The sequence below is a fragment of the Heterodontus francisci genome, chromosome 2 (assembly GCF_036365525.1).
Source record: "Heterodontus francisci isolate sHetFra1 chromosome 2, sHetFra1.hap1, whole genome shotgun sequence".
In the NCBI taxonomy this organism is placed as follows: Eukaryota; Metazoa; Chordata; class Chondrichthyes; order Heterodontiformes; family Heterodontidae; genus Heterodontus; species Heterodontus francisci.
In genome coordinates, this window is record NC_090372.1 from 153727423 (window position 1) to 153871601 (window position 144179).

At 43.5% G+C, this 144179-nt stretch overlaps 2 protein-coding genes across 6 annotated transcripts in view; one reads left to right on the top strand and one right to left on the bottom strand.

The window, feature by feature from the left end:
• The first annotated feature begins 12194 nt into the window (after positions 1-12194).
• On the top strand, positions 12195-121411 carry cmtm6 (CKLF-like MARVEL transmembrane domain containing 6). Of its 2 annotated transcripts, none has more exons than XM_068012129.1 (5): positions 12195-12304; positions 12494-12968; positions 74362-74538; positions 109136-109234; positions 113721-121411. In XM_068012129.1, exons 2-5 carry the CDS (start codon positions 12822-12824, stop codon positions 113886-113888), a joined length of 591 nt encoding a protein of 196 aa, XP_067868230.1. In that variant the 5' UTR covers positions 12195-12304; positions 12494-12821; the 3' UTR covers positions 113889-121411. The 2 variants fall into 2 exon arrangements, with proteins under 2 accessions (XP_067868230.1, XP_067868240.1); XM_068012139.1 differs by lacking the exon at positions 12195-12304 and adding an exon at positions 12326-12405.
• Positions 121412-124282: 2871 nt separating this feature from the next.
• The window catches only part of cmtm7 (CKLF-like MARVEL transmembrane domain containing 7), a 26199-nt gene continuing 6302 nt past the window's right edge, over positions 124283-144179 (bottom strand). Inside the window, exons 2-6 of one of the 4 annotated variants that reach the window (XM_068012211.1) lie at positions 137924-137980; positions 136541-136714; positions 132378-132476; positions 130022-130103; positions 124283-125221 (exon numbers count right to left, since the gene is read on the bottom strand). In XM_068012211.1, the coding sequence (XP_067868312.1) occupies positions 125211-125221; positions 130022-130103; positions 132378-132476; positions 136541-136714; positions 137924-137980 (423 nt within the window). In that variant the 3' untranslated portion in view covers positions 124283-125210. Of the gene's footprint in view, positions 125225-130021; positions 130104-132377; positions 132477-136540; positions 136715-137923; positions 137981-144179 lie in introns of all 4 variants that reach the window. The other 3 variants (XM_068012200.1, XM_068012229.1, XM_068012220.1) reach the window with 3 other exon arrangements.

Sequence of the window (144179 nt, forward strand, 5' to 3'; positions counted from 1 at the left end):
GCAGCAGATGAGCTGAGATGGGGTAGAATCTGGCGAGGTTACAGATATGGAAATAGGTTTCCTTGGTGATGGTGACGGTCATCTTGGGGTCCAGTATGACATCATGGTTGTGAATGGTCTGGTTCAGCCTCAGATAGTTGCTAGTGAGTGGGATGGATTCAGTGGCTGGGAAATGGAATTCATGTTGGGGGCTGAAGACAACAACTTCAGTCTTTTCAATATTTAGTTGGAGAAAATTTCTGCTCATCCAGTACTGGATGTCGGTCAAGCAGTCTGACAATTTTGAGACCGAGATGGTGGTGAATAGAGCTGGCTGTTGGCAGCATTCGTATGGAAACTGACACTGTTTTCGGATGATGTCGTTGAGGGCCAGCATGTAAATGAGAAATAGGAAGGTGCTGAGGCTAAATCCTTGGGGGACACCAGAGGTAATGGTGTGGACATGGAAAATAAGCCATTTCAGGTGATTCTCTGGCTATGACCAGATAAATAAGAATGGAATCAGCTGAGTGCAATCCAACACAGCTGGACAACAGTGGAGAGGTGTTGGAGGAGGAAGTTGTGGTCAACCACATAAAAGGCTGCAGACAGGTTGAGCAGGACAAGGTGGGATAGTTTACCTTTGTCACAGTCATATAGGATGTCATTTGTGACTTTAATAGCCTTTTTCAGTACTATAGCAAGACAAAAGCCTGATTGGAAGGATGCTGACATGGTGTTCTGGGAATGATGGGCACAGATTTGGAAGGCTGCAATATGTTCAAGGACTTTGGAGAGGAAAGGGAGGTTAGAGATGGGCCAGTAGTTTGAGAGAATGGAGGTGTCAGTTTTTTTTTTGAGAAGATTGATGATAATGGTAGATTTGAAGGAGAGGGAGACAATAGCTGAAGTGATAGAACTGTTAATATCAGCTAATGCTGCAGCCAGAAGGGAAGTTGGATGGTCAGCAGTTTAGTGGGAATAAGGTCAAGGGGGCAGGAGGTGTGTCTCACATTTAAGATGTGCTTGGAGAGGACTACAGGCGGAATAGGAGACAAACTAGAGAAAGATCTGAGTTCAGGGCTGGGGCACGGGAAACCTTAAAGGAGGTTTGGCCCAGTGGGCTAGGGGAATGGGGTGAAGTGGAAGAGACAGTTGATCGGATGGTCTCAATCTTAGTGACAAAGTCTGAGCTTCTCCCATTTGTTAGAGGTAAGGGTGGAGGAGACACAGAAGGGGTTTTTAAAAAATGGTTTGCAGTACAGAAAAGAAGCCAAAGTTTATCTTTGCTTTCCAGGATGATCCTGGAATAGTGAGCAGTTTTGGCAGATGAGAGCAGGACCTAATAGTGCTTTGTGTTGTCCAGCCAGATATGGCAGCGAATGACTCAACCATTTGTCCACCATATCTCTTCAAGTCTGCAACCCTTGGATTTGAGAGTGGAGATGAGGCCCATACCAAAGGGAATGGCCAGGGAGAGAGAGAGTAATTGTTTTAATGGGGACAAGGGCATCAAAGAAATTAGGGTATAGTTGAGCAGATCGGTAGCTGCAGAAAGATCAGTGTGAATGGAGGGCCAAAGGCTAGACAATTGGGATTTTGAAAGTGCAGATAGGAGAGGTTTTTTCCAGACACAAGAAAGTAGGATCACAAGGGGGATGTGGGTGGAGCGTGATGAAAGAAAGTGATCCGAGATGGCCTTAACTGTGATTGATGCAATGGGAGTAGTGAGGCCATGTGAAATTGCAAGTTCAAGGAGTGGATATGGGTTGAGGAGTTTACATGGAGGAAAGGAGGGCAGGGAACTCAGAGGAATGAGGGTATGATGAATTGAGGTGGAAGTTGGAATCATCAAAGATGAAAAGTCAATCTGTGCATATGCTGAGAGAGGAAAGCAGTGAAGATATCTTGATGAGAAAACATTTCTGGTGCTTGGGTGAGTGGTAGAGAATGAGGATTTTAAATGAGAGATGCAAGGGGTGGAACAAGGTGATGTGCTCAAAGGAGGAAAAGGTACCAGGCAAGTAAGGGGACAAATCAAAATATGATTTAGTATCGACCCACACCATCACTGTGATGGTCTGAGCAGGGCAAGTGGTGGCAAGTACAGTTAGATGGGGAAACTTCATTTAGGGGTAAGATGTCATCACCCCTCAGTTTAATAAGGCCATGATCTTGATGCAATCATCTACAATAAGCTCATGGATGGCAATGGTTTTGTTCACAAGTGAACGGGCATTTTGGACAGAGATGTGGAGGGGGTGGTGTTAGCTGACAGAGTCTACAGGGTCAGCACAGAGAGGAGAGTTGGATGGAGAAGAGATTGTCAAGATTAGCTTCCAGTGGTGTGCTGGGTGGAAGGTCAGCGAGAGAGTAGGATGGGGCAATTGAGGTTGTTGCTTGTAAGGAGTCAGTGACAATGCTTTTAGAGGGTGCCAAGAGAGGCACACAGGGATATTGTAGGCTTATCTAAGAGGGAGTCAAGCTTGGGATGACAGCAGAAGAGCGGGATGGTCAAGGAGTACTGAAAGGTTGGGACAGGGGATTTGGGAGGGCAGAGTACTCGAAAGGAAGCTTGACAAACAGGAAGAAGAGTCTGGGGTGGAGGGAGGTTAATGAGAAAAGTAGTGAAAAAAGGGGGAGAAAAAAGCTGAAAACAGAAACGATGGGCTCGGGTTTGGAGCAGCAATCAAAATGCATGCGCAAATGAGCAGAGGGGAAACTTAAGTTACAAAGGCCTGGTTATGTAGCAATTGTAAGGATAAATATTGGTTGTAAACGGAACAGATAGAAGACAATTGGTAACTGGAATTTTTAAAAATTTAATTTGAACCCCTTTAAAGTGTTAAATGTTGTATAGAAAGAAGCCTCAGCACTTGATGTTCTCAATTGACTACCCTGGGTTTGCCTGAAAACAGGAATATCCTGCTCAAGTTATAAAGACTAATAAAGTCCTGTTTTAGTAGATACTTGCTTGCTATTTCAAGGCCATGATTATGCTGCGTCCTAGTGGCATTCTTTTGCCACCTTTGCTGCTGAAAAGGGGATTGAATTGCATTTGGTCAACATTCCACAGGCAGGTGGGCTGTAATTGGAGGCCAAGAGATTCATGATACAGTAAGTCTATTGAAGGAGACAGGGATAAATGGTTGCTCAGCTGTATTAACGTCACTGACCTAGCACAAACCGTTTAGTCTATGAAACCTAAGTGTGCACCTTATGCAATAGTTGTGAAAGAGGTAATGGGTGAGCAGGACCAGATAGAATGTGGATGTAGTTTTGCATATGTTGAAGTTTATGGAGGAGGAAAGGACAGTAAGGAAGATGTTGAAAATTGAATCCAGAGGTTGCAGAAGTGTGGATAAGGCTGGAAAACAAAGGCAGCAAGGTTGCACAAACGGAAGTAAGCAGTCTTGAAGATAAATAAGGTGGGTTGAACAGGTCTGTTACAAATTCGGCTCTGCCAAAAATATCTACTGGAGTTCCGTGGTGATAGTCATTTCCTTAAGTGGTCTAATCACATTAGGGTTCCCAACCTTTCTGCTTTGGGTGGGAGTCTACCGGAATGTGCCATTTATCTCCTTAGCACTGCTAAACTGGGAAGAAAAGGTTCTTGTATGTAAAGTGCACATATGCTATCGTGGCTTGCAACCAAACAACATTACTTCCCATCCCAATTCGGAATGCACTGCTTCACTGCTGGTTCTGAATACAATGGCTTCGGGGCCAACAAAAATCATCTGGAATTTCTGTAAACCCTGAGAGAGCAACCAAAGAGGTAGGGTCACCCACTCTGGAGTATTCCTGGGCGTTCAATAATGACATTCTGACCATGTGATGCATGATCACATGACATCTGATTGCATAACATATATGTTATTGCATTTACCTTATAGAGATTGGTCCTCCTAATGGAATATCTTTGCTAATGCTTTCACGCCAACAGCTGTTGTCAAACAAGTTCCAAGAACCAAGAGGCCACCTGTGAACAGGCGAAGAGGGGAAACTGAAGGTGGGAAAAAGGAAAAACTGGGAGTGGGGAAGAGTGGAGCCCGATGGTGAGGAATCTGAATGTGGATTCGCAGACGAGAAGCCAGAGGGGGAGGAATTTTGATTCTGCCAGTAATTAATGGTAACTCACTGAAATTGCACCAATAACTAATAATTATGTAACACTAAGATTCCCCTCATAACTAACGATAATACAATATGTCAACGATAGTCCATACGTAACTGGTAGTATTAGGTGTAATGCCGCAATGTCCTACCTAGAACTGCAGTCCTGCCACATCCAGTTGTGAATGGTGGTGGACAAGTAAACAACTGAAAGGAGGAGAAGGCTCCACAAATATCCCCATCCTCAACGATGGGGGAGCTCAGCACATCAGTGCATAAGACAAGTGCATTTGCAACAATCTTCAGCCAGAAGTGCCGAGTGGATGATCCATCTCAGGCTCCTCCTGAAGTCCCCAGCATCTCAGATGCCAGTCTTCAGCCTATCCGATTCACTCCATGTGATATCAAGAAAGGGCTGAAGGCGCTGGATACTGCAAAGGCTATGGGCCCTAACAACAACATTCCGGCAACAGTACTGAAAACTTGTGCTCCAGAACTTGCCGTGCCCCTAGCCAAGCTGTTCCAATACAGTTACAACACTGGCAATCTACCAGGCAATGTGGAAAATTGTCCAGGTATGTCCTGTGTACAAAAAGCAGGACAAGTCCAACGTGGCAAATTACTGCCCTATCAGTCTACTCCTGATCATCAGCAAAGTGATGAAAGGTGTTGTTGACAGTACTATCAAGCGGTACTTGCTCAGCAATAACGTGTTTACTGATGCTCAGTTTGGGTTCTGCCAGGGCCACTCAGCTCTTGACCACATTACAGCCATGGTCCAAACATGGACAAAAGAACTGGACTCCAGAGGCGAGGTGAGAGTGATTGCCCTTGACATCAAGGCAGCATTTGACCAAGTATGGCATCAAGGAATCATGGCAAAACTGGAGTCAATGGGAATCAGGGGTAAAACTCTCTGCTGGTTGGAGTCATACCTGGCAGAAAGGAAGATGGTTGTGGTTGTTGGAAGTCAATCATCTCAGTCCCAGGATATCACTGCAGGAGTTCCTCAGGGTAATGGCCTAGGCCCAACCATCTTCAGCTGCTTCATCAATGACCTTCCCTCCATCATAAGGTCAGAAGTGGGGATGTTCGCTGATGATTGCACAATGTTCAGCACCATTCGCGAGTCCTCGGATACTGAAGCAGCCCATGTCCATATGCAACAAGACCTGGAGAACATCCAGGCATGGGCTGATAAGTGGCAAGTAACATTTGCACCACACAAGTGCCAAGCAATGACCATCTCAAACAAGAGAGAATCTAACCATCTCTCCTTAACGTTCAATGGCATTACCATCGCTGAATCCCCCACTATCAACATCCTGGGGGTTACCATTTACCAGAAACTGAACGGGACCAGCCACATAAATACTGAGGCTACAAAAGCAGGTCAGAGGCTGGGAATTCTGCGGTGAGTAACTCACCTTTTGTCTCCCCAATGCCTGTCCATCATCTACAAGGCTCAAGTCTGGAGTGTGATGGAATGCTCTCCACTTGCCTGGATGGGTGCAGTTCCAACAACACTCAAGAGGCTCAACACCATCCAGGACAAAGTAGCCCACCTGATTGGAACCCCATCCACCACCTTCAACATTCACTCCCTCCACCACCGATGCACAGTTGCAGCAGTGTACCACCTACAAGATGCACTGCAGCAACTCACCATGCCTCCTTAGACAGCACCTTCCAAACGTGCGACTTCTACCACCGAGAAGGACAAGGGCAGCAGATGCATAGGAACACCAGCACCTGCAAGTTCCCCTCCAAGCCACACACCATCCTGACTTGGAACTGTATCACCATTCCTTCACTATTGCTGGGTCAAAATCCTGAACTCCCTTCCTAACAGCACTGTTGGTGTACCTACACCACAAGGACTGCAGCGGTTCTAGAAGGCAGCTCATCACCACCTTCTCAAGGGCAATTAGGGAATGCTTGCCTAGCCAGCGATGCCCACATCCCCTGAATGAATAAAAAATCTAGTATTCATCCTATTACCTGAAATTTACCCTGGAACCGTAGCCAGAATTTCCCTGCACTATAGAAGCTGTGGTCAGGCTCCCCAGTTGATGCTACTTTAATCTGGCCTGATCTTTCTCACTATCTCCATGGGTTTGGTTTGGTTTGGACTCCAGTTGCATGTGAAGGTGACAACTTTTGGACTTCACATGTCAAAACTGGCCAGCATGGATCTATCTCAACCAAACCGAAAGATCACATAAAGGCCATGCAGGTTGTTTGTTTGGGGAACATCTCACAGGAAATAGCATCAGAGTAGCACCAACATTTCTAAACAACTCACTGAGCTTGGACTCGATAAAGGAAATTTTTCATAGAATTATAGAAATTACTGCACAGGAGAAGGCATTTGTGCCCTGGTGCTGGTGATCTCTCCAGTAACCCCATGCCCTGCCACCAAAAGATCTTTTTCTATTCCTCCTTTACAAAATATATATCCCATTCCCTTTGAAATGTTTAGTCTGTACTTCAATTACCACATGTGGTGAAGTCTATTGGTCCTCAGTTCAAGAACGTTCCTCCTTTCTTCCCCCCCTTTTGTTTTTCCAGTGACAATCATTATTTTCTGTTCCCTAGTTCCCCGTTCACCTACCAATGGAAATAATCTTTCACTATTTACCCATAGTAAGGTCTCTGGCTGTTACTCACCCCTTTACTGGCTGCTCCTCTCTCAGTGCTGTTCCCACTCACCATTTTGCTGCTCCTGGCTTTGTAGAAAATGCTGGTCCTTTAGCCCATCCCCAAACCACTGGCTTGAGCCCCAATCCCCATCAATTCATCCACCTCTCTCCCACAACCTCTCATTCCCATTTCTTCCCCCAGAGACCCCATTCCCTAGTCTCCCTCTCCCCAAGCCACCTTTCTTTCCTTAGTCCCCATCTTCCCCCAATCTCCATTCCCCAATCTGCCCTTGATCCTCCAGTCTTCTCTTCCACCCACCCCCCCCACTCTCAAGCCCCTGATTTCAAAGCCCCCTCTCCAATTTCAGAATGCTGACAAGTTCAGAGACACCCCTGAATGTACCCCCACAGTTCCCAAGCCTCCCGACTGCCAACTCTCCAGCTCCCTCCTGACTGTGCTTCACGCGGTTGCGGCTCTCTGTGGCGATAGTCAGGTGAGCCTAAAGCTTTAACAGCAGCAGCCAGTGAGGTCATGGAACAGGGTGGAAGGGCATTCTGTTGGGAAATTTAAATAGCTGATCTTATATATACGGACTTTCTGAAGGCGTTTAACAAATTGCCACACAGGAGGCTTATTAAGATGGAATTAAGGTAAGGTGAAGGTATGGATACAAATTTGGCTCAGTGACAGGAAGCAAAGGGTGGTGCTGGCTGGATGTATTTCAGATTGAGAGGTGGTTGGCAGTGCCTAGCATCAGTTTTGAGTCCATTACTCTTTTCAACTTCTGTAACCCAGTTAGACTCGCATGTAGGGAGCAGCATTATAAAGCTTGCAGATGATACAAAACCTGTCAAAGTAGTAGTTAGTGATGAGGATGGTTATAGGCTTCAGGATGGCATGGACAGGATGGTGAAATGGATAGAAGCATAGCAGATGGAGTTCAATGTGAAAAAGTGTGAAGCCATGCACTTTGGGAGGACTAATATGGAAAGACAATATACTATAAGTGGAAAGTGGAACAATTTTGAAAAGTGTAGATGAGCAGGGAAACCTTGGTGTCTATATGCACAAATTCTTAAATATGGCATGGCAAATTGCTATGGTTGTTAAAAACGCAGATGGGTTACTTGGGTTTATAAATAGAAGCATAGAATATAAAAGCAAAGATATCATGCAAGAACTTTATAAGTCACTGTTAGGCCTCAGCTGGAGTATTATGAACAATTCTGGGTACCATACTTCAGGGTACCATTACATCCTGATGTAAAGACCTTGGAAAATGTACAGAGGTGGTTTACCAGGATGTTACCAGGGACGAGGGACTTCATTTATGAGGAGAGGTTGCAAAAGTTAGGATTGTTCTCCTTGGAACAGAAAAGGTTAAGAAGAATGAAGACCGAAGAGGACCTAAGAGGTTTTCAAGATGATGAGAAGTTTTGATAAAGTATATAGAAAAAAATGATACTTTCTGGCGAGTGAGTCAATAACTAAAGGTAATAGATTCGAAATCATTGATAAAAGATCAAGAGGGGAGATGAGGAGAAATTTTTTCACTTAGAGTTGTTGGGATCTAGAATGCTCTATCTGAAGAAATGGTGGTATCTGATTCTATAGATAATTTAAAAGAGAAATCAACAGGTACTTACGGGGCTACAAACAAAAAACGGGAACTAAACACAACTGCACTTTCAAAGAGCGAGCACACAGGCACGATGGGCCGAATAACCACTTACTTTGCTGTAGGAGTCATGGAGTCATAGTCATTTACGGCACAGAAGGAGGCCATTCAGCCCATCGAGTCCATGCTGGCTCTCCGTGGTGCAATCGAGCCATTCCCACTCCCCTGCTTGATCCCTGTAGCCCTGCAAGTTTATTTCCTTCAAGTAGACATCCAATTTCCTTTTGAAGTGATTGCTTGTCCCCACATCCACCACCCTTATGGGCAGCGAGTTCCAGGTAAGGTTCTATGGACTGGATTTTGAGCCCCTGCTGGGGCCGGGAATGAGGCGGGCGGATATGAAAAATAGTGCTCCAGGCTTTCGTGTCTGTTCCCTGGCTCCATCCCATCCCTGGGCCATTTTCCTGGAGGCGAGATTTTGTTGGGGGGTGCGCAGTGCGGCAGAGCTACTGCCTGTGCACAGCAGGTAGCCAATCAAACTAATTAACGGCCACTTATAGTCAATTGAGGGAGGTCAACTGGGATTTTCCAGTCGGCCTCCAGGTCCCCGCAAGCAGCGGGGACCAGTTTAACTGCCTAGAGGCAGCCTCCTGCTGGCAGACCTGGGGTCCAGCGCTCCAGGCAGGTTTAGGTGCCCTCCAGGCTGCCCGGTAGAATGGGGGAAGAGGTGGAGGTAGAATCTAGTAAAAGGATAAAATGAACCAGCAAATTAAAAGGAAAAAAATGGGGTCAGAGGTTACGATCTAAAATTATTGAACTCAATGTTGAGTCCGGAAGGCTGTAAAGTGCCCAATTGAAAGATGAGGTGCTGTTCCTTGAGCTTATGTTGAGTTTCATTGGAACACTGCAGCAGGCCAAGGACAGAAAGGTCAGACTGGGAACAGGAAAGACTTGAAATGACAAGCGACAGGAAGCTCGGGGTCATGATTGCAGATGGAATGGAGGTGTTCCGCAAAGTGATCACCCAGTCTGCGTTTGATCTCCCCAGTGTAGAGGAAACCATATTGTGAGCAGCAAATACAGTGTAATAAATTGAAAGAAGTACAAGTAAATTACTATTTCACTTGGAAGGAGTGTTTGGGACCCTGGATGGTGAGAAAGGAGGAGATAAAAGGGCAGCTGTTGCATCTCCTGCGTTTGAATGGAATGGTGCTGTAAGAAAGCGGAGAGGTGTTGGGGGTGAGGAGTGGATCAGGTTGTCGCGGAGGGAACAGTTCCTTCGGAATGCTGAAAGGGAAGGGAAGGGGAAGAAGTGTTTGATGGTGGCATCATGCTGGAGGTGGCAGAAGGTCCAATGAAGCTCAATGCAAAGTCGAGGAACAGCATCTTATCTTTCGACTGGGCACTTTACGGTTTTCTAAACTTAACGTTGAGTTCAATAATTTTAGATCATAGCCTCTGCCTCCATTTTTTTTTTTTTTGTGCTTTTTTCGCTGGTTCCTTTGCTCTTCCTCTCTTGTTTCTTTCTTAATCCCTTTACTTTGCGTTCATAGGAACAGGAGTAGGCCATTCAGCCCATCGAGCCTGCTCTGCCATTCAATATGATCATGGCTGATCATCCACTTCAATGCCTTTTTCCCCACACTATCCCCATATCCCTTTATGTCATTGGTATTTAGAAATCTGTCAATCTCTACTTTAAACATACTCAATGGCTGAGCTTCCACAGTCCTCTGGGGTAGAGAATTCCAAAGATTCACAACACCTATGAGTAAAGAAATTTCTCCTCATCTCTGTCCTAAGTGGCTTCCCCCTTATTTTGAAATTGTGTCCCCTGGTTCTAGACTCCCCAAACAGGGGAAACATCTCACCTGCATCTACCCTGTCTATCCCTTTTAGTATTTTGTAGGTTTCAATGATATCACCTCTTACTCTTCAAAACTCTCGAGAATACAGGCCCAAATTCCCCAATCTCTCTTCACAGGACAATCCCACCATCCCGGGAACATGTCTGGTGAACCTTCGTTGCTCTCCCTCTATGGCAATAATATCCTTCTAAGGTAAGGGGACCAAAACTGCACACAGTACTCCAGGTGCAGTCTAACCAAGGATCTATACAATTGAAGCAAGATTTCACTACTCCTGTACTCAAATCCTCTTGCAATAAAGGCTAACATACCATTAGCCTTCCTAATTGCTTGCTGCACCTGCATGTTAGCTTTCAGGGACTTATTGATGAGGACACCCAGGTCCCTTTGTATATCTACACTTTCTAATCTCCTACCATTTAAGAAATACTCTGCATACTGTTCCTCCTACCAAAGTGGATAACCTCACATTTTTCCACATTATATTCCATCTGCCATGTTCTTGCCCACTCATTAAGTCTATCCAAATCCCCTTGAAGCCACTTTGCATCTCCCTCACAACACACATTCCCACCTAGTTTTGTGTCATCTGTGAACTTGGAAATATTACATTTGGTCCCCACATCCAAATCATTGTTATATATTGTGAACAGCTGGGGCCCAAGTACTGATCCTTGCGGTACCCCTCTAGTCACAGCCTGCCAACATGAGAATGACCCATTTATTCCTACTCTCTGTTTTCTGCCTGTTAACCAATCCTTAATCCATGCCAGTATATTACCTCCTATCCCATGTGCTTTAATTTTGCTAACCAACCTCCTGTGGGGGACTTTATCAAAAGCCTTCTGAAAATCCAAGTATACCATGTCCACCGACTCACCTTTATCAATTCTGTTAGTAACATCCTCAAAAAACTCCAACAGGCTTGTCAAACATGATTTCCCATTCATAAATCCATGTTGACTATGCCCACTCAGATCATTATTATCCAAATGTCCATTTCTCACATCCTTTAGAATAGATTCTAGCATTTTCCCTACTACTGATGTAAGGGTAGGAGGTCTGTAGTTCCCTGTTTTTTCTCTCCCTCCCTTCTTAAATAGTGGGGTTACATTTGCAACCTTCCAATCTGCAGAATCTATAGCATTTTGGAAGATGATCACCAATCCATCCATTATCTCCATAGCTCTTTCAATACTCTGGAATGTAGAATATCAAGTCCTGGGGATTTATCAACTTTCAGCCCCATTAATTTCTCCAATACAACCTTCTCACTAATACTAATTTCCTTCAATTCCTCATTCTCCCTAGTCCCTTGGATCTCTAAATCTGGGAGGGACACAAAGTAATCATTTAGCTTCTCTGCCATTTCTCTAATCATTATAAATTCTCCGGACTCTGCCTGTAATGGACCTACATTTGTCTTAGCCAAAAGTTTCCTTTTTACGCACCAATAGAAGCTTTAACAGTACGTTTTTATGTTTTTTGCTAGTTTACATTCATATTCTATTCTCCCTTTCTCGATCAGTTTATCAGATGGCTGCTATTCTGCCATTCACACCACAAATCTTTTGTTTCTTTACTTGTCCTATTACCAGTCCCTTTGACTTTGTTTTATTTTATTTATGTCATTTAATCTCGTCTGTCCTCCAACCTATCACTTCTCGAAACTTATTACATTTCTAACTTTTCCCAGTTGCGATGAAAGGTCACAAACCTGAAAAGTTAACTATTTCTCGCTCTACAGATGTTGGCAGACGTGAATATTTCCAGCGTTTCTTGTTCTTGTCCCTGCAAATCTCCAACTTGCTAAACGCGAGAGAGAAATTCGCACACAGATCATTTTCCATTTGCCTCAGCAGAATCTCCCGCAGCCACACATGTGAACCTGTCTCATCCTGGTAAATTAAGGGCCAATTTGCATGAGCTGTGAAATGGGAGGGAGCGGAAAGTCCCAGCGGAGGTTGGCCTTTCTTGTTGACGAAACTGAAACAAGGAAGTGAAGCGGTTGTGAGAGGGAGAGGCGGACACGTTTACCCCAGCTACAGGGGAAAGAGCCGGCCAGGGCTGCAGCTGCCCGGTGAGTGGACAGATAGCGGGGAGTGCTAGGGTCGGTCGGGCAGCAGTCTGGGGCTGGGATTGTGTGCAAGGGTGTGGGCCGGGCTGGGCCGCTCCGGGAAGGTTAGTTGGCGGCATCTGGTTAACCAGGGCGGGTTGGATCCGGATTCACCGCGTCGCCTAACTAACATCTCCCTTTTCCTGTTCGCAGATTTGTTTTTTTCCTCCAGACGATCAAATGCGAGGAATGATAGGTGGAACTTTGCGCCCCTTGAGTTGAGAAGAAACGTCGGAAGGAAAGGCGCAAAAGCTGTCGACTGGATATTTATTGGCGGAATATTTTTTGGCGGTGTAATCGTCCACAAATACTTCTGGAAAAAAAACCGAAACCCGATCAGTTGCCTGAAGACCCAATTCCCGGGGGATTCGGTACAGTTTCGGTTTCGAGGTTTTTTTTAAACCCAAAGTTGGGCGACTGTTTTGGGGGGTTATTTTGCAGGGTAGGTGATTGCCGGAGTGTTAAATAAGTCAGCGACAGAATGCCGCATTCACAGGGACACGGGAACGGAGCCACGGAACCGGACGAGGTTTACAAAGCAACCACTGAACCCATCCAGGACACCGGCTCCTGCTGTAATCTCACCCACCTGTGCACTCATAGAGGGATCCTGAAGGTGCTGGAAGTGGTGAGTTTTTGGTGTTGGACAGTGTGTGCTTCCTGTCTCTCTGTCTCACCTTGATGGGAGAATTAGTTTAGGGCTTGTTTCGCAAGACTGGTTAAGAGCCAGTGTTTTAAAATCAGTTACCGTCAGGGGCTGAAGTGAATTCACAGGTAAGGTTTCACCCAAATGGAACAACAATACTTTTGTTTAAATGCAGAAACGTGTATGAGAAGACATATTGGGATGAGTGGGTTATCTTATGGGTCTGTATTCAATGGAGTTTAGAAGAATGAGAGGTGATCTAATTGAAACATATAAGATCCTGAGGGGACTTGACAGGGTGGTTATTGAAAGGATGTTTGCCCTTGTGGGACAGTTTAACAATGAGGGATCTCCCTTTTAAGACAGAAATAAGGAGAAATGTTTTCTGAGGGTCATGAGTGTGTGGAACTCTTCCCTGGAGAGCGGTGAAGGCAGGGCCATTGAATGTTTTTAAGGCAGAGGTAGACAGATTCTTGACAGAGTCCAAGGGTAGAACCATAGAAAAGTTATGGTACAGAAAGAGGCCATTCAGCCCATAGTGTCTGCGCTGCTGAAAAACTAGCCGCCCAATCTAATCCCACCTTCCAGCGCCTGGTTACATGCACTTCAGGTGCAGGTCCAGGTACCTTTTAAATGAGTTAAGGGTTTCTGCCTCCACCACTGATCCGGGCAGTAAATTCCAGACACTCTCCACCCTCTGGGTGAAAAAGCTTTTCCTCATGTCCTCTCTAATCTTTCTACCAATCAACTTCAATCTGTGCCCCCCCCCCCCCGGTAAATGACCTCTCCGCTAGGGGAAACAGGTCCTTCCTGTCTACTCTATCTAGGCCCCTCATAATTTTGTACACCTCAATTAAGTCATCCCTAAGCCTCCTCTGTTCGAAGGAAAACAACCCTAGCCGATCCAATCTTTCCTCATAGCTGCAACTTTCAAGCCTTGGCAACATTCTTGTAAATCTCCTCTGTACTCCAGAGCAATTATGTCCTTCCTGTAATGTGATGACCAGAACTGTACGCAATACTCCAGCTGTGACCTAACCAGTGTTTTATACAGTTCCAGCATTACATCCCTGCTTTTGTATTCAATACGTTGGTTAATAAAGGAAAGCATTCCATATGCCTTCGCCACTTTATCTACCTGTCCTGCCACCTTCAGGGACCTGTGAACATGCACTCCAAGGTCTCTAACTACTTCTACCCCCCTCAATGTCCTCCCGTTTATTGTTTCATCACAAGACCTCCAACAGCCATATATCATCACAGAGCCCTCTATTTCCAATATTTCTATTAGTAATAAATGAAAGTGTTAAATGAAAAAAAATACTTTCTTTTAATGTTCCTATGATTTTGCTCCTGGAGTACAATGTCCTGGAAATTAATCTGCAATTCCTGGAGACTTCAGGGCAATCCTCGTGGATTGGCACCCCTAGCTGGATGCCTCTAAATTGGGCTGTACATTGTGCAGAGAAGTGAAGATGAAGAGTTCTACTGCTTTAAGACCTTGGGAAAGAATTAATTATATTTCTTTTACTTTTGCTGTCAATCTCAGAAGAGTACCAATACAATAACCACCATGTGCTGATTTCCCTGACTTGCAATCATCATCCTATGCTGCTCTCTTTCTTTTGGCACATTGGAGGCCAATATGAAAATCTTCAGTCCACAGTGACAAGTCAAACTGGCTCCTTGCATTCGGCAGCATAGCACAGGCTACTGCTAAACTGACAGTAAAAAATGGAGCCTAGGGGAACTATTATTTGAGAGGGAGGAAAGTCAGAAGATGAACTATTAACTATGGCACAGACAGTGCAGTCTGCGAAAACTAGACTGCCTTGAACATTATAGTTATTTAGTAAGATACCTAAAAGCAATTTTTATACTGGTATTCAAATATTTCTCTTGGCATTGAGTAAGTGAACTCTATATAAAGTAATACTAGGACTTCTATTTAAAAATAACATTCAGAAAGCCATTTCGATGTCTTGTAATGTAAGTGACTTGTAAATATGTAAGTGACTGTATGTTGTGGTACTGAGATGTACAGGTTGGGAAGCTTTTATATGTGATCCTTGATTGTTGCGGAGCTAGTTTATTTGTCTGGGAAAACAGTGAAAACAGTAATTGGTTTCAGTTTATAGAGATTAAGGATAGGAATAGTCATCCTACAGTTCACATGTTAATGTCAGTTGAGAGCTTGATTATGATTTCCCCACCCCTTCCCTTGTGAGTAACCTGGTAACTTGGATGAGGTCACTCAGGGCTGCTGATATGCATGATTCAATACCCCAGCATGAGCCCCCACCTTCCAGACAGGAAAGGAAGAAAATGAGAGGGGTAGAGAGATTTCATATTCACTGAGAGGATTTGTCAAAACAGGCAATTTATCTCTCCAGAGAGACAAATGTGAGTTTATACTGGGGAGTGTTAGCATACCGTAATTGTAATAAATAGAGAATTTTAATTTAGTTTAGTTTAGAGATACAGCACTGAAACAGGCCCTTCAGCCCACCGAGTCTGTGCCGACCATCAACCACCCAATTATACTAATCCTACACTAATTCCATATTCCTACCACATCCCCACCTGTCCCTATATTTCCCTCCCACCTACCTAAACTAGGGGCAATTAATAATGGCCAATTTACCTATCAACCTGCAAGTCTTTGGCATGTGGGAGGAAACCGGAGCACCTGGAGGAAACCCACGCAGACACAGGGAGAACATGCAAACTCCACACAGGCAGTACCCAGAATTGAACTCGGGTCGCTGGAGCTGTGAGACTGTGGTGCTAACCACTGCGCCACTGTGCCGCCCAAAATTAAATTTAAAGAAATTTAACCCCACAACGGTTATATAATAGCAGTAGCAGTGCAATGGCTAGTCAGCTCCACTGTTGTGAAGAAGATCTAATTGATGTAATGATCAAAAATAAATAGTACATGAGTGCATAATGTTTTCCTCACTTATGTAAATATCTTGTGTAATATACAACATTTTATAATAGTTCCCCTAGGCTCCCCAGCATAATCCACTGGAAGATCACGGCTGATGTTTTTATATCTAGGCAGTTATATACATTTTATTGCAGGAGGTTGCAACTGGATGGGTAAGCTTAATCAATAATTAGTGACATTAAAAAAAATTGTCCTATGTCTTTTTAGAATGAATCTTATTTATGGGGTGCTTGTTGCTCAGCTCCGTATTCTGCTTTGTGGAACAGGCAAAGAAAAAAGGACTTGCATTTATAAAGCACCTTCTGCAGCCTCAGGATGCTTTACAGCGAGTGAAGTACTTTTTAGGTATCATCACTGTTGTAATGTAGGAAGTGGAACAGCTAATTTGCACACTAAATGGTCCCACAAACAGTAAAAAGATGGTGACCAAAGTATATTTTAGTGATGTTGGTTGAGGGATAAATATTAGCCAGAACACCAGGAAGAACTTCCCTGCTCTCCTTCGAAATAGTGCCACGGAATCTTTTACATCCACCTGAGAGAGCAGGTTATTTCATTTCCGGCCTTTTCAGTCTCTGTAGCCAGGTAAACTTTGATCCATCTGTGCGTGTGTGTGCTCACTGTGCTGACCTATATTGCTAGTGCCAAGTATATCTCACTGCTTCCATTCTTTGTGAGCATTGTAACAGGAGAGTAACACCTGTGAATAAGATACAGGGAATTATTCTCATCCTGGAATGTTCCTTTTAAATATTTTCTATTCTTATTCATATTAAAGAGCAGGGTTTACAATTTGGTCATTATGATCAGAACTTTAGTGAAACGAAAATTCTGATCTAGATATCTCTGATACAAGTAATATTTCCTTTGACAATCGAGCAATGTGTTTTTGCTTCAATTGCTTAAGAATGTTAGCATAAAATTGGGAAATTGACATTGTTGTTTTACATATTCCCATATAGAATTAACAGATGTATGAGTAAGAGATTATGTTTAATGCTAGTCAGTATTTATTGAGAGAATTGCTTCTTTATTATTGATGGGCATAAGAGGTTAGAGACAATTTATTTTTTCCTTTGTTCATGGGGTGTGGGCATCGCTAGCAAGGCCAGCATTTATTATCCATCCCTAATTTCACATGAGAAGGTGGTGGTAAGCCGCCGCCTTGAACTGCTGCAGTCCATGTGGTGTCAGTACACCCACAGTGCTGTTAGGGAGGGAATTCCAGGATTTTGACCCAGCAACAGTGAAGGAACGGCGATATAGTTCCAAGTCAGGATGGTGTGTGACTTGGAGGGGAACTTGCAGGTGGTCATGTTCCCATGCATCTGCTGTCCTTGTCCTTCTAGGTGGTCGAGGGGTTGGAACGTGCTATCAAAGGAGGCTTGATGAGTTGCTGCAGTGCATCTTGTAGATGGTGCACACTGCCACTGTGTACAGGAGGTGGAGGGAGTGAATGTTGAAGGTGGTGGATGGAGCATCAATTAAGCGGGCTGCTTTATCCTGGATGTTGTTGAGCTTCTTTAGTGTTAGAGCTGCACTCATCCAGGCATGTGGAGAGTATTCCATCACACTCTTTACTTGCTGCTTGAGGACACTGACTGTCTCAGTATCTGAGGAGTTGTGAATGGTGCTGAACATAGTACAATCACCAGTGAACATCCCACTTCTGACCTGATGTTGAAGGGAAGGTCATTGATGAAGCAGCTGAATTTAGCTTGGGACACTACCCTGCGGAACTTCTGCAGCGATGTCCTGGGTTGAGATGATTGGCCTCCAACGACCACAATCCTCTTCCTTTGTGCTAGTTATAACTCCCACCAGTGAAGAATTGTTCCCCCGATTCCCATTGACTTCAATTTTTTTAAGACTCCTTGATGCCACATTCAGTCAAATGCTGCTTTGATGTCAAGGGCAGTCACTCTCGCCTCACCTCTGGAATTCAACTCTTTTGTTCATGTTTGGACCAATGCTGTAATGAGGTCTGGAGACAAGTGGTCCTGGTGAAACCCAAACTGAGCATCTCTGCACAGGTTATTGGTGTTGCTTGATATCACTGTCAATGACACTTTCCATCACTTTGCTGATCGAGGGCAGACTGATTTGGGGCAGTAATTGGCTGGATTAGATTTGTTTGCCTTTTGGAAACAGGACATACCTGGGCAGTTTCCACGTTGTCTGGTGGATGCCAGTGCTGTAGCTGTACTGGAACTGCTTAGCTAAGGGTGTAACTTAAGTACTACTGTCAGGATAATGTCAGGGCCCATGGCTTTGCTGTATCTGGTACTTTCAGTTGTTTTTTGATATCAAATTGGCTGAAGACTGGCGTCTATGATGGTGGTGACCTCAGGAGGAGGCCAAAATGGATCATCCACTCGGCACTTCTGGCTGAAGGTGGATGCAGGTGCCTTGTCTTTTGCACTGAGACGCTAGGCACTGCTATCATTGAGAATGGGGATATTTATGGAGCCTCTTCCTCTGATTAGCTGTTTAATTGTCCGCTACCATTCATGACTGGGTGTGGCAGGACTGCAGAGCTTTGATCTGATCTGTTGGTTGTGGGATCACTTAGCTCTGTCTACAGCACACTGCTTCTGCTGATTAGCACACACACTACCCTGTGTTGTAGCTCCACTAGGTTGGCACCTCATTTTTAGATATGCCTGGTGCTGCTCCTAGCATCCTCTCCTACACTCACTGAACCAGTGTTGATACCCTGGCTTGATGGTAATGGTTGAGTTAGGGATATGCTGTGCCATGAGGTTACAGATTGTGTTTGCATACAATTCTGCTTCTGATGACCCACAGCACCTCATGAATGCCCAGTTTTGAGCTGTTCGATCTGTTCTGAATCTATCCCATTTAGCACCGTGGTAGTACCACACAACACGATGGAGGGTATCCTCAATGTGGAGATGGGACTTGGTCTCCACAGGGACTGTGTGATGGTCACTCCTAACAATACTGTCACGGACAAATGCATCTGCTACAGGTAGGTTGATGAGGACATGGTCAAGTAGGTTTTTCCTTCTTATTGGTTCTCTCACCAATTGCCAGTCTGGCAGATACATTCTTCAGGACTCAGCCAGCATGGTCAGTAGTGGTGTTCTCGAGCCACTCTTGGTGATGGATGTTGAAGTTCCCCACCCAGAGTATATCCTGAGCCTTTTGAGACTCAGTGCTTCTTCATGGAGGAGCACTGATTCATCAGCTGAGGGAGGGCAGTAGAATTGGTGGTAATAAGCAGGAGGCTTTCTTGCTTATGTTTGACCTGATACCATAAGACTTTATGGGATCTGGAGTCAATGTTGAGGACTCCGAGGCCACTCCCACCTGACTATACTGCTGTGTCGCCACCTTTGGTCATCATAGGGATGGTGATGGAGGAGTCTGGGATATTGGCTGTAAGGTATGATTTGGTGAGTAATACTATGTCGGGTTGTTGCTTGTCTATTTTTGGGACAGTGCTTCTAGGTCCCCAGATGCTAGTGAAGAGGACTTTGCAGGGTCAACTGGGCAGGGTGTTTTATTGTCGTTTCCGGTGCCTAGGTCATGCTGGGTGGCCCATCCAGTTTTCTTATTTTATTCTTGAAGTTTTCTGTAGTTTAACATTTCAGAGGGCAGTTAAGAGTCCACTACATGGCTGTGGGTTTGGAGTCACATGTAGGCCAGGACAACAGCTTTCCTTCCTGAAGGACATGAGTGAACCAGTTGGGTTTTTATGGCAATCTGGTGGCTTTCTGACTGCATTTCCAAAACTAATTAATTTGCTGTAATGCCCTTTGGGATGCCCTGAGGTCATGAAAGGTTCTAGATGAATGCAAATTTGTTCCTTAATTAGGTCAGAGGATTCCTGGCACATATTGATATTGTAACAGTACTCATTTGTATACTCAGTGGTATACAGTAGGGAGGGAGTTGCCCTGGGAATCCTCATCATTGACTCCGGACCCCATGAAGTCTCATGGCATCAGTTCAAACATGGGCAAGGTAACTTCCTGCTGATTACCACCTACTGCTCTCCCTCAGCTGATGAGTCAGTACTCCTCCATGTTAAACGTCACTTGGAGGAAGCACTGAGGGTGGCAAGGGCACAAAATGTACTCTGGGTGGGGGACTTCAATGTCCATCACCAAGAGTGGCTCGGTAGCACCACGACTGACCGAGCTGGCCGAGTCCTAAAGGACATATCTGCTAGACTGGGTCTGCGGCAGGTGGTGGGGGAACCAACATGAGGGAAAAACATACTTGACCTCATCCTCACCAATCTGCCTGCCGCAGATGCTTCTGTCCATGACTGTATTGGTAGGAGTGACCAACGCACAGTCCTTGTGGAGACGAAATCCCGCCTTCACATTGAGGATACTGTCCATCGTGTTGTGTGGCACTACCACCGTGCTAAATGGGATAGATTTCGAACAGATCTAGCAATGCAAAACTGGGCATCCATGAGGCGCTGTGGGCCATCAGCAGCCGCAGAATTGTACTCAACCACAATCTGTAACCTCATGGCCCGGCATATCCCCCACTCTACCATTACCATCAAGCCAGGAGACCAACCCTGGTTCAATGAAGAGTGCAGGAGGGCATGCCAGGAGCAGCACCAGGCATACCTCAAAATGAGGTGTCAACCTGGTGAAGCTACAACACAGGACTATCTGCGTGCCAAACTGCGTAAGCAGCATGCGATAGAGCTAAGCGATCCCATAACCAACGGATCAGATCTAAGCTCTGCAGTCCTGCCACATCCAGCCGTGAATGGTGGTGGACAATTAAACAACTAAATGGAGGAGGTAGCTCCACAAATATCCCCATCCTCAATGATGGGGGAGCCCAGCACATCAGTGCGAATGATAAGGCTGAAGCATTTGCAACAATCTTCAGCCAGAAGTGCCGAGTTGATAATCCATATTGGCCTCCTCCTGAAGTCCCCAGCATCACAGATGCCAGACTTCAGCCAATTCGATTCACTCCGCATGATATTAAGAAACGACTGAAGGCACTGGACACTGCAAAAACTATGGGCCCTGACAATATTCCGGCAATAGTACTGAAGACCAGTGCTCCAGAACTTGCCGCGCCCCTAGCCAAGCTGTTCCAGTACAGCTACAACACTGGCATCTACCCTACAATGTGGAAAATTGCCCAGGTATGTCCTGACCACAAAAAGCAGGACAAGTCCAACCTGGCCAATTACCACCCCATCAGCCTACTCTCAATCATCAGTAAAGTGTTGGAATGTGTCATCAACAGTGCCAGGCAATGACCACAGATCTGAAATGTTGACTCTGCTTCTCTCGCCACAGATGCTGTCTGACCTGATGAGTATTGCCAGCACTTTCTGTTTAAATTTCAGATTTCCTGTATCTGCAGTATTTTGCTTTTATAATACTGTAACATGTTTTGGAATATTCAGGCTATACAGGCATTCAAGATCCTTATTTTAGTCCTTCCAGAAAGTAGTGAGCACTGTAAAACGATCACTGCAACACAATAACTTATTCCACATACAGAAAGAAAAGAAAAAAAATCCATTCTACACAAAGTTCCTTTTACTAGTTCCTCCAATTACTCCACCTGTACATCCTGTTAGTAGATGAGGCACACAGACTAGGAAGGTGCATTTTTCAATGCCTGATTTCTACTGAAGATGGTTGTGGTGCTGCTGTTGGATTCAGCTTGGAGAAGGTGAACTGGTTGGGGTTCCCATTCTAGATCACTATCCTGTGATCCCTGTTGGAAGTATGCACAAGCCTGGGAACACCACCACCTGAAAGTTCCCCTCTAAGTAGCAAACCATCCCGACTTGGAAATATATCACCACTCCTCCATTGTCATTGGTTCAAAATCCTGGAACTCTCGAACAGCATTGTGGGTGTACCTACAGCATATGAACTGCAATGGTTCAAGAAGGCAGCATCATCAACACTTTCTCAAGGGCAATTGGGGATGGGCAATAAATGCTGGTCTTGCCAGTGACGCTCGCATCCCACAAATGAATTTAAGAAAAAGTGGATCTTGGGCAAAGGTGGTATTAAACTTGGTAGCGATTCCCATTCAGCCAAATACCCTGTATAGTATTCACTCTCTAAATTTGAATGAGTAATCATCACTTGGACAAGATACTGCAAAGGGACTACCAATCATAAAAGAGCGGGGGACGGGTGGAAGGGAGAAAACTTTCAAAGGGAAATAAATCACTTTTAAATTTCCCTTGGTTGATATGTTTTGAAAGTTGGGGGTTTACTGCAGTTCTTTACTCGATATTTACACAGTACTTTTATGGAAATCCCCAGAACAGGTTTTTGCTGTCATTATAGTATGACGTGCCCTTGTACTTTCCTATTACCACTACAAGCCGTTGGTGTATTCTGAGGCCTTTGCTATTTTGGCGACTGATTTACAGGGCTAAAGAAAAAAATTCCTGTTGATTACTTCAAATGAAATGCAACTCAGGAAAAGAATATCTGTAGTCCTTGTGGAGTAGTTTTATCGCTGTCATGAAACCAAACCTCAGAAGTGTTCACTTTAGTCTGTGACCAAAATAAATATGAACATTTTCAGTCTCAGCATGCAAGTAATATAGTTTATTTTCCTTGTTTGTGGAGGAATGTGAAGTTAAAATGAATGTGTTTACATGTCAGTTGTGTAATAGATTCGAACATCAGGTTGGATGTCCTATAATCCTGCCTCAGGATCTCTGCATTTTTGTTTAGAAATCCCAAAGAGTTCCCAGTGTTGTGCTCTATATAAGAGCCTCCTCTGTTTCCCCTGAATAATAACAACTTATGTTTACATAGTGCCTTTAACTTTATAAAACATCCCAAAAGCTTGCTCAAAGAGGTAGGATTTAAGGAGAGTCTTAAAGGAGGAAAGCGAGGTGGAGAGGTGTAGGGAAGATATTCCAGAGCTTGGGGCCTAGGCAGCTGAAGGTGTGACCACCAATGGTGGAGCAATTAAAATCAGGCCAGAATTAGAGAATCTTGAAGCATTGTGGGGCTGGAGGAGATTACAGAAATAGGGAGGGGCGAGGCCATGGAGGGATTTGAAAACAAGGATGAGAATTTTAATATCAAGACATTGCTTAACTGGGAGCCAATGTAGGTCAGCGAGCACAGGGGTAATAGGGGAACAGGACTTGGTGCGAGTTAAGACACGGGCAGCAGAGTTTTGGATGACCTCAAGTTTGCAGAGAGTTAAATGTGGGAGGCCAGCCAGAGGTGCGTTGGAATAGTCAAGTCTGGGTTTCAGCAACGGATGAGCTGAAACAGGAATGAAGTCGGGTGATGTTATGGAGGTGGACACAGGGGATCTTAGTGACGTTGCAAATATGAGGTCGGAAGCTCATCTCTGGGTGAAACATGACACCAGGGTTGAGAACAAACTCGCTTAATTTCAGACTGTGCTAAGGAGAGGGATGTAGTTGGTAGCTAGGGAGGAGTTTGGAGCGGCAACTGAAAACAATGGCTTCCGTCTTCCCAATATTTAATTGGAGGAAATTTCTGCTCATCCAGTACTGGATGTTGGATAAACAGTCTGATAATTTAACAGTGGAGGAGTTGAGAGAAGAGGTGGTGAGGTGCCGCTGAGTGTCGTCAGCATAGATGTGAAAACTAATGCTGTGCTTTTGGATGAACATAAGAAATAGGAGCAGGAGTAGGCCATTCAGCCCTTTGAGCCTGCTCCACCGTTCAATGAGATCATGACTGATCATCTACTTCACCATTTTACTGCACTATCTCTGTAACCCTTGGTGTTTTTAATATGTAGAAATCTATCAATCTCAGTCTTGAACTTATTTAACATCTGAGCCTCCATAGTCTTGTGAGGCAGAGAATTCCAAAGATTCATCACCCTCTGAGTGAAGAAATTCCTCCATCTTAGCCAACATGGCCTTCCCCTTATTCTGAGATTGTGTCCCCTGGTTCTGGGCTCCCCAGCCAAAGGAAGCATCCTTCCTGCATCTGCCCTGTCAAACTTTGTAGGAATTTTGTATGTTTCAATGAGATCACCTCTCATTTTCTAAACTCCAGAGGATAAAGGCCCAGTCTATTTCATCTTTCCTCACAGAACAATCCCTCCATCGCAGAAATTAGTTTGGTGAACCTTTGTAGCACTCCCTCCATGGCAAGTATAGCTTTCCTCAGATAAGGAGACCAAAACTGCACACAATACTCCAGGTGCAGTCTCACCAAGGCTCTGTATAATTGTAGCAAGATGTCTCTACTCCTAAACTCAAATCCTCTTGTAATGAAGGCCAACATACCATTTGCCTTATTAATTGCTTGCTGTACCTGCATGTTAACTTTCAGTGACTCATGAACAAGGACACCCAAGTCCCTTTGAAATTCAACACTTTCCAGCCTCTCTCCATTTAAGAAATACTCTGTATTTCTGTTTTTCCTACCAATGTTGCTGAGGGGTAGCATGTAGATGAGAAAAAGGTGGGGGCCAAGGGTAGATCCTTGGGGGCCACCAGAGGTAGCAGTGCGAAAGCAGGAAGTGAAGCTGTTGCAAGTGATTCTTTGGCTATTAGATAAGAATGGAAACGGGTGAGAGCAGTTCCACCCAATTGGACAACAGTGCAGAGGCAGTGGAGGAGGCTGGTGTCTTAGATTGCCAACAAAACGAGCAGAGAAGGAGGGAAAGTTTACCTTTAATCACAGTCACATAGTCATTTGTGACTTTGATAAGAGCTGTTTCGATACTGTGGCAGGGACGGAATCCTGATTGGAGGGATTCAAATGTGGAGTTCCGGGAAAGATGGGAATGGATTTGGAAGATGACGACACGTTCAAGGACTTTGGAGAAGAAAGGTAGACCAGAGATAGAACGGTATTTTGCAAGGCTGGTGGGGTCAAGGGTTAGTCTTTTGAGGAGAGGGGTGATGATGGCAGATTTAAAGGAGGGAGGGACAACACCTGAAGAGAGAGAAGCATTTTACAATATCTGCTAACATAGGGACCAGGAGGGGAAGTTGGGCTAGCTGATCAGTGTGCTGCTACTACTGTATACTACAGCTGTCAAGTGTGCCTTTTTATATTACGCCATTTTTAATTTGTCAGCATACCTTTGAGCTGCAGCTCCACCGAATACAGTCATTCTAGTGGCTTGTGTTAAATGCACCACATTGGTGCCAAAAAGAGCAACCTCCAAGACATAAAACCAGCTCCAGCTTCTCAAAGGATAAAATTAGAATCAGATAAGATTCAAGCTTCCACTTTCACCAAATGAAAGTAAGTTCAGTCAGACGCTTCGTACTGTAGCTAAGTCATCAATCCCTCTCCATCGTTCTGATTCTGCACCACGGAGTGCAAGAGCCATATGACATAGCAGGGCACACTTGTTAGCCATGAGTGATAACGAAGTTGAATACAATAAACTGGGCTGAGTTGTTAATGAGTAAACCTACAGAAACAGTGGGGATTATTCAAAGTATTTTTTTGTGCACGACCAGTACATAAACGGTAAAAGGCATAAGCTCCACTTGTGCAGTTAAACAACCATGTTCAAAATAGGACATAGGAGACGGTATCAAGCTAAAAGAGCCTTACACAAATGCAAGATAAAGCGGAAATCCAGCAGACTGGGACAGTTGTAAAAAGCAACAACAGGATACAAAGAAAATATTAAGTGCAAAAAGGGAGTAGGGATTTTTTTTTTAATTTGCTTCATGGGATGTGGGCATTGCTGGCAAGGCCAGCATTTGTTGCCCATCGCCAATTGTCCTTGAGAAGGTGGCAGTGAGCTACCTTCTTGAACTGCTGCATCTGGTGCGGATACGTGCACAGTGCTGTTGGGGAGGGAGTTCCAGGATTTTGACCCAGCAATTGTGAAGAAACAACGATATATTTCCAAGTCAGGATGGTGTGTGACTTGGAGAACTTGCAGGTGGTCATGTTCCCATGCATCTGCTGCCCTTGTCCTAGGTGGAAGAGGTTGCAGGTTTGGAAGGTGCTATCGAAGAAGGCTTAGTGAGTTATTGCAGTGTGTCTTGTATATGGTACACACTGCTGCCACTGTGCATCAGTGGTGGAGGGAGTAAATATTTAAGGTGGTGGAAGAGGTGCCGATCAAGTGGGCTTCTTTGTCCTGGATGTTGTTGAGCTTCTTGAGTGGTGTTGGAGCCACGCGCACCAGGCAAGTGGAGAGTATTCCATCACACTCCTGACTTGTGCCTTGTAGATGGTGGACAGGCTTTGGGTTACTCGCCACAGAATTCCCAGCCTTTGACCTGCTCTTGTAGGTACAGTATTTATATAGCCGCTCCAGTTCAGTTTCTGGTTAATGGTAACCCCAGGATGTTTATAGTGGGGGTTCAGCGATGGTAATGTCACTAAATGCAAGGGGAGATGGTCAGATTCGTTCTTGTTGGAGATGGTCATTGCCTGGCACTTGTGTGGTGCGAATGTTACTTGCCACTTATCAGCCCACGCCTGAATGTTGTCCAGATCTTACTGCGTATGGATGCAGACTGCTTCAGTATCTGAGGAGTTGCAAATGATACTGAACATTGTGTAATCATCAGTGAACAGCCCCATTTCTGACCTTAAGATTGAAGGAAAGTCATTGATGAAACAGCTGAAGATGATTGGGCCTAGGACACTACCCAGAGAAACTTCTGCAACAATGTTGTGGGGCTGAGATAATTGACCTCCAACAACCACAACCATCTTCCTTGTGCTAAGTATATCTCCAACCAGTGGAGAGTTTGCCCCATGATTTCCATTGACTTCAATTTGGGTGGGGTTCCTTGATGCCATACTCAGTCAAATGCTGCCTTGATATCACGGGCAGTCAATCTCACCCAACCTCTGGAGTTCAGCTCTTGTGTCCATGTTTGGACCAAGGCTGTATTGAGGCCAGAAGCCAAGTGGTCCTCACAGGACCCAAACTGAGCATCAGTGAGCAGAATGTTGCTGTTTAAGTGGAGCCTGATAGCAGCGTTGACAATATCTTCTATCACTTTGCTGATGGAGCAGTAATTAGCCGGATTGGATTTGTCAGCTTTTTGTGGACCGGACGTACCTGAGCAATTCTCCACAGTATCGGGTAGATGCCAGTGTTGTAGCTGTACTGGAACAGCTTGGCTAGGGACGTGGCTAGTTCTGTCAACAGCAAAACATGTTTTTTTTTAAGGGAAAGAGAATTGTTGGGGGGGTGCGTTGGGGAAATGTGGGCTCATTAAAGACAGATACAGGTAATATAATAGATAATGAGGAAATGAATGCTTGTTAAATGAATCTGTTGCACAGTAAAGAGAGAGGACAAAGTAACAGCAGTACAAGAGAACCTAAAAGTAAGATGAGGGGAGAAACCTATTGGATTTAATGTAAGTTTTAAAATAATAATGGAGAAAATAATGGGGCTTGATTAGTTTCCATCCTAGGATACGAAAAGAATTAGGTAAGAAAATATTAGTCAGAAAAGTTTCCAAAACATTCCAGATTGAGTAATTGTACCTTTTTGGATTGGGAAAATTGAAAATGTCACTCAATTATTTAAGAAACAAGGGAAGTAGAAACCAGGAAACTACAGAACTGTCAGTTTAATGTTATTGTGGTGAAGTTACTGGAATCTGTCACTGGAGACTGAGTGACTAAACATTTGAACAAGTATGAGCTGCTGAAAGAATAGGTGTTAAATCTTTTGTTGCGATCTCGAACCTGGTATACAGGGCAGTGGCACTGGATTGTCTATGTGGACTTCCAGAAGACACTTGGTAAGGTTCTGCACAGGAAATTATCAAAAATAAAAGCAGACTGAATTGGAGATAGCCTTGTGACAAGGGTTGGTAATTGGTTGGGAGATAGGAGGCAGAGAGATGTGACAAAGGGTGTCCCCAAATTTGCAAATGATAACAAAGATAGGTAGGAAAGCAAGTTGTGAGGAGGACACAAAGAGACTGCAAAAAGATATAGATAGGTTAAGTGAGTGGCAAAAATTTGGCAGATGGTGTGTAATGTGGGAAAATGTGAGGTTGTCCACTTTGGCAGGAAGAATAGAAAAGCTGAATATTATTTAGATGAAGAGAGACTGTAGAATTATGTGGTACAGAATGATCTGGGTGTTCATGTACATGAATCGCAAAAAGTTAGCATACAGGTGTAGTAAGTAATTAGGAAGGCAAATGGAATGTTGGCATTTGTTGCAAGGGGGATGGCATATAAAAGCAGGGAAGTCGTACCACAGTTGTACAGGGCAATGGTGAGACCACACCTAGAGTATTGCATACAGTTTTGGTCTCCTTTTCTTAAGGAGGGATATACTTGCATTGGAAGCAGTTCAGAGAAGGTTCACTAGGCTGATTCCTAGGATGAAGGGGTTGCCTTACAAGGAATGGTGGAGCAGGTTGGGTCTATTGGAGTGTAGAAGAATGAGAGGTCATCTTATTGAAACATATAAGATGCTGAGGGGATGTTTCCCCTCGCAGGGGAACCTAGAACTAGGGGCCACAGTTTCAAAATAAAGGGTCTCCCATTTAAGGTGGCGATGAGGTGGAATTTCTTCTGAGAGTCTTTAATGTTTGGAATTCTCTTCCCCAGAGAGCATTGGAGACTAGGTCATTGAATATATTCAAGGCTGAGTTAGACAGATTTTTGATCTACAAGGGAGTCCAGGGTTATGGGGGGCAAGCAGGAAAGTGGAATCAAGGCTTCAACCATGATTTATTGAATGGCGGAGCAGGCTTGAGGGGCCAAATGGTCTACTCCTGCTCTTATTTCTTATGTCCTGGAAAATACTGGAAATACTCAGGAGACAGAAACTGAGTTAACGTTTCAGGTCGATGACGTGAAAAGTTAACTCTGTTTCTCTTTCCACAGATGCTGTCAGACCTGCTGAATATTTCCAGTATTTTCTGTTCTTATTTCAGGTTTCCAGCTTCCTCAGTATTTTGCTGTTGCAGGTCTGTAAGATTTCAGGTTTAATCTTTGGATTGTGTTGATCTGGCTAGAAGGTTAGGGGTGCATTATACAAATTATCAACAAATATCTCTTCTTACAAATCAAGAGGTTTAAGTGTATGTTTAATGAGTGAATTGTCTTGGTGAGACTGGCTGTAGATGCCACAGGCCTTTACATTGCATTCTGCTGTACAAGACGACAATGAATGGGTAGACATTTTCTTGTTATAATTTAATTTCTGAAGTTTTAGTCTTGTATTCATTGGAAGAAATTCAGCTCTAGTTTTGCTTTAGTCTTTTGTTCCTAAATTTTAATTACGAAAAGTCTTTTCAGGATTAAGCAAAAATGTAATTTATGTATTTTTTTAAAAATTACTATTGTTTACTTTATATAATGCCACAGGAAATGCTGTTTAACAGCTAAGACTTTACCTGTCTTGTTTAAATTTTCAACATTTGCTCCATCTTAAGGATTGACTCTTTATCTTAAATTGTCATTTTACTTTTGACTAATTTTAATTTAGTTGATTAGTCATTAACTGATTTTTTTTAATAAGTGTCCTCACTGTTTTAATTGGCTGAAACAGCACAGTCCCACCATCTCCTGTTTGTCCTTACACACAATTTTGTTTCCCAGTTAGCACCCATTCTGTCATCCATGGCTACCACTCTTCAGCAAGATACAAATGCCCTGCCATTACATACTACTTGTTGCAGCATGCTTAACACATTGCACTTCAAGATTCAGTGTTAATCCCTCTTTCCGGTGAAAACCCAACATTCATCTTTCATAGCATCCAGTCTCTGCGTCTCTTCCTTAATCAGTATAAGCTCTCAACACCTATCAGAGCAGTCAACTGGACACCAGCTTCTTGCATGTTCTTTTTCACATGACAAATCTCTCTTCCTCCACAGTCATTTCCACTGTTGTCAGAAACACTTGTAGCTAAAGCTATATAACTCTTCACTTTTCTTGCAACCAGATGGACAATTTTCCAGTTTTATAAAGTCATGGGCACCTCACAACTTCCAGCTTCAGTGTCCAGTTATGTTTCATTTCACTTCATTCCTCCTGTGTATTTCTTTGTACTATGAAAGTATTATAAAACACAACATTTTTTATTGTCAACTTAATTTTCCTACATTACATCGGACCAGTCCCATGCACATTTCCTGCTTTACAAGTATATGAAAAACCTCTTTCAGCATTAAGTACAAGTGTTATGTCGCTAACTCATCCCAAAATGTATTTACCAGAACCCTTTCCAACACCATCCCACAGATGAGCAGCTGCCTGACTGCAATTCTCTTAGGGCACATCATTTCAACCCAGCTGAAGTCTCTGACCCTCTCAAACTTCTGGTCTCACATCACTGTGTTTGTGAATAGGGGCAGCATCGCATTAAATCAGTCAACACAATACCCCAAGCCAAAGAGGGAAGAGTGCTTTTGGGTCTAGGACAGAAAGGAGACTGGGATTATACAGTTACAAAAGTTTTTATTTTGTACTAAAATCTTTAGACTTCTGTGTGTTTTTAAAAAACTGAAAAAAGGATTTTCAGGAGACTTGGACACCTGCAATTGGTGGGAAATTTTGGATGTTGACTTTTTGTATGCAAAAATAGGGGAAGCAAGCGGTTTCAAGGAAACAGCAAGGGGTTTTGACTTTTGACCTTTAAGTGACAGAGGAGACAATCTGGTCATGTGTTTTGGCTCAGGAAGGTTTTTTTTTTTCACTTGGGACACTTTTAAAAACCAGTGAGTTGGACAAAGAGCAGGCAGTTTGAAATCTGGCTGTGACCTGCCCGGAGACTGGAGAAAAAGACCTCTCTCTGTAAAGGAAGGCTTGCATCTCTTGCAAAGAAACCCTGCATTTGAAATTTAGCTGTGATCTGCCTGAAGAGAGAAAAAAGACCCAGAAAAAGAAGAGTTACTTCTCTCTGTAGAGGAAGGCTGCTTTTCAGAGAAGAAACCACTGTATATCAGAGGTAGCAGATTCCTATTGCCTCCAGTCTTTGAAGAATCCCTACCTCAAAAGTGGTTCCTGTTGCCTCCTGTGTTTTGGGAGATCCTGAAAGTTTCTACTGCTAGACTGCTGTTTTTAAACATCCAAGCAGACTGGTTGCTGCACCCCTGCTTAAGGACCTGTGTGACGCTTGCTGCAGACAAATTGCCTTGAATGCCTACCCATCAAAGACTGTTCATCAACCTTGCCTGGAGAGACTTCGCGTGGCATCTGACTATTTGACTCTGGGACACCTCACTGTACCGAAGACATCCTATCAGAATGTGATGAATCAATCATTTTATTTGTCCTTTTTATTCCTAAGAAACAGCTATAAGCCAAAAATCCTTTTCCCCGTTAACTCTTTTTTTAATGTATGTGCGTGTGCATGAGGTCTAAGGAAATGAGGAACTTTTCATGTATATAGATTTATCTCATTAGTAGTTGAGACTTATTTTCTAATAAATAATTAATGTTTAAAGAGACCTGGTTTGGTGTGCTTTATTCTGGGAAAAAATCAAGTGTTTAATTTGGCTATTCTTTGGTAGATGAGAAACTTTATCTGATCTGCGGAGTAGTGGGACTGAATTAACAGTGCATTACTCCCACCTTGATCGTAACAACACCATGTGCTATAATCACCAAATGGAGCTGGTGGAACTGATCAGAAAGGCTACAACCTGTGCGTAAGCAATGAGACCATTCTGTCTGGGATCACAATTCAAAAGGAGTCCAGCAGCCAGGTATTTCCTCGGGCTCTCTCTCTCTCTTTCTCTCTTTCTCTCTTTGTCTCTCTTTGTCTCTCTTTGTCTCTCTTTGTCTCTCTTTGTCTCTTTTTGTCTCTTTTTGTCTCTTTTTGTCTCTTTTTGTCTCTTTTTGTCTCTTTGTCTCTTTTTTTCTCTCTCTCTGCTACAGTTGTAAAAATGTAGGAAATGAACTACTTTTAGTTCCTGTCAGAAACTGCTTTTTTTGTTGAAAATATTGTTCCCTCGCTCAGGGGATAATCAACAAGCTAATAGTTCCAAAATATTCTGTTCAGTTCAAATGCAAACTTTTCTTCAGATGCAAAAGAGATATTTTATCCAATGCTCTCTGCCTGTTTCTGCTCCCAGGTTTTGCTGAGGAGTGTACTGAACAGAACTGAGACTTCTCGTATGGACTTTCAAATCCGCATATCATTTAACATGCCATGAGCTACAACACAGGAGATTCAATTTATAAAAGCACAATGCATTGTTCTGTTTTAACTATAATCAGTTGCTTTGTTTAGTTGACCTGTTTATATTGGCATAACTAATTGAAATACCTGAGTTTTATTTCACAAACCTGCTTACTAGGTGCAAATGATGAGTTCATGTCAACTTATTGAGGTGATTTATCAGCAGATTTATCATGTGAATTAGAAAGAATTGAAACTAATATTGGTGATTTGCATTTGTATGTTCGGCTGAGTTTATTTGGATAATCTGATAACTAATTGTGAATCTCTTTCTGCATCCTCTGCACAATGGCAGAACAGCTTAGCTTGATAGACTCTGGGGAAACCACATGCTGAGCATGCACATAGAAATGTCAGAGCGTTGTAGATTGGTGAAAGTACACATGGTCAACATGTCTTTTAAAAAGTCAGGTTCTGCGTCATTGCGGCAATTAATTTCTTCCAGTTTAAAGTTCTTCCTTCCTCATAAAAGGCCACTGTTCTTGAAAAGTTTAAGTCAGTGCCCTTGATAACCGTGGAAAGGGAGCAGGAGAGCCAAAAACAGCTGAAGAGCCCAGCAAAGTCAAGGGCACAGAAGTCCTGCTGAGTTTAATGGCAGGACCTCATTATAATTTTTTACCCAGCTAGCCAATTGACAGGAGGCCGAGGCTGGGGATCCTTGGGGGTGGTTCCCAGCAGTCAGGAGGGGAGCTGGCTGCAGATCGGAGCTGGAGGTGGGGGAGATTGGCAGGTGCAGCTGGGGTTAGAGAGAGGCTGCAATTGACAGAAGGGAGGCTGAGTATTTTCTGGAAGGGCCAGGGTGGAGCACTGCTGCTCCTTCTAGCCTACAAGAAGTGCTATAAAAGGCCTTCTGGTGCCAGCAGCTCCCTTTCACAAATGGATTTCCCGAGCCCAGGGAAACCTGGATGGCAGCAGTAAAATTTAAATTAAGTTCCCAGTTCCACTGTGGGAGCCTGATGGAAATAGGTTAAGGAAGTGTCCTGCCTCCAAGACTGAACACTCACATGGCATGTTACCAGCTGCCGTATAAATGACAGTACTTACTTGCTTGTTGTATTGGGTTGGTGCTTTGTGTTTTTTTGCGGCTGACCTCCTCCCACCTGTTGTGGAATGGGGGGGTTAAATATCAAGGCCAGTATCTCCAGCCTTTGTAGAGAATCAGATATTCTGTTAATTAGATTTTATATTTCCTTTGCAGTTTTCTGAAACTAAGAGAGCCATTCTCCAGCAAATATCCTGCAAGCATATAAAAGAGAAAAGCTATGCTTTTTAGGTTGTATGGTGACAACAGTGATTAATTGCGACCAAGACAACCATATAATTACTACACAAAGTAGGTGAAACAAATGTGTTAGAGGGAACGTTACATTCAGTGCTATACATGCATGGACTGGATTGGTGACACTGTTCAATGCCTCTGTACCCAGATCAGTTTGTCCAAACTAACATCTGCCAAAGGCTTTAAATATTTGAGTTAGCTCAATTTGTTTTCACTTTTCCGCCCCGATCATGCTAAATAACCCCCACTAGAAGCGGTTGGCACATCCTGCTACCTTGGATCCACGGTGACAGACAATCTGTCCCTTGATGCAGAGCTCAATACACTCATCGGAAAGCAGCTCTCACCTTTTGGCTGACTCGTGAAATGTGCATGGGTGCAAGCTGTCCCTTAGGACCAAGCTGATGTTTTATAAGGCCTGTGTTCTCAGCACGTATGGCTGCGAAACACAGGCAACTTACAGCTACCAGGAAAAGAAGCTCAATAATTTCCATCTTTACTGCCTGCGGCACATTATGGATATATCCTGGCAGGACAAGAATCACAAATGAGGCAGTCCTCTCAAAGGCAGAGCTCCGAAGTGTGTTGGTAATAAACAGAGATGGCTTCGGTGGATCGGACATGTCTGCAGGATAGAAGATGGTCACATACCCAAGGACCTTCTGTATGGTGAGCTGGCTGGGGCCAGATCACCAGTGGGGCATCGAAAGCTCCACTTCATGGATGCTTACAAGTGTTACGTGAAGGTCCTAAATGTCGACTGTTGCACCTGGGAGTCACTAGCTGGAGAAAGAGGGAGATGATGACACATCTTGTGGAGTGGTGTGCACTCCCACGACAACCAGTTGCTACAGCAGCTTGACAACAGTTGCCAGCGCTGGAAAAAAAACAACTCACAGCATCACTTGGCAGCTTCACGTGCAGCACCTGTGGCAGAACCTGGCTGTCAAGGATTGGCCGTCACAGCCATCAACGAAGGTGCACCAAGAGAAGACACCCCACCTAAATAGACTGTTTGTTGCATGTTCATCATCTTTTCATAGCCAAGCATGTGGCTGAGTCAATCCCCACTGCAGGACCTGAGCACGTAATCGAGGGTTGTCCAACATGCGTACCGCAGGCCAGAATCCAGCCTGCCAAAGGTTTCCATCTGGCCTGCCAATCTGCCTGTAGCTCAGCTCTGATTGATGGCTCCCCAGTACGTCAAGCGGAGGGGAGGGTAGGCGGGACCTGCGTCAGACAGGCGAGGGACTCCTGTCTGCGGTTGGTCACTCTCTGTGACTGACCGGGGCTACCCGGGTGGGGTTAGCACTGATTGATGGAATAGGGAGCAGGAGCGCTGGAATCGACTGCCCCTATTGCTTTTAATCAGTTCAGTAAATGTCCTGTATCCTGCATACTGGACAGGTTCCCGCCTCCAGTCGCCCCAACTTAAATAAAACAGGCATGGTAATTATCCAGTTGTGGGAATGGCTGCTGTGGGGCACTGGCAACTGACTTCCACGACTTGTGATCAATGTCACAGGACTTCATGTCACGTTTGCAGACATCTTTAAAGCGGAGACATGGCTTTACGGTAACATAATTTTTTTCCAGTTCAGTTTCAAAGGGCAAATTCAAAGGCCCTTTTGTCTCTTACAGTGCATCTCAGAATGCTTCACCTCTGTAATTATATGTACCCGGATGATTCTGTGAGATTTTAGTTTAGTTTAGAGATACAGCACTGAAACAGGCCCTTCGGCCCTCCGAGTCTGTGCCGACCATCAACCACCCATTTATACTAATCCTACACTAATCCCATATCCGTACCACATCCCCACCTGTCCCTATATTTCTCTACCACCTACCTATACTAGGGGCAATTTATAATGGCCAATTAACCTATCAACCTGCAAGTCTTTGGTATGTGGGAGGAAACCGGAGCACCCGGAGGAAACCCACGCAGACACAAGGAGAACTTGCAAACTCCACACAGGCAGTACCCAGAATTGAACCCGGGTCACTGGAGCTGTGAGGCTGTGGTGCTAACCACTGTGCCGCCCTAATTCAGCACAAGGAGTTTCTGCATTTACAAAAGTTTGCAATATTCGGTGATCTGATATCCCTTTTATAAAAAGAGGTGTGGATTCCATGATATTGTTTTATGGATTTTAGATCTGATGGTCAACATCTTTGCAGTTTCCAGCCCTTGACATTTTTATGCATATATTACAGCTTGACTGTTCAGCTGGTTGTTCTCCTGCAGAGCCATTTTTTCACAATCCGTAATCTTCGTTCCTAACCTTACAGGAGGGTCACAGTTTAAAGGGAAGTCCTCCAACAACAGCCTTCACCACCACTGCCCTCCCCCTCACCCCTCCACCAATTGATGGTGGCAGTAGATGCATATTTAGTAAGATGGAGCACACATCTGCATTGGAAGTAGCCTCAGGGCAGGTAGATGATAGAGCAGGTCACCTGGCACATCAATTGCTTGGAGCTAAGGGCAGTAAGCCAGCTCTGGAATACTTTCAGGCCAGAATCGAGGGAAAGTTGGAATACGTGTGGCTGAATCACGTTGCAAGTGAGTCTGTGGAAGTTGGTTAGGCTATGAATACTTCACGATTGATTGATTGAACTCCCACTTGTTGCGGCACACCTTTGGACAAGATACTGAAAAGTGTCACGTTCCTCTGGAACTATATCCTCGACAATGTCTTTTGTGGGGATTGGAGAATATTGGACAGATAAAGATTTTTGAACAAAAACTAACCTGTTAAATTAACACAATCTTTGATATGAAGACTCCCAGCAGCCAGATACAAGAGAGCATTTTCTTTGCGCCAGTGAAGAGGTCAGCCTAACCTCAGTTAATTAAGTTCGAACTAGACAGCATGAACAATGCTGTCCAGTGTAGCGAGGTGTAAACAATTTGTTGGAGAGGGGAAAAATAACATGGCAATTTAAATAGTCTTATTTACACCTCTTACGTTTTAATATACTGACATTAAAATTTACTACGGTTATATTTATTATATACTTTGAACAAGCTTCTCCATCATCATGTTTGACTTTAATGAGGCTGACCAGTCAGCTCAAGTTATAATTTCAACAGAAAAGTAGACCGTTTAGTGACAGGATGATTTGGTTCAGTTTTGGCATGAATTGAAAAGCATTTCGGGAGCTGCTGCCATTTAAACCCTTAAAACACTGGACTGGACGCTTTACCAGAGTCCCATAGATAGGCTGTTCTGCCTTTTCCTGTAGATGTTTCATTTCACAGTTATTAAATACTGTTTGCAGTTTCATTGACAGTTCAATGTTAATGCTATTCAATTTAGAAATGTAATATTACATTTACTCTGTGTGGCAGCAGTTACTGGTTATCTGCAAGGATGAATAGCAAAATCATTTTGTAGGAAATATTGGACAACATGAGGTATTTCATCATATCCGGCTAAGGCTTTACTGGCAGAAGATCAACTGATATCCTTGTGCATTGTGAGCATCACACCCTTGTCTCTAATTAAAACCAGTTGTTACTAGCGCCATAAGCAGGAGAGGGAAAAATCAAAGCCAGATACAGTTTAATGTTCAGGAGTAACATTTGTTTATTGTAACAAAAGTGACAGGAAGTGATTTCCCCCAGTGAATAAACAGGAATTCCTCAGTCAAGTTCTGAGCATTTCTGACTTTTTATAAATTGTGAAGCTATCTAGAGCTTGGTAGTCATGAGGTCAGTTGTTGCCTGTTGAATAAGCCAGGATCTAAGTAGTTAAATGTTAAAATTTGTACAGTACTTAGCTACCACCAAGTAGGGTTGATGCACCCATAATGGTAGCTGGGTATCTCTTATCTGGGGGCAAAAGTTCAATCTTCTGCCTGATTGTAGACTATCTGATGGTTCAGTGGTTTATAATATGTAACAAAACTCCAGCTATTTACTGGGGGTGGGTGCAGTTATTTGATATTAAATTGCCAGAACAATTTTAGGGGCAACTCAAAGCTGCCATTAACAGCACTCCTGTGTGAACATCAGGAAATAAGGTATGGTGTAGGTAGCCCTTAACCCCAGACTCTTGTCTAATTAGTGATGAGATCCACCCAGGGGCGAGAAAGGGGCCGCCCACGCCAGGCCACTTAAGGGCCTTTGCCCGCCTCCACGTAGATTTTACTCGTGGCAAGCTGGTGGGACGGATCCCCAGGCAAGACTGAAGCGGGTTCGCCACCAACTTTTACGTCAGTGGCCAGCTCCCGTCCGCCAAACGTAAAATCCAGCCCATAGCATCTAAATCACGCTGGCAAAGATTTTTTTTTTAAACTTCATTTGTGGTTGTGATCAACAGAAGTACAAAAGGTGGAAAACAAAGAAAAAAAGCTGGGAATACAAGGGAAACCCCTCTTTTTGGTAAAACAAAGGTACAAATTAACTTTCTAAAAAAATAGAAAATGAAAATTAATAAATGTATTTCTACTTAATCTCTGTCAATTTAGAGCAGAGAGGATGGAAGCTAGGGCAGTTGCATGCTCCTCTTTCAGGATGTGGGAGGTAAGGGTCACCACTTGTGTCCCTGCTGACTTCACCTGTGAGAAGTGCACCCAACTCCAGCTCCTCACAGACCGCGTTAGGAAACTGGAGCTGGATGAACTTCGGATCATTCAGCAGGCTGAGGGGGTGATGGAGAGCAGTTATAGGGTAGTAGTGACACCTAAGTTACAGGATAAAGGTAGCTGGGTGACCGTCAGGGGAGGGAAAGGGAATAGACGCACAGTGCAGGGATCCCCTGTGGCCGTTCCCCTCAATAATAAGTATACCGTTTTGGATACGGTTGGGGGGGACGACCTACCAGGGGAAAGCCACAGCGGTCAGGTCTCTGGCACTGAGCCTGGCTCTGTGGCTCAGAAGGGAAGGGGGGAGAATAGGAGAGCGATAGTGATAGGAGATTCAATGGTTAGAGGAACAGACAGGAGATTCTGTGGTCGCGAACGAGACTCCCGGATGGTATGTTGCCTCCCGGGTGCAAGGGTCAGGGATGTCTCGGATCGAGTCTACAGGATTCTTAACGGGGAGGGGGAGCAGCCAGAAGTCGTGGTACACATCGGTACCAATGACATAGCTAGGAAAAGGGATGAGGACCTGAAAAGCAAATATAGGGAGTTAGGTTGGAAGCTAAAAGGCAGGACGAGCAGGATAGTAATCTCAGGATTGATACCGGTGCCACGTGCTAGTGAGGCTAGAAACCGAGCGAGTGCAGCTTAACACGTGGCTACAGAACTGGTGTAGGAGGGTGGGCTTCAGATATGTGGATCATTGGGATACCTTCTGGGGAAGGTGGAACCTGTACAAGAAGGACGGGTTGCATCTGAACTGGAGGGGCACCAATATCCTGGGCGGGAGGTTTGCTAGCGCTGTTCGGGAGGGTTTAAACTAGTTTGGCAGGGGGATGGGAACAGGAGCTACGGATCAGTGGATGGGGTAGCTGTTGAACAGGCAGATACAGAGTGCAGAGAGTCTGTGAGGAAGGTTAGACAGTTGACAGGGCAAAGTTGCAGCCAGTATGATGGGTTGAAGTGTGTCTATTTTAATGCAAGAAGTGTCAGGAATAAGGGTGATTAACTTAGAGCATGGATCAGTACTTGGAGCTACGATGTTGTGGCCATTACGGAGACTTGGATATCACAGGGGCAGGAATGGATGTTGGATGTTCCGGGGTTTAGATGTTTCAAAAGGAATAGGGAGGGAGGTAAAAGAGGTGGGTGAGTGGCATTGCTAATCAGGGATAGTATCACAGCTGCAGAAAGGGATGTCGTCGAGGAGGGTTTGTCTACTGAGTCATTATGGGTGGAAGTCAGAAACAGGAAAGAGCAGCCACTTTATTGGGAGTTTTCTATAGACCCCCCAATAGCAACAGAGACACGGAGGAACAGATTGGGAGGCAGATTTTGGAAAGGTGCAGAAGTAACAGGGTTGTTGTCATGGGTGACTTCAACTTCCCTAATATTGATTGGAACCTCCTTAGTGCAAATAGTTTGGATGGAGCAGTTTTTGTCAGGTGTGTCCAGGAAGGTTTCCTGACTCAATATGTAGATAGGTCGACTAGAGGGGAGGCTATGTTGGACTTGGTGCTTGGCAACGAACCAGGCCAGGTGGCAGATCTCACGGTGGGAGAGCATTTCGGTGATAGTGATCACAACTCCCTGACCTTTACTATAGTCATGGAGAGGGACAGGAGCAGACGGGATGGGAAAATATTTAATTGGGGGAGGGGGAACTGGGGAGCATAAATTGGGAACAGATGTTCTCCGGGAAATGCACGACAGATATGTGGAGGTTGTTTAGGGAGCACTTACTGCAACTGCTGGATAGGTTTGTCCCGATGAGGCAAGGAAGGGATGGTAGGGTGAAGGAACCTTGGATGACGAGAGATGTGGAACAGCTAGTCAAGGGGAAGAAGGAAGCTTACTTAAGATTGAGGAAGCAAGGATCAGACAGGGCTCTTGAGGGTTACAAGGTAGCCAGGAAGGAACTGAAGAATGGACTTAGGAGAGCTAGAAGGGGACATGAAAAAGCCTTGGCGGGTAGGATTAAGGAAAATCCCAAGGCATTCTACACTTATGTGAGGAACAAGAGGATGGCCAGAGTGAGGGTAGGGCCGATCAGGGATAGTGGAGGGAACTTGTGCCTGGAGTCGGAGGAGGTAGGGGAGGTCCTAAATGAATGCTTTGCTTCAGTATTCACTAGTGAGAGGGACCTGGTCGTTTGTGAGGACAGCGTGAAACAGGCTGATATGCTCGAACAGGTTGATGTTAAGAGGGAGGACGTGCTGGAAATTTTGAAAGACATGAGGACAGATAAGTCCCCGTGGCCAGACGGGATATACCCAAGGATATTACGGGAAGCGAGGGAAGAGATTGCTGCGCCTTTGGCGATGATCTTTGCGTCCTCACTGTCCACTGGAGTAGTACCAGATGATTGGAGGGTGGCAAATGTTATTCCCTTATTCAAGAAAGGGAATAAGGATAACCCTGGAATTATAGACCAGTCAGTCTTGCGTCAGTAGTGGGCAAATTATTGGAGAGGATTCTGAGAGACAGGATTTATGATTATTTGGAAAATCTTAGTTTGATTAGAGACAGTCAGCATGGCTTTGTGAGGGGCAGGTCATTCCTCACAAGCCTGATTGAATTCTTTGAAGATGTGATAAAACACGTTGATGAAGAAAGAGCAGTGGATGTGGTGTATATGGATTTTAGCAGGGCGTTTGATAAGGTTCCCCATGGTAGGCTCATTCAGAAAGTAAGGAGGCATGGGATACAGGGAAAGTTGGCTGTCTGGATACAGAATTGGCTGGCCCATAGAAGTCAGAGGGTGGTAGTAGATGGAAAGTATTGAGCCTGGAGCTCGGTGACCAGTGGTGTTCCGCAGGGATCTGTTCTGGGACCTCTGCTCTTTGTGATTTTTATAAATGACTTGGATGAGGAAGTGGAAGGCTGGGTTAGCAAGTTTGCTGATGACACGAAGGTTGCTGGAGTTGTGGATAGTGTGGAAGGCTGTTGTAGGTTGCAACGGGACATTGACAGGATGCAGAGCTGGGCTGAGAAGTGGCAGATGGAGTTCAACCTGGAAAAGTGTGAAGTGATTCATTTTGGAAGGTTGAATTTGAATGCAGAATACAGGCTTAAAGACAGGATTCTTGGTAGTGTGGAGGAACAGAGGGATCTTGGGGTCCATGTCCATAGATTGCTCAAAGTTGCCATCCAAGTTTAGTTTTAGTTTAGAGATACAGCACTGAAACAGGCCATTCGGCCCACCGAGTCTGTGCCGACCATCAACCACCCATTCATACTAATCCTACACTAAGCCCATATTCCTACCACATCCCCACCTGTCCCTATATATTTCCCTACCACCTACCTATACTAGGGGCAATTTATAATGGCCAATTATAAATTGTAATTATAAAATGTTAAGAAGGCATATGGTGTGTTGGCTTTCATTAACAGGGGGATTGAGTTTAAGAGCCACGAAGTTATGCTGCAGCTCTATAAAGCCCTGGTTAGACCACACTTGGAATATTGTGTTCAGTTCTGGTCGCCTCATTATAGGAAGGATGTGGATGCTTTAGAGAGGGTGCAGAGGAGATTTACCAGGATGCTGCCTGGACTGGAGGGCATATCTTACGAAGAAAGGTTGAGGGAGCTAGGGCTTTTCCCATTGGAGCAAAGAAAGATGAGAGGTGACTTGATAGAGGGGTACAGGATGATGAGAGGCATAGATATAGTGGATAGCCAGAGACTTTTTCCCAGGATGGAAAGGACTATCACCAGGGGGCATAATTTTAAGGTGATTGGAGGAAGGTTTCGGGGAGATGTCAGAGGTAGGTTCTTTACACAGAGTGTGGTGGGTACGTGGAATGCACTGCCAGCGGTGGTAGTAGAAGCAGATACATTAGGGACATTTAAGCGACTCTTGGATAGGTACATGGATGATAGTCGTATGAGGGTATGTAGATAGTTTGATCCTAGAGTAGGTTAAAGGTTTGGCACAACATTGTGGGCCGAAGGGCCTGTACTGTGCTGTACTGTTCTATGAAAATGCCTCAAAGCAGAGCAATATTTTTTTTTTAAACCCAGGATTTCCATATTTAAATTAGTTAAGGAAGCATAAAATATTCTGGTAGATATTTGTGCTATCATTGTGAGGGATGCTGGCAAGTGTTTCTACATCAAAGTCTGATAAGTGTGGGTGGGTAGGAGTGAAATTCCCACATACTTTGTCCTAATAATGTGCCTCAACCTCAGCCACAGAATTGTTCCACCTGTTGTGCTAGCGTTCCCTTTCTGTTTCCTAACCTGTCATCCTTGTGGCCTTTTGAAATGTGATTTGTAACTAATTATGGACAGTCTTGGTGATCAATATTGATGACTACTATACCACTGGATTGTTAAAAATCCATCTGCTTCACTAATGTCCTTTTAGGGAAGGAGATTTGCGGTCCTTACCCAGTCTGGCCTCTAGGACTCCAGACTCACAACAGTGTGGTTGGCTCTTAACTGCCATCTAAAATGGCCTAGCAAGCCACTCCGTTGTCTCAAGGGCAATTGGGGATAGGAAATAAATGCTGGGCTTGCCAGTGACACCCACATCCTGTGAATGAATGAATTTTAAAAAAATGCCCCACACTAAGGACTGAATTGAGACTGCCAGAACTCCTTTTTCTTGAGATGGAATTTTTACAAATTTAGACTCCGAGTATGGATTGGTGCCAATGAAGCATTCGAATGTGCACAGTACTCTATATATTTTGGTCTGCAAAGCTCCAAGCCACCAGCATGAATTCATAGCTGCAAATGGGTAGTTTTATTAGAGATGAGACTTTCTCAACAGTCTCGATAGGGGATAATCCCAGATTCCAGAGGTAAAAGGGAATATGGCAATCATTAACTTAAAAATAATGAGCACGTTAAAAGCAGTATAATGCCTGAAGTATCCAAGGTTAGCAATTTTATCAGATGTTGAAGGTGTCACCTTGTCCATCTCAGCCAATAGCTAGTGATCTCATTAATATTTTCATTTAAATAGAAATGCTCAAAGATATCAGCAACAAATAGTCTTCAAGTAACAAAAGATTATAATTTATTTTATAATTTATTTTGCTTTGCAATGTTTAATAGTTAATCCACATGGTTAGTGATTTTGAAAATTACGCAGACATCTGATGTACCTGAGCCAGTGACTTTGAGCTGTGGTGGTTTGGGCTGTTGCTGTAATTTAACCAAATATGTTCTGTGATGGGATAATGAATCTGGTCAGGTGGATTGACTGCTATCAATCTGTTTTGGATACTGAGTGAGATGAGGCACTCCATATCACAGCTCCTCTTGTTGTTAGAATTCCTGCCAGTATTGCCAAGCAACCACATGTATGCCACATGCAATATACAGAACTTTGAGAAGCATTCTTTTGGCAGCCGGTTTCTCTTCAGTGGAGTGTGGGCCAAACAAAAACTGCGGACTGAATTTTTCCAGGAACAATCAAGTCCCGACGCTGGGGACGAAAGTGGAAGCCGAGCCCGTGCCAGTGGGCAGCATTTTAGCTAACAGGCTGCCGCCGGGACTGCCATCCAATTAAGGATGGTGGCCCACCCCCCAGAGCTGCCTGCCCAATCCGAGAGCTGGCAGCCTCATCAGCGTTACCGCTAGCAATGGCCACTGCTGAAACTGTAGCATGAGAGTGAGGGTGCCTCGATGCCGAGGCACCCTCAAGAATGGGTGAGATTCTTTGGGAAAGCTGGAGCCAGACAGGCAGGCAGGCCCTGGATATTGGTTTGGCGGGGTGGGTAGGTCATATGCCAGTGGAGCTGCCTCAGCTGTGAGGTGGGGGGGCCCCTATGGGCCATAGACCAGCCATTAAGGGGCCCCAGCCCCAGGAACCCACTAGGAGGCTGCTCTGATATACCTGGAGGTCTCCCCATGTGGCAGTGGGCCCTCCAGATGAAGGCAAAATGCCAGCAAGGGTGGAACGTGGCCCTGAAGTAGCTCAATTGGCCTTACTGCTGAAGTTTCCATCGCTGGTAATGTGCCATGGTGGCGGAAAACGTTGTGCTCCTCCCCCAACATTTTCCCCTGGCTTATTACCAGCCCTGCTGCCTCCCAGCCTGTCAGCATAGGGCAGGGAAAATTCAGCTCAATATGTGTATTTTGTGTGAAGAAATATTATTGCACTGTTGCAGGTTTCATGAGAATTGGCGTGAACGTGGTGGCTGTGAGTTGGTGTGTTAATATGCTGTGTAATACATTTCCCAATTACTTATCAGTCATTTCCCAAAGGAAAATCCTAGTCTCAACTGCCTAATGGAGAGACAGAAAAGTAGAATCACTCCCAGGGCAATTTGTGTAGAATTGCCTGGAAAGTCGGGATCTTTTCTTTTATTAAAAAGTGCATTAGAAGTACAGTAATGCCCTTTCTGGACCTATGGCATTGAATGGATTAACTCCGCTTGAACGAAATATGAATATGAATTTGATGTATCGTAGACTCTTTCCCAAGAATCTATTTTTTAAATAATCAATTCCCCTCCCCCATCACCATCCCACTTCTCACTTTTCTTCCATTTCATTAACGTTTGTTTTCTTTCAAGTACAGCTTTAAATTCTTGACTTGGCCCTTTAGCATCAGAAGAAAAACAGAGCAAGCGTCTGAGCAATTGCAATTGGTTGATAAAATGAGACAATATGTAACCTGTATTGTAAGGCAGATGTTATATGGTATATAAGTGGCAAAACGCTGTTCTCTTATTTTTTTATTTTGTTTTACTATTGAGACACCAAAGTGAAAGGTGCCAAACGTCCATACTTGTGGGCAACCATAAAGAATAAAAAATGAGTGAGAGAGAAAATGAAGCAAATCTGGAAGTCACGATTAGGTGGGGTTAAGCCTGGGGAGGAAGGAAAGATGGACGGAGCTAAGAATTTCCACTCTTTTAAGCTCTTGGAAAAAAATTACCTTAGAGTAGAAGACAATATGATGATTTTTTTTCAATAGGCATCTCTTCTTCAGAAATGAAATACCAATTAACAGACTTGACAACTGCAACAGTTTGACAGGCTGCAGCTGCAACAAATGATTGAAACTTTAATTGGTGAAACTCATTTGGCAGCTAGAGTACACCTCAGAGGAAAATAGCAACTGTGTACTGTTTTTAGTACCTCAGTTTATTAACAAATATTATAAAACTTGTCAGTTAAACTGCACGAGCTTTACTGTTTCAATTTAAATAGATGGTGTATGTTCCAGCTTGGTCTGGTAATGCATGTTCAGCCATCGCTCTGTCACACGCTGTAATAATTGGTCATTTCTCGGATGGCTGAGAATACAGCTTGTTGTCTACCAAATAGGATATTACACTTTCCTTGTCACAACTTCACGGTATTGGTTTTCTGCCTGGCTTTGGCCTGTTCTTTTCATTTCATGCATTGGTGATTAGCCAGTTTAGTGATTGTTGCTGTCTGTAACAGGGAGTGGTTGGCAGTAGAACAAGAACACAGCATATCTCTCTCTGCTGCCAGTAGATTGTAACTGGCCCTAAATGTTTCTGTTTCACTGACACACAGTTACTATGCAAAATGCTGTAGGGTATTAGTATTATTAACACGTCAGATTATCTCTTAGCCATGCTTTGCTGTGGATAAAAACAGTACTTCACAGCCCCATAACTAGTTAACAAATCACCAGTTATCTTAAATCTATTGGGAAATTCAGAAATGCTGCAAAGAAAAACCTAGAAGAAATTAAGCATTCTTTTTCATTCTTTAGCACTATGTAAAGTCTTATTTTTATTTATTTATTTAGAGATACAGCACTGAAACAGGCCTTTCGGCCCACCGAGTTGTGTCGATCATTGGCCGCCCATTTATACTAATCCTACATTAATCCCATATTCCCTACTACATCCCCACCATTCTCCTACCACCTACCTACACTAGGGGCAATTTACAATGGCCAATCTACCTATCAACCTGCAAGTCTTTGGCTGTGGGAGGAAACCAGAGCACCGGGCAGAAACCCACGGGGAGAACTTGCAAACTCCGCACAGGCAGTACCCAGAATTGAACCCGGGTCGCTGGAGCTGTGAGGCTGCGGTGCTAACCACTGCGCCACTGTGCCTTCTGTACAGAAAAAGACCATTCAGCTCACCTGGTCTGTTTGGCATTTATGCTGCTTATAAGCCTCCTCCCACCCCTCTTTATCTAACCCTTTGTACTCTCCATTGGGCAAGTAACAAATAATTGACTACCTGCTGTTTGCAGACTGGTAACTGTTGCACCTCCAACCCAGCCTCTTCGATTCTGGGTACTGCCTGTGTGGAGTTTGCAAGTTCTCCCTGTGTCTGCGTGGATTTTCTCCGGGTGCTCCGGTTTCCTCCCACAAGCCAAAAGACTTGCAGGTTGGTAGGTAAATTGGCCATTATAAATTGTCACTAGTATAGGTAGGTGGTAGGGAAATACAGGGGGCAGGTGGGGATGTTTGGTAGGAATATGGGATTAGTGTAGGATTAGTATAAATGGGTGGTTGATGGTCGGCACAGACTCGGTGGGCCGAAGGGCCTGTTTCAGTGCTGTATATCTAATCTAATCTAATCTAAATAGCCTAGAGGCAGGGAGATGCCGTTCAAATGGCATATCTCTTTCCCACAGCTCACGCTCCATCGAGTTTCAAGAATCCAGCCCATAGTTTGAGAAACAAGAAATGTTGAGATATTCTGCTAGCAAAGACTGTGGAACAACATTTCTAGTAACTGCTCACACAGTACATTGTGTCCGATATGTGGCCTGCTTTCTAAGCCTGTGTAGACTGAGTCAGCCAGGTCTACAGCACTCTAGGGCAGTGTTGACTGTTGTGCAGCCAGCCTGTCTAATTGATGGGACCTGGAAAATTTGATCTGTCACTGGAGGCTCAGTGTCAAAATGCAGAGGATCCCAAACGTTGCTTCCTTGCACTCTGCCCTTTTATCTTCGCGTCCCCCGCCCCCCACTCCCTGGTCTTTCATGGATGCATATCCCCATGTGCATTCCTGCTTTTTATGGAAACAGCACATTGTTAATGTTAAGAAGGAAGGATCATATTTTCTATATTTTTCTTTTGTCCAGCTCTACTGATACATGGGGGGAAATTTATGCTCTGACCCGCAGCAGGTTTGGAAGCGGAGAGAGCATAAAATCGGGTGGCCTGGGGTGGGAGGGGGTTGGTCCCACCACCTTCCTGCCTCGCCTAGCATTTAGCCGGGGTGAGAAGGCTTGTGAATGGCCTTCCTGCCCCTTTGCCAATTGAGGCCCTTAACTGGGTAATTAATCCCCAATTAAGGGCTTCATCCCGCTGCCATCACAATTAGCCATACGGCAGGCGGCCCTGTTGTTGCACAGGAAGCACGGCACAAGAAACTGTGGGCTGCTTCCTGGGTGGCAGCGGCGGTGGTCCCTCGTTAAAAGACACATTGCCTGAACGAGGGACCCAGCATTGGGAAAGGAGGGACTGTTGAGAGCCACCTCCTTGTCCTTGCTACCGACCCCCCCCCCCCCGCCATGCCCGCGACCCACACACTGCGGGACCTCTCCCGCCCTGACCCAACTGGGTCCAGCGACACTCCTGGACCTTGGGTAGATGCTCCTCCAGCAGCAACCACTGCTAGTGGAAGAGCTGCCAGCATCTGCTTGGCCAGCAGCTCTCAGGGGATAACGCACATCTTTCTTAATCACATGGAAGGTCCACCACCGACCACGTACCACTAGTGCCTGATTTGCACTAGATTCGGCGGGCCTTTTGAAGGAGAGGTGACGCGGGGTTCTCGGCGTCGCTTTTTCCAGATATCAAGACCCCCGTCTAGCATGAAATCCCAGCCATGGTGTCAGTTGTGGCTCAGTGGTAACACGCTCACTTCTGAGTCAGAAGGTCATGGGATCAATTGCCACTCCAGGGACTTGAGTCTACAATCTAGGCTGAGACTTGAGTGGAGTACTGAGGGAATGTTTCACATTCTTCCCTAGTGTCAACATCCTCAACTTTGTAAAAGAATAAATCGTTTTTGAAGACAATGATAAAGCGCACGGAATCTAAGGGTGCTGATGTGGCGTGAACACTTTGGTGACATGCTTTGGTACTAGGCTGCGTTTGCTGACAATGCAACCACTAGGTGACGCAGTACTGGCACACGTGCAAATGCAGGCTCATCGACTGAAACGTCACTGTCTGTGACATCTCAGGCAGCTGCCAGTAATAAAAATGGCGCTGCTCAGTTTGACACAACAAAAGATTTGAACCCAAATCCCCTCACCCCTCAATGGCTGAGATCGCTGCCTCCACAATCCCTGCCAAACAGTGCCCTGCTCCCTCTCGTGATCGCCACTTCTCTTCCCCACTCCTTGCCACGCCCTTCTCGCCACTCCTGACTGCTGGGCGCTCCATCCTGCTGCTCGCTCCCCACCTCTGCCCGGAGAAGAGGGGGGAGCAAACAGAGTTCTAGTGGCGAGGCAGGAAGCAAGCGACAGGATAGGGCAGCGAAGATTCAGGAGCAACAGTATGTAGTGACGAGCAGGCGGGTGCGGGAGAGAACGGTGGGAGGGAGCGGGGAAGAGAAGCGTAGATGGGGGCGCTGATTGCGGAGGGAGCAGGGTACTGTTGGAGGGGATGGAGGCGGCGATCACAGCTATTGGGGGTGAAGTAGCTACTCAGACGTCATTGCGTGGTGCCGTTGACACGCACATGTGCAGACCCATAATGGCTGGATGCACTGATGACATTGGTGATTGCTCTGCATTGTCAGGAAGCACTCCGTTGGTGCTATGTTCTGGTAATCTTGGTATTTGAGGAAGAAAACCCATGTGTCCCCATGCTCCCTGATACCCTTAGCACACTTACCCCAACCCCCATTCAGTTTTGGGGATCTCTGCCCTCATGGACAATCAGCAAGAGGTTTAACATAGAACAGTACAGCACGGTACAGGCCCTTCGGCCCACGATGTTGTGCCGAACCTTTAACCTACTCTAAGATCAAGCTACCTACATACCCTTCATTCTACTATCATCCATGTACCTATCCAAGAGTCGCTTAAATGTCCCTAATGTATCTGCTTCTACTTCCACCGCTGGCAGTGCATTCCATGCACCCACCACTCTCTGTGTAAAGAACCTACCTCTGACATCTCCCCGAAACCTTCCTCCAATCACCTTAAAATTATGCCCCCTGGTGATAGCCCTTTCCGCCCTGGGAAAAAGTCTCTGGCTATCCACTATATCTATGCCTCTCATCATCCTGTACCCCTCTATCAAGTCACCCCTCATCCTTCTTCGCTCCAATGAGAAAAGCCCTAGCTCCCTCAACCTTTCTTCGTAAGACATGCCCTTCAGTCCAGGCAGCATCCTGGTAAATCTCCTCTGCACCCTCTCTAAAGCTTCCACATCCTTCCTATAATGAGGTGACCAGAACTGAACACAATATTCCAAGTGTGGTCTAACCAGGGCTTTATAGAGCTGCAGCATAACTTCGTGGCTCTTAAACTCAATCCCCCTGTTAATGAAAGCCAACACCCCATACGCCTTCTTAACAACCCTATCAACTTGGGTGGCAACTTTGAGGGATCTATGGACGTGGACCCCAAGATCCCTCTGTTCCTCCACACTGCCAAGAATCCTGTCTTTAAGCCTGTATTCTGCATTCAAATTCGACCTTCCAAAATAAATCACTTCACACTTTTCCAGGTTGAACTCCATCTGTCACTTCTCAGCCCAGCTCTGCATCTTGTCAATGTCCCGTTGCAACCTACAACAGGTTTACCAGTGCTTTCTGCTGTTAGTTTGTGTGATTTTAGCTGGTTAAGTTTTAACAATATGCAAACATACACTGGACTGGAACAGGACATCTAAGCTTTGCTTCTGCCACATTATATCTGTTTTCTGGCCTACAATTGGTGAGGTATTTTCTCTTACAGCATTTACTGCACGTTGATGCACTACAGTATTACTTGTGTGGACTGCATGGTGATGATGGGTTTCTGTACAATGCAGAAGACTGTCTGACCACAAAAAAATTTCTATTTTTTCCAGTCACTGTTTTACTTAATGTTAAACTTTTAAATGCCACATGGGAGATTTTGTAGCATCCTAGGAAAGACGTGCTTTGTAAGTGGAGCCTTCCCCCACCAAATTGAATTTTCAGCTCAAATCTAGAGGTTTACAAGATTTCAGCAGCAGTCAGAGGAAGAGAATGATTGGCAGGCCAAAATAAAATTCAGGTGGAAGAATGTTCAATTCAAAGCACAGTTTTTTTTTGTTCGGGGGACAACAAACCTCTTTCTTTCTACTGGGTAGTGATCATCAGGCTTGTTCCAGATCCTTTATAGCCAGCTGACAGAGGAAACTTTTACCCCATCAGTATAGGCTGGATTTGAATCAAGGTCTTAGAGGTGAAAGGCCGCCATTGAATCCCCAACTATTTTGGGCTTAAAATTTATTGATTATTCATGAACTTTGCTGTGTTTGGCTAACACTTACATTGATTTCCTATGTTCGTGTACCTGATGTATTAATGCTGTGGGTAAGAAACCAAAATAAAGCGCTTTTTTCATCTTTCTGCTTGTCCTGAATTGTAGCACAGTATTAAAGGTCAGCAGGAATTAATTATTAAACAGATAGTTGTATGATCTATGCAAGGACATCAAGCACTGTCAATAACATGAGGTTAGATTATTTGGACAGTGGAATTAACCCTTTCTAATTGCAAGCCTTTTCGGCAGACCCTATCACTGCTCAAGCCTCATTGCTATCCCCTCTTGACATTCCTGGTAAATTACCTTTCTCAACTTTTGATTATTTTTTGGCTGTTGGTTAATAGTTGCAAAAAACCTGGGAAATGGGGTTCATTAAACAGTTTGGCCTCGATATTAACCCTCCCGACAACAGGCGGGGGAGTCTCAAAGGGGGGGGGGATGTGGAGGGGGAGTTTAAACCGTCAGCATGAAATGTGACCCTAACCCGCCATACTTGTCGACAGCAGATATCAGGGCATCCAACTGTCCTGCCATGGAGAGGCAGGGAACTTCATTAGCGTATTTGAATTGGGCTCCCATAATACCGTTGGGAGCTAAATTCAAAATTCACTGCTGCTGCATGGGGCTCGCTGAGATCTGGAAACACAGCAGTGAAAGGGAGGTGGGAGCTACCAGCTCCACAAGTTAGGTACGTTTTCCAGCTCTCCTTGTGGGCCAGGAGGAGCAGTAGTGCTCCCCCAGATCCCTCAAGGAAACACTGCACCACCACTCACTGCCCACCACCCCCCAACATCCCTGGTCAGTTACAGCCTCTCTCCTACAGTTGTCAATCTCCCCCTCCAGTCCAACATCCGATCTTCACCTCCTGCCATAATGGTCCAACCATCCCCCGCCTCCTGATTGTTGTGGATTGTCCCAAGTGTTTCTGGCTACTACCTCCTGTCACTCGTTTTCCCTCCTGGCCGCTGCCTTATGGGAAATGGATCCAAAATTTGTTAACTATGTCCTGCCATTAAGTTTGGCAGAGCCTCTGTGTCCCTTTGCTGGCTTCTTCAGCTGCTTTTGGTTTCCCCCACCTTTCATTGTGCATCTTATTTCAGCTGACTATGATGAGGAACAGATCTGTCAGGTGACAACCATTTGATTTCCAACATTGCTACATTTTGGGTAATTCAGTGCCCTGTACTGTTATTGATCATAAATATCATTCCAAATGTTTCTCTGATGACAACTGGGGGGAAAAATCCAGTTGTAAAATCCAGCATATTTCCATTTTTCTCATGTCACATTTTTGATCCTACAGATGTTTTTATGAAGTACACCTGATTTAAATATCAATAAGTTGGAAAGAAATTGCGTTCTCCCCTTCTTCATTAGGCCTGATGCTTGTTTTCCATCTGGATTTTTCACCTTTGTTTATCCATCAGTCTATCTAATTGTGTAAAAATTCATTCATTTGACCCTCCTGCCGTATTTGTTTACAAGAATTGAAAATCCTACACCATACGAGGCAGGACACATCAGGATGATAGGAGAAAATATGAGGTGTGGCGCATATTGTAACAGATCAGGAAATACTACAAAGGATGGAAACTGCAAGCAACACCATGCTGCAAACAGAAAAGGGGAACAGGGATCATAGAATTATACAGCAAAGAAGGAGGCCATTTGGTCCATCGTGCCTATGCTGGCTGTTTGAAATAGCTATCCAATTAGTCCCACTCCCTTGCTGTGCAATTTAAGTATTTATCCAATTCCCCTTTGAAAGTTACTATTAAATCTGCTTCCACCATGCTTGTAGGTAGTGGCTTCTAGATCATCATAACTCACATTAAAAAAAAAACGGAAGTGAGGCACTAGCACAGAAGCAGGGGAAAGGTGCAGGGGAGAAACATCATGTATCCCTCCCACAGTATATTCTCTGACTCACCACACGCAATGCAACAGGGGATCCACTCGTATTGTGTTAAAGGAAAACGCCTAGCATTTGTCCATTCCTCAAATATAACCTCATGTTTTCCAAGAATCAATTTTTAAAAAATTTCACTGTCTCTAAATATGTCTTTCACGAAACTGTGTACCCTGACCATACTCATTCACCACAGCATTCCTCTAGTGGCAATACAGCCTCCAACTCACCAAGAGCAATGCCGCAAAATATTTTTTAAAGTATTACAGTAAAATTTTTAAAAGATTCAAAAGTAAACTGGTATGTTTTGAATGATAGTGTAGGAAAATGAACATTGTTAGTAAGTGACCATCCCACATTAATGCTGTCAGTTGCCTTCTCTTTAGTATGACACAATCATGCAGCACCACTTTGGGATGTGATCTGCAAATCACTAGAATGGGTTTGTATATGGAATCATGTTCCTATTATACAGCCTTCAGCAACAATGAACCAGATTATGAACCTTTGTGAGGTTAACCAGCCACATTTAGAGTGTCAGCAAAATCTCAGTGATTATCCCATTTTGCATCACATTCTTGTCTTGTTTTTGCCCACTTTTACCTCTCTTGTGGATTCTGATTTTTTTTTTGCGGGTTTAAGGTTCCAGTATCTCTCTCTAGTAGCTCATCCAATTTTCGATTCTTCATAGGAAATCCTAGATTTTCAAACTGTGTTTCCTGGACCCGAATACAAAAACCAAAATATTGTGAAGGTTGGAAATCTGAAATAAAAACAGAAAGTGCCGGAAATACATGGCAGATCTGACAACGTGTGGAGAGAGAAACAGAATTAATATTTCAGGTTGATCACCTTGTGTCAGAACTGGAAAAAGTTAAAGATATAATTGATTATTAAGAGGGCCGTGTACGCCCAGTGAATCATCCCCTACCTAGTCAATGTCTTCAGGTGAGGAAGGAAGAAAAGTAAGAATAACTGGCTGAAGAGATCAAACTGAATCTATGAGGAAACTCCACCAAATGTCAGTTTTGAGATTGGGAGTTTGCGTCTAAGATGACTAGATAACACTATTGCATATCTAGATACTGTGCTTTTTTAAATGTTTATTCCTTGCAGTGTCAGTACTTCACATAGTCCTTATCTCTGAATCTGTTTTCAGCAATACAGTTCAAGCAGCTTACATGAAGTAGTGAAATGTCTTTCTGATCTTCATTTGCTGATAATTAAATGTTTAAATTAGCATCGCTTTACACTCTAGAATTGGCCTTTATAGCTTCTCCAGGCGCCGCTCCACACACCACTGACCACCTCCAGGCGCTTACCCATTGTCTCTCGATATAAGGAGGCCAAAGATTTGATAAGTAGGCTAGCTCTTGCTGTTACCCAACACTGAGTTGAATGGTGTTTGATTTCAGTAGCAATAAAGCTTAACAGTTACAACTCAAAAGGGAAACTGTTATAGCTCAAACTATTTTGGGGGAAGTTTTTGGGTTTTTTATGCCTTTTTCAAAAATACTCCAGAGTGTCATTGACACGTGATGTATCTTTTCACTTTGTTCCTGGATTTTTTTCAGAATTCTAGAATATGATGACAGGAAATCCCAAGCCCAGCCCAACTTGTTTGTTAATTAGGCCTAATTTATTCACTTTGTAAACCTTTTGCTGTAGTGACTGTTGTGAGTAACTGAGCTTCTTGTTGACAGAGAACTGACTAAAGTGTAAACTGAAACCCACTGGGTTACTTACTGTAATTGGATTTCCTCCTTATTGCGCACTGAAGTTTCGAGTTTGTTTTTAGAATGTTTTTAGTTTTGTATTGATAGTTTAATCTGTCCAACACTTATGTTTTCCAGTTTTTTTTTCTATTTAACGGTGTGGGCATCACTGGCTAGGACAGCATTTATTGCCCATCCCTAATTGCCCTTGAGAAGGTGGTAGTGGACTGCAGCGGTTCAAGAAGGCAGTTCATATGGGCTAGGTACACCCACAGTGCTGTTAGGAAGGGAGTTCCAGGGTTTTGACCCAGCAACAGTGAAGGAACGGCAAAATAATTCCAAGTCAGGATGGTGTGTGGCTTTGAGGGGAACTTGCAGGTGGTTTTCCCATGCATCTGCTACCCTTGTCCTTCTAGGTGGTAGAGATTGCAGGTTTGGAAGGTGCTGTCAAAGGAGCCTTTGTGCATAGCTGCAGTGCATCTTTTAGATGGTACATACTGCTGCCACTGTGCGTTGGTGGTGGATGGAGTGAATGGCACCCCATCCACAAACAATCAGGCGGGCTGCTTTGTCCTGGATGGTGTCGAGCTTCTTGAGTGTTGTTGGAGCTGCACCCGTCCAGGCAAGTGGAGATTATTCCATCACACTCCTGACTTGTGCCTTGTAGATGGTGGACAGGCTTTGGTGAGTTACTCGCCAGAGGATTCCTAGCCTCTGACCTGCTCTTGTAGCCATGGTGTTTACATGGTTGCTCCTGTTCAGTTTCTCGTCAATGATTACCCCCAGGTTGTTGATAGTGGGGGTGTCAGCGATCGTAATGCCATTGAATGTGAAGGGGAGATGGTTAGATTCTCTCTTCTTTGAGATAGTCTTTGCCTGGCACTTGTGTGGTGTGAATGTTACTTGCCACTATTCAGCCCAAACCTGGATAGTATCCAGGTCTTGCTGCATTTCTACACAGACCGCTTCAGTATCTGAGGAGTCGCGAATGGTGATGAACATTATGCAATCATCAGCGAACATCCCCACTTCTGACCTTATGATTGAAGGAAGGTCATTGATGAAGCAGCTGAAGACGGTTGGGCCTAGGACACTACCCTGAGGAACTCCCGGAGCTGAGATGATTGACCCCCAACAACAACAACCATCTTTCTTTGCGCTAGGTATGCCTCCAACCAGCAGAGAGTTTTTCCCCTGATTCCCATTGACTCAAGTTTTGCTAGGGCTCCTTGATGCCATATTCCATCAAATGCTGCCTTGATGTCAAGGGCAGTCAATCTCACCTCACCTCCGGAGTTCAGCTCTTTTGTCCAAGTTTTGACCAAGGCTGTAATGAGGTCAGGAGCTGAGTGACCCCTGGCGGAACTCAAACTGAGTGTCATTGAGCAGGTTATTGCCAAGCAAGTGCCGCCTGATGGCACTATTGATGACGCCTTCCATCACTTTACTGATGATCAAGAATACACTGAGGCAGTAATTGGCCAGGTTGGGTTTGTCCTGCTTTTTGTGTACAGGACATACCTGGGCAATTTTCCACATTGCCGGGTAGATGCCAGTGTTGTAGCTGTACTGGAACGTTTGGCTAGGGGTGCGGCAAGTTCTGAAGCACAAGTCTTCAGTACTTTTGCCAGAATGTTGTCAGGGCCCAGAGCCTTTGCAGTATCCGGTGCCTTCAGTAATTTCTTGATATCAGAAGGGGTGATTCGCATTGGCTGAAGACTGGCATCTGTGATGTTGGGGACTTCAGGAGGAGGCCGAGATGGATCATCAACTCGGCACTTCTGCCTGAAGATTGTTGCAGATGTTTCAGCCTTATCTTTTGCACTGGTTTGCTGGGCTCCCCTATTATTGAGGATGGGGATATTTGTGGGGCCACCTCCTCCAGTTGGTTGTTTAAATGTCCACCACCATTCACGACTGGATGTGGCAGGACTGCAGAGCTTAGATCTTATCCGTTGGGTTGTGGGATCACTTAGCTCTGTCTGTTGCATGCTGATTACGCTGTTTGGCACGCAAGTCCTGGGTTGTAATTTCACCATGTTGACACCTCATTTTGAGGTATGCCTGGTGCTGCACCTGGCATACCCTCCTGCCTCTTCATTGAACCAGGGTTAATCCCCTGGCTTGATGATAATGGTAGAGTGGGGTATATGCCGGGCCATGCGATTACAGATTGTGGTTGAATACAATTCTGCTGCTGATAGCCCACAGCACCTCATGGATGCCTAGTTTTAAGTTGCTAGCTCTGTTCGAAATCTATCCCATTTAGCACAGTGATAGTGCCACACAGCACAATGGAGGGCATCCTCAATGTGAAGACGGGACTTTGTCTCTACAAGGAATGTACGGTGGTCACTGCTACCACAACTGTCATGGACAGATGCATCTGCGACAGGCAGATTGATGAGGACGAGGTCAAGTATGTTTTTCCCTCCTGTTGGTTTCTTCACCACCTGCCGCAGACCCAGTCTAGCAGCAATGTCTTTAGGATTTAGCCAGCTCGGTCAGTGGTGGTGCTACTGAACCACTCTTGGGACCTTGAAGTCCCCCACCCAAAGTACATTCTGCGCCCTTGCCACCCTCAGTGCTTCCTGAAAGTGCTGTTCAACATGTACTGATGTTGGAGGAGTACTGATTCATCAGCTGAGGGGGGAGCGGAAGGTGGTAATCAGCAGGCGGTTTCCTTGCCCATGTTTGACCTGATGCCATGAGACTTCATGGGGTCCGGAGTCGACGTTGAGGACTCCCAGTGCAATTCCCTCCCCACTGTATACCTGTGCTGGGTCTATCCTGCCGATGGGACAGGCCATACCCAGGGATGGTGATGGCAGTGTCTGGGACATTGTCTGTAAAGTATGATTCCGTGTGTATGACTATGTCAGCTGTTGCTTGACTAGTCTGTCGGACAGCTCTCCTAACTTTGGCCCAAGCCCCCAGATGTTAGTAAGGAGGACCTTGCAGGGTTGACAGGGCTGGGTTTGTCGTTGTCATTTCTGGTGCCTAGGTCGATGCCAGGTGGCCCTTCCAGTTTCATTCCTTATTGCAGCTTGATATAACTGAGTGGCATAGTCATACAACACAGAAACAGACCCTTCAGCCCATCGTGTCTGTGCCGGCCATCAAGCACTTACCTATTCTAATCTCATTTTCCAGCGCTTGGCCCGTAGCCTTGTATGCTATAGCATTTCAAGTGCTCATCTAAATATTTCTTAAATGTTGTGATGGTTCCTGCCTCTACCACCTCTTCAGGCAGTACGTATCAGATTCCAACCACCCTCTGGGCTTGCTAGGCCATTTAAGAGTCAACCACATTGCTGTGGATCTGGGGTCACATGTAGGCCAGTAGATTTCCTTCCCTAAATTTAAAAAAAACATTAGTGAACCAGATGGGTTTTTACGACAATCGACAATGGTTTCATGGCCATCATTTAGACTAGCTTTTAATTCCAGATTTATTGATTGAATTCAAATTCCACCTTCTGCCGTGGTGGGATTCGAACCCATGTCCCCAGATCAATACCCTGAGTCTTTAGTGCCATTACCACTATGCCACTGCCTCCTGTCACTTGCGTGTTAGATTTTATTCAGCTACCCATATTTAGTCCTCTTTTTGTCAGCAACTTTATGTATATTAATGAGGGAGTGATTTTGATTGGTCTAGTTCTTTGAAAGTTTTCATTATTTTTTCTACAAATGAGGAGTAGCTTTTCAATCTGTATTTGGGGGACAAATCACATCCTTTTTTAAGCAGGATTGAGCGTTCCACGTGTTTTTTTTTTTTTGCCTACCAGGGTGGGGGACATCTCAAACCAGCTTGAAAGGATATTGGAGAAGGAGGGGGAGGATACAGTCATTGTGGTGCATGTTGGGACTAACAACGTGTAGGCAAGAGGTTCTGTTGGAGAGTACCAGAAACTAGGAGCTAAATCAAAGGACAGGGTTTCAAAGGTTATACTCTCTGGATTATTATTCGAGCTAAGTGAAAATTGGGATAAGTAATAAGCAGATCAGGGAGGTGAGCATGTGACTAAAGGAATGGTGTGGGAAACAGGGTTCCATTGCATGAGACACTGGCACCAGTACTGGGATAGGAAGGAACTGTACTGTGGAGATGGGCTCCACCTGAACCGGTCGGGGACCAGGGTCCTAGCAGAATGGATAAATAGTGTGGTCACAGGAACTTTAAACGAGTAAGTGGTGGGGTAGGGCTCAGATGAAAAAGGTAGTATAGATAATAGTTTGTAAACAAACAAAAGGGAAGCGAGCAAAGTTACAGTCAGAAATTGTGCTTTAGACAATACAGATAAAGGGAAAATAAAAAGATGTGAAGTTATTAAACCAGGAGACAAATAGAAAATGTGCAATTAAAACAGAGTGGGACAGGTCAGGTTATGTGGCCCAAATAAATGTTTATACAAACGCATGGAGTATAAGTAACAAATTGGATTAATTGCAAGTGCAAATTCAACTTGGATGTATGACATGGTAACATTTACTGAGACAGCTGCAAGACGGTAGGACAGGGAACTAAATATACATGGTTGAGGTCTACAGGAAAGATGAAGAAAATGGTTGGGGATTGGGAGTAACCTTCATGATTAAGGATGAAATCACTTCAATGATAGAGAATATAACCAGAGGTAAGCAGGCAGTGGAGACTGCACGCCGCTCCATCCCGCTGCTCCCGACTGCTTGCCACTCCACCCCACCATTCTCTTCTGTGCCCGTCTGCTTGCCATTCCCTCCTGCCTCGGGGAAGCAGTGGGGGAAGGAGAGGAGCGAGTGGCGAGCAGTCGGTGCGGGATGGAACAGAAGCAGTTGGGTGAAGGATGGAGCGATGAAGAGTTGGGAGTGGGATGGAGTGCAATTCGCGGGAAACTGTGGCAATTGAGGCAGCGATTGCGGGCTGGAGCTGGGAAGAGAAGTGGCGATTGTGGGACAGGGAGGGGAAGAGAATCGGCGATTGTGGGACAGGGAGGGGTAGAGAATCGGCGATTGCGGGACAGGGAGGGGAAGGGAATCGGCGATTGCGGGACAGGGAGGGGAAGGGAATCGGCGATTGCGGGACAGGGAGGGGAAGGGAATCGGCGATTGCGGGGAAGGGAATCGGTGATTGCGGGACAGGGAGGGGAAGGGAATCGGCGATTGCGGGACAGGGAGGGGAAGAGAATCGGCGATTGCGGGACAGGGAGGGGAAGAGAATCGGCGATTGCGGGACAGGGAGGGGAAGAGAATCGGCGATTGCGGGACAGGGAGGGGAAGAGAATCGGCGATTGCGGGACAGGGAGGGGAAGAGAATCGGCGATTGCGGGACAGGGAGGGGAAGAGAATCGGCGATTGCGGGACAGGGAGGGGAAGAGAATCGGCGATTGCGGGACAGGGAGGGGAAGGGAATCGGCGATTGCGGGCCGGAGCGGGGAAGGGAATCTGCGATTGCAGGACGGAGCGGGGAAGGGAAGCAGCAAATGAGGCGGCAATCATGGGAGGGTGCAGGGTACTGTTGGGGATGGAGGTGGTGATTGCGGCCATCGAGGGATGAGGCAACACTCGGACGTCATTACATGGTGTCGTCGCCATGCTCGTGTGTGGTCTCATACTGGCAAGCAAGCAAATGTTCGGACATACTGAATACGTCGGCGGTCGCTCTGTGCATGTTCTGCATTGTCAGGAGATGTTCCATTTAAGAAACGTGAGCGGGGTCAATCGGGGAATTATAGACCAGTTAGCCTAGCTTGTGTTGTGCAGTTATTACTAGAGTCTATAGTTAAGGATAGGGTGACTGAACACCTTGAACATTTTCAGCCGTTCAGAGACAGCCAGCATGGATTTGTAAAGGGTAGGTCATGGCTGACAAACTTGGTTGAATTTTTTTTGATGAGGTGACTAAAGTAGTGAACAGGGGAATGACTATGAATGCTATTTATATGGACTTCTGGAAGCCATTTCATAAATTCCCTCATAAGAAATTGTTGACTAAGGTTGAAGCTCATAGAATTGATGGCAAATTATTGACCTGATTAGGAAATTGACTGAGTGGCAGGAGACTGAGAATAGGGATATTGGGAAGGTACTCTAATTGACAGGATGTGACTAGTGATATCCCACAAGAATCTGTGTTGGGGACTGAACAATTCACTATGTTCATTCAAGACTTGAATGATGGGATAGAAAGCCACATATCCAGATTTGCCAATGAGACAAAGACAGGCAGTATTGTAAGTAGTGTAGATGGAAGCGTAACAGTTCAAAGAGATGTTGCTAAATTAAGTGAATGGGCAAAACTGTGGCAAATAGATTGCAATGTGGAAAAATGTGAGATCATCCACTTTGAACCTAAAAAGGATAGAACAGGGTACTTTCTAAATAGTGAAAAGTTAGAAGCAGTGAACATCCAAAGAGGCTTGGGGATTCATATACATAGATCATTAAAATATCATGAATGGGTACAGAAAATAATCAGAGACTGATGGAATGCTGGCCTTTATAGCTAGAGGACTAGAATTCAAGATGGTAGAAGTCATGCTTCAGCTATACAAAGCCCTGGTTAGACCACACCTGGAATACTGTGAGCAGTTCTGAGCACCACACTTTGGGAAGGATGTGTTTGCCTTGGAGGGAGTGCAGTGTACATTTACTGGAATAATACCAGGCCTCCAAGGCTTCAGCTATTAGATTAAACAAACTAGGGTTGTATTCCCTTGAAATTAGAAATTTAAGTTGATTTGATTGAAGTTTTCAAAATATTAAGGTGAACAGGTAGTTTCTCTCTACCCTCTTTTTGCTGGTTGGGGAGTGCAGGACTGAGGGGCATAGTCTAAAAATTAGAGCCAGGCCTTTCAGGAAACTTTCATGCAAAGGGTGGTAGTTTGGATCTTTCTTCTGCAAATAGCAATTGATGCTAGATCAATCGTTAAATTTAAAACTGAGATTGATAATTTTTTTGTTCACCAAAGGTATTGAGGGATATGGAGCAAAGACAGGTATATGGAGCTAGATTACAGATCAGCATGATCTCATTCAATGATAGAACAGGCTTGAGGGACTAAATGGCCTATTCCTGCTTCTATGTTCGTCCAATTTGATTATTTTGGGGGAAGTTTGAAAACAAGGTAACTGTTGAGAATCTGCTTTGTAAAAATGTGAATTGTCAGATATCTTGAGCGATATTATGTCAGGTGATTTCACCTTAGTTGTGGCAGTGTTTTTCCTCCATCCTGAAGTATCATGTTTGTTACCCAAGCGATGTCTTACAGTCTATTCCTGTTATACTTGTTTAATGCAAATTACTGGATCATTTTAATTGCATTTAAAGGGGCAGTTCCATTTTAAGGCAGTTGCTATATTCAATTTCTTTTGGGGGGATTATCAAACAACAATTGGAATTGTCAGAAGTGGGATGTATAACCAATGTAAGTTGACGACCACAAAATTAAATTGAACTTGAGAATTTTAATAAGTACGTGGTTTTAATCGGGCTTGAAAGCACTCAGTCAATGATTATTTAAAGCTGTGTCCTACTGTGCAAACTAACTGGAGATCAAATGGAGGTGGTAATGATTGCATTGAATGAAATTGAGTTGTGTCCAGGTCCCATTTGAATTAATTATTGATTCCATTTTACCCAGTCTGAGGCCCACCTGAGTTATCTAAAAGTGAAACTTTGACTACTCTAGGGTAGTTGTGTAACTTGTGACCTTGTAACACTGCAGCAACTGTGTATATATGAATTCAGGAATTGAATTAGTTGGGACCTACCAGTATGCCATAGAAAAAATATGGTAATGGCATAGACAGGATGTACCTACAGACCACAGACTACTCCAAGATAAACAAGGCACAATCTAGATCAAGGTTCAGAAAAAGTTCTAACCCAAAAGTTTCAACCAATTCTTTTATATACCCCTACATTGCCCACAAGCTAAGAGAGTAAAAAAAAAATGCCCTGATTAAAAAATATTTCCAGGATTCCATTGTCCTCTCTCTTCATTTGAAAGCAAAACATGTTGAGGAAGAAATAAAGTTGTGACATAAAACCTTCCAACGAGATCCAAACTATCAGGCTACATGTCTGGATTAAACCTTTTACAGAGTTTTGCTTTCTGTTCTTTATTGTATCCACTGTTATGTAAGGAATTTCAACAACAACAATGTGTAGCATCTTTAATGTGCTTCCAAGGAATGTTATCAGACAAATCTTGACACCGAGCCACATGAAATATTAGGGCAGATGACCAAAAGCATGTTCAAAGAGGTAGATTTCAAGGAGCATCGAAAAGGGGGAAGGAGAGGTGGAGAGGTTTGGGGAGGGAAATCTGGAGCTTGGGGCCTAGGCTGGTGAAGGCACAGACGCGAATGATGGAGTGATTAAAATCAGAGATGTTCAAGAGGCCAGGATTAGAGGAGTGCAGATATTTCAAAAGGTTGTAGGGCTGGAGGAGATGACAGAGATGGGGAGGGATGAGGCCATGGAGTGATTTGAAAACAAGGATGAGAATATTAAAATTGAGGCGTTGCCATACGGGAGCCATTGTGAGTCAGTGAGCACAGAGATGATGAGTGAATGGGATTTGGTGTAAGTTAGGACACAGGCATCAGGGTTTTTGATGAGCTCAAGTTTACGGAGGAAAGCAAGTGCGGGGCCAGTCAGGCGTGTGATGGAATAGTGAAGTCTAGAGGTAACAAAGGCATGGATGAGTGTTTCAGCAGCAGATGAACTGAGGCAGGGCAAAGATGGGCACTGTTACAGAGGTGGAAGTGGGGAGGGTACTGATGGCATGGCTAGGTGGTCAGAAGCTCATCGCAACTTTGGCAAAAGTAACCCTGAGAACAGTCAGACAGTTGCCAGGGAAATAGATGGAGTTGGTGCCTAGGGAATGAAGTTTGGAAACCGAAGACAATGGTTTCAGGCAATGAGGTGGGACTAAAATTAGAATAACACTTAACAAAAACCTTTTTTGTTACCTCTTCTCAACTCCCTCCCCTTGCATGTCATGGGGCTGGGTGGGTAGGTGGAGTGGGGATAATGGATGATGTTGAGCTTTTAGAGGAGGGTTAGGAGAGATGGACTATAAACTTGGTCAACTTGAGACTTCAAGGGGAAGTAGAGAGTGGGAGGAGTTGAGGCAGCAAATGAAGCGGGGTGAGGGGAATGCACAGGAGTCTAGTGTCAGAAGAAGTGGGTGGGGCTTAGGCATTATTAGGTGGTTGAATAGGTTGGATGGCGCAAGACCATGGAGAAATTTGTAGACATGGATACATTTTTAGACACATATGTAACACAACTAGAAGATCCACAAGAGTGTATGGCATATGCTTTTTCACTTTTTGTTTCTCTTTTCCTCTGTATGAGAAGGTTCTGAGGCCCTGCTTGCTACAAGCTTTACTATGTGGTTACTCGTGGTTATCACACTGTTGGCAATGGAGTCTTGTTATGTTAGTGTGTTGCTTCATGGAACCATCATGTTGTGCTTATATTTTAGACGATGACCTCATTGTTCATTAGCCCCCTCTATCCTAATGGTAGGCATGGAGCAGTGCTAGGGAAGGTTGTAACCAATTTCATGAACCCAAAGCTCTAACTGAGGTATATATTCTAGTTATTATGTAAAGGGTTAAAGGATAAAATATGAAACATTCCTTTGATTCCTTGTAAAAATGCCTGGAGTTCCAAGATGTTGGAAATCCAATCAATTGGGAATTTTATTTGAGCCCCCACAGCATGTTGTAACTTCACCGACAGTGTGGCAGAAATCTTGATCATGTATGTAAATGGGGGTTTCTGCTGCATTTTCAGTTATGGTGGTGAAGCAGGAGCAACTCCAAGAAAAATCCCGGCCTTTGCACTACCAACTCCTTGAGCATTCAGCAGGTTAGCCTTCATTTAGGGAAAAAAACTTACAAGATGATTACTGTAATGGTGCAGAAATTGGTTTTGTTCCAGACTATAAAAAACATATAGGGTTGAATGTTCACCTGGGGTAACTTTGGTGGATGATCAGGCGAACTTGAGCTAAAATTCAATTCCTATATTTTTATTTCTTCATGGGATTTTGAGTCTGATCATTGTTGTGATCAGTTTAAATTGCTTGACTGGTGCAGTCACTTCAAATAGAAGTATCTGGGCAAGGACTCCACACCATCTATGGCTTTAGTGTGTATTCAACTTCCTTTCCTTCACTGATTTTAATTACTTTTGAGAAAAATATACTTGCTCGTAGACAAGCTACAGGAGATGAAAGCTTTCTCAATTATTTGCAAGAGAATGTGCAAGACAGGGCAACCTGCAATGAAAAGCCTGGTTGTTTACAGATGGCAATTAATCATTTAAGGGATATGGAACTAACAAGTCTCTGTAGACTCCTTGCAGGATGATTTGCTAGTGCTATTGGGAAGGTTTTGAACTAACTTGGCAGGGGTGTAGGAACCAGGAGGAAATATCAAGGTGGACAGAATACTAGGAGAGATAGATAGCACTAGAGTATAGTAAGTTATTAGGTGGGGTCAGAGTAAGGGAGAAAGTAATAAAAATTTAAATCAGGATTAATGTGCATGTATGCAGTGCAGTTAATAAGATTGGTGAGTTACAGGCACAGATTGGCATGTGGAAATATGATACTGCCTTTATAACAGAGGCCTGGCTCAAAGAAGGACAGGACTGGGTGTTAAATATTCCTAGATACAAGGTGTTCAGGAAAGATGGAAAAGGAAGAAAAGTGGGAGGAGTGGCACTATTGATTAAGAAGAGCAGTGCAGTGCAAAGATCGAAAACGAGAGGGCACAGAATTAAAATGATTGACAAAAGAAGCAGAAGCGACAGGAGAAGAAACTTCTTCACACAGTGAGTGGTTAAGATCTGGAATGCACTGCCTGAGAGCATGGTGGAGGCAGTTTCAATCAAGGCCTTCAAAAGGGAATTAGACTGTTACCTGGAAAGGAAGAATGTGCAGGGTTACAGGGAGAAGGCAGAGGAATGGCATTAAGTGAATTGCTCATTCGGAGAGCTGGTGCCGACATCATGGGCCAAGTGGCCACCTCCTGCACTGTAACAATTCTCTGGTTATGTATATGTGCTCTGTGTCCAAATTGATCTTGTTTAAAAACTTAATCAAGTTGTGAGAAGGAGACCGAGCTAATTGGTATTTTTAGTTCTGGTGAAAGATCACAGACATGAAACATTGGGTGGAATTTTATACTCTCTCCCCTGCAGCAGGTTTGGAAGCAGGGAGAGCATGAAATGGGGTAAGATGGTGGCAGGTGGGGGTTCCTGCCACCATCCAGCCTCTGCCAACGTTTAGTGCAGTGTAGGAAGGCCTGTGACCAGCCTTCCCGTCCCGCTGTCGATTGAGGCCCTTAACTGGGCAATTAACCCCTAATTAAGGACCTCTTCTCGCTGCAGCCACAATTACCAGTGCGGCGGGCAGCCCTGTCGCCACATGGCACAAAAGAACCGTGTGGGGTGCTTTCCAGTAACGGGCATTTGGGGGCGTCCCTCATTCAAAGGCACTAAGTGCCTTAATGGGGGACCCAGTATTGGGAAGGTTGGGGGGATGCTGAGGGCCACCCACCCTGCCCTTCCTGCTGACCTCCCTCCCCTGCGAAACCCCTCCATCCCTGACCTACCTTGAGCCTGGTTCCAACGCTGCCGCTTGGTGTCTGGTGGCTGTAGCTTCTAATTGGTTGGCAGCTCTGTAAGGCCCGGACTTTCAGTGGTGGGGTGCTAAATGGTACGGATGGCTCCCCCCACTGTCCATTTAAGTGCCTTTATTGGCACTAAACTCGCGAGCCTTCTGTCCAAGAGCTGATGCCGGGATCTTGGCGTCCGTTTCCCCTGGCATCGAGATCCCCACCCCCAGCACAAAATTCCACCCATTAACTCTGTTTCTCTCTCCACAGATGCTGCCAGACCTCCTGTGTATTTCCAGCACTTTCTGTTCTTATTTCAGATTTCCAGCATCTGCAGAATGTTGCTTTTATTTTTTAGTCAGGATGTCTGCTGGTATTGTTGATTACCAGCTCTAAGCTCCAAGCCCTCATGATAGATAAATAAATACACAGATCCCTTTTGATTGTTTCACTATATAGGCAGAGGTTAATGAAAGACTCCATAAGAGTTTGGTCTCGTGCAAAACACAGATTTTGGCTCACATTAGAAGTACAATACTAGACCAAAGCAGTTGTAGCATGAAGATGTTGTATTATTGAGTTAAGTGAACTTCTGAAATACAATGAAAACTCTTGAATGTCCTCTTGCTAATTTATTTTTACACTTGATAAATCAAGTTTAGAGTTTGTAGCTAAGATTTGCAATGAGCCAGGGTGTTATTTGCCTGGCAGTCCGAGGGGTTGGAGAACTAACTCCTGTTACTTCCAGTGTGTACCTCATCAGTGCCTCATTGTCCACCCTCAGGCCTTTATACCGCACAACTTCCTGTATATGCATTTATACTGCCGTTTTATCAAGAGTGTGGGCTTGCCTATGGAACCAGACCATTGTGTTAAGCATAAGATAAAGAATTTGAAGTTGATCCAAAATGTAATAGCTTCATTCTGGAAGAAAGCTTCCTGTGTGTGGCAATGATGTTATACACAACATTTGCCATCTGTTCACTGTAAACCACACTCGTCGAAGGAGATCATGACTCATTTTCAGTTAAGATAGTAAATTAGTATTATTTCATATGAAGGGATGCATTCTTGCATTCGTCCTGATAAGTGCAAGATGCAAAGCTGCGACAGTATGTCTTTTTTTTTCAGCAGTACTCAAGTTCTGTACTACCAAGTGACTATATGCATTTAATTGCTTAATTTTCTACCAGTGACAAATTAACATGGGGAAATCTAGATAAAGCCAGTTTCTGGATGGGTTGTAACTATGTGCCTTTTTTGTATTATTCATTTCAGAAATGCCATTTCACTCCAAATTGGGCAATTCAAGAAAAACAACTTCCATTTATATAGTGTCTTTAATATAAAGAACATCTCATCGTACTTCACAGATAGATGCAAGAGAAACAGGCACTGAACCAAGGAGGGAGAACCTAGAAGTAGTAGCAAAGGATTAATCAAAGATTTAGGTTTTTAGAAGGTTCTTAAAGGAGAGGAGAAAATAGTACATTTGTTTAGGGAGGTAATTCCAGAAAGTAGGTCCCTGGTGGCTGAAGGCTCTGGCATCAACGGTGGGATGAAGGGAGGGGAAGATGCACAAAAGGTCAAAGTCAGAAGGAGGTGTTGATGGAGTGGGGAATATTGGGCTGTAGGAGATTGAAGAAATAGCCTGGGTGAGGTGGTGCTGTGCCAGAAAGGTTCCTGGGGAGTGGCAAAGTTGGCTTCAGTGGCCTTCTGTTTCCCACACTTGAATAGCCTATCAACACTGGCTGCCTAGGCTCACACATAAGAATATTCACCTGAGTGAGGTATCAGAGGATGCTGTGGAACTGAACCTAAACAAAGAACCAGTGCTTTCAGATGAGAAGAGGAAAGAGAAATTGGAGAACAAAGGGCAAAAACTTTATTCTCATGGCCTTACTTTTAAGAATATATATAACTTAAAATAAGACTTTGAGGAAGAAGCATTCATCCTTCTTGTATTCTGAAGTCACCTGAATAACAGGAGCTCAAAGCCAGTACATTCTGAATGGTTGCTATCGGGAGCACTGTTTATAATAAATAACTGGCCCTTTTTCTGTACTTGGAGGCTTTGTATAGAATAACCAATCACATTTGACCTATTTTGCAGGTATGCTGTTTGGCAATAGTGAGCCTCATGATTCTTTACTTTTGCAGAAAAGCAGTTTACAATTTATATTACAACTGTAATGATGCAAACCTTTGAATACACTATTGCCCAGCAGTCTCTAGTTTGTCAGAACATCCACCGCAGTGAAACTCCTTGCTTCAGTTGATTCCAACGATCAGTCACTCCACAGCATGTGAAACAATGATGGTGTCAACTGTGACTCCGTTGCTAGCACTGTTGCCTCTGAGTTAGAAGGTTCTGGGTTCAAGTCCCACTCCAGGACCTGAGAACAAAATAAAAATCAAGGCTAACACTCCAGTGCAGTACTGAGGGTGTGCTGCAGTGTTGGAGGTGCCATTTTTTGAATGAGCTGTTAAACCAAGACCCCATCTGCCCTCTCAAGTGGACATAAAACATCCTATGGCACTATTGCAGAGAAGAGCAGGGGAGTTATCCCTGGTGTCCTGGCCAAAACTTATCCATCAATCAACATCACAAAAACTATCTGTTCGTGATCACATCACTATTTGTGGGTGTTTGCTGTGCACAAATTGACTGTCACGTTTCCTACATTACAGGTAGATAAGGTGGTTAGGAAGGCATATGGAATACTTGCCTTTATTAGCCAAGGCATAGATTATAATAGGGAAGTTATGATGGAGCTGTATAAAAGCTAGTTAGGCCACAGCACTGTGTACAATTCTGGTCGCCACACTATAGGAAGGATGTGATTGCACTGGAGAGGGTGCAGAGGAGATTCACCAGGATGTTGCCTGAGCTGGAACATTTCAGCTATGAAGAGAGACTGGATAGGCTAAGGTTGTTTTCCTTAGAGCAGTGAAGGCTGAGGGGGGGACATGATTGAGGTATGCAAAATTATGAGGGGCATAAATAGGGTAGATAGGAAGAAACTTTTTCCCCTAGCGGAGGTGTCAATAACCAGGGGGCATAGATTTAAGGTAAGGGGCAGGAGGTTTAGAGGGATTTGAGGGAAAAATATTTCACCCAGAGGGTGGTTGGAATCTGGAACACACTGCCTGAAGAGGTGGTAGAGGCAGGAACCCTCACAACATTTCATAAGTATTTAGATGAGCACTTGAAACGCCATAACATACAAGGCTGTGGGTCAGATGCTGGAAAATGGGATTAGAATAGATGGGCTTGATGGCCGGCACGGACATGGTGGGCCGAAGGGCCTGTTTCTGTGCTGTATAACTCTATGACAACAGTAACTACACTTCAATAGTACTTGAGCTGTAAAGTGCTTTGAGATGTCCGGTGGTCATGAAAGGCTATATGAATGCAAGTCTTTTATCACTGAGTTTACAGGCATACTGCTTTATTAAGTAAATAATAGCTCATACTTGCAGCAACAATGTGCACTTATATAGCACCTTAACGTAAAACAAGTCCCATGATTTTTTCAGAGTTAGGGCATTAGCTAGGTAAACTAGCCACAGTGGAAGAGTAAGGAGAGGTCACTAAAAGCTTTGCCAAAGAGATGGCTTTGAGGTGGTTCTTGAAAGTGGAGAGCAAAATAGAAAATTGGAAGAGATTACAGTGGGAGTTCCAGAGACTGGGGTCAAGGCAGTGGCGAGCAAACACTCCGACAACTGCATGATCTCATTTGTACTTTACACCATTCCACTTATGTTGACAATTTATGCAAGTGTGGAACGAATCTGACTGTAATCTGCAAATACATCAGTAGACTGATAGTGATACATTCAGTCCTGGAATTTTACCATATGGATGCATGAAGAATGGGAGGCAGAGTAAAATGCAGCACACTGGAGTACAAACACATGGCTGAACTGAGCTGTTTGGCTGTTAAGCTGAAAGCAGAAGCAAGCTAAAGAAAGTCAAATGTGGAGGCTCCGCTGAATCTCCTGATGGCCAACCAAGAGCAATAAATGTGGCAGCCTGAGGTTAGATACTTGACCTGCTAAGACCTGGGAAAAAGAAAAGATAAAGGAAAAAGAAAAATTGCTTGCTCAACTAGAAGGGTCCATACTCTCAAAATTGAAACGAAAGTGCAAAGTTAAAATAAATCCTATATTGACTACACATGATTCAATGACTTTGATTGAGAACTTGGCCAAAGATCTGAGACATGGATTAATCTTTAGTAATGGGATAATGGTCAACATGCTAAAGCCTCTACCACCATCGTCACCTGTTGCTGCTTTTATTACAGAGCCATCACCATTGTAGTCTTCTCTTCTGTGGCTAGCAGCACATGAGGCAGTCCGGTTCTTCCACTGATTGATTGATTTTCTAACTAGCAGATCATGCTGTGCCATAATAAAAACTTTTTTATATGTGACTGGGCCATTAGCCTGGCTGTGGTAAATGTAAAATGTGGAATTAATAAAAAGATCATTCTTGTGCTACCCTATACCAATTGACATTGTGTTTACTGGTTACCACGAGGGAACATTTAGAGTTAGCACTGTCTCAACAATCCTATGGCAGAGATCATGTAAAGGAAAGTGTTCCTTTAAAGCTATACTAAGTAATGAAAAGGCATAAACCTTGGGAATAAAACAAATACATTGTCATAGGAGAAATGATGAGGATGATGTCACACAAGAGATTTCTTGATTTTAAAACTGCATTGGTCTTTCAATAGAAACCTCTCGTGTTTGAGTGAGCTGGCTTATTTATGATGAGCTGCAGTGACATCTTTATAAATTAAAAGAAGACAAATTTTGCTGTAGTTCTAGCCATTTTAATCTTTCTAGCTTCAAATCAGGGTGTAAATTATAAACTCTGGGAAGAATCAAAAAGCATGACTTTAGTTCACCATTGCACCATATCATAAAGCTGAACAGGACATTTTAAGTAATATCCAGTTGCATTCTTGACAGTGACATGAAAATTCTGCATATATACACTAGATGGTGCTTTATACCCTTAGGTGCTATCATTGCCTTTTAAAACTAGTGTATCATGTGCAAACCTGTGAGTATTATCCCTGGGGTGCTGTATGGGAACCATACAGGTTTTGCAGGTCCCTTCAATCTGTAAGTTATTTTTGAAGTTATCAGCTTTTTTGAGTCAGCTTTTGCTTTCTGTCCCTGCCGCAGCACTGAAACAGGACTAACCAAAGTCACAAATGGCATCCTTTGTGATCGTGGTGCATTATCTTTCCTTGACCTCCCTGCAGCCTTTAACATGATCAAACACACCATCCCTGCAACATCTTTCCTCCATTGTCCAATGCAATGGGAATGCCCTCACTTGATTCTATTTTACCTATCCAATCATAGCTAAAGCATCTCTTACCATCTCGACATTGTTACCCCTGGAATTTCCCAAGGATCCATCCTTGGCCCCTTCCTCTTCTTATCTAGATCATCTACAGACCTGAGGTCAGCTTCCACATGTGTGCTGACAACATTTGGCTATCTCTCTCCACCATGTGTCTCAGCCCCATATAAAAGAGTGAAACTATTATCTTCAGTCTGTGCTACAAACGCATATCCTCACCACAGATTCCATTCCCCTCCTAGCCATTGTCTTGGGCTGCTCTAGATTATTCACAATCTCAATGTCTTGTTTCATCCTGAGCCTATCCCATATCCTCCATCACAAAGACTGCTTACAAGATTGTGACAGGCTTAGGTAAGTTAGACAAGGAAAACTGTTCCCATTAACTGATGGTATGAGGACTAGGGGACACAGATTGAAGGGTTTGGGTAAGAGGTGCAGAGGGAATGTGAGGAAGAACTTTTTTTACACAGCAAGTGGTAATGACCTGGCACTCGTGGCCCACAAAGGTGGTAGAAGTGGAGACAATGATTTCAAAAGGAATTGGATGGGAACTTGACGAAAATAAACTTGCAAGGATGCGGGAAGTGGGACTGACTGGATTGCTCCACAGAGAGCTAGTGTGGATGCAATGGGCCAAATGGCCTCCTATGCTGTATATGATTCTCTGTTATCCACTTCAAAAACAACCCTGCCTTAGCAAATCTGATGCCAAAACTTTCAACCATGCATTTGTTATCTCCAGACTCAACTATTCCAAAGTATTCCTGGCCAACCTCTGATCCTTCACCCTCCGTATTTATTCAATTTATCCAAAACTCTGCCACCCTTCTCCTCTCCTGCACCAGGTCCCCCCTCACCCATTACCCCATGCTGTTTAACCTGTATTGCCACCGTGTCATCAAACCCCTCAAGATTTTAAATTCTCAACCTTGCATGCATTTCAATTCCTTCATGGCCTCCCTATCTCTGTACCCTCTTCCACCCCTTCAATATTGCCACTTTGTGCATCCATCCCCCCCTCCTCCCTGTCCAATTCCAGTTTTATTGGCTGAGGGTTTAAACCTTTTAATCCCTGGAATTCCCTCACAAACCCCCTTTGCCTTGCCACCCCATTCTGCTCCTTTTAGGCCCCACTTCAAAACCCATCTCTTAATCATATTGGTTTTAGTAATATTGATGGTGGCTTGGAAAAAATGGGCCCTCTGCCCCCTCAATCTGTACTTGGTTAGTGCAAGACCAAAAAGAGGAAAGGGTGAAAAGAACAGAATAAGAATCTTAACAAAATAAACCATTAACATCTGGTACGTGGGGGTGGGGTGCGGGAGTTACTGGCCATTCAGGTATTTTGATTTTCCCTTACCATTTTGACTTCACGAATTCAATATATAGCGTATAGTTTTGTGTAATAAATAGTTTTAAAAAATTTTGGATGCATCATTCTGGAGCCCGAGAGCAACATTTTAGCTCTTGAAAGAAAATGGGCTGTATTTTTAGGCCCTGAGGGGGTGTGCACAGAAGCGGCAGGTAGTCAATTGAGCTCGTTAAAGGCCATTTAAGGCCGATTGTCAGAGGCCGACTGGAATCTTCCAGTCTCTGGAGATGTCGGGGAACAGCCCAACTACTTGGAGGCAAATTCCCAGCAGCAGACCTGGTAACCAGTGTTCCAGGTAGACTTTGAGGCCCTCCCTGTCTGCCTGGCTTCAGCTGCAGCCCCACAGTGGTAGCCCAGCTAATGCTATTTTTTATTTAAAAGTTAAGAAAGTTGGAGTGATAGCATCTCCATCTTGCAGTGCCCTCTCTCTCTCGCTCGCTCTCTCTCAACCTGAAAAGGCAGCCTGCTGCTGCTTCCAGGCTGGAGGGTCTCGTATTGGCCCTCCAGCTTTAAGACCTCACCCACTGTCTTTAAATGGACAACAGCCCCGCCCTCTGGCCATTAGTTGACTGATTCGGGGAAAATCACAGCCAATGACTATTTCCCACGCAGTGCAGGCTTCTGATCCACATTTGACCCTGACGTCAGCGTCCTGAAGCCCGTGGGGAAAATTCTGCCCAATGTGTTTACAAATTCAGTTTTTATTGTACTGTTAGAGGGTTGGATCTCTGCTACTAGCTCATGAGAGACTGAAAGTGGATAGATAACTGTCTGAGGTGGATAATGCTATATTGATTTTTGTTTATTTGAAAAATCACAGCTGATTAAATACTCCATGGAATACTTCAGGATCATGGAAGTATCACCAGTGAAATACAACTAGTAAGACCTGAATGGAGGGCATTGTTTTGGGTTCATATCTCAGCAGATTTTGCTCTGATGGATTTGATAGTTAGCGAGATGTTTACCTTCTTGGAAGCTTTACCTGTCGTTATTCACCTCCATCTATACACTGTTCAGTAAAAAGATCACGCCAGATTGGATAAATGACCTTTCCTCCTTCCATATTTAGGGTAGAAGTTACAATTGAAAGGGAGCTCACGTTTGAATGCCTGGCATGCTGGGACTACATTCCTGTATGAGCCATTTTTACATGGGCATTAACTAATTTGATTTCAGTGTTTTATTGTCTGCCTAAAAATAGCACACACATGGAGACACATTCAACCTGGCTACTATACAATGCACTACTGCCACCATTCCTCTGAGCCTCAGGGTTTTCTTCTCGTTCAAATCAAAGTAGATCCTGCAAGATGCAGTTCAGCGGCGCCCACATCCCATGAAAGAATAAAAAAAAAAGGATTTTGATTATCACTTGGCTGTTTATTTCTATCTCTGTGGGTTTTTCTTCAACAACTTGCCTGTAATATAAAAAAAAATTATTTTAAGTATGTTCAGGAACAGTTGATTATGTTGATATGACAGTTTAAGAAAAATCACCCAGTAATTTAAAGCTGAAGCATTACTGAGCTGATTGATGGGCATTTTGGGATTGGGTGACACAGTGGGTTAACACACGGGCTTCACACCTCTTCCCTTGGGTTTGCTTGCAACTCAAATGATAGTTGCCAGGACCCTAAAAGAAATTAGTTTCAGACAGTAATTCTTAATTGGTGCAAATTCACATAAAAAAACTTCCCATAATTTTCCACCAAACTGAGGCATCAAAGTTGACTAGTACGGAAATGGAAAATTCACGTTGATGTGATAAAGGGTTGACTTCTGAGGCTGAGATTAAAGTGTGTTGTTGGCACGGAGAAGGGATGATTTAACCTGTATATGACCAAAACTATCCTTAATTGATGAATATAATGTTAATAATGGCCAAGGACATCTAAACTAGATTGGTCTTTATATCTCCATCAAAGTTCAACTTGCAGGATGTATTTTTGTCTGAATTTACATTTTGCTTTTTCTCCTGCATAGATCTTGTCATTTCTGGCCTTTGTTCTGGAGGAGGTAGTCGAGAACTGCATGAACTGTCATGCACTTTACTTCTTCGAGTTTGTCAGCTGCAGTGCCTTCTTACTGACTTTTTTCCTGCTAATCATACTGACTACTCCTCTGAAAAGGAAAGTGAACCGGGTCAACTGGACGCAAGTGGTAAGAACAATCATTTGAATTATTAATAACGCTTAGGGTTATCTGTAGTTTTACATTCCATAGTGCTGGATATCGATTCCTTTACTCTTTCCATCTAAGATTCTGTTTTACCATGCCTTACCAGAGTTGGTCAAATTCAAGCTGACCCCAATAATTGCATAAACAGCATTTCAGCCACACTTATGTCAAATTCATTTCACTCCTCATGATATCAAGTAATGGCCGAGCACACTTAATATGGCAAAGGCTATGGGCCATGACAACATCCTGGCTGTAGTGATGAAGACTTGTGCTCTAGAACTAGCTGTTCCAATACAGCAACAACAGAGCTACTCAACAAAGTTGAAAATTATCCACTTAGAGTCCACAAAAGGCAGGACAAATCCAATCCGGCTAATTATCGCCTCATAGTCTACTCGCAATCATCAGGAAAGTATGGAACATGTCATTGACATCCTATCAAGCGGCACTTGCTCATCAATAACCTGCCACCAGTGCACAGTTTAGGTTCCACCAGACCACATTGCAGCCTTGGTCTAAACATGAATTCCAGGGGTGGGAGTGGTGCCCTTGGCATTAAGGCAGCATTTGACCAAGTGTGCACCAAGGAGCCCTAGTAAAATTGAAGTCACTGGGAATCGGGGGAAAACTGTTCAGTGGTTGGAGTCATACCTAGCACAAAGAAAAGTGGTTGTTGGAGGCCAACCATCTCAGCCCCAGGATATCATTGCAGAGTTCCTCAGGGTAGTGTCCCAGGCCCAACCATATTCAACTGCTTCATCGATGACCTTCCTTCTATCACAAGGTCAGAGGTTGGGATGTTCTCTGATAATTGCATAGTATTCAGTACCATTTGCAGCTCCTCAGATGATGGAGCAGTCCTTGCCCACATGCAACAAGACCTGGACAAAATCCTGGCTTGGGCTGATAATTGGCAACTAACCATGATGCCACAAAAGTGTCAGGCAATGACTGTTTCCAACAAGAGAGAGTCTAACCATCTCCCCATGACATTCAACAATATTACCAACATTGAATTCCCCACCAACATCCTGGGGTTACCCTTGACCAGAATCTTAACTGGTGTAGCCACTTGTGGCTAGAACAGCAGGTCAAAGGCTGGGAATTCTGCAGTGAGTGACTCACCTTCTGACTCCCCAAATCCTTTCCACCGCCTACAAGGCACAAGTCAGGAGTGTGATGGAATACTCTCCACTTGCCTGGATGAATGCAGATGCAACTCAAAGCTCAGTGCTATTCAGGACAGTGCAGCCTACTTGATCAGCGACCGCCTTAAATGTTTGCTGCTTCCATCACTGGCACAACATGGCTGCAGTATGTACCATCTACAAGATGCACTGCAGCAACTCGCCAAGATGTCTTCGATAGCACCTCACAAACCTGCGACCTTTGCCTCCTAGAAGGACAAGGGCAGCAGGCACATGGGAACATTACCATCTGCAAGTTCACCTCTAAGTCACACACCACCCTGACTTGGAACTATATCACTGTTCCTTCATTGCCACTGGGTCAAAATCCTGGAACATTCTACCTAACAACACTGTGGTGTTCCCACACCACATGGACTGCAGTGGTTCATCACCTTCTCAAGAACAGTTAGGAATGGACAATAAATGCCGGCCTTGCCAGCAACACTCGCATCCCATGAATGAATAAAAAAGTTAGCTTGGTGGAACTAGAGGCTAGGAGGAAATACCTGGCTATCAAGTTTTGTCCCTGATTAGTGTTGTCATCAATCTGGATTTCGACTAACCAGTTTGTTTTTGAGCAAACTACCTTTTTTACTTTTAATATAATCTGGCAGCTAAAGTCTGGCTTTCTGAGTTTTTATCTGGGATTTTGTTTTTGTTTTTTTCACTTATGGTGCATGATTTGCAGTAAAATATCAAAACTGGAGCAATTCAAGTTACTCCAGTAACTGCAAAATCAGCCTTGAAATTAAGTTTGGTATTATCAATAAAGAGGAATCTGCGAGAAACCAGAACTCCTACAACAGCGAGAGACTGCATTTAAATAAATGTACGCACTGCATAGTAGATTGTCACGGTCACAGAATAGTCAGATTAATTTATCTTAATCCAAATTTGGTGGAAGGCATATCATCACTACCATCCCCCGCCCCCATATATTTAGATTTGTCGAAAAGTGGTAACCCTGTTCCACATTCACAGGAATCTAAGTCTGGAAGCAGGAAAATGTCAGTGATTTATCCTTCCAGAGATTATGTATAGTTTGCTGTATCATGGACTGAATCCATTTACTGCCCTGAGGAAATGTCCTTTAAACTTGCTGCTTGGCCCCCAAAAGGTAAATTAAACAAACCTTCACGACATCTATCTATTCTTACATTTTACATTGTTCATTCTTGATCAGTTGCCTCCTTTACAATGACATATCTGTAGTTCCATCAGTGCAGGAACAATCCACTTAACATTGCATCATGGTTAGTTGTATTGGTTAGCCTTCAATTCCATTCATAACAGCCTTCATTCAGCCATTTTTAAAATGTGTTTAGATTAGCAGTACTTTAACTGGAAGTCATTTCCACATATCCAGAACTCAGTGGGAAACAGGAAGGGAATTCTTCTAATCTCAGTTCTTATTCAAAGCTTGTTAATTTTACAGCACCTGTATAATATAGGGGTGCTTCCACTGGAAGTGTTTCTGTAATACCATGAGGCGGTTGGTTTTGAAATTCTTTCCATTTGCATTCAGAATATCAGAACGCTGACAGCCACATGTTGGATTTGTGACTTCTGGTAGTGGACCTTTCTTTTATTTCCCCAAAAGAGGAAGAATATCTGAACAGAGCTGTGATGCAAAAAAAAAACACACACTGCTGACTTGTACTGATGGGCTAAGGAAAACTTGTAGGCAGCAATGTCCGGCACCACTGGAAGCACCAATATAGGTTTGCTTCTGCAGGTTTGTCAGAAACCCACTTGATGAAATCAGTCTTGGTGCCACTCGAGGATGCTGTATCACCATGTTTATATTATAGTGCCATCTTCAAATATAGCGGAGGCCTTTGGAATAATTTTATTTACTTATTTTACAAAAGGTAATTTCAGCTTGCACATTAACAATTAAGCAAAAAAAAACATTCATCAGTCCCTCAAGGAATATGGCAGGAACTTGTAACCAAAATAAAACTGTAAGAAAATAGGATTTCAATTTATTGGGAGAGGACTGAAGTCAAAAAAATGAAAGTTCATTTCTGGGCTGCAGTTAATTTCCTCTGGTGTTTTATATTCTGCATTAAAAGCTAAACTAGTATCTTGTTGCAGATTTAGGTTAATAGAGAGCCTGTTATGAGGCAGAGCATTAAACAAATTAAATACTATCTGTGGAATTTCACAGTAATGTGTTGGGAATGACTGTGGTAAGTATGTAACAGCTGTTGAGACTAGGCCAAATGAATGAATGATTTTCCAAATGGATTACAGATTTGTATAAAGCAGCGATGGTAAAGGAATCTTTCTCTTCTCGTTTGTTCTCTTTTTCAACATTTGCTTCCAGATGCAGAGAATGAGAGCAATGTCCTCTTATAATCTGAACTATGGATTTGCTCTTCTTGAAAATAAATGGCTTAGTTAAAAGTCATTATTAGTTAGTACCAGATTTCAGAGAAATTGAATCCAAGAAAATGTTTATTATTAAAGGGGAACATTATTAAGAAATCCTTTCTTGTAAGGCACCCCTCCCCCATTACACGTATTTATTTTAAGACATCATTAGTCATCTGTCCTGCATATGATGTGTTTAAAAATAGATATTCACCATGGCAGTTCCTCTGTTTTCCTTTTCTCTTTCTGTCAGTTTTTGTGCTTATGCTGGACCTATTACACACTAATCCCTTTTTTGTTCATTCATGGGATCAGAGTGTCGCTGGCAAAGCCAGCATTTATTTGTCCATCCCTAATTGCCCTTGAGAAGGTGGTGGTGAGCCGCTGCGTGGAACCGCTGCAGTCCATGTGGGGTAGGTACACCCACAGTGCTGTTAGGAAGGGAGTTCCAGGATTTTGACCCAGTGACAGTGAAGGAACAGCGATTTATTTCCAAGTCAGGATGGTGTGTGGCTTGGAGGGGAACTTGCAGATGGTGGTGTTCCCATGTGTCTGCTGCCCAAATTCTTCTAGGTGGTAGAGGTTGTGGGTTTCAAAGGTGCAGTCAAAGGAGTCTTGGCGATTTGCTGCAGTGCATCTTGTAGATTGTACACATTGCAACCACTGCACGCCTGTGGTGGAGCAAGTGGATCTTTAATGCCATGGATGGGGCTGCCATTCAAGCAAGGTGCTTTGTCCTGAATGGTATTGAACTTCTTGAGTGTTGTTGGAGCTGCACTCATAGAGTCATAATAGCACAGAAGGAGGCCATTTGTTCCATCGAGTCCACGTGGAGCAATGCAGTCAGTCCCATTCCCCCGCTCTATCACTGTAGCCCTGCAAGTTTATTTCCCTCAAGTGCCCATCCAGTTGCCTTTTGAAATCATTGGCTGGGATTTTGTGGGAATCAGCGAGGAAGGGAAGGTGAGGCTGGAAGCAGGTGGCGCTGATGCTCCCATTCCAATCCCCAATCTCACCAAAATCTTGCACTGGCTGATCAATTAATCACCGGCAGGCGGGAGCGGCCAATGATTGGAAGCTCAATTTGGACTACGGCAGTGGCTGCGTCATCAGCTGATGCCAATCTTTAAAGGGATGCCTGCACTGGAATGCAGCCAAAGACCTCCTTCAGTTGTGCTTTAGTCATCCTCTCAAGACCTCTAGCCAGCAGTGCAGTCCTGCCAGTGCGAGGAAACCAGGAGGTCAGTGAGGCAGACATAGTGAAGGCCAGCAGGGAGAGGTGCAATCTTTGGCAACACTGACGCTCCAACATCTGGAGGTAGCTCATCTTCTGTCTGTACACTCTTGTTACAGGTACCACCTTCTCCGCGCTGGTGCCTGCTCGTCATCTCCTCTGCTGCATTCCCCATCCCAAAGTTGCCTGTGCAGGTGGTCAAGAGGTTGCTGCTGTCCAGATCCCTGTGGCTGCACCTCCCTCCCTCTTAGGTTCTGCTCCTCGCTGGAGGACCTGCCTTCTGAGTGGACAATGCAGGTGGACACTGCCGATCTGAAGGGTCACTCTGCCAGATGCTTCCTCCAAACACCCACCCCACTCCCTCTGAGCCCCCTCAATGTGCTCACGTGCCATCTGCCAGATGATGCAATGGAGGCTCAACCCCAAAGTCCTGGCATCTGAACTCCCCCCTCCTCGATGCAAACTGCTCTGGCAACGCTGCCACAGCCTTCCTGTGAAGGCACACTGCCTCATCCTACAGCTGCCAAATTCCGCAATGATCTCAGCTGCCACCCCAATACGCCTGCTGGGGTTCTGACGTCTCATGGCTCCTGTGCACTTTCCAGAAAATTCGAACTAGCCCATAAAATATCATTCAGTTACAACTTTAATGACCTTAACCACCTCTTAATTGGCGTATTCCTAAAAGCGCCCACCATTCACAGTTGTCTTGCTTTCCACCGCTCGTAAAATCTGGACTCGGCATGATGATGTCGGACATCAGTGCCATTGCCATCCTGCGTGACTTTTCAGCCCACCGCCCCCCCACCCCACCTCTGGGGCTGGAAACTCCCAGCCATTGATCATCTCCATTCCCACTATCCTTGTAGGCAGAGTTCCAGGTCTTTCCCACTCGCTGCATTTAAAAAAGTTCTTCCTTACATCCCCTCTGTAACCCTTGCCCAAAACCTTAAATCTGTGTCCACTAGTCTTTGTACCATCAACTAATGGGAACAACTTTTCTTTGTCTACCTTATCTAAACCTGTCATACTCTTGTACACCTCTATCAAATCTCCCCTCAATCTCCTTTGCTCCAAGGACAACAATCCCAGCTTCTCCAATTTAACCTTGTAGCTAAAATATCCCTGGAACCATTCTGGTAAATCTCTGCACTCTCTTAAGGACCCTCGCATCCTTCCTAAAGTGTGGTGACCAGAACAGGACACAATATTCTAGTTGTGGCTTCACCAGAGCGCTATAAAGGTTCAGCATAACTTCCCTGCTTCTGTACTCAATACCTCTATTTATGAAGCCCAAGATCCCAAATGCCTTGCCAACTCGTCTCAATATATCCTGCCACCTTCAAAGATCTGTGCACATGAACCCTCAGGTCCCTGCACACTCTTTAGAACTGTGCCATTAAGTCTATATTGCCTCTCCCTATCGTTTCTGCCAAAATGCATCACCTCGCACTTTCTCTATATTAAATTCCAACTTCCACTTGTCTGCCCATTCTGCTAGCCTATCTATGTCCTGTTGCAGTTGATTGGTATCATCTCCACTGTCAACCATGCCTCCAAGATTGGTGGTATAGGCACATTTTGAAATTTTACTCCGTATTCCAATGTTCAAATCATTTTTATATATGTATATATAATATCTATCAAAAAAGCAGTGGTCCTAGCACTGACCCTTGTGAAACACCACGGTCTACCATCCTCCAGTCTGAAAAACAACCATTTACCATGACTCACTTTTTTTCTGTCCTTAAGCCAATTTTTTATCCAAGCTGACACTAACCCTTCTATGAGGCTCAATTTTGCTAAACAGCCTTTCATGTGGTACTTTGTCAGATGCTTTCTTAAAAACCATATAGACAACATCCACCGTATTCCCCTCATCAACCTTCTCTGTTACTTCATCAAAAAATTCAATTAGATTCGTCCGACACAGTCTGCCTTTTACAAATCCGTGCTGGCTCTCAATTAACTCAAGCCTCTCAAGTGCCAGTTGATTTGTTTCCCTGATTACTGTTTCTAAAACCTTACCCATCGTTTGATGTTATATTGACCAGCTTGTAGTTAGTAGAAATGTCTTTACACCCTTCCTTGAACGCGGGTGTCGCATTTGCCACTTTCCAATCCTCTGGCACCGCTCTCGTATCTAGGGAAGTTTGGCAGATTATGGTAAGCCCTTCCGCTATCTTCACCCTCGCTTCCTTTAGCAATATGGAATGCAGGCCATCCAGGTCAGGTGACTTATCCACACTCTACATAATTAGCCTTTCCAGTATGTGTTTTAGGTGTACAAAATTATGAGGGGCCTAACTAGAGTAAACAGGACCTGTTTTCCCTAGCGGAGTGGTCAGTTACCAGGGGGCACAGATTTAAGGTGATTGGTAGAAGGATTAGAAGGGAGATGAGGAAAAACTTTTTCACCCAGAGGGCGATGGTTGTCTGGCATTCACTGCCAGGAGCGCTGGTGGAGACAGAAACCTTCAACTCATTTAAAAGGTAGCTGGACATGCACCTGAAGTGCTGTAACCTGCAAGGCTATGGACCAGGTGCTGGAAGGTGGGATTAGATTGGATGGCTAGTTTCTTTTCAGCCATGCAGACACAATGGGCTGAATGGCCTCCTTCTGTGATGTAATTTGCTATGGTTCTATGTCCTGTCTCAGTTTTCACCCCATCCATTACCTCTACCATATCTGCATCCACCGACAGTTTGTCAGCATCTTCTTCCTTGGTATATACCAATACAAAGTACTTATTAGGTATTCTAGCCTTGTCATGCACCTCTTAAGCATATATCACCTTCTTTGTCCCTAATAGGCCTCACTCCACCTCATACTATCCACTTACTATTTACATGCTGGTAGAAGATTTTTTGAGTTCCCTTTTATGTTAACTGCCATTCTATTCTCATATTCTTTCTTTGTCTTATTTTCCTCTTCACTTTCCCGCTCAACTGTGTATTTGGCCCAGTTCTGCTTGAAAAATTCACCTCGCATGCATCATACACCCATTTTATTTTTGTTTCATTATAATCTCTATCTCCCTTATCATTCAAGGAGCCCTGGCTTCGTTCCCCTACCTTTCACCTTTGTTGGAATGTACCTAGCCTGTACCTGAAACATCTCCTCCTTAAAGATGACCCACTGCTCCATTACAGTTTTTCCTGTCAATCTTTGGTTCCATTTTATCCTGTTTAAGTTAGCCCTCTTCCAATTTGGAAGTTCTGCTTTAGATTCTCCTTGCTCTTCATTGTTAATCTAACCCATATGATACAATGATCACTCTTGGCCAAGTGTTCCCCCACAGACACTTGATTTACTTGGTCCACCTCATTCCCAGCACCAGATCCAGCAATACCTCCTTCCTAGTTGGACTGAGAACATACTGGCCAAGGATGTTCTCCTGAGCACATTTCAGAAATTCCTCCCTTTTCTTGCTCTTTTATTCTAACATTATCCCAATCGATATTTGGGTAATTAAAGTCACCCAATATCACCAACTATATTTTGTATATCACTGTGCTTTTCCTGCAGATTTTCTCCTCTATCTCTCTCTTTGGAGGCCTACAGAACACCCCCAGTAGCGTGATCATTCCCTTTTTGTTTCTCAACTCTAACCAAATGGATTCTGTCTTTGCCCCCTAAAGGACATCCTCCCTTTCCAACCCTACAACATCTTCCCTAATCAGTACTGTAAATCCACCTCCCTTTATTCCTTCCCTAACTTTTCTGAACACTTTGTATCTTTGAATATTAAGTGGCCAATCCTCACCACTTTCCATTATTGCCACTACATCATATTCCCACATGGCAACTTGTACTTGTCGCCTACCAAACTTAATCACCACGCTTTGTGTGTTTACATACATGCATTGCAAACCTGTCTTTGTATTCCTTGTAGTCCTTCTTAATCTGCTCCTATCTGATATGGTCCTACTTCCTTCTCTAATACTATCCAATACTCTGACTCCTATATGCATCTTATTCCTCTTTTCTACTTCTATTTGCTGGTTCCCATCCCCCTGCCGATTTAGTTTAAACCCTCCCCAGCCGCACTAGTGATGAGGACATTGGTCCCAGTCCTGTTGAACTGCAACCTGTACTTTTGAAAAAGTGTCTCCTGCCCCACAGCTGGTCCCAATACCCCAAGAATCTGAAGCCCTCCCCTCCTGCACAAGCCACACATTGATCCTCTCGCTAACATGTGGCACTGGGAGTAATCCAGCGATTACTACCTTTTGAGGTCCTACTTTTTAACTTCCTCCCTTGATCCTGGAAGTCTGCCCATAGGACCTCAAATACCTGGTACTGATATGAAGCACAATCTCTGGCTCACTCCCTTTCTCCTGCAAAATATTTTGCATCCTTTCCAAGGGACCCTGGCAGAATCCAAACTCCACCTCTAAATGAGCAAGTTAACTTTTCAGAAACAACTGTAATAAGCCACTTTTGCTGTGAGGCTGTGACACAAAGGGACCATTTCAGTAAAAAAAAAGTTTGCTTTAACAGGATATCACCATCCTGTATATACAGGAAGTTATTTATTTCCTCTTAACAAAGCTCCACAGGCTCACATGGGATCATAGCAGCTGGCAGAGAAGGGAGACTGTAGCCACTAGCACACAAGTAGGAATGTAGTCTTAAAATTCCCTTCCACCTGTACAGTGTGTGGATAGGTGAAGAAACTCACTATGTAAAATAGAGAGGAAACTCCCTTTAGCATGGGTTAAAAACTTTATCCTGAATGTGCACTGTTAGTTGATCTTGGTTAAAATGCTTTGTTGGTCTCGGTATCTATCTCATAAGGAGAAGAAATATTTAGCTGATGGTTCTCCCTTCTAGCTGCCATTCTGAGAGTCCTGAGACACACATTGCTGTCAGGTAATGACAGGATCTGGCTCAGCTAGAGTTGCCTCCATAGCTGAATGACCTGCTGGTACTCACTGTGTAGGCTAACCCATGAAGAATGGTCAGTAGGGTGAAGTGCCTGTGGAATTCTGTTGCTGAATGAGATGCTACTGCTGTAAAAATATAAAGGTTAAAATGCTTTCATAAATGAGCTAGAAAGCTATTGTTACAACCAGGTGAGAAAGAGGTCTCGGGCTCCCTTTCAGCCTTCACCTGGTCTTACTGTAACAGGATTTAATTTTTAAACACACCGTGTTTGTAGCTCCCCCTTGGTGAATCCTTGTTCACCGTTTTCCAATTATAAGGCAAAGAAACCAGCACAAATAGGTTTACTTAGGTTTAAAGAAGAAATGTTGAAATTTATTAAACTTAAACTCTAATTCGTTTAACACCTACGGATACGCACCACGCCCCATGCTAGCATGCATATGCGGTACACACCTGCAAATAGAGACAGAAAAGAGAAGAAAAATAGAGTGGAAAGGTTTGAGGCAATGTCTGAAGACTTGTTACGGTTCTTTGAGCTCACTTTAGAGTCCTTGATTGTATGTAGATTTTGCTTTTTGTTGGGGCCCAGTATTCTTCTTGAACCTTGTTTGCTCTAGTAGTTTTTTCTCTTGGGGTTCATGTGTCTTCAGTGGATTCAGAGGCTTGTGAGAAAGAGATGGGAGCAGACAGGAGAGAGATCTTCCCAGTCCAGGAGCAAGCAGACTTTCTGCCCAAACTGTTTGTACAAATTCAAAAAACTCAAGTTGCCTAGCCGGTTAGTCATGTGACTAGCTGGTTTGACCATGTCCGTTTGTGTATTCGGCCATCTTAGCAGTCAATCTGGAATGCGAGCTCCCCCACCTTCAATGTCTCGTGATCAAAAGTCTATTTTGGGTTGAATGTGTCAGGGAATGGCTGCTTTGTCCTTCCAAACACTGTCTGTCTGTTAATATGCAAATGTCTTTTCCAGCCACGGCTGATCTGTTTAACAAGTCTTCATTCCAGTAACAGTTTAAAATCAATGTGCCTCATTCTTGGTAGGTGGGGGCCTAGCATGACACTATCTTATGTTTGCGTACACTTTGTATGTACAAAATCATGCTTCTATATAATGTTGTCAAGTACGTCAACTTTTTTTCATGATAAATTCCTACATCCACACTTATAACAGGAACTATCTGTGTAAACTGTTCACACTGCACCTACATTCTCCTGCCTCAAAATACCACCATGTAATTTTACATTGCAGTTTGTAAAGTAAGTCCTGCAACCTGAACCCAGACTGGGGCAGCCACTGCTGCCAAATGTAGCCACTTTAGTTCTTTTGTAGTAACTGCACTGTTTTCTCTATCATCAACCCTTTTTGCTCCGAGATCTTGTTACTAAATTTTTTGTCATGATATATTTACATTAGTTTAGCATTCCATTTTACATCTCCCACCTCCTCAACTTGTAGAGAAACTCCTCTCCTCCAACCAATTCTAATTCCCTGCCTCCCAAATTGCTCTCAATTTTGCGATCTAACTGTAAATAATTATATCAAATCAAAATATTATATAAAAATAAGGACAAAATGCCTGACTTTAAAACAGGGACTGAATTACTTCTGTGTACCCCTACACAATTACTGACCACCCTCTGGCCCCGCTTCACATGAAGACAGTGCTTGATCTTGCATCCCCTTAAACACCACAGCAAATCAACTTACATGAGTATATCATCACAATTTGTTGGATAATTCCTTTCTTCTTTTAATTGATTTGAAAAGCTAGAGGCAGTAATTTGTCTAATAATTCACTTTATTGTTATGAACATCAATCTTAAAATCCCATACAGAGCAATACATAAGACCCTTGCATTAAAGCCTGGCTCGGGTCGGATTTTAATTTTATGCCCGGGCCCAACACGACAACAGCCAACCCGACCCAGAGTCCTTTAATTTTTTTAAATCCCCGAACCTGACACATGTATTCGGGTTTGGTCGGGTAGTCAGGCTTTAATCAGAGGTGAGCAGAGTGGGGCGGGGAAAGAAACAGCTACAAGTTCCGACATAAAGTACCCGAGTAAAATTAACCCAATCCCTTACACTCTGAAATCTATCAAGTCTGGGAGAAACTGACAAGCCCGGAGAACATACCAGTGACCAGTGACTGAATACAGGTGCCAGTTGTTGATGTACCTGTGTTCATGTCACATCACAAAGTTTTTAAAAAAAAAAACAAACACTGATTTCAAACAGGCGAAGACGCCGCGACCCTGAGCACTCGCGGGAAAAAAAGTATCCACTTCAGGAAATCATACAATGTAACAAACGAGCTTCTGAACTGTTTCAAGTTCCGATGTCATTAACAAAAAAAATCTCCGTGGAGAACTCAGGTTGGGAAGTTTAATCTCCCTATTTCCAGATAATTTTACTTAGTGCAGTTACTGGTATCTTCCTCTGGCTTGTCAGTTTCTCCTGGACTTGATAGATTCCAAAGTGTAAGGGGTTCTGTTAATTTCACTTGGGTGCTTTATGTTGGAACTTGTAGCTGTTTCTTTCCCCTCCTTCCCCCCCGCCCCCGCTCTTCTCATCTCTGATTTCTGTTTATCCTGATCTCCGTCCCTCTTTTTCCTCGCCATCAAACTGAAAGTAGGCGCCAGACTCCGCCTTTTAGCTGTCTCTCAGGCACTTAGTCGTTTCTCCACGATTTGGCGCTCTCTTGCTGGCTTTGAAAGGACAGAGGAAAAAAAAACACACACATGCACTAAAATGGGCTAAATGAAACAGCGAAGTGAAAGAGACTTGTGGCCAGCGTGCTCTGAGCTGCTGGGGAAAGTGCGGTTGAACATTACACACCTCGATATTCATGTGAGGACGTCAGTAATGAGACCACAGCAGCCACCTGGAGGCTACTGAGATATGTTTTCAACAGAAAGGGTAGTGCAGATTTCAGAGTTCTGCATGTTTCCCGCCTTGACGTCCTGAATGTTCATTTGAAGATTACTTCCCAGAGCAAGGCAGCACTGGCAACGTCCAGCCTGACCCGAGCCCAAATTTTGGGCCAGGAAGAGAGACCTGACCCGAACCCGACACATGTCGTTGGGTCTGGTCGGGTTCGGGTCGGATAGCCACCTTGCATCTAAAACTTTCATGCATAGAATTTGGTTCCACGTCATGAAACTGCCTTCTCCAGGCGTCTTCATGCTATCAGGTTTTGAAGATAGGCAAAAATTTCCCACTGAGTAAAAATATTCTTGTACCATTTTCTTTATGGTCTGATGCCTGCTGGATGCCACACTATTTGGTGTTTTATGACCCCCAGTTGTTTGAACAGATTGCCCATTAGTGATGAAGCGACTAATTTTTTCATAACATACTGTTACTTTATAACACTGCTTTTCCCAAGCCATTACTTTGTTGCACAAAACCTTTGAAGTGGTAACATTGCATTTTTATTTGGAGCTACCTCCTCATACTGCCCACCACCTCCCAACCCTCCGCTGTGATTGAAAACCTGTGTTTTGAAAGGCTATGGCATAGAAATTTGTCTTGGGCGGTGGCGCAAAACGGATTGTATCAGATTGACCGTCCATTATATCCAGCACCTGATATTTCATTCCATTGACTGCAATGGAAAAGAATATTAGGCATTGCATATAATGGGCAACTGATCCAACATTGCCTGTTTTGCTCCACTGCTGATACAAATTTTTTTATCCCTATGTAACCTTTCTAGCTGAATATTATTAAACAAACATGTTTATTTAATAATCTATATGTTGGACTGAATGGCCCATTTTGTGCTGTGAAATGTCTATATTTCTATGTGTCCCCATCTTTACAGTACAATGTCCTTGGCTCTGAAATTCATCCTTCTCCAATATTATCAGTGTCATTGAGGTGAAAAGACAGAATTTGTGAGAACACAGTTTAAAACAATTCTATCTACATTATTGTTCTGTATTAGAATAATGTAAAAACATATCTATATTCTTACATAAATAACTAACTTAGTAACAAGACATTGGAGAAAAAAGGGTTGATCAAAAAGAAAACCGTGCAGTCACTCTAAAAGTCCTGAAGTGAATTCATTTGGCAACAGTGGCAGGAGTTTATTCTGTCCAATGATTTTGAACCTACTCCTGTCTGAGTTCAGTTTGCCTGCACTGTAAAATAAATTGGTGCAACTTTGATGATCCAGATTTGACCTGCAAACTCTGGTGAATGGAGTCCACTGTGAAAGGAAATCACGTTATTTTCCGTAAGGTCAGTAAACAAGACTTTCAAAAGATACCAATTCACTTAACTCGGGGCTCTTTCTTTTCACCTATAAAAAGGACTGCTTTTCATAACTATTCTTGTGCAAACATTAGCACATATCACTTCGGTTCATTTAATAAAACCTACAATAAGTTACTTCATGTGAACTTTTTACATGGTAAGAGGTTACTGTAATGGTGTTTCACTAAGGATTTAGTGGCGTTGTCTCCAAGAGCCATTTTGAATGTTTGTTGGGCTCCTATTGGCTTTATGTAAAGTAAATCTACGCCCAGTTCTTTCACAAGTTCTTTTATTCTCGAGGCTGAATTTTTATAAAGGCAGCGAGCTTCAAAAAGTGCGTGGTGCACGGGCGAGATGTGCACCGCTGAGCCGCCACAACAGTTCTCATGGCAACTTATTAGCATGGAGGGGCAGACAAGCCACCCCCAATGAGATAGAGGGGGCGGGCGCACCATCCCCAGCAATGATGTCCGGTGCTACCGTGCAGGCACTGGCGTGATTTTTAAAGGGCTTCAAGCCCTTCAGGGCCATTTAAATGTTAAAAAGTACAGGTTTGTCAAAAAGATTTAAATAAAATTTTCTTAACATTTCCAATCCCCTCTGCCACCTACCCTCAATGAATAATCCATTTATCATTTGTCGTATTCCGCCCCCCCTCCCCCCCCCCCCCCCCCCCCACAAAAAGTAAGTTTTCGATCACGACATTTCTCCCCCCTTCCCAATTGCATTTGTTTTTGCTGCTCAACACACACCTCCTCCCCTCTCCCCACCAGTGTCACGCCTCAGATCTCCAAACGGAGATCTCTAGACGCAGGAGTTCCAGCTACCAGCCAGAATATTGGCATGGGACAGCCGTCGGGACAAGGTAAGTGTTTATGCATTGGTTTAAATTTATTTAAATGAAGGCTGTGCCGCCAAGCAATGGGGGGTGGGGGTCGCCCCGTGGTCTTGCCGCCACTGGTAAAATGGGACAGGGCCTTTCCAATGTCGAGGCTCATGACCGACCTCTCCTGCAAGTATTTTCCAGGCCCCGCTGCCACAACTCCTGATGTCAGGGTGGGGACTGGTAAAATTCAGCCCTAGGATTACAAAATTGACCATGACTCTAGTTGGGTTCTAAATTCAAATTGTTTGAATTTTAGTATTTAGATAATAGGATGTGTAGCCTACAATGTTGTGGCTGAAAGTTCCTTTTACTTACAATCACATTACAGGTGATCAGTCCATAGCTGAATTTGTTAGTCGGTTGATTAAGCTACTGCTTCTTGTTCATCTTCCTGTCAACTGTAAGGGCTAGAATTGATCGTTCTTGTGCTCCAGGTTTTATACCTTTCCTTTCGAGTGAGACTGTAAATCTGAGTTCTTTTTGCCTTCAGTCTGGTTCAGTAAATATACCGAGTCGGATGTGTAGGTAAAATCAATTACTTTATTTGCACATTTAGCCGGCTGACTTACTCTAATACAACGACACTGACTCCACCCAGAGTCTGTCTGGTCCACTAGAGTAAGTGAAGTTTTTGATACAGGTACTACTGTTTATACATTAAGATTCATGCTACACCTCCTTGTTTAACCAATCAGTGCGGTACAATTCGACGTCACCCACGTGGTGACATGCAGTACATCTGTTACTGAGGTTAACAATACACTCCATTCTCAATACATACTTGTTACTAATAAAATATTGTTTTGTACCAGCAAGATAAAACAAAGCGGACAAGCAAGCTAATTAGCAAGAGCATAGGAATCATCAATAAACATTCTGGTCTCACTCCCTACATTGATCATGAGTTCTGTTTCTACCTTGTGACAAGTAATTGTGGCGCATCCTGCTATCTCTATTAGGTGTACATTCCTGAGTGTTTCGTGCAGTCTGCAGCTACAAGTAGTGGCAGCTCACGAAGATAAGAGGGGCCTAGCACTCCTTATCACTCTCACAAGGATGGACATCATTTGATTCACAGGAGTCCATTTGTTCCAAACCACAGGGAGTCACACAATCAGGCCATAAAGAACAGATGTCTTTTTAATTACTGGTGTCGGCTATTCTTTGCAATCTCACACTCTCAGACTTTACTTTTAGCTATCTCGTGGTTTCTGCCACTTAAAATCAAAGCTCAGCAAAGCTACTATTCCTAACTTGGCTATATTTCCCATTAAGCATAGTGCCATGCCTTTCTGCTCACTTCCACAAGACCATCAAATACATGTCGTCTATAATAAAAGCAAAATACTGCAGTTGGTGGAAATCTGAAATAAAAACAAAAAGTGTGGAAATACCTCTCACTCACCTTCCCTTTTGTTCTTTCCCCCCCCCTCCCTCCCCACCCACACTGCTTTACTTGCTTAAAACCTATTACATTTCTAACCTTTGCCAGTTCTGATGAAAGGTCACATCTGGAATGTTAACTCTGCTTTTCTGTCCACAGATGCTGCCAGACCTGTTGAGTATTTCCAGCACTTCCTATTTTTATTTCAGATTTCCAGCATCCGCAGTATTTTGCTTTCATGAAAGAGTTAACATTTGAAACTTTAACTCTGTGTTTCTTTGACCACACATGCTGCCAGAGCTGCTGAGTATTTCCTGCACTTTGATTTTACTTTAAATACACGTCGTCTATCTGCTTTGAGACACCGCCCATTTCCTCCTCCGATTTTCACAGTTCTTTAGATATGGCAGTACTGAGTATTCTTTGCACTTTCGGACCCCCACAGTTCTCAGTTCTTTTTTTTTGTTTATCTTATCAGAATAAGTGCCCGCACGTCTCGACCATGTATAGTGTGCTGACGGACATAATGCCTTTACTTATCAGTAACTGCAGCCTGCAGGCAAACACAATGTGCTGATCACCAGGTTGATTGACTTTTGTCTCCACAGAATACACACTGTGCTGATCATAAAACGTCTTCACCTTTGATGTCAGGCCTCCATGCAAGGCCTGCTGGATCCTTTTGGTCAAACCTTTTGATTGTTCAGGTAGCACTTGCAAGCCTTGGCTGACCAAATTGCGGCTGCATTGTTGCATTCTATTAGCTCATGTCTCACTGGAATTCTAGTGTGACCACTTCCAGGCGCTTATCCATTGTCTCTCGAGATAAGGAGGCCAAAGAAGAAGATATCAGAAAAGTATTAAAGGCTGGAAAATGGGATTAGAATAGATAGGTGCTTGATGGCCGGCACAGACACAGTGGGCCAAAGGGCTATTTCTGTGCTATATAACTCTGACTCTAATTGTCTGAATGAATGAAACTGAGAAATTCAAAAGTATAAAAGGAGTGCAGCACAGAGCATAGTATAGCAGAAAATATTTGTGGAATTTAATTGGCAATATGGTGCTTTCATGGAAAACATCAGGTTTTCTTTTCAAATTTATCATGCAAGGAGTTTGCTTTGGAAGTTTTGTCTTAGCCATTTTTTTTAATTTCACACTTTCACAGGATCTGAACATCGCTGGCTAGGCCAACATTTATTGCCCATCCCTTATTGCCCATCCCTTATTGCCCTTGAGAAGGTGGTGGTGGTGCCGCCTTCAAGTGCTGCAGTGTAGGTACACCCACAGTGCTGTTAGGAAGGGAGTTCCAGGATTTTGACCCAGCAACAGTGAAGGAACGGCGATATAGTTCTAAGTCAGAATGGTGTGTGGCTTGAGGGGGGAAACTTGCAGGTGTTGGTGTTTCCAAGCATCTGCTGCCCTTGTCTTTTTAGGTGTTAGAGGTAGGAGGTTTGGAAGGTGCTGTCGAAGGAACCTTTGGTGAGTTGCTGCAGTGCATCTTGTAGATGGTACACTCTGCTGTCACTGTGCATCGGTGGTGGAAGGAGTGAATGTTTAAGGTGGTGGATGGGGTGCCGATCAAGTGGGCTGCTGGATGGTGTGGAGCTTCTTGAGTGTTGGAGCCGCACTCAGCCAGGCAAGTGGAGAGTATTCCATCACACTCCTGACTTCATAGGATTATAGGAGCAGGAGTAGGCCATTCGGCCCATCGAACCTGCTCCACCAATCAAACAAATCATGGCTGAGCATCTACCTCTATGCCATTTTTCCCCACTATCCCCATATCCCTTAATGTCATTAGTATTTAGAAATCGATTTCTGTCTTGAACATGCTCAACGACTGAGCTTGCACAGCCCTCTTGAAGTGGAAAACTCCACAGATTCACCACCCTCTGAGTAAAGAAATTCCTCCTCATCTCAGTCTTAAATGGCCTGTCCCTTCTTCCGAGATTTTGTTTCATTGTTCTAGACTCACCAGTCAGAGGAAATATCCTATCCACATCTACCCTGTCACGCCCTGTAAGAATTTGTAAGTTTCTATGAGATCACCTTTCATTCTTCAAAACTCTCGAGAATACAGGCCCAATTTCTGCAATTTCTTATAAGACAATCCCGCCATCTTGGGGATTAGTCTGGTGAACCTCCATTTCAATCCCTCTATGGCAAGTTTATCCTTCCTTAGATAAGGAGACCAAAACTGTACATAATACTCCAGGTTCAGTCTCACCAATGCTTTATACAATTGAAGCAATACATCTTTACTCCTGTACTCAAATCCCCCATGCAATGAATACCAACGTACCATTTGCCGCCTTAATTCCTTGCTGCACCTGCATACTATCTTTTAGTGACTCATGAACAAGGACACCCAGGTCTCTTTAGACATCACTTCCCAACCCCTCACCATTTAAGAAATACTCTGCCTTTCTGTTTTTTCTACCAAAGTGGATCACTTCACACTTATTCACATTATATTCTATTTGCCATGTTCTTGCCCATTCATTAGCCTGTCCAAATCCCCTTGAAGCCACCTTGCATCTTCCTCACAACTTACATTCCCTCATAGTTTTGTGCATAGTTTTGCAAATTTGGAAATATTACAATTGGTCCCCATATCCAAGTCATTTATATAGATTGTAAACAGCTGTGGCCCAAGCACTGATCCTTGTGGTAACCCACGAGTAACCGCCTGCCATCCTGAGAATGACCCATTTATTCCTACTCTGCTCTGTTAACCAATTCTCAATCCATTGCAGCATATTACCCCCAATCCCATGTGCTCTAATTTTGATTACTAACCTGTGTGGGACCTTATCAAAAGCCTTCTGAAAATCCAAATACAACACATCCATTGGTTCTCCTTTATCAATGCTACAAGTAACATCCTCAAAAAATCTCCAACAGGTTTATCAAACATGATTTCCCTTTCGTAAATCCATGTTGACTCTGCCCAATCATATCATTATTTTCCAAGCGTCCACTTATCTCATCCTTTATGATAGATTCCAACATTTTCCCTACTACTGACGTCAAACAAACAAGTCTGTAGTTCTCCGTTTTTCTCTCTTGCTACCTTCTTAAATAGTGGGGTTATATTTGCAAGCTTCCAGTCTGCAGGAACCCTTCCAGAATCGATAGAATTTTGAAAGATAACCACCAATACATCTACTATCTCTATAACCACCTCCTTCAATACTCTGGGATGTAGCTCATCTGGTCTAGGGAATTTATCAACTTTCAATCCAATTAATTTTTCGAGTACTGCCTCTTTATTGATGCTAATTACTTCCAGTTCCTCATTTTTACAAGTCCCTTGGTTCCCTGGTATTGGAGATTTTCTGTGTCTTCCTCTGTGAAGACAGACACAAAGTAATTGTTTTGTTTCTCCGCTATTTCCTCATTCTCCACCACAAACTCTCCTGTCTCCACCTGCAATAGACCCACATTTGTCCTTGCTAATCATTTCCTTTTCACATACCTAAAGAAGCTTTTACAGTCTGCTTTTATGTTTCTAGCTAGCTTACATTAATTATCTCTTTTCCCTTTATCAGTTTCTCAGTCCTCCTTGGTTGGATTCTAAATTGCTCCCAGTGCTCTGGCTTACCACTTTTTCTGGCGTCCTTATAAGCCACTTCCTTTGACCAAATGCAATCCTTAACTTCTTTTGTTAGCCACGGTTGATTCACCTTTCCTGCTGGGTTTTTGTGTCTTAGAAGAATGTATATTTATTGTAAACCTTGTAATACTTCTTTAAACACTAGCCATTGCCTGTTTACCGTCGAATCTTTTCATGTATTTTCCCAATCCACCATAGCCAATTTGCTCCTCATACCCTCATAATTTCCTTTGTTCAGATCTAAAGACCCTAGTTTCAAAATCAACTATATTTCTTTCAAACTTAATGTAGAATTCTATCACATCATGGTCACTATTTCCTAATGGCTCCTTTACAACAATGTTATTACTTAGCCCTTTCTCATTACATGATACGAAATCTAAAATAGCCCGACCCTAGTTGGTTCTTCAATGTACTACTCCAGAAACCCATCTCGTACACACTCCAGGAATTCTTCATCCACAGCATTAGTGCTAATTAGGTTTACCCAATCTATATGTAAATTGAAGTTGCCCATTATTGCTGTGTTGCCCATGTTACGTGCAGCTCTAATTTCCCGATTTATGTCGCTCCTAACATTACCACTACAGTTTTGTGGCCTATAAGCAACTCCACTAATGTTTGCTGTCCCTTGCTGTTCCTTAGCTCCACCCAAACTGATTCTACATCTTGCTTCTTCGATCCAAGAACCTGTCTCACTAATGTACTGATCTCATCCGTAATTAACCTCGCTACCCCACCTCCTTTTCCCTTCCGCCTATCCCTCCTAAGTGACGAATATCCCTGAATATTCCGTGCCCAGACCTGGTCGCCCTGTAACCACGTTTCCATAATAGCAATTAAGTCATACCCATTTACTTCTATTTGTGCCTTCAAATCATCTACCTTGCTGTGAATGTTGCATGCATTCAGATAGCGTGCCCTTAACTTTGTGTTTATATTATTCCTCATTCCAGTCCTATCTGATGTTTGCCTTTGTCTCATCTGCCTTCCAATTTTGCTTACTACTTCTCTACTTCCTATTACCAGTTCTGCTTCCCTCCAATTTGAGTTCCCACTTAGGTACCCAACCCCCTGCCAATTTAGTTTAAACCCTCCACAACAGCACTAGCAGATCTCCTTGTGAGGACATTAGTCCCGGTCCTGCTAAGATGCAACCCGTCCATCTTGTACAGGTCCCATCTAACCCAGAACAGATCCCAATGCCTAGGAAATCTGATGCCCTCCCTCCTGCACCAATTCTCCAGCCACATGTTAAATCACTTAATCCTCCTATTCCTATGCTCACTGGCACATGATTTGTGCCTCGTAGATGGTGGACAGGCTTTGGGGAGTCGGGAGGTGAGTTACTCGCCACAGAATTCCCAGCCTGTGACCTGCTCTTTTAGCCACAGTATTTATGTGGCTGGTTCAGTTCAGTTTCAGGCCAGTGGTAAACCCCAGGATGTTGATAGTGGGGGATCCAGCGATGGGAATGCCATTGAATATCAAGGGGAGGTGGTTAGATTCTCTCTTGTTTGAGATGGTCATTGCCTGGCACTTCTGTGGCACAAATGTAACCTGCCACTTATCAGTCCAAGCCTGAATATTATCCAGGTCTTGCTGCATGGACACGGGCTGCTTCAGTATCTGAGGAGTCACGAATGGTGCTGAACATTGTGCAATCATCAGCGAACATCCCCACTTCTGACCTTATGAAAGGACGGTCATTGATGAAACAGCTGAGGAACTCCTGCAGTGATGTCTTGGGCATGAGATGATTGACCTGCAACAACCACAGCCATCTTCCTCTGTGCTAGGTATGACTCCAACTCATGGAGGCCTTTCCCCCGATTGCCATTGACTCTGGTTTTGCTAGGACTCCTTCATGCTGCACATAGTCAAATGCTGCCTGGATGCCAAGGGCAGTCACTCTCACCTCACCTCTGGAGTTCAGCTCTTTTGTCCATGTTTGGACCAAGACTGTAATGAGGCCTGGAGCAGAGTGGCCCCAGCGGAACCCGAACTGGGCGTCAGTGAGCAGGTTATTGCTGAGTAAATGCCGCTTGATAGCGCTGTAAACGACATCTTGATTCACTTTGCTGATGATCGAGAGTGGACTGATGGGGGGGTAATTGGCCGGGTTGGATTTGTCCTGCTTTTTGTGTATAGGACATACCTGGGCAATTTTCCACATTGTCGGGTAGATGCCAGTGTTGTAGCTGTGCTGGAACAGCTTGGCTAGCGGTACGGCCAGTTCTGGAGAACAAGTCTTCATTACTATTGCCAGAATGTTGTCAGGACCCATAGCCTTTGCAGTATCCAGTGCTTTCAGACGTTTCGTGATATCACATGGAGTAAATCAGATTGACAGACTAGCATCTGTGATGCTGGGGACATCAGGAGGAGGCAGAGATGGATCATCCACTCAACACTTCTGGCTGAAGATGGATGCAAATGCTGCAGCATTTGCAATATGTCTTAATTTATTTTATTGAGAGAAACAGCACTGAAACAGGCCCTTCGGCCCACCAAGTCTGTGCCGACCATCAACCACCCATTTATACTAATAAGCTTAATAAACGTGTCACACATGAAGACAAGAGGCAAAAGTGGTTTAAACAAAATACTTTATTCATAAAATTTATGACAATACATTACATACCAGTTCAAATTTGACATTACATAAAGTGCCATACAAATCAGTTTCTTCCAGTACAGTACATGAGGTGCCTCACTACACTTGCCATTGCAGGTTATATTTACAAAGTACATTTACATTTCATGTCAAACTTTGTCTGGTGCATGCAGCCTGAGGGGTTTTACATAGTTTCCAGTCCCTCGTTATACTATGGCAAGAGGGCCTTACACAGTGATCTTTCCCCATTGAGCCTTTGTGGCAGCCCCAAGCTTTAATGCGTCCCTCCACACGTAGTCCTGGGCCTTGGAATGTGCCAGTCTGCAACATTTAGTCATCAACAGCTCTTTGCACTGGGAGACCAGTAAGTAGTCTGCCCGAAAAAGAGTATTTTTCACTGAGTTGATCCTGCAGCAGCAGTTGATGTTTATTTTGGTGTGCATCCCTGGAAACCGCCCATTACGGAGCTGCTCGAGATGAATCTCCATGAAAACCATTGCAGCTCTTTCCAGACCTGCTTTGCGAAGGCACATTCCGGAAGGAGGTGGACGATGGTCTCTTCCTCACCACAAGCACCTCAAGGGCGACAACAAGTATGCAGGAAGGATCTGATGGGGAGGGCCCTTCTCACCACCAATCCAGTTACATCTTGGTGCTTGCTTGAAAGTTCTGGCGATGAGTCGTTCTGCCAAATGAGTTTGACAGTCTGCTTGGGGAACCATCCGACAGGATCCGACTTCTCCTTTTCCCGCAGGGCCTCAAGAACGTTACACGAGAACCACTACCTGATGGACTTGAGAACTTCCTTTTTCTTCCGAAAAGATATTTTTATTTATAAAATTTGTGAAAGTATATTACATAACTCTTCAAATTTGACATTATGTAACTTGCCATTGCAGGTTATATTTATAATGTACATTTACATTTCATGCCCGACATTCTCTGGTGCATACAGCCCGAGGGGTTTTACACAGGTTCCAGCCCCTCGTTATACTGTGGCGGGAGGGCGTTACACAGTGGTCTTTCCCCATTGAGCTTTTGCAGCAGCTGCCCCAAGCTTTAGTGTATCCCTCAGCACATAGTCCTGGACCTTGGAATGTGCCAGTCTGCAACGTTCAATCTTCGACAGCTCTTTGCACTGAAAGACCATCAAGTTTCGGTTAGACCAAAGTATGTCTTTCACTGAGTTGATGGTCCTCCAGCAGCAGTTTATCTCAGTGTGCGTTTCTGGAACCGCCCATAGAGCAATGAGTCGTGTGTTAGAGAGCTGCTCGAGATGAACCTCAACAAAAACCACTGCAGCTCTTTCCCAACCTGCTTTGCGAAGGCACATTCTGGAAGGAGGTAGGCAATGGTCTCTTCCCCACCGCAGCTGCCTCGAGGGCAGTGTGTGGAGGTGGTGATGGATTTGAGAACTTTCCTTTAGCCAGTAGAGTGAGTTTCCTGTGGCCTTTTCAACATGCCACTTCCATTCCAGTCTGGTTATTCTGTCGGAGGCATGCCTCATTTTGGTGAGACTGGTCACATCAACTTTCCTCAACTGCAATGGGCACAACTCTACTTCTGTATGCTGGGCCAGGTCAGGGGAGCCACATTTCAATGTGCTCTAGAACTTGAACCCCTGACCTGTTGGGTTGAGAACTCAACATTGTACCCATAGGTGCACGGATCTAGCCAGCACTTGAACAATTTTTTAAACATTATTCAACATGATTGGTTTGCAACATGACCGATGGACTTTTCTTGTCTAGCAATTCCAAGTTGGTTTTAGATTTGATTCGGTATCAGCCAGGCAAATTTTCCTACAAATATTCAGCTCCTTTAATTGGATGGAAACCTATATAGTTTGGAATTGTTGCCTTTGTACTATGTGGTTATCTACTGTTCTGCCAAACTCCGATCACTCAGAAATCTGACCAACATCCAGAAAAATATTGCCAATTAAACAATTTGTTACAGTAATCCTTTCTGAGCTACGGCACTTGATGTCTTTTATAGGCTTCACAAATTGTTACCAAGTATGTCCAAATGACAATGAAGCACCACTTGACACATTTATTTCATGAGTGTCAGGCTCAGCCGATTAGTGACAGCAAAAGACATCAAATCCCCAATTGTATCACTGAATTCAAATTCCCAAACGGCCATGGAATTTGGGCTCACGTTCTCTGGATTATTAGTCCAGGGCCTCTGGATTACTAGTCCAGTAACATAACCACTATGCTACTACACCTTATAATGGAAAATCTGGGCTAAAGATTCCAGACTTGAACATTCTAGATAGAACAGCTGAAACTGGAATTTGTTGGAGGATTGATGGTGGCTTCCTCCATTCACAAGTGTCTATTCAAGAATCTCCATCGTTAACCCAGACAGCTACTACTAACTTGTGGTGACCACCTGTTGCTCTTCATTGTGACCAAGGAAGATGCCCTTGTTGTTACCTTCCCTCCCTACAGTTTGTGAAATACCAGCTGCTATGAATAGAATCAAAGCAGTGCTGTTCTCACCCTCCCAGGACAGAACAGCAAAGGCACACTGGCAATTGGTGATAGAATTCTGTTTACAAAAGTGCTCTTTTGAACCTCCAAGTACATTCCTAAATCTTTACTGCATCCAGCTAGTCTAATGATGACCGTAAAACATTGTTGATTGTTGTAAAAACCCATATGGTTCACTAATGTCCTTTAGGAAAGGAAATCTGCTGTCCGTACCTGGTCTGGCCTACATGTGACTCCAGACCCAGCGCAATGTGGTTGACTCTTGAATGCCCTCTGAAATGGCCTAGTAAGCCACATCCCACAAAATGAATTTTTAAAAAAAAAGTATTTCTGCTGGTTAATGGTCTTGTGTCAGTGCCTAGTTAAAATTGATTAGAAAAAGGTTGTATCAGTGTTAATGTTTTACTTCACCCAGAACAGTTCTGTTGGATCAAGAGTGTGGTGTAAAGCAGGTCAGCTCATTGGTATTAAACTTGTTGGGAAGTGCTGCAGAATTGAAGTTGGAGAAAATAAATATGTAGTTCAGAAACACTAACTTCGTGTTGCAGTTCACTGATGAATTCTTGTGCTCTCTACTGAATTAAAGTTTATAACTAGGGATAGACCAACACACTTGCTTACTGAAACTGAGCTTGCAAATACCATCAAAATCAGTAATGTGGCCATTTTAAGAAAATAAATTATGTTTTGTTAGCGATACCTATTTCTGCCTCACCACCAACTCTCTCAAACCCTCTAATGTCTTTGATTTTCCACACTGCTTGTCTGGCATCCAGTACTGAATAAGCAGAAATATCCTCCAACTAAATATTAGGAAAGCCATTTGCCACAGACATTGATTTCATCCCTCTTCCTGGTAGCTGTCTGAGGCTGAACCAGACCGTTTGCAACCTTGATGTCATATCTGACTCTCTTATGAGCTTTTGACCATATGTCTGCTGCATCACCAAGACCACAACTTCCGCTTCTGTAATGCAGCCCGACTCCACCTCACCTCAGTTCAACTCTTGCTGAAGCCCTCATCCATAGCTTTGTTACGTTTAGACTTAACAATTACAATGCTCTCCAGGCTGACCTCCCATCATCCACCCTACATAGGGCAGCACAGTGGCGCAGTGGTTAGCACCGCAGCCTCACAGCTCAAGCGACCCGGGTTCAATTCTGGGTACTGCCTGTGTGGAGTTTGCAAGTTCTCCCTGTGTTTGCGTGGGTTTCCTCCGGGTGCTCCGGTTTCCTCCCACATGCCAAAGACTTGCAGGTTGATAGGTAAATTGGCCATTATAAATTGCCCCTAGTATAGGTAGGTGGTAGGGAAATATAGGGACATGTGGGGATGTGGTAGGAATATGGAATTAGTGTAGGATTAGTGTCAATGGGTGGTTGATGGTCGGCACAGACTCGGTGGGCCGAAGGGCCTGTTTCAGTGCTGTATCTCTAAACTAAACTTGAGCTCATCCAAAACTCTCCTGCCTGTATCCTAACTCGCACCAAGTATCCTTCATCAATTATCTTTCTGCTTGATTTTAAAATTCTCACTCTGTTTTCAAATCCTGCCATGGCCTCACCTCTCCCTAACTCTAACTTCCTCCAGCCCAACAACCCTCTGAGATTTCTGTGCTCCTCCAATTCAGGTCTCTTGCCTTCAGTTTCCTAGGCCCTAAGCCTCTCCAGCTCTCTGCTTCTTTCTCCTCCTTTAAGACATGCCTTAAAACATGCCTGTTTTACCAAGCTTTTGGTCGTCTGCCCTAAAATCTCCTTATGTGCTGGGTGTTAAATTTTGTTTGATGTTTCTGTGAAGTACCTTGGAATATTTTCTACTTTAAAGGTGCAATATCGATGCAAGTTGTTATTGCTATATTGGGTGTTGCAGTTTTCTTTAACCTGCCTGTTAGCCTTGGCAAATTAGCAATTTACTTTTTCATTACTGTCATTTTGGCACTGACAGGGGAGCTGCATAATATGGGAACAGCTGAAGTGTTTAAAACTTGTATATCTGTAGTTTGTGATATGTCGTCTTTGTCTCATAAAGCTGTGTTGGAATGAGCACTTGCTCAAGTGAACCCATGTGTTGCGTGCAGCGTTAGTGAAGAGGAACTTTCAAAGATGTGTACAGTCTGATATCAGAAAATAAAATCTGTGTTTTTGAAATAGTCACTTCAAAAAAAGAATTCCTGGGGGAGTGCACCCTGTATTTTTATTCTCCCACCCCCACAATGATTTTCCTTCCCTTTTTTTTTCTCAGCATGTGCATGCCACTAATTACATAAGCAGTAACCAATTTTATTGAACTTGCCTTTCCACCATTTTTTGATATTTCAAAACTTGTTTCTGTTTGTTGTCTGTGTATAAACCAGGAATATCTGACAGTACTGACCTTTCAGTATATTCTTCTGTTATGACTGCTCAGTTGTGTTTCACACCGATTGCAACATGTGACACCCACAAGTCTTTTTAATGCCTCTGGGGTGTTGGTTTTGTATTGATTTCCCTGTTGCCTTTGTACTGCCCAGTGCATATTGATGTTGCAGATGTCCAGTTCCCTTTGATCATCACTACTGATTTTGATAGAAAAGCACAAAGTTGAGTCAGCCTAGTAAGTTGTGGAAATAGCTGCTGTTATGTTACAATGCTGTGGTCTGCTGGACAGTCTCCTTTGTTCTGGAGTGCTTGCAGTTATGAAAGCCAAGTTTGGAAGATTTATTTCAGTCACCAGCATATCCTGAGATGCAAAGTGCTTGCTAGGACCTCCTGTTTTCCAGCCCCCTAGGTTAATGTGTACGCTGATCTGGTTAAACAGAGCAGCTCTGTACAGTCTGCCATTTTATGACAAAGACTCCTATGTGCACTCAAAACTGGCAGTTGTGTTTTTTTCTCTCATACTTGTTATGAGGAGAGTCTACAGAAACCAGGGTTCATTTCATTAGAACAAAGCATGTTGAAAGACATCTGATGGAAGCGTTCAAAATCAAAATTTTCCATTGGTCAGTACATTAGCAACCAGCCGCCAGAAGTCTTTACCAGCTAGGATTTTGTTTTTACTCTGAAGATTGTTAACAGAATGCATGAAGCTTTTAAGAGGGGAGTGGATAAATATTTGAAAAATGAAAGGGTACAAGGAAGGTGCGGGAGAATGAGACTTAGTGGACAGTTCTTTCCGACACTGGTGCAGGTACACTGGATAGATTGACTGATTGTAAGATTCTATGATATCAGGTTGGCCTTAATTGTCAGCTTAGTTCAGTAGTTGCACTTATCTCTCAGAAGGTTGTGGGTTCATGCTGCACTTTGGGACTTGGGCACATAATCTGGGCTAATACTTCAGTGCAGTACTGAGATAATGCTGCATTGTTGGAGATACCATCATTCTGATGAGACCTTAAACCAAGGTCCTGTTCAGGTAGTAAAATGACACTATCTGAGGGAGAACAGTGTAGTTTGGCAGTGTTCTGGTTAATATTCATCACACAGCTAACATCACCAAAGCTGATTAACTGGCCATTTATTGTATTTGTTCCTGCCACATTGCTACACTTCAAAGCAGTAATTCATTTGCTGTGAAGAACTCTGATATTTTGAGGATGTGAAAAGTGCTGTATGTAAGTGCTGTAAAAGTGCAAGCCCTACCTTTTTAAAAAAAAAAATTGGCAAACAATATAAACTACTTCAGTAGGCGAAGATTCTAATTCTAATCCTTAATTCTAAGGGCATCAAATTAGTGCAACCAGGGCCAATTTTGGATACGGATTTCGCAGGCCCAATGAAAGCCTGAAAGACATCCGACCCGATAAATGGATTCAACCCGTTTTTCGTGCATCCCTGGCAGCCACCTAAAGCAGTCGTTGGGCCCCTTACATAGATAAATGAGTGTTATGCACAGAGGAGATGTAATGAAATGGAAGAATTAGCAGTTAAAGAAGGTCAACTGTTAAACAAAACCATAACTACGTGGACACTTGTACCACAGTCAAAATGGAGGAGCAGTCACGTGACCCCTTCACTGAAAATCAGCAAACCTGTCTGCAAAGATAAAACTCGTTAACCTCATCTGAAATAACTCTGGGGAGAACCCCTTTGAAATTGAATGGAGCACTATTGCATATTGATGACCCCTATCGACATGATGATCTAACAAAGACTTCCAAAGACAGACTGACTAACATCCCAAATGAAAATGAATAGATGTGAAGTAGCATCATGTTAACTGAATGGTCCCCGTTCAGACATCAATCAATAGCCATGGTTTCCATATCCTGGTTCGTTGTGTGGTCACACCAGGGGAGATGGCCATTTGTCTCCTAACAGGAGCTCTAATGTGATGGATTTTTACTTTAAAAAAGCAGCCCTCTGGAAAGAGAGGTAAGATCAAGCCAACACCCCAGAAAGCCAGTCCAGCCAGAGGCTGTGCAAGAGATCTAGCCAAGCAAGAACCCTGCTGAACAATAACTGGAAAAGCCACTACAGCAGAAACATCACAAAGTGACTTTGTGACTCTCCATCTGTGAAGGTAACAAAATCCACACCACCAGCTTCATGCTGGGTTGTAACCACGAGAACTCTACAACACCTCAACAAGTTCAAGACTACAAACGCCCAGGCCTGCACCTTTTTAAACCAAAAACTTTCCTCCTGAGAAGATTTAATGGGTTATCTGTAAACCATGAACACTTACCTTACTTTGGACTTAAACTACATCCTACCCTTTTCTCTCTATCTATCTGTCTGTTGTGTGTGTGGATGAGGTTGCGACCATTTCAGGAATTGTGCAAAAATAAATCGTTATTTTTTAAATCTGTGAGAAAACCTGTCATTTGTCTGCTTATTTGACCCAAAAGATAATCAGGAGCTAACGCATCATTTTTAACAAAACATGATTGCGGTCAGTTGGGAGGTAAACAGTGGGAACCACCCACACCCCTTACCACCTGTACATAACAATAAGTCTTTTAACAATTGGCTGGAAAATATTGAAAATTAGTGAAGAATTTAGATTGGTTATTAGGATGCTAACTATGAATATCACATTTAGAAAAGGCACGGTAAAGAATAACAAGTTTACTCTAAATGTAAATTGAATGAGCTGTGAAGAAGCAATAGATTAATTGCCTTTATGGAAAAGATCAAGCTAAAGAGACCTCAACAAGTTACGTAAAATTGTATAGGTAAGTTAAACCTAGTATATTACTGGAAAATACATTTAAGAAGTATCATAGAATGGTTACAGCACAGAAGGAAGCCATTAGGCCCTTCATGTCCATGACGGCTGTTGGCAACAGCAACTCACCTAGTCCCATTCCCCTGCCTCTTCTCTGTAGCCCTGCTAATTTTTTTTCTTCACGTATTATCCATTCTCTTTTGAAGGCCTGGATTGAATCTGCCTCCACCACGCACTCAGGCAGTGCAATCCAGATCCTGACTACTCGCTGTGTAAAAATGTTTTTCCTCATGTCGCTGTTGCTTAGATTAGATTAGAGATACAGCACTGAAACAGGCCCTTCGGCCCACCGAGTCTGTGCCGACCATCAACCACCCATTTATACTAATCCTACACTAATCCCATATTCCTACCAAACATCCCCACCTGTCCCTATACTTCCCTACCACCTACCTATACTAGTGACAATTTATAATGGTCAATTTACCTACCAACCTGCAAGTCTTTTGGCTTGTGGGAGGAAACCGGAGCACCCGGAGAAAACCCACGCAGACACAGGGAGAACTTGCAAACTCCACACAGGCAGTACCCAGAATCGAACCCGGGTCCCTGGAGCTGTGAGGCTGCAGTGCTAACCACTGCGCCACTGTGCCGCTTCTTTTGCCAACCACCTTAAATCGGTGTCCTCTGGTTCTGGATCCTTCGGCCAATGGGAGTAGTTTCTCCCTCAGACCCCTCATAATTTTGAACACCTCTATCAAATCTCTTAATTTTCTCTTCTACAAGGAAAACAGGCTCAGCCTCTCCAACCGATCCACAGACTGAAGTTCCTCATCTCTGGAACCATTGTCATGAATCTTTTCTGCACCCTCTCTAATGCCTTAACATCTTTCCAAAAGGGTGGTGCTCAGAACTAGACACAATATTCCAGTTGAGGCCAAAAACTAGTGCTTTATACGGCTTTTGTACTCTATGCCCCAATTTATAACGCACAGAATTCTGTATGCTTTATTAACTGCTTTCTCAACCTGCCCTGCAACCTTCATTGATTTGTGCACATATACCCCCATGTCCCTCTGCTCCTGCACCCCCTTTAGAATTGTACCCTTTAATTTATATTGTCTCTCCTTGTTCTTCCTATCAAAATGAATCATTTCACACTTTCCTCCATTAAATTTCATCTGCCACTTGTCTGCCAACCTGTCTATGTCCTCTTGAGGTTCTACACTAAATAAGACTAGTCAGTAAAACTGGATATTAGTGAAGAGTGAATTTAGAACAGTTAGTGGGTCAAACTTCTTTGCTTGGTAGATTATTGCAAATATTTATAAGTTCTTCTTTTTGGGCCTCCTTATCTCGAGAGACAATGGATACGCGCCTGGAGGTGGTCAGTGGTTTGTGAAGCAGCGCCTGGAGTGGCTATAAAGGCCAATTCTGGAGTGACAGGCTCTTCCACAGGTGCTGCAGAGAAATTTGTTTGTTGGGGCTGTTGCACAGTTGGCTCTCCCCTTGCGCCTCTGTCTTTTTTCCTGCCAACTACTAAGTCTCTTCGACTCGCCACAATTTAGCCCTGTCTTTATGGCTGCCCGCCAGCTCTGGCGAATGCTGGCAACTGACTCCCACGACTTGTGATCAATGTCACACGATTTCATGTCGCGTTTGCAGACGTCTTTATAACGGAGACATGGACGGCCGATGGGTCTGATACCAGTGGCGAGCTCGCTGTACAATGTGTCTTTGGGGATCCTGCCATCTTCCATGCGGCTCACATGGCCAAGCCATCTCAAGCGCCGCTGACTCAGTAGTGTGTATAAGCTGGGGATGTTGGCCGCTTCAAGGACTTCTGTGTTGGAGATATAGTCCTGCCACCTGATGCCAAGTATTCTCCGAAGGCAGCGAAGATGGAATGAATTGAGACGTCGCTCTTGGCTGGCATACGTTGTCCAGGCCTCGCTGCCGTAGAGCAAGGTACTGAGGACACAGGCCTGATACACTCGGACTTTTGTGTTCCGTGTCAGTGCGCCATTTTCCCACACTCTCTTGGCCAGTCTGAACATAGCAGTGGAAGCCTTACCCATGCGCTTGTTGATTTCTGCATCTAGAGACAGGTTACTGGTGATAGTTGAGCCTAGGTAGGTGAACTCTTGAACCACTTCCAGAGCGTGGTCGCCAATATTGATGGATGGAGCATTTCTGACATCCTGCCCCATGATGTTCGTTTTCTTGAGGCTGATGGTTAGGCCAAATTCATTGCAGGCAGACGCAAACCTGTCGATGAGACTCTGCAGGCATTCTTCAGTGTGAGATGTTAAAGCAGCATCGTCAGCAAAGAGGAGTTCTCTGATGAGGACTTTCCGTACTTTGGACTTCGCTCTTAGACGGGCAAGGTTGAACAACCTGCCCCCTGATCTTGTGTGGAGGAAAATTCCTTCTTCAGAGGATTTGAACGCATGTGAAAGCAGCAGGGAGAAGAAAATCCCAAAAAGTGTGGGTGCGAGAACACAGCCCTGTTTCACACCACTCAGGATAGGAAAGGGCTCTGATGAGGAGCCACCATGTTGAATTGTGCCTTTCATATTGTCATGGAATGAGGTGATGATACTTAGTAGCTTTGGTGGACATCCGATCTTTTCTAGTAGTCTGAAGAGACCACGTCTGCTGACGAGGTCAAAGGCTTTGGTGAGATCAATGAAAGCAATGTAGAGGGGCATCTGTTGTTCACGGCATTTCTCCTGTATCTGACGAAGGGAGAACAGCATGTCAATAGTCGATCTCTCTGCACGAAAGCCACACTGTGCCTCAGGGTAGACGCGCTCGGCCAGCTTCTGGAGCCTGTTCAGAGCGACTCGAGCAAAGACTTTCCCCACTATGCTGAGCAGGGAGATTCCACGGTAGTTGTTGCAGTCACCGCGGTCACCTTTGTTTTTATAGAGGGTGATGATGTTGGCATCGCGCATGTCCTGGGGTACTGCTCCCTCGTCCCAGCACAGGCATAGCAGTTCATGTAGTGCTGAGAGTATAGCAGGCTTGGCACTCTTGATTATTTCAGGGGTAATGCTGTCCTTCCCAGGGGCTTTTCCGCTGGCTAGGGAATCAATGGCATCACTGAGTTCCGATTTGGTTGGCTGTATGTCCAGCTCATCCATGACTGGTAGAGGCTGGGCTGCATTGAGGGCAGTCTCAGTGACAGCATTCTCCCTGGAGTACAGTTCTAGGTAATGCTCAACCCAGCGGTCCATCTGTTTGCGTTGGTCAGTGATTATGTCCCCCGATTTAGATTTGAGGGGGGTGATCTTCTTGATGGTTGGCCCAAGAGCTCTCTTCATGCCATCATACATTCCTCTGATGTTTCCGGTGTCTGAGGCCAGCTGAATATGACTGCATAGGTGTTGCCAGTAGTCGTTTGCGCAACGCCTAGCTGTTCTTTGTGCAGTACTTCTGGCTGCTTTAAGTGCTGCGGATGTTAAATCGCTGGGGGCTTTCTTGTAGTTCAAAAGTGCAATGCGCTTAGCGGCTATGACAGGTTCCAGCTCTTCATTATGAGATTGAAACCAGTCTGCATTTCTCTTCGCACTTTTGCCGTAGGTGGTCAAAGCTGACTCATAGATGGCGTCTCTGATGTGGGCCCACTTGGTCTCAGCATCCCCTGTGGGAGTGTTTTGAAGGGCTGTTACAAGTGAATTTAGAAATTTTTGTAACAGCTGTGGGTGAGAAATTCTGCTCGTGTTGATGCGCGGGTGGCCCTTCTGCTTGGAATGATGCAACTTCTTTGGTCTGAGTCTAACCTTGCTGCACACCAGGGAGTGGTCGGTGTCGCAGTCCGCACTGTGGAAGCTGCGTGTGATTTGAACACTGTTTAAGGCGGCTCGCCTTGTGACAATGAGGTCTAGCTGGTGCCAACGACGTGATCTTGGGTGCCTCCATGAAACCTGGTGACAGGGTTTAGTGTGAAAGAACGAGTTGGTGATGCAGAGGTTATGATAGGTACACAACTCAAGCAGTCTCTGCCCGTTCTCATTCATCCTTCCAACGCCATAGCGCCCAAGGCAGGAGGGCCATGAGTCATGGTCGGCCCCAACCCTGGCATTAAAGTCCCCCAGCAGGAATAGGTGTTCGGTGTTGGGGATGCTGCTAATGATGTTATGGAGTTGTTCATAGAACTGGTCTTTAGCTTCAGGTGCGGAACAGAGTGTTGGAGCATAGATGCTGAGTAGGTGTACTGGACTTCTTTGCTTGGTAGATTATTGCAAATATTTATAAGTAATTAATAGAATAAAAAAGGGGTGTGACTAATGTTAGGAGATTTTATAATAGGAGAACAGAAGCACTTGATGGACAAGCTTTAATATATCAAACGACCTTTTCTCATTTCTGATTTTTTTAAACTGTTTTTATGCAGCACCTCTATTACAAATCACTAACTGGGAAATTGAAACTCACTCTGCATCATTTTTGTCTACAGGACTTTTGGTATACTGCTGTGATTGCGATATTTTTCTTCATCGCCTCCATTGTGTTTGCAGCCCTGAATGATGGGTCTGGTGTGGAGAAAGCTTCTGTGGTAAGTTTTCTTTTAAATTCACCATTATTTTCAATCCCACTTGTCCCATGCTCTCCAGAAGGGCATTGAATTTTGCTTGGGGCACAGTCCCATGACCATTAGTAAACCTCCAAGCAGTATTCTTCATGTGTCAGCCTAGGCAAGAGTGTTGGTAGGTTATTACAATTGAGCTAAGTTCAAGAGATAAGCAAACTTATCTTGTGGGTAACTTCTCACAGTAAATATTAGTCTAGGCCTGTTGTTGGGCCCAAACTCAATGCCGCAGAGACGGAGCGTGCTCAAACCAAGTGGCCTAAGGATCGATTGTAACTGGTCCTCGAGCTTCATCTGAATAACTGGGGTGAGCTGCCAACACTGATCACGCCTCCATAGCTATGTCGCCTAACAAGGAGGGGGAGGGAACAATTTTGAGCCAATGGCCTCACCGGTACTGGCCCTCAGCTAAGTCCCAGGAGCAGTTTTAATTTTGAGCTGGTCATTTTACATTCTCTCAAAACAAAATAAAATGAAACAAAAAGAAACTGTTAATAAACCTGCAATATGTAAGAACCTGTTTTCTGTTGAGGGACCAATTGTTAGAACTATATGTTTTTTATATATATAGACTAAGGCTGCAGGCATGCACCAACATGCCAAAAATGTATTAAACGTGCAGTCAAACACTTGAATGTTTATTTAAGGTTAAATGAACCAATATACTCGGCCAACAATGTGTTTCACAGGAGACATTCACATTACAGGCAGTTGAGCTCAACTCTCCAGATGTCTCCCCCTTCTTCATCTCCCAACCTACAGCTACAATTTTAGCCCATTTATGCTGTTTTTAGCTTCACTACTCCATAGGCATCTATATTTCATAACCCTTTATCCAGTTTCGGTACCAATCCCTATCAAGATGTTCCTTGGCCTGCTAAATATTATGTTCCCAAAGTTGCACAGAAAGCATACATGTCGGGTTCGAAAGGCATCAAAGGGAACTGAGTCTCCATAGATAATTACATGGAGTCTACAGCGCAGAAACAGGCCATTTGTCCCAACTGCTGTTTATGCTTCACGAGCCTCCTCTCAACCCTCTTCATCTAACCCTATCAGCATATCCTCTCCTCCTTTCTCCCTCATCTTTTTATCTAGCTTCCCCTCAAATGAATCTATGCTGTTCGCCTTAAGTACTCCTTGTGGTTGCAGAAAGACGCCAACAGTGCAGGTTCAAACCTGTACCAGCTGCAGTAGTTCATGGAGGCCTGCCTTCTTGCCTTGCCCCCTGCCTGAGGAGTGGTGACCCTCAAGCTATACATTACCAACTGTCTGTCTCTGATGGAGATACTTATGGTCCTTTGGGATTACGGCTAGAACAACAACAACTTCTTGTGGTAGCAGGTTCCATGTTCTTAACATCCACTTTGATCCCAGGAGTTTCCCAGACACTTAACTGCCAGCCACCTCAGGTTCCAGCCACAGTGGTTACACTGAAAAACAACAGTTACTCATTAGGTAGATGAACATGTATAGGAAGCGAAAGCACTGTAGTAATAGGCACTTCACATTTTACAAAACAAAATATGTTGCTCTGCAGTTGTAGCAAGTGCCAAATTTTATTTTTGAAGTTGGGGGGGAAGCATGTACAATGATGAGGTATGGTTTACTAGCAGATAAGTAGGGTATCGGGGTGATAAAGCAAATCTAAATGTAAAGACCTGCCAAAGAATGTTTTTGTAGAGATGCACTGTAGTTGGTTTTTGTAGTCTTTCAATTTTAGCTTTTGAGTACAGAAATAATTGAAAATAGAATATAATATAAGAATATTAATGGATTCCCATACTATTTCTCAAACCTAATTTCAGACAAACCCTTAGGAAATGGTTCTGATGAAAGGTCACAGACCCGAATTGTTAACTCTGTTTCTCTCTCCATAGATTCTGGCAGACCTGCTGAGTATTTCCAGCATTTTCTGTTTTTATTTCTTAGGAAATGGGCCCCATTAAATTAGAAATTCGATCAACACCAATGCAAATTTGGCACAGGCTGTCACAAGATAAATTTATATGCTTTGCGCCCAGAAAATGGACATAAATACCTGCTAGAGTTTTAAATATGGGATGAAATTGGTGCTCATTTAGAAAGGTGTGAACAAATCAGTGACAGCAGGAATTTGTGGATAGCAGGTCATTGCTGACAAATTCAAATTCTTGTGAAGAAATTTGCAGTGTATGGGTGAAGGGAATTAGCTAATTATTTTATACATATAGATATAATCAGAAGGTGTTTAATAAGGTGCAACAATCGAGAATTGTTATACAAATTAAGGCATATGTAAAGAAAATATAGTCACATGGATAGAGATGTGACTAAGGAACAGAAAGAAATGAGTACGGCTAAATAGATGTTTTTCCAGATTGGGGAGCTCTCTTTCCATTTAAAAACATACAGACATAGAAAATAGGAGCAGGAGTAGGCCATTCGGCCCTTCGAGCCTGCTCCACCATTCATTATTATCATGGCTGATCATCCAACTGAGTAACCTGTTCCCACTTTCGCCCCATATCCTTTGATCCCTTTAAACCCAAGAGCTATGTCTAACTCCTTCTTGAAAACATACAATGTTTTGGCATCAACTGCCTTCTCTGGTAGCGAATTCCACAGGCTCACCATTCTCTGGGTGAAGAAATTTCTCCTCATCTCAGTCCTGAAAGATTTACCCCGTATCCTTAGACTATGGCCCCTGGTTCTGGACTCCCCCACCATCGCAAACATCCTTCCTGCATCTACTCTGTCAAGTCATGTTAGAATTTTATAGGTTTCTATGAGATTCCCCCTCACTCTTCTGATTTTGGAAAAAGAATAATGGAAAGTAAATTGCAAGTTTCTGAAAAGGCTGACAATCTAAGAGTGCAGACACTTACAACAACAGCTTCATTTATGTAGTGCCTTTGATGTAATAACAGAATCACAGAATAACAGAATTGTTATAGTGCAGAAGGAGGCCATTCAGCCCATCGTGTCTGCACCAGCTGTCTGAGCAATTCATCTAATGCCATTGCCCCTCCTTCTCCCCATTTCAGGTAATAGTCTAAAATCCCGCACACTATGTGAAGAAGTTCTCCTCATGTCGCTTTTGCTTCTTCTGCCAATCACTTTAAATCTCTGCCTCTCTTTCTCAATTCTTTCACAAGTGGGAACAGATTTTCTCTATCCACTCTGTCCATACCCCTCATGATCTTGAGTACCTTTATCAAATCTCCGCTCAGCCTTCTCTTCTCCAAGGGAAACGTTCCCGACTTCTCCAATCTGTCTTCATACCTGAAGTTCCTCATCCCTGGATCCATTCTCATGAATCTTTTCTTTACTCTCTCTAATGCCTTCACATCTTTCCTAAAGTGCAGCACCCAGAAATGGACGCGATAATGCAGCTGAGACGGAAATAGTATCTTGTACACGTTTAGCATAACCTCCTCCTTGCTTTTGTACTCTCTGCCCCTATTAATAAAGCCCAGGATACTGTGTGCTTTATTAACCACTCTCTCAATGTGTCCTGCCACCTTCAATGACTTATGCACATATACCTGCAGGGCCCTCTGCTCTTGCACTCCCTTTAAAGTTGTACTCTGTTATATTGTCTCTCCATGTTCTTCGTACTAAAATGAATGACTTCATATTTCTAGACACTTAAAATGGGATTACAGGCAGAAAAAGGCAAATTGAATTCCAGAAGGCCTCCAGCACTAACCCTGGCTGATGTCCCTGTAGCAACATAAAAGGACATACTTTGAGTTCTGTAGTCTTTGCTTCCTGCCACACTCTGATCTGCAATCAGGGAAGATCTGGGCACAAGTTTCAAGGTCCAGTTCTCATAAGTACCCCTTGTAGTATGTGCACCCCACTGGTGATGTTGCTGGCATGGACACTGTCCAGCCCCTCCCCCAGGAAATCCCCAGAAACATTGGAGCTATGTAAATGGGAGGGCAAACTCAATACTATGGGTCTCCATCATTTTGTCTTGTGCTTTTTGCGTGATGTCCTTTAGGTGCAGATCACCGGAATGACTGCCTTACTGCAAACTTGTGCAGTTTTCCTGTAATCTGCATTATATTTCAAGGGAATATTTGCTGTATGGTATATTATTTAACAGGAACAGGTTTATGTTTTTATTTTTATTTAGAGGTACAGCACTGAAACAGGCCCTTCGGCCCACCGAGTCTGTGCCAACCAACAACCACCCATTTATACTAACCCTACAGTAATCCCATATTCCCTACCACCTACCTACACTATGGGCAATTTACAATGGCCAATTTACCTATCACCTGCAAGTCTTTGGCAGTGGGAGGAAACCGGAGCACCTGGCGCAAATCCACGCGGTCACAGGGAGAACTTGCACAGACAGTACCCAGAATTGAACCCGGGTCCCTGGAACTGTGAGGCTGCGGTGCTAACCACTGCGCCACTGTGGTCATGTTCCCATTTTGTTTGTGTTCTCTGTTTTCTCTAGGCATTTGGATTCCTGGCTTCTATTGCCTTCACAGTGGATATTGTGCTGCATGTGAAGGAAGAGGGATTACCCTGGACCAAAAAGGAGGATAAGCCAGCTGAATCCAAAAAAGGCTCAGAAAATGTGAAAGCGGAGACCGAACCACTGAATGAGCCAGGAAATGTCTGAGCCACAGAGGCAGTTGTTTTATTCATTACAACATACATGTTTTCTGTACATATTCAAATTTTGAGTTTCCAGTTATCTTATCTCACAAAATGGATTAGGATAAACCTACTGCAAATCCATTCAAAGCTTTCTTACACTGATTGTTCTGACTGGAAGTTGTTTATTTCTAGCTTTGGAAGTCCATATCTCAATACAAAGAGCTTTCTTTCATTTAGCTAGTTATTGTAGTGCAATCCACTAATGAACTGTACAGTATGTAGATCTGATTTTGATTACCATTCTGTTTACTGTACTGATATTGCAGCTACATGTGATGTTTTGGTGACTTGGATCTTAGCTTCTCTTTTTTTCAGCATTCAAAAATTATTAGGAAGCTCAAGCAACTTTTAAGTTGTAACTCAAAGCATTTCATAATTGACTTTAGATGCTTAAATCAAACTTTTATATAAAAATTACATGCTAATTTATTTTTGGTGTTGGTGTTCTTTTTACTTTTATATAGTTTTAAAACAAAATGACAACACAAGTGCATCGATTTTCCCCAATTTATTTAACTTACTAACAAAGAAAGCATTTAAACATACACAGCCTCACTTTCAGCCTTTTCCAAGAGCAGTTATAATTGGGCTGAAGTGTATGCATGACGATGAGGAGACCTGAAAGCTTCTTGATAATTTGTAAGATTCTTACAAATTTGCTGGAATTTGACGAACTGAAACCTATGTACTTAAAGCATATGGTTATCCTGGTTAATAGCCAAATTGATCAGTTGTTGTTCAAGGTGAATTTAACCCCCAGGTGAACTCTGATCAGCTCAATGCTTTTCCAAGTTTTAAAAGCTACTTTAATGTTTAAATATATGTCATCCCCTGCAATGTTACTGCTGTTGAAAGGAACTTTCTAGTCCTATTCAATTTCTAGAATTCAAGGCTGTTCTAGAAAATAGTCAAAACATTTCGTTCCAGTCAATAAATTAAAGTGGGTGAAGTATTAATCTAATGCTGACCGTGCATCGGAATTGCGTTCGTTAGCATAATTGTATTAGGTGTACCAGTCCAGCTTGTTTTAACTTTTGTGTAGGCTTAAAATTCATTTATTTACTGGCTGCAACTGTTACTGCTGTCACTATCTGCTGTGCACTCAAATTCCATGTGGGTTAAAGTATATGAAAGTTGCTGAAGGCAATAGATCAAAGGTGATTGAATCCAGTAACTTGCGACAATATTACTAAGTTGGCTTTACTAAAGAACCACCTCTATGAGATCTATTGAAGAATATGTGTTGTCTTAGTTGTATTATAAATGTATTTTTGCTATGATGTCCTCTATAGACTAATACTAGTGGAATTCTTATTGAACAGCCAGCAAAACCTAACCTGATGTGTTAGCCACTTGTGGTTCTTGGCCCATTTGTTCTCAATAGTTAATATTTCACTTTTCAAAACTAAAATATTTGCCAATTTGTTATTGCGCCTAGTGGATGGGTGAAGAGACAGCCTTATGAGAGCAAAGAAGGAATTTTGTGCCAGCCCATGGGAATGTGGATGGCATAATTAATACAACTGCAATAGAAATTTTAAATATTTTTAAAGGGTATGCTTTGTAGTATGTTTAAGAGGAATAAGTCAGTGGATCACTCTGTGCTTCACCAGACTATTGGTTAGAAAAGTTGCTATGCAGAAGCAGAAATGAAATGAGCAATGCTTTTAGTGGTGTGCATTAACTTACAGCTAGACCTCAGGATTTCACAATTCATGGATTATATACAGAATGATTTGTTTTTAATCTGACTGACTATGTAAGAACTAAATACTTATTTTAAATCAAACAGCTTCACGCTTTGAGGACCACTGTAGTAGTTTTGCACTGGGGAAAACACCAACCAGATTACTGCATTCTCAGATATTGATGATTTGGTAGATTTCTCTGATTCTATTTTAGAATTAGTATGTGGGATCTCAAAATTTGGGGGAAGAGGCTGATTTTTCTATATAGTAGCATGCAACGGACATTCCAAAAGAAATAAAACAGTTGAAGGGATATTCCCTTCTATTCAGAAACTTGCTATTTCTGATATTTTATGAAATAAATTCTGCATCTTTCAGTATCTTTCACCAATTTAGGGCTGAATAATACACAGTGCTGTCTGGAAAACCTCCACAGTTATAAGATCACTTGGTGTGTAATTATCACAGCAGTGTAACACAGCTTGCTGTAGCAGAATTAACAATAATTGTTTTGCTGTCAAAATTTCTTTCTTTATGTTGGTTTTAATTTATAGGGGGTGAAATTGGTCTCATAGTGAAAAGGTAGCCAATGTTTTGCCCCCTCTCATTCTTCTTTCTGCTGAAGTTCACAGACAATAGTTCAAACTCTTTATGGAGACTCATTTCCTAGTCTCACTGTCACTTCACTTGGTTTGACATTAAAAATCTTGACAATATTTTCCAAGTCAGTGGAAAATAAAAACTGTTGCTGCGAAAAATCGGCAGCTGTTTGCTATGAGCCCCTTTTGCACTGCTGGCATAAACCAATTTCACCCTGTAATATTTTCAACATTTTTTGTCTTATTCTCCTCGATGTTGAGGCTACCTATCTGTGTCAGGTGGGGTTTAAAGAAAAGCAGTGCAAGTGTCTGCTTGAGTCTGCTTGTTACTTAGTAAAGATTGTTAATCGGGGTAAGAATAAAAATCATCATTTTAATTAAATGTTAATATCTGAGATTACAGAGTACTGTAATCTTGTGCTGTAAAAATGTTATTGTAGATGCATACATATATATTTACTACATATATAGATACATGTCTTGAAACAACCTTAATCTGAAAAAACACTATGTATTGCATGTTAGTTAAAGCAATGTTATATATTTTTTTAATTTTCATCGATCTGGCAGAAGCTAATTTCTGCCCCCTTCAACCAAACCACATTGTATGTGAGCATCACTGAGCATTCAGAAAAAGAGATTGTCAATGATGCTGGTCAAGCTAAGAAAGGAAACTGAATATTTTTGGCAATATTAATGAATAACAAGCATTGTATGTAGCCTGTAAGCTTTACTCATTTGGAACATGACAGTACTTTCCTTACAATGATGAAGAATAACAAACTTCTAAATCTGAAGTGGCCATTACCTCTGTACAGCTTCAGCAAGTCTTCAAAGGATCAGTCTCCCAAGAAGGACTTTTAACTGGGGTTGGGATTGTGTGCCCAACAGGCCCAATTTTAACTCCAAAGCCAAGTCTGCATGCTGCTTGTCAGCTACCCACCCAAAATAGATGAAAAACGACAGTTAGCCCTAGAGTTGCCAGCCCTGCCTGTGAGGCATTTGGAATAGAACATGGATCTCCAGGACACTGCTGCTAGCTGCTTGGATCTCTCACTGTTGCAGTGTCCTGTTCCTCCCCATAACCCAGTCCCATTTTATCATGGTGCTGGCACAGAGAGGCTGATATGCCAGGAACAGTCAGTGGGGTGGCTTCGGAATCAGGGTCAAGGCAAAGAGTGGGGTGGGGATCAGAGGTAGATGGTAGGAGGAATTGGGAGAGGAGGATCAGGGGAGAGGGAATGGGATTAAAGGTCAGGGGAGAGAGGAAGACTAGGGATAGGAGAAGAGGATGGGGGGAAATGAGGTGGATGTGGTGATTAGTATTTTCTGCAGAGCCAGGAATTGCAATCGTGAGAGGAGCAGCCAACAAACGTATAAGTGAAACTTGTGACTTTACTATGGGTAAAGCGTGTACAATTGTTTGTTCCGGTAGGCAGGTAGGGAATTAGGGAAAGTAGACTGAGGAATATAAAAGGAACTGGGGGTAATGGGGTTCCAGGCGAGAACTACAGCACAGGCACAGGGAGCTGAATGGCTTTCTGCTTTGCTGTAATTTCTATCATCCTAAAACAAAAATTCTCCTTTTATTAAGTCCAATAGCAGGGAGTGGTCTAGAAAGTAACTAAGCTATGCCCTATGATTTGTGATCCTAACACCAAGCCCATTATCTTTTGTGCAATCACTCAGTTGGGTTCAGGTCAGTTTGTGGTTTAGCATGAGATCTAAATACACGTCTCTGAGTCTCTTAGTTCAGAGTTGTGGCATGCACACAGAACCTGAGCCTGAGGAAATAGGGAGAGAGATCCTTCATTTTAAAGTGGCATTTTAAAGGGGCGGCGCTGTGGTTAGCACTGCAGCCTCACAGCTCCAGCGACCCGGGTTCAATTCTGGGGACTGCCTGTGTGGAGTTTGCAAGTTCTCCCTGTGTCTGCTTGGGTTTTCTCCGGGTGCTCCGGTTTCCTCCCACAAACCAAAAGACTTGCAGGTTGATAGGTAAATTGGCCATTATAAATTGCTCCTAGTATAGGTAGGTGGTAGGGAAATATAGGGACAGGTGGGGAAGTGGTAGGAATATGGGATTAGTGTAGGATTAGCATAAATGGGTGGTTGATGGTCGGCACAGACTCGGTGGGCCGAAGGGCCTGTTTCAGTGCTGTATCTCTAAATTAAACTAAACAGGGGAGTCTGTGCAGTGGAGGAGGATTCTGGCTTTAGTTTCAGGACAAATGTCAATTGGTTATAGGATTACTATGATTTACAGATAGGATATAAGAAATAAGAGCACGAGTAGACTATATGGCCCCTCAAGCCTGCTCTGCTATTTAATATGATCATGGCTGATCTTCTGTCTCAACTTCATTTTCTCACCTACTCCCCATATCCTTTGATGCCTGAGAGATCAAAAATCTAACTACCCCAGCCTTGATTATACTCGATGACGGAGCATCCACAACCCTTTGAGGTAGTGAATTCCATAGATTCACAAACCTTAGTGAAGAAGTTTATCCTCATTTGGGTCCTAAAGGATCGAATCCTTATCCTGAGACTGTGCCCCCATGTTCTAGATACCCCAGCCAGGGGAAACAACTTCTCCAGTCTACGCTGTCAACTCCCTTCAGAATCTTGTATGTTTCCATGAGATCACTTCTCATTCTTCTAAACACCAGGGAGAATGGGCCCAATTTACTCAGCCGCTCATCATAGGACAACCCTCTCTCATCCCAGATATCAAGATGTTACACCAATTACTGCTAGTTGCATATAGTCTATCAATGACTTATTGTGTTACTGTATGATGGATATCTATTACCAGTATTACTATTAGTTATCAGTGCAATTTTAGTAAATTACTACTAGTTACTGGTGGAATCAAAATTTCTCCCTCCTTCAGTTTCCCCTTTGCAAATTGCTGCCTCATCTTCAGTTTCCCCTGGTGGTCCTGCCCTCGGTTTTCCCTCTTCACCTGCTCATGGGTGGCTTTCTAGTTCTTGAACTTGTCACACAACAGCTGCTGGCATGAAACCATGAACAAAGATACAGTAAATGCAGTAACATTTGTGGATGTCACATGTTTGGACATTACCTGATCAGGTGTCAGATGATCCATGTTATGTGTTCAAACCTCCGAGTTAGATAGGATGGGAGCTGAAAGTCACAGGGCAGAAGGCTGCCAGCTGGTACCGAAGGAAGACTCGCCATTGGGTAAGCCACAGGAAAGGGCTTTCAGGAGCGTCTCAAAGGAGAGATGGAATAACAGGCCAGAGGAGGCTTAAACTTTTCTTGACTGACACAGAAGTGCATTCCTGGGTCATCAAGGAAAGTTTTAAAACAGTGATGTTAAATGACCACTTTTGGTCCCAGATCATTTTCTCACTGTCGTCCCTTTGCAGGAAGGCTACAGCAGCTTCTCTGCTCAGGCCAGAGTTTAGTAGTTGGGGTTTGATGATGTCATCAAACCCTGATCTGCATATTTAAAGAATCCTGCTGAGTTCAGGTGTGCGCCATTGCCACCTGCTCAGAAAAGCAGATTAAAACCAAGGTTGGCACAAAGCAGATCGGTCAATTACCTCGGGCATTTATACTGCCCACCAGTTCAATTTTCACTAGTCTGATGGGGATAAAATCATCCCCATTCTATTAAAGTTTTAAAAGGTTCTATTATTTTGAATAATTAGAATTTGTCAGAAACTGAAGAAGTAATGAATTTGATGTAGGTTCAGTTTAATTGTGTTTTGATACAAACCGCATTATGTTAAATCTCTGAGAACCTACAGATACAATGAGGCAAGATGTGGAAGATTTTATTCATTGGGAAGTAAGATTATTATTTAACCATAATACAAACTCATCATGGGCATTCAGTACTCTGGATTCATCAGACATTCCATGGGCCCTAATTCATTTGGTGATAATTGACATTTGAAATGATGACTTTTTCTAAGCATCTGATATCTAAACTAAATTTGATGCAAACTCTTCAACAATGTATTTGTGTATTTCTGCACACATTGGAATGTTCACCTGAATTTATTTTGAATAGTATAACAAACGCTTTCCAGATTTGAGGAGTGATAAGATTTTGAAACTTGTTGAATTTGTGCGCTGGTTTGTACTAGAATACACATTATCAGTATGCACACATCAGAAAGGTAAGAAATACATAGGTGACCCTCCATTTAACAGTGTTTCCAAGGTCAAATAAATCAATTAAGCTGGGGCTGTCTATTGCCTTGACTCAAACATGAAATAACACTGGACATATAAACCTTTTCTTGGAGTTAGCTAAAACAGCAAACCATTATCAGTTATGCTGCATTAATTTTCCCTTGCAAGTTCCCTGTGCTGAGCATTATATTGTTTCAGAATTTTTACAGACAAATTCCCTGAATTGCCATCTACAATAACATCTTTTGGCATGGTTTGTGTTCCTTGGTATATTGCCTTTCATTGATTCGGTGTAGAATTGTTTTCATTGAAGAACAACATACAGCTGTGCCTTTAAATAAAAATAGCAGTGGATGTAAAACTTTTGTCACATCAGCAGAACTGATCTGCTAAAGACTAGCAGCAAGGATTTGTGAAAGGAATGGGACCTTCTCCAATCCCTTCAAAGTCAGTTTCATTTTTTTCTGTTCCTCCCTCCGAAGAGAACTGTTGAACTTCATTTTTTAAAATTGCATCCATTTTAAGATTGAATGCAAGCTGACAAAATGTGACATTTTGGCAGGCTTAACTTTGCTCCAATTAAGAAGTAGAGCGGTACAGATTGAATTTGCTTTTGAATCAACTTACAGTGACAAAGCTGCAGCTCGTATCGTAAAGGCGAAAGAAAAGTCTAATAGGCTTCCCCAGATTAGTTATTACAATATGGAACGAAAATTAGAATAGTGAAACATTTTGATTTCATTGTAAAACATACTTCACCCAACTCTAGGACTCAAAACATTTGCAACTGAACTGAACTGCAGTGGTGGCAGCATTACAGTAACAGTTTTGAACGTATGAAGCAACATCATTCAAAGGTATTGATTGAAATGCAAAAGATTATTAGGACCACTTGACCTCTAATAGAGTTTGTAATTGTAAATTTTAATCGTATGTTTGAAATATGAACTTTTTATAAGTATGATTTTTTTTATTTGCTCACTTTTCTTTGTACTTCTGTAATTCCAATTAATAAAACTACTTAAAATCACCATTACCTCTTCATGCTGTTTGTAAAGGCAATGGGGAAAGAGCAGGGGAGTGGGACTACTTGAATAGCTCTTACCAAGAGCCAGCTCAGGCATGATGGGCTGAATGGCCTCCTATGCTGTACAATTCTAAACTCAATAGAGCGAAACCAGCAGACCAGTGTAATTCAGCCCAAGGAATACAGATGGCAGGAGTTGCTTGTTTTTTCCCGTCTTGCCCAATAACTACTTCCAGATGATGTGTTGGCTTCTGTGTTTTCCTCCATGCGGTTGTCGATTGCTGCACCGTTTGAAGACAAGTGAGCAAGGGTGGCCAGGACAACTCCCCTCCCCCGCCCGAGCCAAAGTGGCAATCAGCAGGAGTCAGAGGTTGCCAGAACGAAGCCGAGCAGCCACAATAAAAATAGTCAGTGGCTGGCAGCCAGCCAGAGTCTAGAATCAGAATTTTGCCTGCAGTAAAAGACCAGTGGCATTAAGGACACACGGAACTCCAAAAGCCAGGCAATGGCAGGACAGCAGAACCAGGCAGGCCAGAGATTCCAGGTGATGGCAGGTGATTTTGTCATGGCACAAGAGCTAAGAATGGGGAAAATATAAGAGCCACTTGTAACTAACTTGGTTTGCATTTCCTGAACATTGGGAAGCGGAGGGTAATGAAGATTAGATTAGATTAGAGATACAGCACTGAAACAGGCCCTTCGGCCCACCGAGTCTGTGCCGACCATCAACCACCCATTTATGCTAATCCTACACTAATCCCATATTCCTACCAAACATCTCCACCTGCCCCTGTATTTCCCTACCACCTACCTATTCTAGTGACAATTTATAATGGCCAATTTACCTACCAAGATGAGTAAAGACCACAATGCAAAGCAACTACGACATAACAGACTTGTTTAAAAAATTAAAACACATGGGATTAAAAGGGACGGTGGCAGCATAGATACAAAATTAGCGAAGGAACGGAAAGCAGCAGTGAACAGTTGTTTTTCAGACTAGAGAACTATACGGCGCAGTGGTTAGCACTGCAGCCTCACAGCTCCAGGGACCTGGGTTCGATTCTGGGTACTGCCTGTGTGGAGTTTGCAAGTTCTCCGTGTGTCTGCGTGGGTTTTCTCCGGGTGCTCCGGTTTCCTCCCACAAGCCAAAAGATTTGCAGGTTGATAGGTAAATTGGCCATTATAAATTGTCACTAGTATAGGTAGGTGGTAGGGAAATATAGGGACAGGTGGGGATGTTTGGTAGGAATATGGGATTAGTGTAGGATTAGTATAAATGGGTGGTTGATGGTCGGTGGGCCGAAGGGCCTGTTTCAGTGCTGTATCTCTAATCAAATACAGTGGTGTTCCCTGGGAATCAGTATTAGGGCCACTGCTATTTTTTGATATACAGGGTGTTTATAAAATCCTTGCACAACTTTAATAACTTTGGAGGTTCACAATAGAAACCAACAGCATATAGAAGCATCATTCATAATTTTTGGATTTCAGTTGCTAGCCATTAACACCCAGTTCATCTGTCACCATTTTCCAATCAGTGTCAGCATGAGATAAAATGAAAAAGTAAACAACATTAAAAAAAATTTTAAACTTTCAATTATGCTTTCCTTAAGCAGCGCAGTGGTTAGCACCACAGCTCCAGCGACCCGGGTTCAGTTCTGGGTACTGCCTGTGTAAATTCTCCCTGTGACCATGTGGGTTTCCTCCCACGTCAAAGACTTGTGGGTTGACAGGTAAATTGGCCATTGTAAATTGCCCCTAGTGCAGGTAGGTGGTAGGAGAATTGAGGGAAATGGGGATGTGAGAGGGAAATGGGATTAATGTAGGATTAGTATAAATGGTCAGCACAGACTCAAAGGGCCTGTTTCAGTGCTGTATCTCCCTATGACCATTTGCTTTTATCATGGGTACATCCAAAATTAAGTCTCAAATTGCACAAGGACTTTGTATATTAACATGGACTTGAGTGTACAAGGTACAACTTCAAAGTTTGTAATTAGCACAAAACTTAAATGTAGTAAACAATGAGGAGGATAGTAATAGGCTTCAGGAGGACATAGACAGACTGGTGAAATGGACAGATGAAATTTAACACAGAGGAGCAATGTGAACTAAATGGTGCAATTTTATGTACACAAATGTTTGAAGGTAGCAGGACAACTTGAGAAGGCTGTTAAAGCCCAGGATTTTGTGCTTTTCTAATGAAGAGGAACAGATTACAAAAGCAAGGAAGTTATGCTAAACCTTTCTTTAAAAATAAACCACAGATGAGGCCTCAGCTGGAATATTGTGTTCAATTCTGGGCACCACTTTAAAAAGGACATCAAGACCTAGGAAAGGGTGCGGAAGAGATACAATGGTACTAAAAATGAGGCGCTTCAGTTATGTGGAGAAACTGGGGTTGTTCTCAGAGCAGAGAGGTCAAGAGGTATAAATGTTTTCAAAACCACGGTTGTTTTGATGGAGTAAATAAGGAGAAACAGTTTCCAGTAGTAAAAGGGTCAGTAACCAGAGAGCACACTTTAAGGTGATGGGAAAAAGAACCAGCAGCATCATGAGGAAACTTTTTTTTTTTAAACACAGCAAGTTGTTGTGATCTGGAATGCACTGCCTGAAAGGGTGATGGAAGCAGATTCAATAGTAACATTCAAAAAAAGTGTTACATAAATACTTGAAAGGAAAAACAATTGCAGGGTCAAAGAGATAGAGCAAGGGAGTGGGAATAATTAGATAAATCTACCAAAGATTTGGCACAAGCACAATGGGCCAAAGGGCCTCCTTCTGTGTTATTATCATTCTGATTCCATGAACTCAGAAAAGATTTCTTGCAATCGATTTGGCTATTGGATACAAACAAATTGAACAAAAAAAATGTCTTTCAAGAAGTCTTTATTTCTCCAATCAAAAATAACAAAAGCAGCTTATTTTCCTTAGCCAGCAGAAGAGGTAAAATGTATTATTTATGTTTGGTTGAGGCACTGAGATTTGGTCACCATCCACATTTATAAATATTAGCAACAGTTTCAAATTACATGGATATAAAATACGCAGTACAAAAATTTGTATCATCCTGATGAATAATAATGTGCAGTGAAAACAGTATCAGCATAGTAATTAGTATATTATCCTAGGGTCATTGTTTAGATCAGTCTTGCAAACACTTCAGCATCCCTTGTTTCACTGTTATCAAATGAACAAATGGTCAGATGGGGATGACTGGAAAGAGCATAAAGAACAATATGCACCAGTTAAATATGTAAAGGCACTCCAATACTGGTATTTCCATACAAAATGTAATCTTGCACAAAACACATACACATACATTTGGAAGACCATTAAGGTCAGCACAAAATACCAAACATGTATATCAGCATGGCAACACTATGATAAAAGTAAAATAGTATTCTCAAGCTAAGATTTCTTTGAAACTTTTTTTGAAAGTGTAAACACTGTATGTGGATATAAGGAATAGTTGAATTCCACGTGTTTTATGGAACAAGCTGCACTCGCAATGTGAATACTGTGTGGTAAAACTGTGACAAACGGAAAGGGAGGAAAGCTTTAAATACAAAACATTTCATTCAATTGATTTGTCAACATCTTTGGTACATTTACTTAAAAGCTACTATATATAAAAAAATATTTAAATTCTTAGAAAAAAAGACAAGATGAAATATCAAGTCCTTGCATACAATTATAATAAAGTGAATCTTCAGATTCTAAAGTCAGGCAGATGAGAGTCTGGGCATCATATAAATCCAATGAAACAGCTTGTTTTCTCCACTTCAGACACTGATCAGTTATACAGAAACTGCTGTAAAGAAACAAAAAGGAATTAATTTTAAATCTATTGAGAGAGCAAAGCTCTTACAGAATGAGGATAGCTATAAAACATGTCTTCATTAAGATAGCCCAGAAGTGGTGCATTTTCCTTTAAGAACAGTGCAAAGTCCTTATCCCTGACTTTTGGCAGCCTCTTTACAGACTGTCACCAATGTTGCTCCTGAACAGGCTGATTTGCAGTGCAGGCATGGCCAACTGTGCTTCCTCTACTCTTAAATTTTCTCCATCTCTCCCTCAGCCTCAGCCCCAACCACCGCCACCCCACCCCCCAAAAAAACAGGTAATCACACTGTCCCTTCTAAAATTCAGTTTGTTACAAGCATCCTCTCAATTAGCTGCATATGAATGGAATTTGACCTGTCTATGGATTTACGAAAGGGGAATTTTGTTTCAAAAACCTGTTAAGTTTTTTGAGGTTGTAACTAGCAGGGTAAATAAAGGGGAACCAGTGGGTGTAGTGTATTTGGATTTTCAAAAAGCATTCAATAAGGTGCTACACAAGAGGTTACTACTCAAAATTAGGAGTGATGGGATTGGGCATTAGCATTGAGTGAGGATTGGTTAACAGACAGAAAACAGTAGGAATAAATCGGACATTTTCAGGTTGGCATGTTGTAACTAGTGGGGTAACACAAGGATCAGTGCTTGGGCTTTAGCTATTTACAATCTATATCAATGACTTAGATGAGAGGGCCAAATGTAATGCATCCAAGTTTGCTGACCATGAGAAGTTAGATGGGAATGTAAGCTGTGAGGAGGATGCCAAGAGGCTGCAAAGGGATATAAACAGGTTAGGTGAGTGGGCAAGAACATGGCAGATGGAATATAATGTGGGAAAGTGTGAAGTTATCCATTTTGAAAGGAAAAATAGAAAAGCAGAATATTTTATAAATGGTGAGTGTTGGTAAAGGGACCTGGGTGTTCTTGTACATGAGTCACAGAAAATTAACATGTAGGTACAGCAACAGCAATGAAAACAATATTTTTATTGCAAAGGGATTGGAATATAAGAGTGAAATCTTACTCCATTTGTACAGGGTCTTGATGATACCTCACCTGGAGTACTATATACAGTTTTGATCTCCTTACCGAAGGAAGGATATATAAGCATTGGAGGGAGTGCAACAAAGGTTCACTAGATTCCAGGGATGAGTGGAATGTCCTCTGAGAGATCAAGCAGGCTTGGCCTATATCCCATGGAATTCAGAAGAATGAGAGGTGATTTCACTGACACAGTAAAATTCATGAGGCTTGACAGAGTAGATGCTGGGAGGATGTTTCCTCTGGCTGGGAGTCTACAACCAGGCGTCACATTTTCAGAATAAGGGGTCAGCCATTTCGGACAACAGATAAGCAGAAATTTCTTCACTCAAAGGGTTGTGGACCTTTGGAATTCTATTCCCCGGTGAGCCATCGATGCTTAGTCATTGAATATATTTAAGGCAAAGTTAGATAGATTTTCAGATACTAAGAGAATTAAGAGATAGGGGGATAGTGCAGAAAGGTGGAATTAAGGTAAAAAAAAATCAACTACGATCATATGGAATGGCCTACTCCTTCTCCTATTTCTCAAGTTCCAATTGGGCATAAATTAACAATCTAAATTAGATCATAAGGATGATTAATTTGCAAAGTGGAATAATTCTGTTAAGGCATATTGCATTGTGCCACAGTAAAGAAATTTTTAGATCTGACCTACAATTGCCTAAAATGGGATTGCTCTACATTGAATGACCAAAGTAGAAAAGGTATTCCATTCTCCAACACCAATAACCCTCTCTTTAAATGATATCAATTTACCCATTTTTATATAAATTATCCATTTGTGCAGTTTTCAACTAATCAAATTAAAATTCATTTTGAAGAGAATCCCAATTTGTGAGACCCTGCACTACTGGTGGGGCCATGCATACACCCAGGAAGGACTGCAAAATCAGGCACCTGATCTCATTCACCTAAGTGATGATTTTTTTTTTAAATGGGATGCAATTTTGAGCACTTTATTAACATAAACTTAAAACTATTTTTCTAAGGATCCCACTGCAGAATGGAGCTATAACTATCAGAGGTCTCAAATTCCATAAATGATATCAATGTCACTGAGTTATGGCCTATCACAAGTTCAACCAAGGTTTCCATCTATGGAATGCTATTCAACACTTATTGGGAAGAGACCTTGTGTGAATGTTTGATGATGATAGGATTTTGTGGGTATGTGATAGACTGTTACAACATGAAGGCTGTCAACACTTGCTGTCCATGCTCACATATGAATGATTATTTGAGTGAGGAACTAAATCATAGGGTGAGTCAGTACCTTCAGCATGGGTAGGGGAATTGAAGGGTAGTGTGGGTCAGGGGAGAAAAAGGAAAAGAGTAGCTGTCTATTTCTGCAGTATGTGGATGGCCCTACTAGAGAAGGGGCTACACTCGACCTCCTCTTAGGAAATGAGGCTGGGCAGGTGGTTGATGTGTCAGTGGGGGAGCAGTTTGGGACCAGTGATCATAACTCTATCAGCTTCAAGATAGTTATAGAAAAGGATAGGACTGGTCCTCAAGTTGAAGTCCTAAATTGGGGGAAGGTTAATTTCGATAGCATCAGACAGGAACTCTCAAAAGTTGATTGGGAGAGGCTGTTTACAGGTAAAGGGACTTCTGGCAAGTGGGAGGCTTTTAAAAGTGAGATAGGAAGAGTTCAGGGCCAGCATGTTCCTGTTAGATTGAAGGGCATGGCTGGCAAGTTTAGGGAACCTTCGTTGATGAGGGATATTGAGGGTCTGGCCAGGACAAAGGAGGCAGCATATGTCAGGTATAGGCAGCTGGGATCAAGCGAGTCCCTCAAGGAGTATAAAGGGATGTAGGAGAACACTTAAGGAGGAAACTAGGAGGGCAAAAAGGGGCCATGAGATTTCCCTGGCAGATAGGATAAAGGAGAATCCTAAAAGATTCTATAAGTATATTAAGAGTAAGCGGGTAGCTAGGGAGAGAGTAGGTCCCCTTAAGGATCAGTGGTAATCTATGTATGGAGCCACAGGAAATGGGTAAGCTCTTAAATGAATACTTCTCATCTGTATTTACCGTGGAGAAGGTCATGGAAGCTAGTGAGTTCAAGGGAGAGAACAGCAATATCCTGGAGCATATCAACATTACAAAGGAGGAGCTGTTGGAGGTTTTGAAGCGCATTAAGGTGGATAAATCCCCAGGGCCTGACCAGGTGTATCCTAGGCTGCTATGGAAAGCAAGGGAAGAGATTGCTGGGGCCCTGGCAGAGATTTTTGTATCATCGTTAGCCACGGGTGAGGTACCGGAAGACTGGAGGATAGCAAATGTTGTGCCTTTATTTAAGGAGGGCAGCAGGGATAACCCATGGAACTACAGGCCGGTGAGCTTCTGAATTCAGATTCTGAAAGACAGGATTTATACGCATTTGGAAAGGCAAGGTCTGATTAGGGATAGTCAGCATGGCTTTGTGCGTGGGAAATCATGGTCTCACGAATTTGATTGAGTTTGTCGAGGAGGTGACCAAGAGGACTGACGAGGGCAGGGCGATGGACGTTGTCTACATGGATTTTAGCAAGGCCTTTGACAAGGTCCCGCATGGTAGGCTGGTCCTGAAGGTTCGAACACACGGGATCCAGGGTGAGCTAGCCAATTGGATACAAAATTGGCTTGGTGATAGGAGGCAGAGGGTGGTAGTGGAGGGTTGTTTTACAGATTGGAGGCCAGTGACCAGTGGTGTGCCGCAGGTATTGGTGCTGGGCCCTCTGTTGCTTGTCATATATATTAATGACTTGAATGAGAATGTAGGGGGCATGATTAGTAAGTTTGCAGATGACACCAAAATTGGTGGTATAGTGGACAGTGAAGAAGGTTGTCTAAGGTTACAATAGGATATAGATCAACTGGGAAAGTGGGCAAGGGATTGGCAAATGGAATTTAACGCAGACAAGTGCAAAGTGATGCATTTTGGGAAGTTAAACCAGGGCAGGACATATACAGTGAATGGCAGGGCCCTGGGGAGTGTTGTTGAGCAGAAAGACCTTGGGGTACAAGTACATAGTTCCTTGAAAGGGGCAACACAGGTAGACAGGATGGTGAAGGCGGCGTATGGCATGCTTGCCTTCATCGGCCAAGGCATTGAGTACAACAGTTGGGACGTCATGTTACAGTTGTACATAACGTTGGTTAGGCCGCACTTGGAGTACTGTGTGCAGTTTTGGTTGCCGCACTACAGGAAAGATGTGATTAAGCTAGAGAAGGTGCAGAAAAGATTCACAAGGATGCTACCTGGTTTGGAGGGCTTGAGTTATAAAGAGAGATTGGATAGGCTGGGTCTGTTTTCCCTGGAGTGAAGGAGGCTGAGAGGGGACATGATAGAGGTATATAAAATTATGACAGGCATAGATAGGGTAGATAGCCAGAGTCTGTTTCCCATGGTAGGGGTGACTAAAACTAGAGGGCATAGATTTAGGGTGAGAGGGAGGAGGTTTAAAGGGGATCAAAGGGGTAAATTTTTCACACAAAAAATAGTGGGTATCTGGAATGAGCTGCCAGAGGAGGTGGTGGAGGCAGGAACAGTAGCAGCATTTAAGAGGCATCTGGACAGGTACTTGAATGAGCAAGGCATAGAGGGATATGGAATTAATGCAGGCAGGTGGGATTAGTATAGATCAGCATTATGGTCGGCATGGATGCGGTGGGCCGAAGGGCCTGTTTCTGTGCTGTACAACTCTATGACACTATTTTCTAAATCTGCAAAGTTCCTTACTTGCTGGTTGAGGGATGCACCACATCTTGTAGGACAGCCAAGCCCCGATAGCATACAGAATTGTTGATACAAAGCCGAAGAACTACAAAACAGAACAGTGAAGTTAGGGGTCTCCTGCAGTAACAAAAACAGGGCAATTATTCTTAATCATGTATCCTCCTTCCTCCCAATTATCAAATCTGTGCTGAATTAACTGAACTAATACAGGAATTCGGTAGAGGTAAGACCATTGGCCTCAACAGTCTCGAGTTTGGTGGGTGTGTTGGGTGGAGAAAGAAACTGACAGGTTCATCCTCCTTGATTACTATTCGACAACATTTCTAAATTGTAATCTGCATGCACAGTATCAGGCTTAACTATGACACCCTGTGGTTAACCAGCCTGCCATCACCCACTGTCAAGTTTCACACAGAGCAATGGCTACGTGCAAGGAAGTAGGAGTGGCTAGCACCAGTAGAATCATGTCTCAGCAAGGAAATAAACCTTCTTTAAAGAGAGGAGAAAATTCATCGGGGAATGACAGCATAGGTAGAGAAATGGTGTTGGGGAAATTGATGGCATTGAAGGGCGATAAATCCCAGGACCTGATGGCATCCCAGAGTACTTAAGGAAGTGGCCCTAGAAATAGTGGATGCATTGGTGGTCATCTTCCAAGATTCTATCGACTCTGGAACAGTTCCGACAGATTGCAGGATAGCTAATATAACCCCACTATTTAAAAAGGGAGGTAGAGAGAAAGCAGGCAATTATAGACCCACGTAAGAGATTACTGTGTAAAATTAAAGCGCATGGAATTGGGGGTAGTGTATTGCGATGGATAGAAAATTGGTTGGCAGACAGGAAACAAAAAGTAGGAATAAACAGGTCTTTTTCCGAATGGCAGGCAGTGACTAGTGGGGTACCGCAGGGATTTGGTGCTAGGACCCCAGCTATTCACAATATATATTAATGATTTAGATGAGGGAACTAAATGCAATATCTCCAAATTTGCAGATGACACAAAACTGGGAGAGAGGGTGAGTTGTGAGGAGGATGCAGAGAGGCTTCAGGGTGATTTGGACAAGTTGAGTGAGTGGGCTAATGCATGGCAGATGCAGTATAATGTGGATAAATGTGAGGTTATCCACTTTGGTAGCAAAAACAGGAAGGCAGATTATTATCTGAACAGCTATAAACTGAGAGAGGGGAATATGCAGCGAGACCTGGGTGTTCACGTACACCAGTCGCTGAAGGTAAGCATGCAGGTGCAACAGGCGGTAAAAAAGGCAAATGGTATGTTGGCCTTCACAGCGTGAGGATTCGAGCACAGGAGCAGGGATGTCTTGCTGCAATTATACAGGGCCTTGGTGAGGCCACACCTGGAATATTGTGCGCAGTTTTGGTCTCCTTATCTGAGGAAGGATGTTCTTGCTATACAGGGAGTGCAGCGAAGGTTTACAAGACTGATTCCTGGGATGGTGGGCCTGACGTATGAGGAGACATTGAGTCGGTTAGGATTATATTCGCTGGAGTTCAGAAGAGTGAGGGGGGGGATCTCATAGAAACCTATAAAATTCTAACAGGACTTGACAGGGTAGATGCAGGAAGGATGTTCCCGATGGTGGGGGAGTCCAGAACCAGGGGTCATAGTCTAAGGATACGGGGTAAACCTTTCAGGACTGAGATGAGGAGAAATTTCTTCACCCAGAGAGTTGTGAGCCTGTGGAATTCGCTACCACAGAAAGCAGTTGAGGCCAAAACATTGTATGTTTTCAAGAAGGAGTTAGATATAGCTCTTGGGGCGAAAGGGATCAAAGGATATGGGCCAAATGTGGGAACAGGCTACTGAGTTGGATGATCAGCCATGATCATAATGAATGGTGGAGCAGGCTCAAAGGGCTGAATGGCCTACTCCTGCTCCTAGTTTCTATAAACACGCCATTGTTAGTAGGGAATAATAAATACAAGTGCAGTAAAAAAAAATACAATTTTGAAACTGCAGAAGCTTTAAAGATATTCAAGCCTGCATATTATTTGTATAAAATGTTGGACTTCAATCTGGTGACTATTCCTTCAGTATGGGGTGGGAAGATCATGTTTCAGTGCAACTCTTCAGCTTCCATTTCATTTGACTGTGTTAGTTATGTTTTATGATGGGCTCAATCATGTCATTCTCCAACAGTGGCTCATAACTAAGTTGAGTTTACATTAAAAAAAAAATCAAAAGTTGCCCTTTTGAGGTGCTGATTGTTGTAGGCCAGCACCTAGTTTTGGAAAGCAATATCTTACTTTACACTACTTTCTTACAAAAGACAATACTTGCATTATGTTCCAAGATTTGATCTGCAAGTTTTTTTAAAGCAACAATAGTTCTTACCACCCCAGCTGCCAATCCAGCATTGCCAGCAGTCTCAGTTGCTCCAACCATTGAAGCAATCAACAGCAGAATTGTCGCAACAATATAGTGAAGGAATTCCTGTATTAAAAGTACACAACATTCTGAATACAACACTGATCTAAAATGATGAAGTTATACTACTGATCCTGCAAAATTATAACATGTCAATCACTTTACACCAATGCAAAATGTGCAGTATATTTGCACATGAAACAAAAATACTAATTCAATGGAGGCGAGGTTGGGGGAATCTGATATACTTCTTACACATTATTACAGTTCAACAATTTGGGTCACAACGCTCAAGGGCACTCTGAGTAGGAAATGACCTAAACTCTCCCAATACTATAAATTTAAAATACATACAGGATTACATAAAATAGTTAAAGCATATGTTAACAAAAACTATTGCAGGAGAAGGAAATAACCACTTTACATTAATGCCAATGATTCATAGCCAAATATTTGAGAGGTAGTTTAGAAGTATTTCACAAAATGAGATTAGGTTTGGCTGACAGTGAGGAAATTATTGCAGCAAAATCTGACAAACAAATCAGTGGGGTACAAAGCAGAATGGTTGTGTCACTGGATTATTCCAGAGGCCTGAGCTAATGACTTGGAAATATGAGTTCAAATCCTATAACAGCAGCTGGGGAATTTAAATTTAATTAATTATGTTATGACCAAGGCAGGAGGAATGCACTGTTAATTCAGTCCCACTTCTCCACAGGTGACAACATATTTTTAAATTTTCCCCTTTACCGAAACAATCAATTACTCTAATTTTCCCCCAGAATAAAGCACACCAACCAGGTTTCTTTAAAAAACAACTTGTTACGACCAGGTAGGAGGGGTCTAGCTGTTCCCTCTCAGCCTTTGCCTGGTTTAAACATAACAGGGTTTAATTTTTTTTAAAACACCATGTTTTAGCTCCTCCTTAGTGAATCTTTGTTTACCACTTTTAAATTGTAAGACAAAGAAATCAATTCAGACAGTTTTTCTTAAATTTTAAATAAGGTAGAAGTTTATTAACCTTAAACTCTAATCCGGTAACCGACTACAAATATGCAACGCGGCCAGGCTAGCATTCATACGTAATAAACACACACGCAGATAGAGACAGAAAAGAATAAAAGAGGAAAATGTTTGAGGCAATAGATGGGTTTCTATTTTACTGTCCTTTGAGTCTGCTGTGAGGTCTTTGGTTGCCGGTCAGATTTGCAATTCATTGCGGCCCAGTGCATGCTTCAACTTGTTTCGAGATCGGAGTCTTTTCTCTCGAGGTTTACGTTTCTTCCGTGGGTCCGGTGGCTTGGGGGAGAGACAGCGAGAGAGCAAGGGCAAGAGTGAGAGAGCAAGAAAGAGAGGCTTCGTAGCTCCAGTTCCAAACTGCCTTCTGAGTCTTTCTCTCTGGCACAATTCAAAAAAACCCCAGGTTGCCCAGCAGGTTAGTCTTGTGACTAGCTGTTTTGACCACTTCAGTTTGTGGATTCTGCCATCTTAGCAGTCATCCTGGAATGTGAGCTGCCTCACTTTCAGTGTTCAGCAATCTCCTGATGACTCAATACCCAAAATTCAACTATAATTTCTTAAAAACATATCTTACAAAGAAAAATAGAAGTGCTCATGTAACAATCTGTAATAAAAAGCTTGCATCAACGATGGTGACAATGAAACTACCAAAATGTCATGAAAAACCTATCTGGTTCACTAATGTCATTTAGGGAAGGAATTTTGCTGTCCTTACCAATCCCCAAGAGAATGTCTAAACATCTCCCCTCCATTTTCAATGGGATCACCATTGCTGAATCCCCCATCAAGAACATTCTGGGGGGTTAACATAGACAAGAAACTTCACTAGACAAGCCACATAAATACTGAGGCTGCTAAAGCAGGTTAGAAGTTGAGTATTCTGCAGCGAGTAACTCACCTCCTGACTCTCCAAAGACAAGGCACAAGTTAGGAATATGTTGGAATACAATTGCCTGGATGAGTGCCACTCCAACAATACAAGACGTTTCAGAGCATCCGCGACAAAGCAGCCCAGTTGATTGGCACCCCGTCCAATGCCTCAAGCAATCACTCACTCCACCACCAGCATATCATGGCTATAGAGGATACCATCTACAAAATGCACTGCAGCAACTCACCAAGGCTTCTTTAACAGAACCTTCCAACAGGAGCCCTTGCAAAACTGGAGTCAATGGGTATCAGGGGAAAAATTCTTCGCTGGCTGGAGTCATATCTAGCACAAAGGAAGATGGTTGCGGTTGTTGGAGGTCAATCATCTCAGTCCCAGGGCATCACCACAGGAGTTCCTCAGGGTAGTGTCCTAAGCCCAAGCATCTTCAGCTGCTTCATCAATGACCTTCCCTCCATCATAAGGTCAGAAGTGGGGATGTTCACTGATGATTGCAAAATGTTCAGCACCATTCGTGACTCCTCAGATACTGAAGCAGCCCATGTCCAGATGCAGCAAGACCTGGACAACTTCCAGGCTTGGGCTGATAAGTGGTATGTAACATTTGAGCCACACAGGCAATGACTATCTCAAACCAGAGAGAATCTAACCACCTCCCCTTGATATTCAATGGCATTCCCATCACTGGATCTCCCACTATCAACATCCTGGGAATTACCACTGACCTGAAACTGAACTGAACCAGCCACATAAATACTGTGGCTACAAGAGCAGGTCACAGGCTGGGAATTCTGCAATGAATAACTCACCTCCTGTCTCCCCAAAGCCTGTCCACCATCTACAAGGCACAAGACAGGAGTGTGATGGAATACTCTCTACTTGTCTGGTTGAGTGCAGGTCCAACAACACTCAAGAAGCTCAACACCATCCAGGACAAAGCAGCCCGCTTGATTGGCACCCCATCCACCATTCACATTCACAACATTCACTCCCTCCACCACCGACGCAAAGTGGCAGCAGTGTGTACCATCTACAAGATGCACTGCAGCAACTCACCAAGGCTCTTTCAACAGCACCTTCCAAGCCTGCAACCTCTATCACCAAGAAGGACAAGGGCAGCAGATGCATAGGAACACCACCTGCAAGTTCCCCTCCAAGCCACATAACATCCTGATTTGGAACTATACTGTCATTCCTTCACTGTCGCTGGGCCAAAATCCTGGAACTCCCTTCCTAACAGCACTGTGGGTGTACCTACACCCCAAGGACTGCAGAGGTTCAAGAAAGCAGCTCACCACCACCTTCTCACGGGCAATTAGGGATGGGGCAATAAATGCTGACCTAGCCAGCGATGCCCACATCCCATGAATGAATAAAAAAAAACCTCAACTTCTACCGCCTAGAAAGATAAAGGCCACAACAGGCACATGGGAACACCACCACCTCCGAGTCATGCACCATCCTGAATTGGAAATATATAGCCGTTCCTTCATTGTAGCTGGATCAAGTTCCTGGAACTCCCAGCCGAATCACACTGTGGGTGCACCAACACCACACGAACTGCAGCAGTTCCAGAAGGCGGCCTAACACCACCTTCTCAAACACAATGAGGCATGGGCAATAAATGCTGGCCTTGCCAGCAACACCCACATCCCACGAATGAATTAAAAAAAAAATCAATTGCATTACATTTTGGTCCCTGCCCATCAGAGGTGCTGCCTTTTGGATGAAACATTAAATGGAGGTCCCAATACCCTTTCAAGTGGACATAAAAAACCTATGGCAGTATTCAAAAAAAGAGCACAGGACTTCTTCCAGTGTCCTAGTTAACATTTATCCTTCAACGGCCATCACTAAAAGGATTATTTGGTTATTTATATCACTGCTGTTTCTACAACCTTGCTGTGTCCCATGTTCAAACATTAAAACATTGGAAGTACTGCCTGTGACGAGCTTTGGGATGTCCTGAGGACATGAAAGAATTTGCATTTCTATAACGCCTTTCTTTTCTTTCAAGCATAGGAGCAGGGTTTTAATTGTGAAATGTGGATGCACCAGATTTTACGGCTAGCTTCTCGGACTCATCCTCAAGCTGGGGTTTCCAGAGGCCCTGATCAATGTTACTCAAGATGATCCTGGAAAGTCAATAGGAATGTGGAAATACACATAATGCAAACAAATAATAAATTGATTTTTGAATTATTTAAGCTCAAATACTTACTGTTAGTGGCCAGTGCATACAAGTGATTTTCAGATGAAGTCTTGTGAGATAAATGATAAAAAAGACCAAAGCCATAACAAAGAACCAAATGGTAACAACTTCAAAGTAGCGGTAAGTTGAGTTGTGTGTCTGGTTTGAACACTTTATGCACAGGAATGCTATAAACGCCACAATCTGAAAAAGGGAAAATGTTGGTTGCATTAAAACTCTGAGCACTCTTGATAACAAAGGCATTGTGCTTCAAATACTGAACTAAATTGTTCACATCCACAATATTTCAGACGATGTTTTGAAAAGGTACATTGCTATCATCAGATTAAAAAGTTACTAACCAGTAAACAGGTTTGCAAGTCCTGACCACCTGGAGAAACCAGTGAAACTACCACCATAGATGTAAGACTTTAGTTTTTGTCATCGTCTTTCAATAACTGGGCCATTAATTGAAATGTGTCAGCGTCTGGAGGCCACGTTTAACCAACCAACTGAGGCAGTGGGATCTTAAATCTGCTTATGTCAGATAACCATTGTTTGTGAAGCCAATAAGGGATAAGCAGTATAACTTTCATAGTCTATCTACTTGTGGGATCAAGGGAACAACAACAACAACTTATATTTTTATAGCACCCTTACTGTAATAAAACATCCCAATGCACTTCACAGGAGTGTTTTATAATAAAATTAGACTGAGCCACTTAAGCCGATATTAGGACTGATGCCCAAAAGCTTGGTCAAAGAGGTAGGTTTTAAGGAGTGTCTTAAAGGAAGAAATAGAGATAGAGAGTCAGAGAATTCCAGATCTTAGAGCCTAGGCAGCTGAAGGCAAGGACACTAATGGTGGAGCAATTAAAATTGGAGAAGCTTAAGAGGCCAGAATTAGATGAGCTCAGATATCCTGGAGGGTTGTAGGGCTGGAGATTAGAGACAGGGAGGAGCGAAGCCACGGAGGGATTTGAAAGCAAGAACAAGAATTTTAAAACTGAGGGATCGTTTAACCCGGAGCCAGTGTAGGTCGCCGACGGGTGAACAGAACTTGGCAGCAGACGTTTGGATGAGCTCAAGTTTATGGAGGATAGAATGTGTGAGGTCCACCAGAAGTGCATTGGAATAGGCAAATCTAGAAGTAACAAAGACAGGGATGAAGGCTTCAGCACCAGATGAGCTGAGGTTGGGGTAGAGTGAGGCGATGTTATAGAGTTGGAAATAGACTACCTTAGTGATCGTGCAAGTAATTAGGAAGACAAATGGTATGTTGGCCTTTACTGCAAGAGAATTTGAATACAGAAGTAAATACGCCTTGCTGCAATTGTATAGAGCCTTGGCGAGATCTCACCTGGAGCACTGTGTACAGTTTTAGTCTCCTTACTGAAGGAAGGATATACTTGCCATAGAGGGACTGCAATGAAGGTTCACCAGACTGATTCCTGGGATGGCGGGATTGTCCTATGAGGAGAAATTGAGGAGACTGGGTTTCTATTCTCTAGAGTTTAGAAACATGAGGTGTGATCCCGTTGAAGCATACAAAATTCTTACAAGGCTCGACAATGTCATGGTCCTGTAGTTTTTTTTTCGGAATATGCTGTTTGCCGTTAAGGCTTGCAAGGGATCAGTATTGCTTTAAGAGCCAGCAAGCCTTAGGAGTTATAGGAAGGTGCATTTTCGTTGCCTTAGAAACAGCCATTTGGAGACTGCGATTCAAAGGGTGCATTCTCGATACCATGGAAACAGCCACTGGGAATGATCCTGATGCGATACATTTGTTACAATTCAGTTTGAACTGGCAGTTAGTAAGACAGTTTGAACACAGACAGAAGACACAGACAGCTGTGGTGTCAGCACAGAAAGAGCTCTCAACCATTTAAACTGAAGGAAATAGGATTTTTCTCTGTTTAATTATCTCTCGAAATTCTAAAAAGTCAAGCCAAGACAGAGATCTCTGGTAATTTAAATTTGAAGAAAGGGAAGTTAGACTGTGACAATCTTTTATCCCTCAAAAACTCTGAAGTCAGATTGATTCTGCTGAAAGTGTTTGTAATCTATCAGTTTCTTGTCGAAACGCGGGGGACTTTGAACAACGTTGGACTGTAAATTTGCAAGGACTCTCTAATTTGTCTATTTTTAAATGTTCATAGTGTTTAAGAATTTAGTTCTTTTAATTAAAGAGTTAACTTGTTGATTTAAAGACACCTGGTTTGGTTAGCCTCATTCGGGGGTTAATAGATGGTACAATTTGATGGGTCTTTCTTTGATTTGGAAAGTTTTAAATTATATGTTAGCCAATCTGTGGAACGACGGGATTGAATTAACAGTGTGTTGGTCCCACCACAATCAGAATTGTATATTTTGATTGGGGGTTTCGACAGGAGCAGTCGGTCGTAACAAAAAGGTAGATGCAGGAAGGATGTTTCCCCTGTCTGGTGAGTCTAGAACCGGGGACAGGGTCTCAGAATAAGAGGTAGGCCATTTAGGACTGAGATGAGGAGGAATTTCTTCATTCAGAGGATGGTGAATCTTTGGAATTCTTTACCCTAGAGGGCTGTGGAAGCTCAGTCATTGAGCATGTTCAAGACAGAAACTGATAGATTTCAAGATACTAAAGATATCAAGGAATATAGGGACAGTGCGGGAAAATGGCGTCGAGGTAGATCAGCCATGTTCTAGTTGAATGGCGGAACAAGCTTGCGAAGTCAAATGGCCTACTCCTGCTCCTATTTCCTATATTCCCATGTGTGGCTATGTGGTTGGAAGTTTATTTTTGCAGAAAAATATGACACTAAGGTTGTGTACCGTCTGGTTCCGCCTCAGACAGTTGCCAGGGAGAAGAATGGAATCACTGGCTAAGGAATGGAATTTGTAGCAGGGACCTAAAACAATGGTTTCAGTCTTCTCAATATTTAGTTGGAGGAAATTTCTGTTCATCCAGTACTGGATGTTGGACAAGCAGTCTGACAATTTAGAGACAGTGTAGGGGTCAAGAGAGGTGGTGATGTGGTAGAACTGGGTGTCATGTGGCAACTGATGCCGTTTTCAGATGACGTTGCCAAGGGGCAGCATAACCAGGGAAAGGCCTTGCCAATGTCACCCTCACCCAGAGAGCAAATCTTTTTAAAAAAGCAACATCTTACATTTATTATTGCTGTTGCTATGTTAGCAATCCTGACTTTTGCTGTTATCAAAACTGCCTCAGTAATTTGTGCTACTACTGAATACACCACTTACAAGCAGTGAAATGTCACATTTCATTTTGCTCTTTTTAATCTCTTGACTTTTTACTCTTTTGTAAAATTCATTTTCATGTCTCTTAAATAGTAACTCCCAATTAGAATTATCTATCGAGATCATCCGTCACAAAAAATGCAGCCAAATCTCAACATATATAAACAGCACACAGTTTCCAGAAGTCCTTTGAAATGAGCATAAGATGACTGATTGGCCTAGAAAATGAAGCGTCTTATTACCACAACAGAGCCAACTATTTGATAAAGCATGAAATTCTGGAAATACTCAGCAGGTCTGGCAGCATCTGTGGAGGGAGAAGCAGAGTTAACGTTTCAGGTCAGTGACCCTTCATCAGAACTCCTGGCAGACCCATTGTTTCAACCTGTTCTTGCCCCACTGAACTTATTCTTACTATCTCAACTATCTTTTATCCATGGGTCCAGTCTCTTCCCACTTACATCCATGACTCTTCCAGTTTCCTGGCCCCAACCGTCTCTTCACTATGGACGTCCAATCGCTCTACACCTCCATTCTCCACCAGGACAGTTTGAGGGCTCTTCGCTTCTTCCTTGAACAGAGGCCCAACCAGTCCCCATCCACCACCACCCTCCTCTGCCTGGCAGAACTTGTTCTCACATTGAACAACTTCTCCTTCAGCTCCACTCACTTCCTTCAAGTAAAAGGTGTTGCTATGGGTACCCGCATGGGTCCTAGTTATGCCTGTCTTTTTGTGGGGTATGTTGAATATTCCTTGTTCCAGTCCTACTCAGGCCACTCCCCCCCCCCCACCCCCAAGTCTTTTTCTGGTACATTGGTGACTGTATTGGTGCTGTTTCTTGCTCCCACCTCAAATTGGAAAACTTTATCAACTTTGCTTTCAATTTCCACCCTTCTCTCACCTTTACATGGTCCATCTCCGACACTTCTCTTCCTGGACTTCTCTGTCTCCGTGTCTGGGGATAGGCTGTCTACTAATATTCATTATAAGCCCACCGACTCCCACAGCTACCTCGACTACACTTCCTCACATCCTGCCTCCTGTAAGGACTCCATTCCATACTCCCAGTTTCTCCGTCACATCTGCTCTGATGATGCAACAGAGTTCCGATGAAGGGTCACATTAACTCTGCTTCTCTCTCCACAGATGCTGCTAGACCTGCTGAGTATTTCCAGCATTTCATGTTTTTATTTCAGATTTCCAGCATCTACAGTATTTTGCTTTTATTATATGTGATAAAGCATTCCTTACAAACTGAAGCAGCTAACTACTGATTAAACATAAATCTCCCAAATTGCTTAAAATTCTTCAACAAAAGCATTAAAGTAACTCTACTAACAGTTTTCTACAGATTCTACAGTAAACTGTGTAAAAGAGCAACAAAATTATATACAAAAGAAAAGAACCCTATTTTTATTCTAAAATAAAGCATTTCTAAAGGCAGACACACACTCCCAACATGTGATGTTCAGAAAGCAGGTGTAAAGGAAATGAACTAAGAAAGAATGGTGAATCTTAAGCTTTAATGTAAAAAAAGACCAATTAAAGGGTCTACAGCTCAAAATATCTAAACTAGAATATGGATAATTACTTCAAAGTAAATTAAGAAAATAAGATTAATGAAAGTGAGTGTGAAAAAATGTAAAATAGCAAGGAGTATCTAACATAGTGATTACAAATTAGTAAAAATTGGTGTTAAAATACAATAGATGGCTGAATTAATGTCCTGAAGGAATGAGTTTGAATGGGCCAAATAGCCTTTGTTGAGAAAGCTTGGGGGGGAGGCGGTGGCATAGTGGTATTGTCACTGGACGAGTAACCCAGAGACCCAGGGTATTGCTCTCGGGACATAGGTTCAAATCCCACCACAACAGAAGGTGGAATTTGAATTCAATTAATAAATCTGGAATTTAAAAAAAAGCTAGTCTAATGATGGCCATGAAATCATTGTCAATTGTTGTAAAAACCCATCTGGTTCACTAATGTCCTTTAGGGAAGGAAATCTGTTGTCCTTACCTGGTCTGGCCTGCATGTGACTCCAGACCCACAGCAATATGGTTGACTCTCACATGCCCTCTGAAATGGCCTAGCAAGCCACTCAGTTGTATCTAACTGCTACAAAGTCAATTTAAAAAAATGAAACCGGACAGACCACCCGGCATCAACCTAGGCACCTGAAACGACTACGGCAAACCCAGTTCTGTTGACCCTGCAAAGTCCTCCTTATTAACATCTGGGGGTTTGTGCCAAAGTTGGGAAGAGCTGTCCCACAGACTAGTCAAGCAACAGCCTGTCATACTCAGGGAATCATACCTGACAATGTCCCAGACACTGCCATCACCATCCCCGGTTATGACCTGTCCCACCGGCAGGACAAACCCAGCAGAGGTGGCAGTGAGTGGTATACAGTCAGGAAGGAGTTGTCCTGGGAGCCCTCAACATCCACTCCGGATCCCATGAAGTCTCATGGCATCAGGTCAAACATGGACAAGGAAACCTCCTGCTGATTACCACCTACCGCCCTCCCTCAGCTGACGAGTCAGTACTCCTCCATGTTGAACAGCACTTGGAAGAAGCACTGAGGGTGGCAAGGGCACAGAATGTACTCTGGGTGGGGGACTTCAACATCCTTCACCAAGAGTGGCTCGGTAGCACCACTACTGACCAAGCTGGCCGTGTCCTAAAGGACATAGCCGCTAGACTGGGTATGCAGCAGGTGGCGAGGGAAAAACATACTATACTTGACCTCATCCTCAGCAATCTGCCTGCCGCAGATGCATCTGTCCATGACTGTATTGGTAGGGGTGACCACTGCACAGTCCTTGTGGAAATGAAGTCCCGCCTTCACTTTGAGGATACCCTCCATCGTGTTGTGTGGCACTATCACTATGCTAAATGGGATCGATTTCGAACAGATCTAGCAATGCAAAACTGGGCATCCATGAGACGCTGTGGGCCATCAGCAGCAGCAGAATTGTACTCAACCACAATCTGTAACCTCATGGCCCGGCATATCCCCCCCCTCCACCATTACCATCAAGCCAGGAAACCAACCCTGATTCAATGAAGAGTGCAGGAAGGCATGCCATGAGCACCAGACATACCTCAAAATGAGGTGTCAAACTGGTGAAGCTACAACCCAGGACTATCTGAATGCCAACTGCGTAAGCAGCAGGCGATGGACAGAGCTAAGCAATCCCATAACCAACGGATCAGATCTGAGTTCTGAAGTCCTGCCACATCCAGCCATGAATGGTAGTGGACATTTAAACAACTAACTGGAGGAGCAGGCTCCACAAATATCCCCCAACCTCAATGATAGGGGAGCCCAGCACATCAGTGCGAAAGATAAGGCCGAAGCATTTGCAACAATTGGGCGGCACAGTGGCGCAGTGGTTAGCACCGCAGCCTCACAGTTCCAGCGACCCGGGTTCAGTTCTGGGTACTGCCTGTGCGGAGTTTGCAAGTTCTCCCTGCGACCGCGTGGGTTTCCGCTGGGTGCTCCGGTTTCCTCCCGCAGCCAAAGACTTGCAGGTTGATAGGTAAATTGGCCATTGTAAATTGCCCCTAGTGTAGGTAGATGGTAGGAAAATGGTGGGGATGTGGTAGGGAATATGGGATTAATGTAGGATTAGTATAAATGGGTGGTTGTTGGTCGGCACAGACTCGGTCGGCCGAAGGGCCTGTTTCAGTGCTGTATTTCTAAATAAATAAATAAAAATAAATAAGTACCAAGTTCATGATCCATTTTGGCCTCCTCCTGAAGTCCCCAGCATCACAGATGCCAGACTTCAGTCGATTCGATTCACTCCGCGTGATATCAAGAAACAACTGAAGGCACTGGATACTAAAAAGACTATGGATCCTGACAATATTCCAGCAATAGTACTAAAGATCTGTGCTCCAGAACTTGCCGCACCCCTAGCCAAGCTGTTCCAGTACAGCTACAATACTGGCATCTACACTGCAATGTGGAAAATTGCCCAGTTATGTCCTGTACACAAAAAGCAGGACAAGTCCAACCCAGCCAATTACTGCCCCATCAGCTCTCAACCATCAGTAAAGTGATGGAAGGTGTCATCAACAGTGCCATCAAGCTGCACTTGCTGAGCAATAACCTGCTCAGTGACGCTCAGTTTGGGTTCCGCCAGGGCCACGCAGCTCCTGACATCATTACAGCTTTGATTCAAACATGGACAAAAGAGCTGAACTCAAGAGGTGAGGTGAGAGTGACTGCCCTTGACATCAAGGCAGCATTTGACAGTGTACGGCATCAAGGAGCCCTAGCAAAACTGAACTCAATGGGAATCAGGGGGGAAACTCTCTGCTGGTTGGAGTCATACCTAGCACAAAGGAAGATGGTTGTGGTTGTTGGAGGTCAATCATCTCAGCTCCAGGACATCACTGCAGGAGTTCCTCAGGATA

Coding starts and splice junctions, on each gene's coding strand:
- cmtm6 (XM_068012129.1), top strand. CDS start 12,822: ATGCCGCATTCACAGGGACACGGGAACGGAGCCACGGAACCGGACGAG. Junction 12,969..74,361: donor TCCTGAAGGTGCTGGAAGTG/GTGAGTTTTTGG, acceptor TCTCCTGCATAG/ATCTTGTCATTTCTGGCCTT. Junction 109,235..113,720: donor GTGTGGAGAAAGCTTCTGTG/GTAAGTTTTCTT, acceptor TGTTTTCTCTAG/GCATTTGGATTCCTGGCTTC.